The following is a 140,479-nucleotide window of genomic DNA, read 5'->3' on the forward strand; positions in this document are numbered from 1 at the left end:
GGAACAGGACCATCAGGAATTGAGGATGCTCGGCTGCCGCGACCATTCATCTCTTTCATCGCTTCGCCCTCTCACGACTGTGGCAGTCGGGTCCTCGACTTCTTCACCTTGTTTGGACGCGGCGAGAACAAGAGCCTCATCGCCGGCGCCGACGAGAACGGGTTCACCTTCATCTACGACCTCCGCCATCAAACCGTCTACCACCAGCGGCGCCTCAACGAGCCAAAGCAGTTCGAAACGGTCTCCCTCGCTGTCGGGGACGCTCTCTACGTCATGGACAGGAGCCCGCTCCTGCCCAGCCACAGCCGCTGCGGCTTCGAAACCCTCGTGTATGACGGAGAGCCATCAGCCATCCCCGAAGTACATGGAGAACATTGAGGACTGGCGCTGGCGCTGCCTCGAGCCACCGCCGTACGTGCTTGAGACTGGCTACAAACCCGCCCGCATCACCGCCTACACGGTGGTCGGCGGCTCGCGCATCTGGATATCGACGCCGGGCATCGGCACCTACTCCTTCGACACATTGACTGGCACTTGGAGCAAGGCTGGCAAATGGGTGCTTCCCTTCCGTGACCGTGCTCACTACATCCCTGAGTGCGACTCGTGGCTTGGCTTCTCATCCAAGACCGGCCTGCTCTGCTCGTCGGACCTCATGAACGCCGCCGCCTCTGGGCGGAGGCGGACCAGGCCTGTGGTGTCCAGCATGCTGGAGGAGGAGATGCCAGAGTGTGACGGATGCGACTTGATCGATCCGTACCTTGTGCACCTGGGTTCTGGCAAATTCTGTGTCGCCAAGTTCTTCCGGAGGGAATACAACAAGTGTCCGAGGAAGGCTTTGTCTGCTCTCCGCTTGAAAAGTTCGTCATCTTAACTGGATTTGTGATGGAGCTGGATGGAGGAGGGGTGCTCCGGATGAGGAAACACAAGTCTCGAAGGTACATGCTCACAACCATGGGCCTGGGCATGGGCTGGTTATTTTGACTTGTCCTGCAGGCGCAGCCTGTTCGGCTGGCTGAATTTTGACTAAAACTGACTGAAAATACTATTTTAACTAAATTATTATGAAAAAAAAATACTGTTTTGATTGAAAAAAAAAAGCCAAACAAACCAGGCCGAACGGGGAAGTGTGGGTTGCTGTGGCACAACTAGGAAGCTCAGTTTGCCTGGGAATGAGCAATGTTTCTGGTCTAACCTGACTATATGAGTAGGCTCAGGTGCAGTCGGCCTTTGCTAAAACAATCCGCACAATGTGTGAGCTGGACGTCTACAATGGAAAAAAGGCAGTCCATAGACTACTTTGTCATTGTGAAGGTAGCCCATAGGCCATAAGCCATCCATATAGTTATGGTCGGTCCATATGAAAAAAAAAAATAACACTGTTTATTATGTCTCTGGCTCACTTGCAACGTCTCTCCTGTAGCCTTGTACTCCCGTCTCTCTTTACACAGCCATTGTTTGCCCTTGCACTCACAATGAAGAAACTATCGTAGTTTCTATGTGCATTAATTATCCTACCATCTAAGTATTTTGCTGATGTGACAAATGATTTATCAAGGACAGAGGAGGAAATGGTTTCTTAGGGCCTATTTGGATGAGTTTCAGATTCTTAAAAAAACAGTTTTTACCTCTAGTTTCTAAAATCTGGATTCTGAGCAAAAATTAGTAGGGGTGTTTGGATCTCCAGTTTTTAAGAATCTGACTCCATTTATTGCTCACAGGGTCATAAAAACTGGCAGAAGATGGATATCAACAGCTTCTTGATTTTTAAGAATCTGGCAAAAACTAACACAAGAAACTAGACAAAAACTGGCCTGTTTGGATTCCACCCAGTTTTCAAAAGCAAGATTCTTAAAAACTAGATGATTCAAATATGGTCTTAATAAAAAACCATGTCTACACGAGAACCAAGACATGAAGAGATAGATAGGTAGATAAGGGAGAGAGAAGATGTGCGATTGGACAAAAGATTATGTTGTAGAAACTATCCATTAGAAACCTTAATTTCTATATGTACATTCATAGAAACTATATATGATTTCTAGCATTGGGAGTGCCCTAAATGGCTAATTAGTCCGTTTGCACAGTATTTAAACGCTACGTAATGATGCATCGCTTTCATTTAATCAGCTATTTCTACCATTTAAACATTTATTCTACCCATTTAGAGATTAATTTAGCTTAAATAACGGCTAAACAGCAACCGACTATTAGTCGTTTACTGCTTGGGACAACATTGAACCCAGCAGAGGAAGACGAGAATACACTGCAGAGCTGGGGTAGTTGGGCAATTTCAATGTAAAGATTAGATTACTTTAGCCAAAGATGTGGAAATGGTCAAACAAGCTTTGTGCCTCACATTCAGTATATATACTAGTGGAGTATCTGTGTATTGCAAGGGGGCAACATAATTATGTATAAGTAATAATATATTTAGACAATAATATGTATCACGGTGGTCGTTCTTTTGTCACAGCACACTATTGCTAGACAAGTAGGCCCCGTTCGCTGGTCTAAAACTTGGCTGAAACTGACTGAAAACACTGTTCTGGCTAAATTGTCGTGAGAGAAAAATACTGTTCTGGCTGAAAAAACAAGCCGAACAAACCGAATATGGGGGTAAGCCGAACAGGGCCATAGTCGTTTAGGGTGGTACGTTGTTTTTTTAATCGTCAATACTATGCCACATGCACTTCTGAAATGTTTTCTATCACTTAACCTTGGGCAAAATATGAGCTCCGCGCTCTTGTGATACATCAATTTATAACATGCATTAATCTAAAACAAATTTTAATGCACTAGTAGACTAATATTTATTCACAAATAGATTGTCGAACTAAAACAAATAAAGGGAACTTGTAATAATCAGCATGTGCTTCTTTCAAACGCATTTTGATAACATATTATTTTCTTGACGGATGGTTAACATCATCCACAAACCAGCATGCCGACAAAACCAGCACGTAGAGCTTGTTGTATGATAACGTGTTGTAAAACAAGTTGCTACATGTTAGGACTTCTTCATCTCCATCTCTCGTAATCAACGTAGTAGATAAAAATAGAACATATAGATACCAGATAGGGGAAAGTATTCTTTATTCTCTGAAAATTAGTGATGATAACATAGAGCTCCCCCTATCTTGTTTAAGTGTTTGACAAGAGTCCATATCATAGACCAACTAATCGATCACTAATCATTTCGTGGTTACAGAATCCACGACAATGACACATGATGCACATCATATGGATCAATGGACCCACTCCGCAACTAACAATGAGCAAATGCATCGAGACAACCTGTGTAGTTGTGTCCGTGGGCTTTGGACCAGGTGCTACGCGAAAGATGGAGGCCCCAAGGGCCAATGGTGGTGGGGGTGGGGGTGAAGTGGTGAGCCCCCTGGTCGCCCAACTCCCCTGGAGGCCAGTGGCGGATGCACGATGCAGGATAAGGGGGGCTAAAATAATGGAGATGTTGATTTGCACGAAGATTTAATGATGAAATCAAGCTTTTGCTACAGTGATTAGGCTTGAAATCAAGAAATTAGGGGGGCTGGAGCCCCCCCAGCCCCCCCTTTGGATCCGCCGCTGAGGCCAAAGTACCATAGCAGCCATGTTCCCGGAACGTTGGGGTCGTGGTACGGGAACACGGTACGTGGTATGTTGTTTCTTAAATCCATGGGACGAAGAGGGTATACAGTTTGATCATGTTCCTTCAATTAATGGAACGCGTACCACGTGGTAAATGGAACATGTTTCCGAAACGATGAATAAGCCTGGGCAAAATACCCGATACCCATTACCCGTACCCGAATTATCCGAACCCGGACCCGAATTACCCGAACCCGAGGTACCCGATCCCAAATTCGGATAGCGATTTTGATTACCCGAAATTAGTTTGGGTAATTCGGGTAATATCCCCCGGTACCCAAACTACCCGAACTACCCAAAGATTTGTTTTTGTCTTTGTATTTATCATATGTTGTTAGCTGAACCATTTAACTTATCACTTTATTAGAATATAATTCTCTCTATTTGAATTAGTGACTGTAATATATTATTCTCTACAAATTGCTATTGAAAGCTGCTGAAATTATGTATAGATCGCTACTGAAATTTAGTGTAGTTTGTTGTTTTCTGTAAATTTGGGTATATCGGGTAATACTCGAACCCGAACCCGAATTATCGGGTACCCGAATTTGCGGGTAGTGTTTTTTCGGAGGTAATATCGGGTAGCAATTTTCATTACCCGAATTTTGAATTACCCGAATTACCCGACCCGAAAAAATCGGGTAACCCGAACGCCCAGGCTTAACGATGAACATGATCCTAATTAGATTAGTTGATATCATGAACATAAGACTTAGAAAGTTCTAAAATAATAAAGATAAAATAGATAATTGAACTTCTCATGTGGCCTCTCCTCTTTTTTTCTTCCATCAAATGAATTTTGGACCCCACGTTCCATTGGTGTTCACATGGTGTGGATCACGTTCCATTAGTGTTCGGAACGATGTTCCATCATGTTCCCATTCCACGAATCGGGACGATGTTCCCGGAACGGGAATGTAGGCCATGTTCCCGTTCCCAGGCTGCTAAGGGCCAAACAGCCTCAGTCTTCTCCACATGCAAGAAAACAAACTTTTGACCACTTCTATGTGTTGGATGAATGTCGATTTGATCCGAGGTCATCAGATTGATCTCCATGGATTAAAGGACCCACCTCCTCACTCTCTCTAGGCTATAAATAGGAGGTGCCCTTCTCACTTTCACTTGTAACACACAACACAACACTCAAGAAGTTCTCCATTTCTACTCTGTATCTTTTCCACGTACGACTTTGGGTATTTAATAGATATATCTTCTATACATTGTGCTGAAAACCCACTGAAGCAAAGTACATGATCAAAATTCATCCATCATTGTTATTAGGAGCTACTTATGAAAGAAAATTCTCTATCGCTCCTCATGGATCAAGATACCTAGGGTTAGTGAAATTCTTAAAGCCTGTTGGACTTTCAAGACATACACTAACGATGCAGAATGTTTTCCACCACATAGAATTTGGTCCGTCGCTATTACCAGCAGCCACTTGTGTTTCCGCCTTTCTCAAACTCTATGAACACATTAAAGGCCTTAGAAAGATTACTCCTAGAAAAACAAGCTTGATATTGGAAAAGATCATGTCTTATTGTTTTTATGGATGAAGATAAAGAAGATGCCTTATTATTACTCCAAGCGAGTGGATTTTTTTTATAAAAGACAAATTTATTAGCAGCAGTGAGCTGCAATGAGAGAGAATGAGTCATCAGATACAAATTGCATAGCTGTCAGCCTGTCATTGAGGGACAGACGTTTGCATGAGAAGCATTACTGCACGAAATTTGCATTTGGGGAACTAGTACAGATTGAATGTTTGGAAGCCTAAGAAGCTAGGACATGAGCCATAGTATTCAGCCTTCGATGGATCTTGAAAATTGTTGCAGCATTCTGTGTAGAATAATGAATGAAGGCTTGAGTAAAGCGCTTGACTTCCCAATGCGGTGGATTGGTGTGGTCATTGCTGTTGAAGAACGTCACAAGCGGCTAATGGTCCGACAAAAAATATCGGAGAATGGATGCCTAGTGATAAGGCTAAATGCCAAGGCAGCAGCTTCGGCCATTAACAACGAGGCTGATTCGTTGAGTATAGCATTGATATTGATTGCCCAAGACATGTTTGGTTCAGTGTTTAGGAAGAACACTGCCAAACCAGATTGTTTTAGTGGATGCATCTGTGTAGCATCTTGTGACAGGTAATAACTCATGATGCATCACAGTGAAAAGAGGTGGTGCTGGTCGACGCCGAAAGCTGATGGTGATCAGCCACTGCGCTTGAACTCCTTCCATTAAGTGTACCTGCCAAGCGAGTGGATTGGCTTCTCCAGGATTTGCCTACTTATCCTACGATCGGATGCATTGTTCACCAAATCATCACCGCCATGCATGGGTTCGACGTTCGTGGCAATTTTCTCCCCTAAAAGATGACCTCCCTCGTGCCCCTCAGCTTAAATCTTGCCCAAATTTCAGCCAAATACTAATAATTGTTTTACGAAGGAGATGAGGAAATTAGAACTAGAACTAGAATTGCATATTTGATATTTCAATGACGACGGATCACTTCCCAAGTCCTGAATTACTTACTCGTAATTATATAATTACTACTAACAAAAGAGCTGCTCTAGATCGACGCCGCGCCAAAAAGGGTCCAACGCCGGCGCCGCCGTCTCGTCTCGTCTCTAGACGCAGAAGCATCCACCGCCGCCGTAGTAGTACTTGCCGTCATCCTTGCCCTTCACCTGCTCGCCGACCTTCCTGACCGTGACCGTCGTGGCGGGCGCGCACGGCGTCCACTCGGCTGCCATCCTGACCCTGGCCCACCACCCGCCACCACCCTTGCGCTTCCTCCTCGCCATCACCGCCGCCGCGGCGGCCTCGTCGGCCAGGCGGCGGTTCTCGGCGCGGAGCCTCTGGATCTCAGCGCCCGCCACCCTGCGCTCGGCCTCCCATGCCGCCATGGCCTCGTAGCACTCGCGGTTACGGAGCTCCAGCCCGTACACCTGCGCCTGGAGCGCCTCGATCTTGCGTCCCAGCATGCACACGCGGTGGTCCTCGCGGAGCTTGACCACGAGGCGGGCCATCTCCGCGGCGCGGCGGCGCGCGTATCCCAGCTCGGCGACAGCCGCCGCGGCCTCGTCCTCGGCCGCCGACGCGCTGAACCCCAGGCGCGCGTTCTCGCCCAGCAGGACCAGACGCTCCGACTCCAGCACCTCCACCAGGCTCCCCTGCAGCTCGATCTTGCGCGCCGACTCCGCCGCGCGTCGCGACGCCTCGTCCGCCAGCACGTCGCGCTCCACCCACGCGGCCACCAGCTCCGCCACCACCAGCTCGGCGTCGGCAGTGGTGCTGCTGCCGCTGCAGGTGCTAGTGCCGCTGCTGACCCCGGCACCCGGCGGGTGCTGGTACGAGAGCGAGCTGTCGGCGTCGTCGGAGCAGCGGTCGTCCACATCCGAGGAGCCGCAGTCGGAGACGGCGGGGACCGGCAGCGAGGAGTGGTGCTTGTGGTGGAGGGTGGACAGCGACTGGGAGTAGCGGTCGGCCAGGCAGAGGTAGCGGCGGTGGAGGTCGCTGAGGAGGGACAGCAGCTGCGGCCGCTTGTGGTAGTAGTTCTCGGCGCGCTCGGCGAAGGAGTGCTCCGTGGGCGGCGCCTCGTCCACCGCCAGCTCGCGCACCCGCTGCTCGATGTCTGCAAGCCATTTTTTTTAAATCAAATTCAGAAGGCAAAGGAACCATTCATCAGTTTCAGTTTAAATATTTGACAAGGAAAAGAATTTCAGTAGGGATATTACTACGACCCATGGACTAGTTAAGACAATTAAAAAAACCAAATGTTGCTAGTAATGTCAATGATGAGGTAAAACAACGTCACTGCCCCCACATGTTATGATCAGAATAGTTAAACAGAAATGGGCACAACAAACTTATAAATTTCAATGATAATGATCAGAATAGTTCGTTCTTTTTTTTTAAAAAAAAAAGAAAGAAACGTTTAGGACAGTTGGTTGTAAGTTATAATTACCAGTACGTATATTTGAATTTTTGAGCGTGCTGTATTTGAATTTAAACATACAAAAGATGAGTGAGTGGGAGGGCGCGACAGTGCGATATGATATCTTTGTCCTGCCAACCTTTGCCCCAGCATTGACACGACGAGGATTTGTTTTTACAGGCAGGCGTACGCATGACGGATGGATCCGTTGACATGATTGTTAGACACCTTTTGTCACATCGAATGTTTGGTTTTTTAGTGCCTCCTTAAATTCACGTGCATGGAATGTTTAGATATTAATAAAAAATATTAAATATAGATTAATTATAAAACCAATTACAAAACTAATACGATGTTAAGCCAAATTAGTCTATCATTATCATATATTTACTGTAGCATCGCGTTGTCAAATCATAGGCTAATTAGACTTATAAGATTTGTCTCGTAAATTAGTCGTAAATTATGTAATTAGTCTATATTTAATACTCGATGTATATGTCTAAATATTTAATATGATAGAAATTTTAGGAATGCCGGTATAAACCAAGAGTACCAGCAGTAGCCATGCGGCTCAATTCAAACTTTGAAAATGAAGCGCTGTAGCAGGCAAGATGAAAAGCCTACGTAATGCCAAGCTAGGTACAGTAGCTCCTACTCCGTACCATGGTGCGAGACTGCATGGGGCATGGGCATGGCATTACGGAGCTGGGGCGTGAGGCCACGCAGGTCCGGGAATCCTGTGCGTCATGAATGCGAATCATCAAAAATTCAAAGGACGCCCGTGACCTCGTTTCCTGGTGTTCAGTGCTACAGTCACAAGCTGGAGTCCATGCTCCTTGTTCCACTCCACTTGTTTTCGCATGCAGAAGCAGAACGAACTCTTCCATGGTCGGTAGTAGGAGTGGGATTTAAACAGCGCAACTATGCAAGCAAAATCTACCGCGGCAATTAATTGCAAATGTTAAGGTAGTTTTTTAGTTTCCAAAATTTTTCAAGATTCTCCGTCACATCGAATCTTTGGACGCATATATGAAGCATTAAATATAAATAAAAAATAAAACTAATTATACAGTTTAGACGAAATTCACGAGACGAATCTTTTAAGCCTACTTAGGCTATGATTGAACACTAATTATCAAATAACAACGATGATACCGTAACACTTTCGTTGTTATTTGACAATTAGTGTCCAATCATAGTCTAATTAGGCTTAAAAGATTTCTCGTGAATTTCGTCTAAACTATGTAATTAGTTTTATTTTTTATTTATATTTAATGCTTCATGCATACGTCCAAAAATTCGATGTGACAGAAAATCTTAGAAAATTTTGCAAAATGAAGTGCAACTAAACATGCACTAAGTTCTTGCAATGTTAGAACTGCATGGAGACAGCAGCATCGATGCAGGATAAGGAAAAGAGAGGGAGGGTACTAGGGCAGAAAGCAGGAGCAAGCAAACAGACCTGCAATAGCCGCTTGGAGCCAAGGCGGGCACGTGGGCGAGCGGCAGCTCATCACACCCACAGGCGCCGACGCCGATTCCGCCTGCTCCGACTCCGTGTAGGAGCAGACGCCTGCCTGCTGCATGCAATGCAATGCAAGCAGAGACGCTGGCGCAAGACGCTGACGGGATTCGATTCCTGCGACGCGGTGCAGGACAGCAGGAGCCGCCACCGCCCGTTGCGACGCTCGCTGCCCTTCTCCTTCTCCTTCTCGTGCCCCGTGTCAGCAGACCTCGTCCCTTTGCTTGGACCCCGGACGATGCCACCTGACACAAGCCATAGCCGGATAGGTAAGCAAGCAATCTCACAGCTACTACCAGTGTCCTGTACTATAGGTATGCTGTACTGTACGTACGTATGTAACACGTATAAAATACCAGTGAGAGAGAAAACATTCGACTGTAGCGTCCTGTGCAACGTTGAAGCTTGAAACACAAAAAGACCAAAAGAGTAGACACGGTACCAACACGTCACGGCAAGCGAGGCGTCCTCACCCTTGCGATGGTCGGGGAGCATGGACGTGCCCTTGCAGAGAACACGAGGATGGAGTACGATCGATAAATAAAAGGCAGGCCGACGTGACCGGACGTCCTGCTGATGATCTGACTCGCCCTTGCCGTGCCGGTACGGTCCCGGCCTCCCGTCGGCTCTCCGTGACCACCACTAGTCCACTACTGTCTACTACTGCGGTGCCCGGTGGACGGTGGTAAAAACCCTCCCATACGCCCATGCCTTGCCCCAGGGTCGACTCCTTCCTCTATTCTTTCTACTACATGGTGCGAGTGGGGGCCGGCGTGTTGGAGTCAGTGTGCGTGTTTCCTGCGGTGAAAAAAAAAAGCGTGTCCTTGCATTGGCGGGGAGCATTTCAAATGGATGGCTTGGTACTTTGGTAGGTTCACCGTAACCCAAACAACAGCAATAGAGATACTACTCTTTTTATTACTGTGGCTGAGTGTATGTAAAAAACATGTAGCGATCCGGGAGAGAAAATATTATATCATCCGGTCGGGGAGTAGCTAACGGCTGGCTCTGCCAAACAAAATAAATAAACACCATGTCCATGTCCTCTACGAGCAGTAGTAGTGATTAGGGTTTAAAGTTTAGGACGTCACGTCGGAAATAATAAAATAAATTATAGAAGTCATCGATAATCCATAGAAGAATTTATTAAGTCTAATTAATTCATCATTAATATATATTACGGTAGCACACCATCGTGGAATTATGAACTAATTAGGTTTAAAAACTTCGTCTAGTAAATTAGTTGAAATCTATGTAATTACATCGTGGAATTATGGACTAATTAGATTTAAAAACTTCGTCGTAATCTACATAATTAGTTATTATTTAATCTATATTTAATACTCCGTACGGATATCTAAATATCCGTGACGGGGAATAAACTTTACGGAGAGAAGCTAACCAAAGCCTGAGCGGGCGGGGCAGCGGCATCAAGTACTACTGCTGCAGAGCACTGCAATTTTCATGCTCTATTACTGTCCTCTATACCTCCTAGTGCCTCCTACTCCTACACAGAATTTTACTGCTCCCCAGCCCCCCTGTAAAGAATAGTAATAACCCCCGTGGAAAATGAAAAAAAAAAAAGTGAACCTCCCACCAATCTGCAAAACCATCAACAGCACTGTTTACACTGCCTGGTAATAGTAATAGATGGCTTGCGAGGCACACGGCTCAGCTCAGCTCAGAGGTAAAACCTGCTACTGCTGTCCGCACACCAAGAACAAGAACATAGAAACAGATGATCCAAGAACTAGAAGAACAGAAGAAGAAAACGAAACTCAAGAAACGCAGCTTAACTTAAGAGGACGCAACGCAATGCAACTCGATTTCAAAAAGGGAAGGATTGGCGGTCGGCGAAGCAAGAACAAGAGAGATGGAGAGATCGCTAGTCTGCCTGCAAGACTGCACATAAAGAGCAAAGGGGAGGGAGTAAACACACGAGGTAGTAGGAGTAGATGGAGATGGACTTACGGCTCCGCAGTATTTTACAATGGAATGGAGGGGGCAGAGGCCAGCTATGGAGGAAGAGGAGAGGACTCCATTCCTTCTCCTTGCGAGGAAAGGAGCAGCAGCTGGGAATGGGGAGGAAGGAAGAAGAAGAGCAGCTCCTCGAGCACTTTTTTTATCTCTGTGTACTGTAGAGTGTGAACAAGCTGACAAGAAGGCGTCCCTCCTCTGCTGCTGCCTGTACTACTGGAAAGACGAGACGAAGAGAAGGGCCATCCCGCTACATGTAGTATCAGCGGGCGTCTAGCCGGCTATGCTACGGAACACACTGCACCCAGCCCATGAGATGATGAGACCATGACCCACTGGCCAGTGGCCACTGCTGCGCTCGTGACTCGCGACCTCCAAGCCACGCGATGCTGCGTCCCAACCTTAATCTCATCCGTCCAGGTGCCACGGAGGCAATGCGATTTGATTGATATATATATTTACAGAATAAGTTATTCTGTAGCCACCTCCATTTACCATAATTTTATATACTAATTTACGATAATGTCAATATATATTTACTATAGTTGGGTTACTATAACACATAGGGATATTTACCATAACGTTATAGTAAACCACTTAATAAAAAGTTACTATAATCTCATAAATTAACATAGTAATTATAGCAGCTCAAGGTGGCTACAAAATATGTTATTTTGTAGCCAGCTATAGAGTAGTTGTTCTATATATATATATATATATATATATATATATATATATATATATATATATATATATATAGTACTGTTCTGATTGTTTAATGCGACATGTCAAACTCACACGACTTGATCCTGTTACCAATTGAAAGGCTCGCCGGGATCTCAAATTTATGGAGAATAAATAAATATAAATAATCTAATTTCATTTCCAGATCTACTGCTGTAAATTATGATATGATCAGACGAGCGGACAGAGGGCCGGTTTAGCCTCTGCATATATATATATATATATATATATATATATATATATATGGAGAGGCTATTCAGTAGCCGGCTACAAAATAAGTTATTCTGTAGCTACCTCCATTTACTATAATTTTATATACTAATTTACCATAATATAAATACATATTTACGATAGTAGTTCTATATATAGAACTACTATCCTGTAGCTGGCTACAGAATAACTTATTCTGTAGCCACTTTGAGTTACGATAATTACTATGTTATTTTACGAGATTATAGTAACTCCTTACTAAGTGGTTTAATATAACGTTATGGTAAATATCCCCATGTGTTATAGTAACCCAACTATCGTAAATATGTATTGACATTATGGTAAATTAGTATATAAAATTATAGTAAATGGAGGTGGCTACAGAATAACTTATTTTGTAGCCGGCTACTGAATAGCCTCTCCCTATATATATATATATATATATAACTACTATCCTGTAGCTGGCTACAAAATAACTTATTCTATAGCCACTTTGAGTTACGATAATTACTATGTTAATTTACGAGATTATAGTAACTCCTTACTAAGTGGTTTAATATAACGTTATGGTAAATATCCCCCGTGTGTTATAGTAACCCAACTATCGTAAATATGTATTGACATTACGGTAAATTAGTATATAAAATTATGGTAAATGGAGGTGGCTACAAAATAACTTATTCTGTAGCCGGCTACTGAATAGCCTCTCCCATATATATATATATATATATATATATATATATATATATATATATATATAAATATAACAAACAACACACGCTACTGCACGGCAACAATTACACACAAAGCTACGAAAAAAGCCACTTTACATCCAAAAAATCCATCACTGGGTAGCCATTGCAGGATGTGCTAACAAACGTCTCAACACGAGTCTCGCAGTACCTATAAAAATGCCCAATGTCAGTCAGTCGAAAATCTGGGCAGAATGGTTCAGCATAGCCCACTTTATACTACTCTACTGCTATTTCTCTCCGGCATCCCTACTGGTGGTTTCAGTCTTCACGTTATCATCAGCATCCGCCTCAGGCTCGCACTGCCCGCTTTCAGGGCCAGAGACCTCCCCTGGGCTCCGTTTCTGACTATCCTCCACCGCGCCGTTGTCAGAATCCATTGGTGCCGCCCCTTCTTCTGGATCGCCACCGCTGCCACCGCCGTCGGTTTCTGGTGTCGCGGCAACCTGCACAGAGGAGTCCACAGCAACAATGTAGACATGCCATTGTTGGTATTCATACAGGCGGGCCCAGAATTTTTGGCCTGGGTATTCAAAATGTGGAGGGGTGTCAAATTGTTTTTAACTACCTAGACTCCTAAATCCTAATATTTGGCATGTATAACACCACATAGTTCTAATTGTATAATATATAGCAAGTATATAACACACAGTTGAGTATGATTTCATAAATTCAACATACCAAAGTAGAAACATACAGAATATATGGAGGCCATGAAACAACAAAATAGTAAGAAAACTTACAAATTATAAATACAACTTTCCGATACTAAAATTAAATTAGGGAATAGTAAATTAGACCAGGTAACTGTAAATTGGAGACTTGAGTAATTTGCACACAAACTCAATATCTCTTCATTCCAATTTAGAAGTGATTCACAAATCAAAGTAGCTGTAGTGCGGGTGTGAACTTGGTCCGCTGGCCTTACTGGGCCTTCGGGTGGGGGAGAAGAAAGGAGCAGAACATCTCGTTTTTGGGCTGATTGTTGTACAGGATATCCTGTTTTGACTGCATTTTCTTTTTTTCCCAATATATTTACATGTATACACTATATATACGATTTTTTTTGCCCAAAAAATTTGGGTATTCAACTGAATACCCTTGAATTACTGTAGGCCCGTCCCTGTCAACAAGTTATGGTCAAGAAGATGGTGGAGGTACCTGCTGCTCTTTGGGTTGAGCTGACGCGCCTTTTGAATCTTCCCTTCTCGTCCGCTTAACCTTTTCGGCAGGCTTAGAAGAAAACCTGGCATTTACTTCAGGTGGCAGGAGTTCTGAAGGTACAACTCCTTCGATCCCGTAGTCTGAAAACTGAAATGGAAATGGTGATCAATATCCATATTCATTCAATCTTTCACCCTACTAGCACTCAAGAATGAAACAATTACATTGCAAAGCTTCACATACCCGGGCAAATCCATCCAAGTCCTGCCTGGCTGAAAACCGTAGTCCTTTCCAGCAGTACACCTGTCACACAAAAGCTGCTCTTAGACCAATCTACTACCTATATGCAAATCAAACATGTAATGCTACTTCCCCAAAATCCAGTGCCCATGAAAAAATGGCCTCTTCTAAACTCTTTTCAATGTGCCTGGAGCCATCATAGTTTCCAAGGACATGTGACCAATGGCAGTATGTGCAAGTAGGATCAGGCCATCAGGAGGTTGTTTCAATGTTGTATTAGTTGAAGGCAAATGTTCCTATTTCAACATTTATCCATACATGCAAGCACAATACAGCTTTTATGGGAGTATACTCCATGAAAAGGTAATAAAAAACTAAGTGTCGATAAGACAATAAGTGCCAGCAGCTGTGTCTAACAAGACATCAATATTTTCAATAGCACTTAATTATAACAGCAGTCCAAGCTAAGGCTCTTCATGGAGAGCTCTGACAATTTGAACATAATTAGCTAGCAGGGTCCACCTGATCAACTCAATAGAAAGCTCGAGAAATACTTCCCATCGAGTAAATAATTTCCAAAAAAAAACAGTAATCGAGTGATTAGCATAGCTGAAATCAAACTTACCCGATTAGTTTTGTGGTGGTACTCCTCTTCAATTCCAGCAGATGGATCCATCTGCGTGTTAAGATAGGTACAACTGTAATTACAAGACTGTTTAAAACTTCGTTTACAGCAAAAGAATGAATGGTCAAAGTGCAAAAATAGCCATCAAGGTCGGTGCCATGTAACTTTCTATTAAAAAAAGATGCAAGAAAGCCAAAGTGCTTACATCTTCTGCAAGTGGTTTCCAATATTCCGTAATTGATGGCATGCGGACACGGTCAGGATCAGTCAAAACATTCTACAGCTCCAATAAAGATGTGAGTGGTTAGATTAAATGAAAGAAAATTGTACGACAGAAATAACCAGTAAAAGAATACAGAAGAAAAGAAGTAGCAATGCTCATAACTAAGGGAGAAGGGCCCTATATATAACTTGACATTTTTTCAAACAATGCAAAGAAAATCTAAACCTTAATTCAAGGGACAAGCATTACTTTATAGCGTTAATCACTTAGGGATGCCAAACTAGTTAGATATTTTTAGACTAGTCAACAAGTTCAAATTTAAAGAGGGGAACTAACAGAATGAAAATAGACTGGCACCAAGACTTGAAGTTATTTCTATATAAGTATTAAGTATATATATATAAAGGCAGAAATGGACAGTGGCGCAATGATTCTTGGAACATAAGAATATTTTTTAATATCAACGGCCCGAAACTATAAATTTGTGCTGACTTTATTCATAACTCGCACTATAGTGGGAAGATGTATGTCAACATACAGGCTTTTGTTCTGCCCATTTCCAAAGTTGGCTGAGCTCTTTGTTTCCCAGTCTCCACCTTGGCTTCCTACAATGCAAGAAAGCATGCAATATCACCTTTACTTCTGGTCATGGAAGCAAAGTATAAAAAGGAAGTAGAAATAATGAACACCAATCAGCTTTCAAAGTTGCAACATTAACGATTTAGATTTTGTGCAAAATATCCCCATGTTTTCTTTTACCTTAGCAGAGTCATAACATAAACTATAATATGATTGGACACGGTCTTTCTTAGATATAAGTTTAAGATTGACAATTTAATAATGCATACAATTCTGTTATTATAATTTCTCTCTTGTTAACCTTTCCTAGACAGATCTAGGCAAGTTTTGACGAGATAATCAATAGAAACAATTGACTGACAGTGAGCCCGGTGCCTTAAGCAAGTAGCATACCGTTTTCTACCTCCAGCCTGACCTGGTTTCTTCTCAAAGGGTGGTTTTTCAAATGCAAGACACCCATCTCGCTTCCACCAAACCTTTTCAAGATATAAAGGATGAGAACCATTGGTTGTGTAAGTTTCAACAATAAAGGTAAAAAAACTTGAACCATGTGCAGTAAAAAGCATACCCAATTTTTCTCCCGCTCAAGAATATGTTCAATGCTTTTCAGAAATTCCTTTCCTTTGGGGGGAATAATTTCCAGAAGCTTCTTAACATGCTCTTCACAAGAATTGATTTCCTCTTTCTGATTGAAGGGAAAATATACGGGACAAATTATTCACAGTTGAACCATGGTTTGAGAGCCATCAATAATGAAAGAACTAGCTTAGTCAGTTCAAACTATTCGAATATCATATTGTTCCTGCATACACTCCATGCAAACCACAACTTACTCTATGGAGCCACCTATTTTTATCCATATAAAAAGTAAATATTTGAATTTCTTTGGTGTAAGTGTAAGCCATGAAATCAGCAACTACTAAAAACTAGTGTTAAACCCACACAAAGCTTCAGGGATAGAAGTATAGAACATCTGTAACTGTAATGGATGAAACTTCGTATGGGATTTAAGGAGAGTAGCGAGGAAGAGCAAATTTTCCATGCATATGGATGAGATGGATATAATCTTGTCTTCACTTACGGAGCAGGAAGAATATGATTGAGTTCAGCTGGGCCGGAGATATGGGAGACAAAAGATGTATGCGGGGCATTGTTTTGGGAGAAAAAACAGTAACTTTATTAGTCAACTGAAGAGTACACGTTACCACTATTCTAGATTCTTTTGAGTGCATCTTGACATTTCTAAATGGAAGAACCTAAACCATCAGATAGTCCCCCAACACTTCACATGTTTTTGGACAACGGCACTTGATTATTGTTATTTAGGGTTTAACTTTCATGTATAAAGACTGGTGGGACAGTATCAAGCTGTGGACTATAAAAATATGTGTATATTTAGTATTTTACAGAACCCTTCTCTGCAGTCTAGTGATACAGGCACAAGATGCTTAAGAAGAAAAAAGGATTTCATGAGAACTGACAGTGGCAATATCGAACAACAAATATGTAGAAATGTTCATGTCAAGTATATAACTGCATAAGGGGGAAAAATGTCAAAGTCTCAGTGCTGACCATGCTCCCTGTTGGACCTTCTTTGTCATTTTTTCCAGGCGCCTGAGGAACAAAATAACTTTGTCAGCAGTCTGCACTTCAGTGACTATAACACACTAGTCAAATGAAATGAATAGCGGTAAAATGGTATTGTAACAGAAAAAGGGAATATTATAGTACATGCGCTCACACAAGTGCGCGTAGGTGTACAACATAGAAGATTAGCTTAAGCATTTTTATTAAATAGAATTTTGCCTTGTATGATTGCCTAATACATGCCGTCATTGCATCACCCCAACTTCCGAAGTTTATGTACCTTGAGATAGTCAAAAAATATAAGGCACTGAACAAGTATGTGGCGTCGAAAACTTGGGTCCTTCAACTGAAAGAATGGAATGATTATATCACAACTGTGAACAATAAAAGAAAAGTAGAGCAACCTGCCCAAAAGTTTTTACCTCCAAACCCATTAATTTACTGCTAGTCAGGTACTTAATATTGAAAGCGGCATCTTCCTCCTCGTTGAGATTGTTAAGTTTTCCATCATCATCGCTAAGAGGTTGAGCTTCAAATGTGCTCAACACAACCTGGAATGAAGTTAATTATTAACTTAGTATCAGATATTCAGAATGAGGCCACAGGACACAGTATTGCAAAGTGAACATAAATCATGTCACTGGAAGAAAATTGTATGAAAGGATGTACCGCCAAATTAGAAGAGAACTTTTGCCATTTTGCTGCATTTGTAGAAGTCAAAGCTGGGTTACTGAAATGTTCCTGGTACATAAATATTCAAGAAATGATCATTAAACAAAAAATGTAGAGTGTATGATATCTAGCGACAATTTCCAACTCCATAGAATAACCAGAAGTGCCAAATATCAACCTGTAGACTCCAGAGGGTCTTGTAGAAATTGAAATCAACAGAGATTCCTGAGAACGAAAGTATACATGAGGACGCAGCATTTAGGGAGACAGATTACAGATGTGAACAAAAAACAACTCATCTGCAGAGGTCACATGTAATAAACGAAATAAAACACTACAGTATTAACATAGATGAGTCATACTCACCATCCATAGCATCCTTTTCATACTTGGTTACATTTGACGTGTTGAAAACTCCTTTAATGTTGAGAGCTGTTAAAGTAGACAAACAAAATGAATGGTGTACATAGACACTTATACGTAGTTTACCCATAAGAGACCAACTACGTGAGAATGGTGAAAGGGATATACAATATGCAAACCTGAACGCTCCGATAATGGGAAAAAATGTGCTAGAAACATAATAATGCGCCCACAGAACACCACATCATTTGCCTGAGATATTTAAGAATGAAGGGAACATCAATGCTGGTTCAACAGGCATGAAATGCACCATGATGGCATTTGGGTCCCTAAATTCTTACTCCCTCCGTCCAGAAAAAAAAATGCAACTATGTGTTGCGTGCCAGCAAAAGTAGTTCACGTTTGACTAAATTTCTAATAAATACTATTCACATTTATGGCTTCAAAATAATTTATTATAAAAATACATTTCGTAATTAATCTAATGATATTTATTTGACATCATAAATATTGATATTTTTTTATCTATAAGTGATCGAACTTAAGATACAAAACCATGACACTGTGCTAGAATTGCATTCTTTCCTAGACGGAGGGAGTACCATAAAAGAAATGTCACCACTGTCATGCCCCCTGCATGTTAGGTGCCATGCGTAGCAAGTGACATAGGCAAGTTTTATGCTAATTAGGGAGATTTGGACCTTAAGTGGCACACCTAATAAGTTTAGGTGGTGCAATTTACTCTTCAGCCAAAAAAAGTGCTGGAAAAACTCCAGTTCATACAAAGAGTTGGTTCACGAAGTTCAAGATTTTGGTGATATCGTACAATCAATCATTTAGTTTAGAGCAAAGGATATTAGCAAATCTCTAACTTAACACACTTCACAGTTCAGTTTTGATTAATCAGTTTAATAGACCAGGTCGCTAGGAACTGAGCCGAGCTCAGTTGGTACGCCTACCACCCAGGTTCGTGTCCTTTTTTACTTCAATTTTGGTGTATATTTCTCCTTATTGGCAATGCCACATAGTTCCTCTTAGTTGTTTTTTTTTGGGGGGGGTGGGGTTGGGGGTGGGGAGGGGGTATTACTTTTTACATACAGGATAACTAAGTTAATCAGCTGGCTAACAAAATGGCCACTTAACCAAGATGAAATGTGGGAACAACAGTAAATCTAAACTTCAAAGAGTAGACACAACAAAACAACTGAATCTAACCTTCGATAGTCTGCGAAGAAGTTGGTTGCAAGTCCTTAGCATAACTAGTTTTCCACGTCCAAAAAGTTCTTGCTACAAACAACCCAAAACAATAATCGATCAGCAAAGTTACAAACATGCATCTTCTGTACTTAACCAGAACTAACCAAACAGAATAAGGATCACAATTACCTTCCCCAGTACATCTTGTTGGCTCTCAATATAACCAAAGATATCTTTGCAGTCTTTGATTGTTGACATTTCAGTTAGGTCTTCTAACAGCTGGAATACCATACCACCCTCAACATGCCCTCTTTCGCAAAGATAAAGCACAATATCTATCATGGAAGAACATTGTTTTCTCAGAACAGAAACTAATGCTACACAGGCACCAAATAGTGTTCAAGAAAAAAAGAGAAAGTGATGCCATAAGGTCCTCAGATAGGTATGGATTCGAACAAAGAATGTTGGAAGAACTGCAACTGACCAAGAAGGCGAGTTATCAGGCAGTTACTTTCTCCACTATCCAAGGAATTCCCATATTGCATGATCTTTTTACCCGATTGGACTGCAGATGACTAAGAATACAGATATAATAAAAACAGAATCAGCAATCAATGTTGGTTTCTAAGATTGCAAATGAAATATGGAAATACACTCTCCATATAAAACAGAATCAGCAATCAATGTAATTTTCTAGGATTGCAAATAAAAATGCAGCCACACCTTCCGTTTTCTTTTAGAAATAATCATTAAAACCCTACTGCTCAGAACCATAGTATTCCTAACGATGCAATGACCCAGAACAATGCACGCTCCCTAACCAATTTATCAAGTGAGATCAAAGGACAGTGTAGCCACATAGAAAGTTACCACAAGCTCCTGCAGCAATGTTCGAAGAGCATTTTCCAAGGATTGGTTCTCCTCTAGAACCAACACGGTTTCCTTCTGTGAAATGAGATATGCGTGTCAAATCAGATGATTAACTGAACTAAACGACAAGTCAAATCAGATAGGTAGGTTACCTAAAACACAAGCAAATAAAATAGAGGAAAATGATAACATGAATCACTAACAGTTCATCATCAAATCAAGATTCACAAATGCCAGATTGAACGTAGATACCTGAGGTTTAATTGCTTCCTGAACTGTCTGAAGGGAAAATGTTTCTGGGGGTTCATTCCTAGACAACGCGCTCCGGAAAACTCCCTGAAAAGAGCAAAGAGATCACATTTCACAACCCCTAGCTACGCCACTACTAACAGTTTTTCCAACGCCTCGATGGAAGCTCCATGGTGATTTGCAGTGCATGAATTTTCTACTATGACTGCACAGCTAGGGTTCATGAACAGGATGAGAGGGAGGGAGTGGGAGCTCACGATGATGCGGTCGCGGTCGGCGTGGCTGGAGACGGCGGCGGTGGGTGGAGGGGAGGGAGCCGGCCGGTCCTTCGACAGGAGGATACGGAGGCCAGCGTTCGACGCCGGCGGCGGCGAGGGCTCCGCCATGGTGAAGTGGGCGGTAAGGCTTGCCCGGTTGATTTGGGGAGATCTAACAGGCGCCTAGAGAGGAGCGGCCCTTTGACGCGGTGCCGGAAGAGCGGCGGCAAGCCCCGGACGAGAAAATTGCTATAATGGTACTCCAAAGAACTGGCTTCGCTAAAGAAGTGGCTTCGCTAAAATAGGAATCCTAACATTTGCTTCTTTAAAATAGAACTCTAAACATTAATAATTTGTTTTCCATGACATTTTGATACTTTTAATTATATTTGAGTTATTAAATACGTGTATTTTTCTTTAATGACCGTATTACCCTTTTGTCTAATCTCATCTATCAATTCATCTACCTGTACGGAAACAAACGAGACCGACGTCTTCCTCTCCGTCACGTACGAGACGCGCCGCCGCCCGCTGCTCGCCCTCCACCCGGAGTTCCTCCTCGTGTTCCTGCTCCTCCAGTCCGGCGCCGCTGAGGCCCTCGGCAACTCCGGAGATGACGCGGGGGGCGTGTGGGAGGTGAGGGGCGGCACGCGCACTCGCCTCGTGCCGGACCCAGCCTGGACCTCCTATCTCATCGCTGGGGCGGATCGAAGCGGGAGGACGAGGATGAAAAGGCGGGAGGCGGCCCTGAGAACCTGGCCGATGTTGTTGTCCAGCTGCTGCTCCCCGACGGATACCCTCATAGCGTCAGCAGCGACTACCTGAACTACTCGCTCTGGCGCGGCATGTAGGGCGTGGCGAGCCAGATCAGCGGGGTACTTTCCACACAGGTAGTGGAGCTCATCTCATCTGAGCGTTTATCGCAATTCTTTCAAGCAGATAGGTAAAGACAACTACCAGCCGCCGCCCCTCCTTCCCTCCCCACGCCGCCTTCTCCTCTCCATGGATGGAGAGCCTCCGCCCGACGGAGTCCGTGGAGGGCCGTCGGCCATGGACAACGAAGCTACACCTGGTGCCCTAGACGAGGCTGCGCCTAGTGCCCTGGTCGCGGCGGCGCGTGGAGGGCTCGACGTCGCTCCTGGTGGCCATCTCGCGGCGCTAGGAGAGCTGGCCGCGGCGCCTGAAGGCCATCCCGTCGAGGTTGGTGCTGGAGGCCTGGTCATGGCTGATGGTGGTCTGGCCACAGCTACTAGTGCCCTGGCGCGGCTCCTGGTGTTCTGGCCGCACAGGCTGGAGCAGCTGATGGCCTTCCACAGCTTGCCATGGAGAACACCAACAATGCTGTAGTCCTAGCAAGAGCACTGCTGCCTGCTACTCCTCTTCCGGCAATAGAGTACAACCTTCCTGTTCTTCAAGTGGAAAGGTAGTGATAACTTATTTATTTGGGATACATGTGAATTTATTAGGGCGTTAACCACAGTACTCACCCATCACTTTTTTTATATGACATTAGGTATCAATTTGCCACAATTTTAGGGCTATAGTGTGAAGGGTGTCGTATATGCAAGCGTAGTGTAGTGTATACATAATTTTTCTTGAGAGCTGCTAGCTTTGGCTTGTTGGTGCACAGCTCATAAAAGTAACCTGTACTTGTAATATGTTTGCTTGTCATTTATATTAAATAAAATCAAAGTTGTTGTTGGATCTGAAGTATTTATAGTTATCTTCTTCCTGTCTACTTTATGTCGCTATTATGCAGTTCCCAAATAAATAATTAGTGCACATCATTTATATTAAACATATAATTAGTGCTTGTTTTATTACACTGATATGTCCCTATTATGCAGTTCCCAAATAAATAATGTGGAAAATATGGAAAGAGTTGATTGGGCTACCATATAAATAGTTGAGACTCATGATGATGAAGGTCGAATTCAACTTATTAGTGAGAGTCAGATGTGTGAGATTTTAGGCTTGGCAGATGAGGGCACACCAAATATACCTATACAGGGATTTGATCGTCTAATGGATGAACAAGGCAATGATAATGACCGTGGGGAAGATGTTGATGGTGTTGCCATTCCTACTAATGACGACGTACCAGGTGAGGTGGTCATTTCATATGACAAGAACAACCCATGCATGGAGGTAGGGACACAGTACCCAACAATAGAAGAGTTTAAGCTGGCAGTTCACCAATTCGCCATCAAGAAGGAGTTCCATTTAGGAGTAGAGAAGTCATGTAAGAAGAGATATAGGGCTTATTGCAAGTCTGGTGATGAGATGACTGGCCCTTGACCTTGGAAGATAAATGGCAACAAATTGGATGGTTGCGCAACTGTGGAGGTGAATAATTTTTTGTATGACTTCATTCATTGTTCTTGTTATGTAAATTAATATCATTTTTTTGTTTTGCAGGTAACCGTTTTAGTTGATAAACATGAATGTGTGTCTAGCCAGAGGATGCAGGTTACAACTCCAAGTTGCAAGTGGGTATGTAGCAAGGTTGTGGATATCCTTAGAGTTCAACCAAACATTGGTACTAAGGAACTGCAAACGAGGTTGGAGAATGATCTGAATAATAAATGTACAATTGGTTATGACACTGTATGGCGGGGTAAACAAAGAGCTCTTGAGCAGGTTTATGGCAAATGGTCAGAAAGTTTTGAGCTATTATTTAGGTGGATGGCCGAGGTGATGAAGCGGAGTCATAGGAGTGTCGTTGAGATTGATGTTCTTAAGGTGGATGGTGAGGTATATTTCCACCGTTTTTTCTGTATCCTTAAACCATGCATTGATGGTTTCTTGGAAGGTTGTAGGCCTCATTTGAGCGTAGATGCTACAGCACTTAATGGGAGGTGGAATGGTCACTTGGCTGCAGCTGTAGTAGTTGATGGTCATAATTGGATGTATCCAGTGGCTTATGGCTTCATGGCTTAGGAAACAACAGACAACTGGACTTGGTTCATGGAACAATTGAAGAAAGCTATAGGTGATCCTCCACTCCTTGCTGTTTGTTCTGATGCTTGCAAGGGCTTAGAGAACGCAGTGAATAATGTATTCCCCAAGGCAGAGCAAAGGGAATGCTTTTATCATATGGTCAGAAACTTCAAGAAAAGATTTAGAGGGTTTGGCCAGATATATCCTGCTGCAAGGGCTTACAGAGAGGATATTTTCTATGACAATATAGCAAAAATGTTAACTGAATCAGCTGCAGCAGTGCAATGGTTATAGGCCAATCATAAGCTATTATGGTATAGGTGTGGTTTCAATCCAGAAATTAAGTGTGACTACATAACTAGTAACATTGCTGAGTCATTTAATAACTGGATTAGAGACCATAAGGACTTACCGGTTGCTGACCTTGCTGATAAGATCAGAGAAATTATCATGGTACTGTGGAACAAGAGAAGAATTATTGCATACAGGCTACTTGAAGGCAGGATACTCCCAGCTATTATGGTTCAGCTAAGAGCAAACACTAGAGGTTTGGGACACTTGAAAATTGTGGCATGTTCTAACTGGAGTGCAGATGTGTGGGACCATAGCGGCGCCGTTTCTATGAGGCATATTGTCAAGTTACGCCAGAGGACATGTACTTGTCTTGAATGGCAGCACACTGGTAAGCCATGTCAACATGTATTGGCCTATGTAACCCGTGAAAGGGGAGTGAATATAGAACAGTTCGTGCATGACTACTACTCTGTGAATAGATTCAGGGCTGCTTATGGTAGAAAAATTGAGCCAATGATAGATAAAACACAATGGCCACAAGTCGACCTACCATTCTTAGTTGGTGCACCTCTGGCTAAATTACCTGTTGGAAGACAGAGGAAACTAAGAATTAAGAGATGGGAGGAAGGTGGACACAGGAAGAAAGGTAAATATACCAATGAGGGTGAAGGTGAGAAGGGATGTGACAACGACACTATTCCAACAAATGCAAAGGGATAGAAGATGATCAGAGGACCTATGACTTGCAAAAGATGCGGAGAAAAAAGGTCACAGGCAAGCTAGTGCCAAGTGCCCTTACAATGGGACTAAAAAAAGAGGTAATAAGTTTTTTCTTTATCAAGAAACAAAAATGAACATGCCTATACTAATTTAATTCATTACTTGTAGCAAGCGTAGGCAACCTAGGAAGAATATGACAAAAGAAAGGCCCGCAGAATCTAGCACCCCACGAAGGCCGACTAGAGAAGAAATCCTACGGGATAGTCCAGGAAGGGTCACTAGAAGGTAAGGAATATTAACACATTTACTATACAGTTATTTTTCCATACATCTAATTGTCGATCTTATTTTTGTGCAGCAAGCTTACGATGTTATTTGAAGATGGCACATCTTCACAAACTGACAACATCACTAGCCCCGTGAGGATGCCTACCGTGGTGCCGCCAAAAAAGATGACTCCAAAGAGAAAGCTACACATTGGATGATGAGTTAATTTAGTTGTGATGAGATGTAAACTCAAGATTTATTTCATATGACTTTGATCTCGTTTGGAACTACATTATTGTCTTCTGAGATGAACATGTTTATGTTGTATATGCTACAAACATGGTTTTACGAGATGAACTTGTTTGTGCTAAATTCTTGTTATTATATATTGCTTATAATTGTGTACGAATCACTTTGTTAATTCATGCTGTTATATAACTGTACATGACGGCAAGCCAGCCATGACTACGGCCAGCGACCCAGGCCAGCACGGTCGGCCAGACAGCCACCACGGCAACCAGCAAGCTAGCCAGCACGGCAGCTAGTAAGCCAGCCAGCACGGGCCAGCCACCACGGCAACAAGGCAGCTAGCCCAGGCCAGCAAGTAGCGGCAGCTACCAAAGCCACGCACGATGTTTAATGACTCAAGGGTAAACTAGTCATTTCAGAGAACAAATACATATATTTAGATAAAAAAAGAGATTAAAAAGGACCAAATGTCATGAAAAACAAGAAACACATGTTTGAAGTCCTATTTTAAAAAAGCAAACGTTAGGATTCCTATTTTAACGAAACGACTTCTTTGAAGTCCCATTATAGCAAATTTCTCGCCCCAGACGGCAGCAGCGGCGACGAACAGACTACGATACGAGCACGGATGCTCGCAGTCGCAGAGCAGAAGGAACAGATGCGCCGTGCGCGGCAGACCGGCCGAGGAGCTGAGGAAGGAGAAGCGCAAGGCAGATGGACCGCGCACCTGAGCTGTGCATGGTTTGCGGCCCATAACTGACTCCAGGCCCAGGTTGTAATCACGTATGGAAACGGTCCAGTTCAAAAGCTATCTTTCCCGTTGGGCATTTCTTTTTTTTTCATTAAAAATGCACAAAGATGTCACAAAAAAAAAACAGGGAAGTGTTTCAGTTCTTGCAGGTAGAATTTTTCGTAAATTTCAAATAACTACCAGGCTTGTGTGATTGTCAATGCGTAATAAAAAGATAGCTAAGGTCGCTAATCTATTTGTTTAGAAGAATGCGTTCACGAGAGAATCACACAAAGACCGGAAAACGGTTGGTGTACCAATGGTAAATCGGTAATCTTTTGAAGATAGTAAAACATTATGACACATTCTACAGAAGCAGAGTCAGATATTTTCTGAGAATTCTGTATGCGAAGGGTATAGTTCTTAACCCATTGCCATGTGCAGTACAACACCAAATAAGCAGAAACATTAAGCGCAAGGATGATAAGCTCCAATCATACCAAAAACACAAACACACAGCTATGCTAACAGAAGACAACAATCTCTGAATGTTGATACTACCCTTCACTGCTGGCGATGATTCAGAGCAATTGCTGAGCAACAGCAGACTGTCCAGGTTTACACATCATTGGCAATAATCTTTACATGCTAGATCAATAACAAGTACAAAAATAAGCAGCAAAAATACACACAGGAAGGTCATTTGAGTACCAGATGAACTAACATACACCCACAAAGTGGACTAGTAATTTACTAGATGCTTCGTTCGAAAAACAAAATGTGACATACAATTTGCTCCATAAGAATTTGTTTCAAGTCAGAGAAGATAGGGAAAACCACAAAATTGAAAATAGGAAACTAGTTAATTCAGATCAGATAAGGTTAGAGGCACAACCATCTATTACATAATTACCAACTTATCAACAGGCTCAGCCCCAAACGAAGAAGAATGTTTCATTGGAAAGTTCATTTATATACAACAGTTCACGATTGAACTGCATCCCAAAACATTCTGATAAACTATATGCTAACACAACTAGACCCTAGGAGCCATTGAAGTTGTCCCAACAGTAGGCTCCATGACATGTAGAGAAGAAAGCAAGTAAATAATCCAAGGTTAAGTAACTGGAGTCAGTTTTGTTAACCAAACAGTAATGTTGTATTGTTAATTTAGCAATCTTCAAAATATATAAACACAACTAGAAAGGTGTTCAACTAGAACGGTGTTGCCATAGAGCACGATTTAGCACAACTCCGGCTCCTTGCTAAGGTGCGCGGAGGAGATAGAGCTGGTGAGGCAAAAATAAAATAGTGCATTTACTAGCTCCTAGTTCATTTTGAGAAGAAAGACAAAATGGCTCCTTGCTAGTGCACGGAGAAGCTGGAGCCGAGCCAGCAGGACCTCCACCAAATGGGGCCTGTAAGAGGATCCATGAAACAAAATGAAGATAGGCATAGAAGTGAAGCATGCAGCTATACTAGTTGCTGTTTGATGAAATCAACACACTGCAATGTCTTCAGACTGTACCCAGCCTTGTAGCCTTGTCTAAATCAAACCTCAGAGATATTGCAGACAAAGTAGCAGTCACATTCATGAACAAATTTCAACAAGAAATGCTACAAACATTAGTATCTTGCTACACAGACCATTCTACATCGTATCTCTAAGCCCAAAAAATAGATAGGCTACCAAACAAATAACTCCCATCATCTGGAGAAAAGTTCAGGGTAAATATTTAGTGGCCCACAACCACACCAGAGAACCATACATTTATGCATCACTGGTAAAATACCCCAAAAAATCTGTGTAGTCAACAAACAACAATTTTACATGCTTCATGACCATTAAAAAGAAAGGTAAAGCGAAAATGCTCAGAGGAAAACTGCAGAGGTTGCATGGTCACATTCATACAAGTTCCAATAGGAATGATTGAGACATTAGTATGTCACTGTGTGGAAACAATTGGATTGATTTAGAGCAATGTAATCCACACCAGACTGCCTACCAGATATAACTCCAGGGGAGAAATTCTACACATTTCTACTGTTGCACAGGCTTGCACTTGCACCTCGATTTGTGGGAAGAACAATGCACCATAATTTTGTAAACTACGGCAGTCCACAAGATCCATGTTTTGCAGTAACAAGGCAAGCATCATTTCAGTTTTAACACATCGAGAGCGTATTCATTCGTAACTTAATTTTCCTTTCCCCAAAGGAAATACATAGAGAGAATCAGACGCGACACACATAAAAAGGTGCATACAGTTACAGTGTATACTGCACAATTCCAAGCAATCATGCACTTTGTTATTACGAATCCTTTGGCTGCCCCCGGTAAGACCAAAGACGGATCCCCAGCCCTAATTCTTACCGGCGCCGTACTCGTCGGCGTCGTGGATGATGACGTAGCCGGCCTTCTTGGGGCTCTCGGAGTCGGACAGCTGGTCCTCGTCGTCGCTGTTGACGTCGTCGTCGTAGCCGGAGGCGCAGGTGGAGGCGAGGAGCGACCAGACGAGGTACATGGACGCGGCGGTGAGGGCGCCGCAGCCGAAGCCGAAAAGAAGGCCGGAGACGACGACGAGGATGTCCTTGGCGCGGTCCTGGACGGACGAGACGGCGACCTCCGGCTCGGCGGAGGGGAGGGCCACGGGGCGGCGGATCTGGTGCGGGCCGAGGCGGCGGACGCGGAGGACGGTGACGACGGTGGTGGTGAGCGGCGTGGGGTTGGTAGGGTCCGGGTTGGGCCTGGAGAGGGATGAGAAGGAGACGAGGAGCGTCTGCGCGTGGCCGCACGGGCGCGCGTCGGCGACGAGGGACGCCGCCAGGACGGCGGCAGCCAGGAGGAGGAGCTTGCCCGCGGCGGCCATGGCAGCAATGACGCGTCGGATTTCGGGGCAATCGGGGGAAAGGGGAAGAAGGCCGGATTGCCGGAAGGGGGTGTCGTGTTGGTTGGGGAAAGGGGAAATTTTAGGAGGCTGGGGACGTTTGACTTGACTCGGCGGGGTTGGGGCAACTGCCGTGCGGTGCCAGCACGAGACGAGGTCCCCGTCTTCGCGTGGGACCGAACGACGGCATTTTTATGATTTGGTCCTTGTACTCTCGGATTATATAATCTTGTAACGTGTGGTCATCTAGTCAACGGTCAGAGAGGATTAGAGGGGCCTCCTTTCTCTCTGACGGCGTGTTCGGTGACAAGATTTTTTTTTTCTTAATAATTTCGGTGGCAGGAATGAGAAGGCTCCATCTCATGCTTAAATTCTTTGGGTTTAAACTGTTTAAGTTTAGCTTAAATAAATCTACCAAAAAATTATCACTGATCTTTGATGCCATTTGTTTACCTGCGGTGATTTGAACGATAGTCATAACAATGTTTATTGTCGCTATCTGCAAGAGCAAAGGTGCTCATGGACACTTTCCCTTAGGATGTCAACTTCGGGGTGTTGCCCTCCGTCAATGATTGTGGAGAGGAAATTAGGTGTCCAACTTTATGTATCAAGTGTTGAAGGTGTTGAATCTATAGGCTGTGTTGTACCAAACGATTTAATCATCTATATTCTTTTATCGTTTCATATGTGTTTCTTTCTAGGTCTAGGACGGTAGATCTTGTGACGTGTGTAGTGCTTTGGGGGTAAAGGTCGGTAGATTCAATACGATGACTTCTTGATCGCCCTACAGAGTAAAGACTCACTAGTACAGTTCAAAAAAAAGACTCACTGGTGTGCTTTGTGTAGTCTTAGGTGCCACCATCGTATTGGGGGGTTAGTAGAAAATCATATACACCAATATTATTGTTTCAAAATTTCTAGAGCCTGATCCAGTACCTCTTCTTGACCATTCGGTCTTTATACGATGCCATTGATTTTGGAAGCTTTGAAGGAGAAGGATTATTTAAGCCATCTAAAGATTAATAAGGCTAGTCTCCGTGAAAGTTTTATAGCTCTGTTCTTAAAATTCCCTGATGTTGAAAACAGTGTAAACAAATTTCGTTCTCAATTCCCCATGAAATTCATTTCATCCCATAAAACTATTTTCATCTCTCTCCTCATTTAAACTATGCCATACTAGCTTATTTAATGCCTATGAAACTCCTATTGAGGCTGTGTGGCAGAAGTGCCTAATCTAATGTCTCTCAGGACTGCTCGTCTTCCGTTAGACACCAAACACCCAAAGGAGCACACTAAATTACTCGGTTCCGTCGGGCACACCACAGGGAGAACCCAAAAATCCACATTTTTGCCATCAGGATCACAAATGAGAAAATAAAGTTTACATCAATCTTAACAATTTCTTACATCACTTTTAATACCGCATCAGAGTATAATAGTAATTGTATAACAGCGGAATGTAATCATATTATCTAAGTATAATATTTATTATTTATAATAGCGAAACATGAACATGTTATCAGAGTTATGAACAATTTAATTTAACAGCGGAATATAAAACATGTGATCAGAATTACAGCGAAAATAATTATCTAATCATGACATGATAAAGCATTGATATGTAAACTATAACAACGGATTATAAAACTTTCATTTATAAAAAACATTTGGTGAGAGTTACAAATAAAAACTACGATCGCAGCGTAAAGAAAATCATCTCTGAGCCCTCCAAGAGGAATCTCACACACAAAGGTCAACTCTAGCCTCCACCTGTCATCTACAACAGAGAGAATAAAACACTGAGTATTCAATTATACTCAGCAAGACTTACCCCACAGGAGAAAAGAAAAGACTCCAAAGATATGCAAGGCTATCTGGCTTGTGGGTTTATTGCATCTCCACGAAGCATTATTAATTGTGCGTCCTTATATTCGATTTTTATTAATAGACGTATTGATTCATTAACTAATCATTCTATCTAAGCACCTATGCTACTTTCAAGCAGGTGGTAAGCAATCAGATTTCCTTTTTCATTCCATCTTTCATCTTTTAGTTCTTACTACGGTGCTAGAGTTAAGACAAGTCATACCGGAACGCTAGTGATTCGCGAATCAATGTCCCCAGCTGGATACCCAAAAACACACACCCCGCTTGTACCCAAGGCACAAGCAGGACGAACCCATCACCCTCCTGTCCTGGGTGTCTAGGTCCTCATTCTAACTGGGACTCCAAGCCCCCGCCCCTGAGTCCCGGACTTAGTGCGGTGCAAGGACCTTATAACCCAAAAACCATCCTGACAGTCGGTCCAAAAAGAGCCAAATCCACGATAAGAGAGCAACAAGTCTTCCAAGCTCCCATATCCAAGTATATGCTCGGGATAATAAGTCTGTGACTTGCCTAGCATCTTATGCAATGGTCGGCCCTTAACCGACACAGACAGGGAAAGCAGTGTAACCAAGCTATGCCCCACGTCTACGGTGACACAACCTCTTACACCCACCAATACTCAAACCATATCCCTACTCGATCATTATTTTTCTTTCCACCATTTATATTTTCCAAGTGATAATAATACAGTAATATATTTCCTATATCTCGTGAGTGATAGGCAATCACTCAACTTCTACCAGAGTCCTGTAGCATAGCAATCTACATGATCTTATCATACTAGTAAGACTCATGGGATAAAGATATATATACATGTGGGTTTCATTCAACTTCTTAAAACTTAATGCATGAATATAATTTGAAGTGCAAAAAAGTAGTGGTTATGCACCGGGGCTTGCCTGGGCAAAATATAACCAAAAGTTAACATTCCATCTTGGCGTCACGATCCTTGGCACCATCTTTTCATCTACTCCAGTTGATATCATCAATCCACCGTCGTTCCTATTATGATATGTCTTGATGCAAATGCATAAATGTAAATAATCAATGATAGCCCAAATTCTTAGAAATCCAGTCACGCCTCCAAAAGTACCATTTCTCCAGCAACTCCCAATGACTCCACGATCCATCGATGTCCCTCCATCGGCGTCCCCGACAAACTCCTACTGGTAGTTCAGATCCTCGGCATCAAACTCACGGTACTTGGCAAACAGACACAAATAAATATTCACATAAATTCAAATGCATTCCAAAAATTATAAAACTTTATGGATAGGTAGGGATCAATTTTAGATGAATTTAGGAAGAAGAAGTGACGGAATCGGAGTTAGCATGGCGGAGATATTAATTGTGCAAGGTGGCCGCTAATAATCACGAGGAGAGAAAATGAAATGTGATTAGTGGCCATGTGCTGCTGTTGGTTTATTAGAAAGAAAAAAAAGAATAAACAAATGAATAGAGTGGATTAGTGGCTCATGGCCACAGCTGTTCGTGAGGGGAGCTGTGGCCTTGGCTTTATCGTGGTGCACTTCTGTGGGCCCAGAGAGAAGAGAGTGGAGGAGCTAGCTGTTGCTATTGGTTAAGGAACAAACAGAGTGGGAGGGAGAAATACAGGAGCGTTCGTGCTCCTCACGCTCGTCCGCCAAGGTAGCTCTCTAGAGCTTTGGCATCCAACGATTTCAACCACGACTTCCAAATCGAAGGGCATGGGGAGGTAGGGGATGTATGTGGACTATCTAACTTGGTCTATTGCAGCTCGAGGAAGGAGATCGACGAGGCACACTTCTCTCTATGCACGAACAGAGGAGGAAGGAGAAGAGCGAGGAGTGGGCAGCTGTAGAGCTGAGCAGCTCAGCGTGGTTGGTGTGGTAGCTGGCGAGGCGGAGCTACGCATGGCTCGAGGCAAACGGTCGCAGCAACGAAGTCGTACCGGCACGGACTGCGGCGGTGGTGCTGCAAGGCCGGAGGTGGAGCGACATGGGCAACGCGGGTGGGTGATGGATAGCGTGGCCACGGATGCGCTGTAGGATGCGGCACGACAACCTCGGTGCGTAGCGGCGCTGGCCAGGCGGCTCTAGGCGATGCGGGCGTGAGGCGCGGCGGCACGTGGCCACAGCGGTGGCGCGGCACAACGACGGAGTGGAGGGCGAAGGAGCAGGTGCTGGAGCGGACGACGGCGAGGCAACACACGGGAGGGGCAGCGCCGAGGGGCGTGGTCCAGCGTGGACCAGGGCGGCACGACAGGGAAGATGGGGAGGGCGCTATAACACCCCTGGTGTTACGAGTTCGTTTAGCACCGCGATTTAGGCCTAAGAAAAAATTCTGAAACGAGTTTCTCAGATTTTTAATTTAAAATGTACTTGAGGCGATAAGCGAATCATGTGTGACTTAGTTTCATGGACTCAAATAAACGCCCAAGTAAAATTACTCAGTGCGTAGAAATATTTAGGAATGTCCGACGACGATTCTAACAAACAGTTTGTTCGGTTAGATTAAGCATGAAAATCAACTTTTATAAATAAAATAAAATCCATTAATAAATAGAACGATACATATATATAAACTCATGGGTTTATTTTGTTAAGCACGAACTAACAAGAAAGAGAGCGCACCAGCTTCGTTTATTTTTCCGGCGTGCAACGTACTCACCTGGCATTACTTTTGATCACTGTCTCGTTCTCATCGTGGCCCTGCAATTCACTGCATTGCAAAGTCTCCTCATCCATCTGCATCCATGCTCCCTGGCTTTTGCTTTGTTTCTCTCTCTGACTTGATTACTTCTGTGCTACATTTGCCAAGCCGCTCCTTGTTTTCCCTCCCTCACTGTTTGTCTCTGTTTCTCTAATTGCCTGCCCTGCTTGTCTCTGTGGCCATGGTCTTGTCCGTGCCAACCGGCATGCCCAGCCGACCACGTTGGGCCTGGTCGTCCTAGCATCGTGTTTAAGAAGTAACTGAGCCCGCACGCGTCTCCTTGCTTGTTCGTCTTGAGCTAGTCTGTGAATGATTTTCTCCTTCTCCCTTCTTAATTTAATTAGCACACATACACTCTTTATTATTGATCAGCCCCGTTGGCATGACAAGGACACACTCGAGTCCAAGTCCATCATGAATCAACTAGCCTAGTTGACACGTCGAAAGACCAAAGACCACTCAAGTCCATCGCCTAAAATCTAAACACGGTTCACTGCGCCTTGCACATCTTGCATGTCAGTCGCAGCACTGTGGAAAACACTATTCACCATAGAAAACACTGTTCATCCAAGCATCACGTCGTGCACAAGCAGCGCTTTATTACCTTTAAGCAAGCTAGTTTGCCACTAACCTTACGACGAGTCGCTGTCGCGCCTACGCTTCTCCAGTTTATTCACAGTAGCCATGCCTAACCATCTCACCGTCCTCCTTATCTTCCTCTTGCTTAATTCCATCCCCGCGTCTCCTGCCTTTAAAAAGGATACACCAAGTAGCCGAGCCTCTGCTCTCCATAGCTCCAGCTCTCTTCTCACTCTCTCGACTTTCTTGCTTTGTCTGCAAGCTGCATGCGGGTCGGAGTTGACCTTTACTCGTCGGGCGAGGTGAGCAGCTCATGAGCATCCCCTCGCTCTCCTCTCTTCCCTGTGACCTTCTCCTTGCTCCTCTCCTTCCAACCCGAGTTGCCCACAAGCTCCACGAGCTCAGCCATGGCGTTCATGCATGAAGCAAGAAGAACGCTCGTAGCTTTCTCTCTCTCCCATCCCATGCATGTGTATATGACACATGGGCCCTGAGCAACAACACATGCAAAAGAACCATGCCTAACACCCACATGAAGACCAAAGAATATTTTCTAATCATGCATTAGTCTTTTTCCACGTGATTAAATTGCGGCCACCTCGCACAACCAAATGCCAAATCCGATTCCATCGATTCTTCTTCTTAAATTCATCTAAAATCAAACTCTATCTCTCATATAAATTTCACGATTTTTAGAGCTCATTTGAATTTATGTGAATATTTATTTGTGTTTGTTTGCCTGTTTCGATCGTTGCGTGCTTTTAACTGACGGAGTGAACGAGCCAGAGAATGAGGACGTTGGAGGCCAGTACCATGAGTTCGAGGCCATACCCGAGATCCTGAACTACCAGCAAGAGTTTGCCGAGGACGCCGACGGAGGAACGATGAGGGATCGTGGGATCAACTAGAGTAGCTAAAAGATGATGCTATGGTGATCATGTCATGGAAATGGAATGCTAACTTTTGGTTATATCTTACCCAGGCAAGCCCCGGTGTATAACCCCTACTTTTCTACAGTTTAAATTATATTTGTGCATTAAGTTTTAAGGAGTTGAATGAAACCCACTTGCATATATATAGCTTTATCCTATGAGTCTTACTAGTATGACATGATCATGTAGATTGCGATGCTACAGGACTCCGATAGAAGTCAAGTGATTGTCTATCACTCGCGAGAGATAGGAAATATATTACCGAATTATTATCACTTGGAAAATATAAATGATGGAAAGGAAAAATGGTGACCGAGCAGGGATATGGTTTGGGTATTGGTGGGTGTAAGAGGTTGTGTCGCCGTGGACGCGGGGCATGGCTTGGTTACACTGCTTTCTCTGTCTGTGTCAATTAAGGACCGGTCATTGCATAAGGCTCTAGGCAAGTCACATATTTATTATCCCGAGCACATACTTGGGTATGGGTGCTTGGAAGACTTGTTGCTCTCTTATCGTGGATCCAGCTCTTTCTGGACTATTTGTCAGGGTTTTATTTTGGTGGAGGAGGTCCTTGCACCGCACTAAGTCCGGGACTCAGGGGCGGAGGCTTGGAGTCCTAGTTTGGATGGAGACCTAGACACCTAGGACAGGAGAGTGATGGGTTAGTCCTACTTGTGCCTGGGGTACAAGCGGGGCATGTGTTTTCGGGATATCTAGTTGGGGGCATCGATTCGCGAATCACCAGGAAATCTGGTATGGCTTGTCTACGATTTAACATCGTAGTAAGAACTAAAAGATGAAAGATGAAAAATGGAAAAAGGAAATCTGATTACTTACCACCTGCTTGAAAGTAGCACATGTGCTTACATAGAAGGGTTAGTTAATGGACCAATGTGACTGTTAATAAAAATCGAATATAAGGACGCACGCTTAGTAATGTTTCCTGCAAAATGAACCCATAAGCCAGATAGCCTTGCATATCCTTGGAGTCTTTTCTTTTCTCCTGTCGAGTAAGTCTTGCTGAGTATAATTGAGTACTCAGGGTTTTATTTCCCCTGTTGCAGGTGAAAGGTGGATGCTAACGCTGACCATTGTGTGTGGATTCCTCCTAGTGGGCTCGGCGAGGATTTCCTTTACGCTGCGATCGTAGTTGTTATTTATAACTCTCACCAAAAGCTTTTATAAAAGAAAGTTTCATAATCTGTTGTCGTAGTTTATATATATCAATACTTCATCATGTCATGAATATGTACTTATTTCCGCTGTAATTCTGATCACATGTTTATATTCCGCTGTTAAATTAAATTGTTCATAACTCTGATAATATGATTAAATTCTGTTGTTATAATAATAAATATTATACTCTGATGTTGTATTAAAAGTGATGTAAGAAATGATTAAGAATGATGTAAGCTTTATTCTCTCATTTGTGATCCTGATGGCAAAAATATAGATTTTCGAGTTCTCCCCTAGGGTGTGCCCGACGGAACTATGTAATTTAGTGTTCTCCCTTGAGTGCTTAGTGTCTAATAGAAGACGAGCGCTCCTGGAAGGCATTAGATTAGGCGGTTCTGCCATAGGCGTCGGTGCGAGGAGAAGCGAGGCGATGCGGCTCGGCGGACTGGAGCTGGGACGCCACCTACTTGACAGCAGAAAAAGATAGGGAAGGGAAGCAGTGCGAGGCTCGGCCGGCTTGGAGTGCCCCGACGGCAGCGGGCCACGCCGTACGCGACAAGGTGCTTGCGTGCGTGCTTTGGCTCAGGCGGTAATGGCCCTGACCTGCTTGTCTGGTAGAGTGAAAAAGAGAAGCAGAGACAAGCAAAGGCAGACGACGACGCCATGACAAGATCATAATTTCGACGGAACAACGAAGGCAGTGGCTACTCAGCGTAGCGTGGCCGGCAGCGGCACGCCAGCGCGCGTATAGGGACATGAGAGGATGCAGCGTGGGCAGAGAGCAAAACCAGATGCTCATTTTCAGATGCTCAGCGTAGTGGAGCAGTTCAGATGCTATTGGATGGGAGGCTTTGCAATGCAGAGAAATGCAGAGCCACGATAAAAACGAGACAATGAGTAATTGCCATGCAACGAGTACGCTGTACGTCAGAAAAATAAACAAAGCTGATGCGCTCTCTTTCTCATTAGTTCGTGCTTAACAAAATAAACCTATGAGTATATATATATATCGTTCTATTTATTAATGGATTTTATTTTATTTATAAAAGTTGTTTTTCATGCTTAATCTAACAGAACAAATCGTTCGCTAGAATCGTCGTTCGATATTCCTAAATATCTTTGCGCACTAAGCAATTTAACTTGGACGTTTATTTTAGTCCACAAAACTAAGTCACACGAGATTCGCTTATCGTATCAAGTATATTTTAAATCAAAAAATTCCGAGAAACTCGTTTCAAAAATTTTACTTAGGTCTAAATCATGATGCTAAACAAGATCGTAACACCAGGGTATTATAGGCTGGCCTAAGATTACTAGGAAGACTAATAAAGTCATCTATAATTTGGTGCGTCTGGCTTTGATTCGTGCCTCTATAGTTTTTTTTCTTGAACTTACGTATATATAGTTATAGTTATTTCTTATACTCTATTTGTTTGAATTTATTAGCCTGACTTATTAGCCATGGAACAATATTTTTCTCTCACACCAAATCAGTTTTAACCGACTTATCAGCCGCAGAAACTATCAGACGAACAACACCACGTGTCTTTAGTAAAACTCCCAATTCGTTAAATGGGAGGAAAGCAGGGAAAGAGAGTGTGTCCACTAGGAAAGAATAATGAAACAAGTTTGTATAGTGTGTATATGTCATATGTGCGATGTAGCGTGTTGTAGGTTGTTTGACTTAATCTTTGCATCATTGACATATAAGTTGTACTTCTATGATAGAATGGATGGCTAGCAAATGTATTTGGGCTTTCTTACTGCATCATGTCACACTTTTTGAGTGCTACGACATATAGATATAAGTATGACACAACCATGCAATGCGTAATACTATTTTTGATGATGTTTCTTATGTCTATCTACTACACAATCATATGTTTTATATAGTTTCAACACATAATTTTTTTGCAACATAGGATTAAGATCCAGCAGCCTCCACCCTTCTTCTACCTCCAAGCCTTCAGCCTTCTTCTATCTCTAGACAATCACAAATCACAAGATCACAGATTCACAGATCATAGATCATAGATCACAGATCACAAGAAATAATTTTTTTCTACAGAAAGACAAATCACAGATCACGGAGGAGGAGGAGGAGAGGCCTACCTAGAGCCAGATTCGCTGCCACCACTGCCATTGCCATCGCTGACGCGGGCCCTAGACGTCATATATGGTCACGCTAAAAGCTCTAGTTTGGTTTTGGTGAATTGATGAAACCCTAAGTGCTAACCTAGTTTATCAAGTGATCATGAGATAGGTAGCACACTTTAAATAGAGAAGCTTATGAAGATCATAGCATGACAATGGTGATGGCATGGCGATGATCAAGGGCTTAAACTTGAAAAGAAGAAAGAGAAAAATAAAAAGCTCAAGGCAAAGGTATAAACCAAAGGAGCTATTTTGTTTTTGTGATCAAGACACTTAGAGAGTGTGATCATATTTAGGTTTGATAGCCATACTATTAAGAGGGGTGAAACTCATATCGAAATACGGTTATCAAAGTGCCACTAGATGCTCTAACTCATTGCATGTGCATTTAGGATCTAGTGGAATGCTAACACCCTTGATCATATTTATGAAAATATGCTAACACATGTGCATAAGGTGATACACTTGGTGGTTGGCATATTGGAGCAAGGGTGAAGAAGTTAGAAGTGAAAACAGAGGAGATGCCAGCGTCGGTCAAGTGATCGAACGTTGGATCCAAAAGTACCGGACGCTGACTGCCTGCGTCCGGTCATGTTGACTAGTGGTACAGAGGCTAGGGTTTACCACCGGACGCTAGGCTGTGTCCAGTCGAGGTGGACCGGACGCGTCCGGTCGAGGAAAACTGGTTTTTGACCCTTACTGTACTCAACCGAACGCTGAGGCTCTAGCGTCCGATCAGTTTTACCGGAGCGTCCGGTCAGCTTCATAGCCATTGAAAACTGACAAACAGCATTTGAAGCTAGTGACACGTGGTGTCCATCAGTGGACCAGACGCTGAGTCCAGGGTCCGGTCAGTTGGACCGGAGCATCCAGTCAGAGCGTAGTGTGCCCAGTGAAGGGGTACAACGGCTCTATTTCATGGGGGCTTCTATTTAAGCCCCATGGCCGACTGCGGCTTATATCTTTGGCCATTTTTATTGACATAGCAACCTTGTGAGCCTAGCCAAAGTCCTCCCACTCATCTCCATCATTGATTCATCATCATAGTAAGATTGGGAGTAATCCAAGTGCATTGCTTGAGTGTTTGCATCTAGAGGCACTTGGTGTTCATGTTTCGCTGTGGATTTCGCTTATTACTCTTAGTGGTTGCCACCACCTAGACGGCTTGGAGCAGCGAGGATCGTTGAGTGGAGGGTGGTGATTGTCTCCGGCTCTGATTGTGATGATTGTGAGGGGTTCTTAACCTTTCCCCGACAGGGCGCCAAAAGGTACTCTAGTGAATTGCTCGTGGCTTATGTGATCCTCATCTTGTGTTGGTTGTGCGGCACCCTATTGAGGGTTTGGCGTGTGAAGCAAATTAGCGCGTGAACCTCCAAGTGAGTGAATCGCCACAACAAGGAGTAGCTTGCCGGCAAGCAAGTGAACCTCGGTAAAAATCATTGTGTTCATCATTTGATTCTGAAGTGATTGATCTTCATTGTTATTCATCCTTGTGATTGATTGGTTCACTTCTCTACACGGCAGTATAACTATCTTGATCACTCTCTTTACATTTTCACAAACTAGTTGACAAGCTCTTTAGTATAACTAGTTGTGAGAGCTTGCTTGCTTAGTTGGTGTAGCTTTTTAGTTAGCCTTTGAGAGCACACTAACATAGGATAGTGTCATACCTCTTGTGTGAATTGACACTATTGTGGTAGGTGGCTTGCATTTTGAGTAGGCTAGCGCAACACTTGCTTCACCTCATAATTATCTAACTATTTTGTTAAGTATTGTTGTAGAAATTTTTATTAGGCTATTCACCCCCCTCTAGCCATTAGGACCTTTTAAGTGATATCAGAGCCAAGGTCACCGTTATTTGAGGTTTAACAACCTTCGGTGTTAAAATAGCTCAAATCAATAACACCAAGAAGCCACTCCAATTTAATGACACAAATTATCCTTATTGAAAGTCAAAGATGACCACACATATCAAGTCAATCAATAGAAAGGTGTGGAAGGTGGTAGAAACCAAAATTGAGATTGGTGATCCGGAGAATCCCATCGCGGCCGAAGAAGTACTTTTCCAAAACAATGATATTGCTCTAAGTGCTATTCATAATGCAATTGATGAGAGAACATTTGAGCAAATCAAGAATATTGAGATGGCTCATGAAGCTTGGAAGAAGTTGGAAGAATCATTTGAGGGCACTCAAGCCGTGAAGGGTGCAAAGGCATACATTCTCAAAGAGAAGTTTGTAAGCTTCAAGATGAAGGATGATAAGAGTGTGCCAAAGATGTTCTATAGGCTTCAAGTGCTTATCAATGATCTCAAAGCACTTGGAGAAGAGGTGAAGGACAAGGACTTCTCTCACAAGTTCTTGAGATGCTTGCCTTCAAGATTTGATACATTGGTCACCATTCTAGTGAGAAGCGGTTTGGACACCATGACACTAAACCAAGTATTGGGAGACATCATGACCGATGATACATATAGAGATGAAGATGAGAAGGAAGAAAAGAAGGAAAAGAAAGATGAGAAGAAGGATGAGAAGAAGAGTGTGGCATTCAAAGCCACATCATCCAAGGGCAAAGCAAAGCAAGATACATCAAGTGAAGAAGATGAATCATGGGATGATGATGATGATGAGAAGATGGCTCTATTTGTCAAGAGATTTGGCAAGTTCATGGTAAAGAAGGGCTATCATGCTAGAAGAAAGAAGTCTTCATCCAAGAACAAAGAAGAGTCAAGAAGGTGCTTCAAGTGTGAAAGCAAAGATTATCTTGTTGCTCAATGCCCATACAATAGTGACAATGATGATGACAATAAAAAGAACAAGAAGAAGGACAAGAAGGAAAAGAAAGAGAAGAAGGACAAGATGGCCTTCAAGAAGAAGAAGGGTGGTTCATATGTAATCACTTGGGATAGTGATGCTTCCTCAAGTGATAATGATGATGATAGTGATGATCACAAGACCATCAAGAAGAAGGTTCTTGCAAGTATTGCTATCAATGAGAAGCCTTCTCTCTTTGAATCTTCATTATGCTTCATGGCTAAGGTCACTAAGGTATAATATTATGATGATGAAAGTGATGAAGAACATATTAATAATAATGAACATGAAAAGGAAAATGATAGTGATAGTGATGATGATGAACCTACTAAGGATGAATTATTTAACATGCTAGAAGATGCTAGAGAACACTTTGATATCAAGAGAAGGGAATGCAAAAGCTTGCGTAAGGAACTAAAAGCCCTTAAGCAAGTCTTTGATGAGCTCAATGCATCTTATGAGAGGCTAGAGGAAGCCAATGAGAAGCTTGGCAAAGCTCACAAAAGCTTGAAAAGGCTCATTCCTTTTTGCTTGATGAGCAAAATAAAAAGAAGTATGTTAAAACTTGCAATGTAGGTTTAACTTGTGATATAATTGATACATCACTATCTATGCCTATCATTGTTGCTACTACTAACCCTTCTTATAGCACTTCCACTTCTACCTCATCTAGTAGTGATGGTCTCACTCGTGACACCTCACTAGCGGTTGAGAATGAGAACCTCAAGAAGGAGGTCACTAAGCTCACTCACACCTTAGCTAAGGCTTATGGTGGTGAGGACCGCTTGCTTATGTACTTAGGTAGCCAAAGAGCTTCTCTCTACAAAGAAAGATTGGGCTATACCCCTAAGAAAGGCAAAGCGGCCTTTGCTCCTCACAAGACTAGTTTTGTAAAGAACAATGGTCGGTTTTGCACTAGTTGCAAGCAAGTGGGTCACAAAAAGCAAGAATGCAAAAACAAGAGCAAAAATGCTAATGTATCCTCCATTAAGCTTGATTCATGCTATATGCTTACTAAGAGTACAAATGGTGTAAAGGCTAAGTTCATTGGCAAACCATGGATGGGCTCAAAGAAGAAAGTCATTTGGGTACCAAAGAGCTTAGTAACTAACCTTCAAGGACCCAAGCAAATTTTGGTACCTAAAAAGAATTGATCTTCTTTTGTAGGTCAATTACAAAGCCGGAGGAAAGCATTGAGTTCTTGATAGTGGGTGCACTTAATACATGACTGGTGATGCAAAAATGTTCAACTCAATCAACACCAATGGCAATGATGGCTATGATAGTATCATATTTGGTGACAATGGCAAAGGCAAAGTCAAAGGGCTTGGTAAGATTACAATATCCAATGACTTGAGCATTTCTAATGTGTTGCTAATAGAGAGCTTGAACTTTAATTTGCTATCTGTGGCTCAATTGTGTGATCTTAGATTCAAATGCATATTTGGAGTAGATAATATAGAGATCATAAGTGTAGATGGCTCTAACTTGATCTTCAAAGGCTTTAGATATGAGAATCTATACTTGGTTGATTTCAATGCTAGTGAAGCTAAATTATTTACATGCTTGTTCACTAAGTCTAGCATGGGTTGGTTGTGGCATAGAAGGCTTGGTTATGTTGGAATGAAACAATTGAATAGATTGATTAAGCATGACTTAGTAAAGGCTTGAAAGATGTTGTGTTTGAAAAGGATAAGCTTTGTAGCTCTTGTCAAGCTGGTAAACAAGTTGGAAACACCCATCCTAAGAAAAGCATGATGAGCACTAGTAAAGCATTTGAGTTATTACATATAAATTTGTTTTGGTCAACACAATACACTAGTATCGGTGGAAATAAATATGGATTTGTGATAGTGGATGACTACACTAGATACACATGGGTATTTTTTCTAGTAGACAAAAGTGATGTATTTGCAATATTCAAATCATTTGTCAAAGGCATTCACAATGAGTTTGAAACAACCATCAAGAGAGTTAGAAGTAACAATGGTAGTGAGTTTAAGAATTTTAGAATTGATGAATTATGTGATGATTTTAGAATTAGGCATCAATTCTCGGCCAAGTACACACCCCAATCAAATGGCCTTGTTGAGAGGAAGAATAAAATACTTATTGATATGGCAAGGTCTATGCTTAGTGAGTACAATGTGAGTCAATCCTTTTGAGCCAAAGCTATCAACACGGCTTGCTATTATAGCAACCACCTCTATTGTCACCGATTGAAAGAGAAGACACCATATGAGCTCTTGAATGGTAGAAAGCCCAATATTACATATTTTTAGGTCTTTGGTTACAAATGCTATATCTTGAAGAAAGGTACTAGATTGGACAAGTTTGACAAGAAATATGATGAAGGATTCCTACTTGGTTACTCCACCACAAGCAAAGCATATAGAGTTTGGAATTTGGATAGTGATACTCTTGAGGAAGTTCATGATGTTGAATTTGATGAAACCAAGGGTTCACAAGTAGGAAATAAGAACTTAGAAGATGTTAGAGGCATTCAACTTTTAAATGCCATAAAGAATATAGATATTGGTGAATTAAGGCCTAGGCAAGTGAATGATGATGAAGATGATCAAGTGCAAGTGCTCTTTAACTCAAATGTGCAAGATGATACAAATCAAGCTAGTGCAAGTGACTCTCATAATATTGATCAAGATCAAGTGGCTAGTACATCATCTTAACCCAATGATCTAGCAAGTGCAAGCAATCAAGTTCCAATCCTCCAACCAACAAGTATTGCAAGAGATCATTCTTTGGATACAATCATTGGAGATATTTTAAGAGGTGTACAAACAAGATCAAGATTGGCATCATTTTATGAACACTTCTCATTTGTGTCATCCATTGAACCAAAAAAGATAGATGAAGCTTTGAAGGATGTTGATTGGGTGAATGCTATGCATGAAGAGCTTAACAACTTCATAAGAAATCAAGTATGAGAGTTGGTAGAAAGACCAAAGGGACACAATGTGATTGGAACCAAATGGGTTTTTAGAAATAAGCAAGATCAAGATGGGATAGTAGTAAGGAACAAAGCAAGATTAGTAGCACAAGGCTATACATAAGTTAAAGGTCTTGACTTTGGAGAAACATATGCCCTGGTTGCTAGTTTGGAAGCAATAAGAATCTTGCTAGCCTATGCTTGTGCCCACAACATCAAGCTTTATCAAATGGATGTTAAGAGTGCATTTCTCAATGGTTATATCAATGAAGAAGTATATGTTGAGCAACCTCCCGGTTTTGAAGATGATAAGAAGCCCAACCATGTGTATAGGTTGAAGAAGGTATTGTATGGCTTGAAGCAAGCACCTAGAGCATGGTATGAGAGATTGAGGGACTTCCTCCTCTCTAAAGGGTTCACCATGGGCAAGGTTGACACCACTATTTTCATCAAGAAGATTGGAAAAGATCTATTTATATTGCAAATCTATATTGATGACATCATATTTGGATCAACCAATCAAGAATTTTGTGATGAGTTTGGAAAGATGATGGCTAATAAGTTTGAGATGTCCATGATTAAAGAGTTGAGTTACTTCCTTGGTCTTCAAATCAAGCAATTGAAAAATGGTACATTTGTAAGTCAAGGCAAGTACATCAAGGACATGATCAAGAAGTTTGGCATGATTGATAGCAAAGTCATTAGCACACCAATGGGAACCAATGGCAACTTAGATAGTGATGCAAGTGGAAACATGGTAGATCAAAAGTTACATCAGTTTATGATTAGAAGCCTACTCTATGTGACCACATCAAGGCTGAATGTCATGTTTAGTGTATGCATATGTGTAAGATTTCAAGCCTCACCAAGAGAAAGTCATTTGAAGGCTACAAAGAGAATTTTGAGGTACTTGAAGCATACACCAAATGTTGATTTGTGGTATCCCAAAGGAGCAAAGTTTGAGCTAGTTGGTTACTCCGACTTGGATTATGCAGGATGCAAGGTAGAAAGGAAGAGCACCTCGGGCACATATCAATTGTTGGGGAGATCACTTATTTCATGGTCATCAAAGAAGCAAAATAGTGTTGCATTATCAACCGCCGAAACCGAATACATATCCGCCAGTAGTTGTTGTGCACAAATACTTTGGATGAAAGCCACTTTGAGTGATTTTGGAATCAAGTTTAAGAAAGTGCCATTGCTATGTGACAATGAGAGTGCAATCAAGTTGACAAACAATCTGGTTCAACATGCAAGAACAAAGCACATTGATGTCCGCCACCATTTCATAAGAAATCATCAACAAAAAGGGGACATTTGCATTGAGAGTATAGGCACCGAAGATCAACTTACCGATATATTCACCAAGCTATTGGATAAGAAAAGGTTTTGCAAGCTAAGGAATGAGTTGAACATATTGGATTTCTCAAATATGTGTTGATGCACCCCCACCAATATGACATGCCTCTCCTTCGAGCATCCCAAGGTAAAAGTTGATTGGCATGACATACATCCTTGCTAAGGATATGTTTAGTGCATCTAGTCATATTTTCAATCCTATTAGGAACTTTCAAATGGTTCTATTTTAGGCTCATTCATGAAAATCAAATGATTTTAATGTCTATATGGTATCACTATTGTTTCTATGTTTGACTTGATCTAGTGATGGCATATAACATGTTTATAGGCGTGTAAACCTAATGTTTAATCTAGAATATGAGCTCTAAGTGTTTAACTCAACATGGTATAAGATAACCCTTATTTGGAGGTGTGAAGAAGCTTGTCCTTGGATCAAACCGAGTTAAATATCTTTAGTAAATGATCTAGACTAGACCAAATTCAAGAAAATGGTCCTCACCCCATTGATTGACATTGACAATCTATCTACATTTAGAACCTTTATGGTCATTGATGACAAAGAGGGAGAGAAACAAAAATAGGGGGGAGAGAAATAAAGATAGGGGAGAGATATGAAAAAGGAAAGGGATCAACTAAAATTTTGAGCACACAAGTAGGGGGAGCAAGCTCATGAACTTATATGGTGCATTTCAATGTGCATTTTATATGTTTGCTTGCATGGCACAAGTATTAAACTTACACATCCATGCTTGTATGATGAATGTTAGTTGTAAGATTGAATGATGAAATGAAATCACTAGATAACTTTCATTTTCAAGTAAGTCTTTACAAGTGGTATCTTTTTAAAATATGTTTCTAAGTGATATTGAGCTAACCATGGTGCTAAGAATGGTATATTGGTGCACTCCGATTGGTATCACGCTTCAAAGGTCCATCTTTTATACCTTAGCATCATATGGTAGACATTGACTCATACATTTCCTATCTAAGCATATGTGCAAGCTATAATCCAAACTCTTAGCACATATGTAGGGGGAGCAATTGCTACCATTTAGGGTTCATAAAACTTGTCCATATCCTTTTACAAATGGTAAATATGCTTAGGCAAGCAACATGGATTCAATTGAATTTCAATTCATATCTTTGTATAAGGGTTGTCATCAATTACCAAAAAGGGGGAGATTGAAAGCTCTAGTTTGGTTTTGGTGAATTAATGAAACCCTAAGTGCTAACCTAGTTTATCAAGTGATCATAAGATAGGTAGCACACTTCAAGTAGATAAGCTTATGAAGATCATAGCATGACAATGGTGATAGCATGGCGATGATCAAGGGCTTAAACTTGAAAAGAAGAAAGAGAAAAACAAAAAGCTCAAGGCAAAGATATAAATCAAAGGAGCTATTTTGTTTTTGTGATCAAGACACTTAGAGAGTGTGATCACATTTAGGTTTGATAGCCATACTATTAAGAGGGGTGAAACTCGTATCGGAATACGGTTATCAAAGTGCCACTAGATGCTCTAACTCATTGCATGTGCATTTAGGATCTAGTGGAATGCTAACACCCTTGATCATATTTGTGAAAATATGCTAACACATGTGCATAAGGTAATACACTTGGTGGTTGGCACATTGGAGCAAGGGTGAAGAAGTTAGAAGTGAAAACAGAGGAGATGCCAACGTCGGTCAAGTGACCGGACGCTGGATCCAAAAGCACCGGACGCTGACTGCCTGCGTCTGGTCATGTTGACTGATGGTACAGAGGCTAGGGTTTACCACCGAACGCTGGGTTGTGTCCGGTCGAGGTGGACCGGACGCGTCCGGTCGAGGAAAACCGGTTTTTGACCCTTACTGTACTCGACCGGACGCTGAGGCTCCAACGTCTGGTCAGTTTTGCCGGAGCGTCCGATCAGCTTCATAGCCATTGAAAACTGACGAACAACATTTGAAGCTGGTGACACGTGGCATCCATCAGTGGACCGGACGCTGAGTCCAGGGTCCGGTCAGTTAGACCGGAGCGTTCGGTCAAAGCGCAGTGTGCCCAGTGAAGAGGTACAACGGCTCTATTTCGTGGGGGCTTCTATTTAAGCCCCATGGCCGGCTGTGGCTCATATCTTTGGCCATTTTCATTGACATAGCAACTTTGTGAGCCTAGCCAAAGTCCTCCCACTCATCTCCATCATTGATTTATCATCATAGTGAGATTAAGAGTAATCCAAGTGCATTGCTTGGGTGTTTGCATCTAGAGGCACTTGGTGTTCGTGTTTCGCTGTGGATTTCGTTTGTTACTCTTGGTGGTTGCCGCCACCTAGACGGCTTGGAGCAACGAGGATCGTTGAGCGGAGGGTGGTGATTGTCTCTGGCTCCGATCGTGGTAATTGTGAGGGGTTCTTGACCTTTTCCCGGCGGAACGCCAAAAGGTACTCTAGTGAATTGCTCGTGGCTTGTGTGATCCTCATCTTGTGTTGGTTGTGCGGCACCCTATTGAGGGTTTGGCGTGTGAAGCAAATTAGCGCGTGAACCTCCAAGTGAGTGAATCGCCACAACGAGGAGTAGCTTGCCGACAAGTAAGTGAACCTCGGTAAAAATCATTGTGTTCGTCCTTTGATTCCGAAGTGATTGATCTTCATTGTTATTCATCCTTGTGATTGATTGGTTCACTCCTCTACACGGCGGTATAACTATCTTGATCACTCTCTTTACATTTTCGCAAACTAGTTGACAAGCTCTTTAGTGTAACTAGTTGTGAGAGTTTGCTTGCTTGATTGGTGTGGCTCTTTAGTTAGCCTTTGAGATCACACTAACATAGGGTAGTGTCATACCTCTTGTGTGAATCGACACTATCTAAACTAGAATTGTGGTAGGTGGCTTGCATTTTGAGTAGGTTAGCGCAATACTTGCTTCGCCTCATATTTGTCTAACTATTTTGTTAAGTGTTATTGTAGAAATTTTGATTAGACTATTCACCCCCCTCTAGCCATTAGGACCTTTCACACGCGCAGCGTGCGCCCGCGGCCGAGGCGTTCCATCCAGCGAGCGCGAGCAGCAGGCCGGGGAGGCACGGGCGTGGTGCCTCCATACACGCCGGTTATGACATGTGGGCCCTAGACATCATAGATAAAAAAAAAATCAATGTGTTTTTTTTGTTAAAACACATATGTTGCATAGCATTTCTGATTAAGAGTTGCATGTTTTGTACTTATAACAATACTAGGTCTCAAGCATGCACATGGTTTTGTAGCTTTGGATATTGAGCACAAGCTTTCTCATGATGATGAAACTCCTATTCTCTAGTTCTTTGCCAAATTAACAGATAGTCCTGTGGAATATGGCTATATTCTTCGTTTCAAGAACATTCCCATTCCCAATTTAGAAACATTTACATTTTGTTAGAGACCTAGAGGTGAGCAGGTGTAAACGCAGGATAAATTCGACAGAGTGAAAAGGGTTATCGGGCCAGTCAATATTTCCAAGCAAAGATCACAACTCCGGTAAAAAAAAAGTTATGATCTGCCTGGTTGATCAGCGGCGGATCCACAGGGGGGCTGGGGGGCTCCAGCTCCCCCTAATTTCTTGATTTCAAGCCTAATCACTGTAGCAAAAGCTTGATTTCACCATTAAATCTTCATGCAAATCAACATCTGTATTGTTTTAGTCCTCCCCTTTATCCCACATCGTGCATCCGCCACTGTGTGTGATCAGTACACATTTTACACTCGTATCATCATATTTCATCTGTTCCGAGCAAGCCATGTACAAAAAGCAAGTCCCAAAAGACATAAGCCAAAATTTCGAAAAGAAGCCGGTTGTTGATCACTTCCAAGTCTGAGCTCTCTTTCGCGCCAAGAACATGACAATCCGCGGGAAGAAGGTTTTCCTCTGCCTCGCGTCCGCATCCGCGTCCGCCGCCGACCACAGCTCCGTCCGCGGCATGTACCCTCCTCTCGGGCTGACTATGTGCGGGTTCCCGCGCCCCTCGTCGGCGCCCGGGGCGTCGAGCACGGAGATCTCGGCGAGGCCTGGCCGGGGTGAGCCGGTGTCACCGGGCGCGCGCCGCTGCTCGTGCTCGGCGCGCCACTGCCTGAGCTCCCGCTCCGCCGACAGCTTCTCGAACTCCGCCTCCTCGGCCTCCAGCGTCGCGGCCTCCAGTGCCTGCCGCCTCAGCTCGGTCCGCTTGTCCAGCCGCGCGACCTTCTCCAGCCTCCTCACCTCCGCGTCCTTGGCCTCCTTGATCAGCTTCACCGCCTCGACCACCCGCATGCCGGCGGCCTCCTCTGTCTCCTGCGCTCTCCGGCTCAGCTCGTCGTACTCCTCCATCATCAGCGTCACGCTCTCGCCCCCTTCCACGGCCTTATTGCTCTGTGCATTTGTGGACGGCTTGCTTTCTTGCAGCAGCGCGCCGGCCGAGGCCGTGGCCATTTCCTCCGACGTGTTCGCGGCGAGTATCTCCCGCGTCACCGCCTCCAGCCGCGCCTCCATGGCGGCGACGGCGGCCTTAGCCACGCCCGCGTCTTCCCTGGCCCTGGCGACCTCCTCTCGAGCCGACCGGGCCTTCGCCTTCGCTTCCTCCGCTTCGCGCCGTGCCTCGCCTACCCGCTCAGCCATCTTGCTCTCGTCGTCGTCCGCCTTCGCTCGTGCCTCCGCCGCGGCGAGCTCCGCGGTCAACCACCTCAGCTCCTCCTCGAGGTAAGGGATGGACGCTGGCGAGAGCCCTTCCCTTTCCCTTTCCCTCCGCCGCAGCGCGGTGAGCTCCACTTTCTCCTTCTCCAGCGCATCGCGCATCGAGGCAGCGGCGACGCGCAGGCACTTGGCCTCGTCCTTGGCCCTCTCGACGCTCGCCTTCACGTCGTCGAGCTCCTTCTTGGTCTTCTCCAGCACCGACTGGGTGCTGATCGTCGCCGGCTTCTCCTCCTGGTCCAGTGTTCCATCCGCGGCCCAAGCGAAGAGCTCGGCTTTTAGGCTCGCCAACAGTTGGGAAGCGGCCTCCGCCTTCATCTCGACGTCGCAGGCCGCCACGAGCTCCTCTCGCAGCCTCTTGGACTCCAGCTCGGCTTCCTCCAGCTCGATCTGCCACCGCGACTTGTCTTCCTCCCACGCGACCGCCAGGTCCATCCTCTTCTCCTCCGCCTCGACATGAGCGGCGCGCGAGGACTCCAGCTCCCCTTTCAGCGCGACGAGCTCGGCGGCGAGGTCCTCGACGGCCTTCGCAGCCTCCCGCGACGTTGCGGCGGCCTCCCGCGCCCGCGCCACCGCCGCGCCCGCCTCGGCCGCGGCGCGCGCGCGCACCTTCTCCAGTGACTCGGCCTCCGTTCGCGAAGCCCGCAGGTCCGCGAGCACGGCCGCGCGGCGTTCCCTGACGGCGTCGAGCTCCGCCTTCGCCTTCGCCGCGGCGCCGCGCCGCACCTCCTCGAGGCGCAGCTCGGCGAGCTCCGCCTGCTCCCGCGCCTGGGTCTGCTCGGCCCGCGCCATCTCCAGGCCCAGCCTCAGCTCGTCGGCAGCGTTCACGGCGGTTCCCAGCTCCCGCAGAGCTTGCGCTCTGCCGGCCTCCGCCTCCTGTGCTCTCTTCTGGTACTCCGTGACCTCTTCCTGCACCTGGTCGAGCTCATCCTGGACTTGCTTGCGTTTCTGCGTAGAAGAAGAAGGAATGCTAAGAAACTAGCGTCTGATCTGAACAGAGGATGTGATTCAGATTGCAGGAGGTACGCAGGTCTGCACAATACCTCTTTCCAATCAACCCCTCCGACTCCGAATTTGCTGAGGGCGCCCTTGACGGAATCGATGGGCGCCGCGGTGTCGATGCTGGCCTTGGGATCGACGGCATCGTTGAAGCGGCTGGCGATCTCTGACGCTTTGTCGCTGCTGTCTGGCTCCTGCGTTTCATCCAGCTGGTGGACCTGTCGCTGGCGCTGGGCCTGACAGGATTGAGAGCCTTGGTCAGAACTGGATGGAACAGCCGATTCCGGAGACGCATCAGGAGCGGTGGAGGGCTGGCCGCTGGTCCCGTGGACGTTAGCTTCCTCCATCCCGCAGCATAGGTGTATGATGCAGAGGAAGTGTCTGACGACCAATGCATCAAACAGATACGTATCAGGAATTCAGGATTCAGCAGCCATGGATGAGGCTGTCGAGTAATTAATTAAAACCGAGCATTTGTTCCAAATCGAGGAACAGAAGGAATGCGGTGACATAGATGGCAGCAATTCACAGCGAGAACGACAAATACATACCTGGATGGCCCTCTGTGTTCCTCCTCCTCTTCCTCCTCGGTTCCTCGCACGAAGTCCGTCGATGAGAGAGAGAGAGGAAAGGAGAGGAGAGGAGAGAAACAGAGAGAGAGAGAGGAAGGCAGGCAGGCGAGACGGATTGAGGTGCATCGAGGGAGCGGAGAAGAAGAGAGGACGAGAGAGAATGTGGTGGGGAGAGAAGCTCGCGCGCCAGCCGCGGAGCCTTCTTTCCTGTTCCTGCAGTAGCGTGCGTGGATTGGTGCTCAAATTCCAGCCGTCGGATCAGCGGGCTCCGGCCCGTGTCCGGATCTACCTGGGCCTCAATGCCCCACTGCGGCCCAGAAGAACACAGCGTGGTGGTAACGCTGCGGAGTCCACTGGCAACGGCTGGCTCAGGTGAGGTCGCCGCGTCCACGCGCCGCTGGCACCACCACCGCCGGATCGAGACGCCGCGCCCGCGCGGATAGGATGAGGCCGCCGGTGAGCAGGGCCGCCTTCGCGTCCGTGCTGATGGGGCCGCGCGCGCTCGGGGCCTCTCTAGTCGCCGCCCGCTGCGCCTCCTCCTCTCCTGCCGCCGCAGCCACCGCTGCCGTCACTGCCTACGGTGAGGACAACCATACACGATTCTTCTCTTCATGGTTCTTGTGGATCGGAAGGCTCGCCTGTCGCCTCCGCCTCATATTTAGTCAGCCTGTAGGAATCCAATTCAAGTTGTTAGCAGTTTAACACGACATAGCACTCCGTTTGCTCGTGCTGTGCGTACCTTGTTCCTGCTTATTACTAGTAAGTAAGTAGCACTTGCATTGGCCATTGACGGCTAATCGAGGTCAAGCAAGCCGGTGTCGTCGTCTCCGGACATGTCATGTGCCAGTGGCGTTTTCCTCACCGGTTTATTTTCCTGTTAGTCTTGTACTCTTGTGTGCTCTTGTTATGCCCGTTGTCTGTATGATCCATCTATTGTATAATTAATAAACTAGAATCACGCTATTGTAGTGTACATAAATAAATCCTGTTCCCCTTTTATGGCAACCGTGTTTCTTACAAAGTTACAATTTCCCAAATTAATTCCAGATCATGCATCGTTTGTTAAGGAAATCGCCGCAACCGATCCTCCAGAGCATCTCAACTCTCTCCTGAATGTGCTTCAAGCACGAGGTATGGCTTCAAATATCGCACAAGGATTTCGTTTCTGGTTGCTTCCCTATTGTCCACTTCGGCACTTCCACTCGTGCATACCTGAATTGGGGCCTTTTACTGTTCCTCTCTCTCTCTCTCTCTCTCTCTTTCTGGCACAGTGGTAAATTGACAGTTCCAACTTCCAAGCATTTGTTAGTGTTGGGCTTCAGCAGAAATCCTATCTGATTAGTTATTTTTTATCTTGGTAGTGGTTACAATTCAATTTTTGCCTCTGATCGTGCCTCTGCCTGTTTACTAATTTCAAATAGAAACCATGCTGTTTAAATCTAGCTGTTGGGACTTTGGACCCGACCTTGATCTCACAAATACATTTGATTACAGTCATGGAGACCTTCGCCAAGCACTGGTGGATGTTTACCAATAGGCTTTGATTTTATTTCAAATTGTTTTGGATGTATGAACTCTGTTGCTATTTGCTACCTTCTGTTTTCATTGTCATCTTATAGCTGAAGTTTGCAATAAATGTCCGGTGCATGCCTCATGCAGAGGCCAGAACAAAAACTATTCCTTCATCTAGAAAACTACACTTGGCAGGTGAAAAGATTGTTTCTCCTGGAGCAAAAAGAGGGTTGATTCCATGTGTTGTTCCCTTGTCAGAAAGTCCAGCAGGTATTTATATGTTAGAGATCGAATGATTCTTTTAATTAGAAGCATCTATGATCTAGGTTTGATAAGTCTCTGGTTCTACCTGACATTATCAGTCAAAATGCAGGTAATTTGACATCCCTCCTTAGATGGCCAACCGCTCCAACTGGGTACACTAAATATGCTGCTATTTCTATATCCATGGTATGTTTCAAAAGGCATATATCCAAATATTCGTATGTATTTACTTGTCCTTCAGGATGGAAATGCCTGTTGTGGAAGTTCGTAAACATGGGTTGTGGCTTTTGTCTAAGAATGTAAGTTTGTGTTGTATCTTATTACAACTTTCTTGTCTTAGAGTAAGTGAAAATCACATGCGATCTTCATAATTTTACTCATGTTTATCAGGTGAAACAGTATATCCACCGAATACTTGTTGAGGCTGACATCAATGCTGATACTGGCGATAATTTATGGGCTGCCGTGGGTGAAGCTGGTAACCTTTATGCTAAAGGTGACTTCAAAGAGTCGCAGCTGCCAGACCTTGATGTCTATTTGTTGAAGAAGGTTGAGAGATACATGTCAGTTCCTAATTACTGAGTTACAAGGCAGCTTGTGTACTGATGCTTTTTTGTAGGTTGGACTTTTCCCTGATGTTATAGAGAGGAAAACATTGCGCCATCTTGAAAAAGGAGATAATGTAAAACTCTTAGTGTTGGAGTATGAGAGTATGTGTATTAGGCCCATGAGGCCCATGTATGACCAATATACATTGCTACCCTCCTTCTAGGGTTAGTATGATGAAATCACAACTCTAGCATGGTATCAGAGCTAGGCTTTCCTCCTCCCCTTTCCCACCCAGCCGCCAGGCGCCGCCGGCCGATTTCTTGCCGCCGCCATGGCTGGCCGTCCTCCCTCTGCCGGGTGATCCACGTCCGGAGGTGGGCTCCACTTCCCGGCGCATCTTCGTGGGTGCCACCTCCCGACATCTTGCCCGGGCCTGTCGGTTGGAACCCGGCGGCCTTGGCCAGATCCTTCAGCACCATGGCCCTGACACCGCCTGCTGGTACCGACTGGATTGCCGATTCGGGTGCCACTTACCACACTACTCCAGACCCTGGTATACTCTCTTCTTTTCACCCTCCTTCTTCCTCTCATCCTTCGTCCATCATGGTCGCGAATGGTTCGTGTATTCCAGTTACGTCCGTGGGTGCCGCCGGCACTCATGGTTCCTTTCGTCTACACTGACGCCGACTGGGCCGGGTGTCCGGACACTCGGCGCTCTACCTCAGGCTACGCTGTCTTTCTGGGCGGCAACCTGGTGTCCTGGTCGTCCAAGCGCCAACCGGTGGTCTCCCGATCCAGTGCCGAGGCGGAATACCGAGCTGTCGCTAACGGCGTGGCTGAGGCCTCCTGGCTCCGACAGCTCCTTGCCGAGCTCCACAGCCCTCTCTCCCGGAGCACGCTGGTCTACTGCGACAACGTCAGTGCGGTGTACCTCTCCACCAACCCTGTGCAGCACCAACGGACCAAGCATGTGGAGATCGACCTACACTTTGTCCGTGATCGGGTTGCTATCGGCGATGTTCGGGTCCTCCACGTCCCGACCACCTCCCAGTTTGCCGACATCTTCACCAAGGGCCTCCCGTCATCGACCTTCACCGAGTTTCGCTCCAGCCTCAACATCATTGGTGGCTAGTTGCGTCTGTGGGGGGGGGGATCGTGTGATCGTGTGTGCTTCTTTTCATGACCAGTCTGTAACTCCGCTGCGCCGGTAGTTCAGACTGCGGGGGGGTGTTGGAGTATGAGAGTATGTGTATTAGGCCCATGAGGCCCATGTATGACCAATATACATTGCTACCCTCCTTCTAGGGTTAGTATGATGAAATCACAACTCTAGCACTTAGATCTTTCCAGAGATGCATTGATCTTGTTTACATAATGATTTTTAGTATGCACTGTTTTTTTTTCTCTTCAGGTCTCGGCTCTCATTACTGGAGAATTCTATAGTAGAGATCAATTTCCTGGATTTGGAAGACCCTTTGTGTTCAATGCAGAGATTTTAAAAAGGTATTGTTGTGACATGATCAGTGTAATTACAAATTGTGCAATGCAAGATCAGGGGAACCTATTAGGTGGATGTTTGCATTTCGTGTCGAACATATATGATTACGTGGTTACATTACATGTTGCATGAACATGAGGTATGATTTCCTGATTTAATTGCAAAATGTGAGGCAAACACAATATTGGTCACATGCAGAATTTATATACCTAAACAATTCTGTACTGTCTGGCCTCAAAAGATGGCAATACACTTGTCCGTGGCCACTTACGTCATATGATTTAACTGGATGTATTTTCCATGCACAAAGGCCAGAACAAAATTTAATGTTCATCTGTGTTCTTTATTTTCTTGTTGTTTTGTTGTTGTTAGAGTTGGACGTACATCTGAAGCCAAAGATTCAGCTCGAGTGGCTCTGAAATCACCATGGTGGACACTTGGCTGCAGTTACGAAGTATGATTTGTGCGGCCTTTTCATGTTCTGTTTGTATGCCTAGCAGCCAACAGATATTTCCCTATTTTCTTTTAGTCTCTCTTCTTGAAAGTTGAAACCAAAGACTTATACACCTTTTCATGAAACAGGAGGCTGCTGAACTAGCTGGGTGGGAGGATGAGCAGCTCGAGTTTATAAGAGAGAAGGTAACTGAGGAGGGCAAGCGTGAGGACCTGAAGAAAGGAAAGGCTCCAGAACAGGTGGCTGACGAGAGTCTCTTTAATTTGTCACATAATAACATTCAATAATTTCTTGGTTAACTCCATTGCCTTTGCTGCTCTGGTGCGCTGCAGGTGGTTCTTGACGAGGCAGCATTTTTAATGGATTTAGCATCTGTGGATGGTAACTGGGATGAGGTTGTGGATCGGATTGTTGAGTGTTACAGAGAAGCTGGGCTTCTTGACATTGCAAATTTCATTGCCTACAGGGAGTAGATGTTACATTCCCTATGGTCTACAGTGTTATTCAAGAAATTTTGGTTCTTTCGTGCTCTGGTATTTATATTTTATTCTTATATAAGAGAAGAAGGCCCAACCATTACATTGCAGCAGTCCTTTTTTTTGCCATCAGTTAGTGTCCAGCACCATAATTTCATGCCTGTATAGCTCTGAACGTACTTTTGCCATTTAAACTTTCATGGTTATTCAGGATCAATATGTGTCACTTGTCAGAGTACATTTTTATTTTCTTGATCCATGGCAGATTTGCTTTGATTCAGGATATACAAGTTTGAATACGTAGATATTTGAGATTTTCTATCTGAGGTGATCCTCCAACCAGAATGTCATGAACTCATGATGAATATTGATGGGCACATGAGAGATTCTTCATTGGATAAAGTTTCCTTTGAACCATGGAAGTTGATTTGGAAAACCTAGGCTCCTAACTATCCACAGCAGATGCCTTCTATGTGATGAAGAAGAGGAGAATATGCAACTCATTCTCACCAATATTTCAAGCCTGTGTTTTCTCTGAACATGCATGTTCTAGCAAGCTGGTCTCCAAGATTTCAAGCCAAGACTCTAAAAGTGGGTTGAATTGGATGATTGTTCTTGCGGTTTGGATGCTATGAAAGCATCAGCATGATTGTGTCTTCGATGGAGCGTCGCTGAGCATCCAAAGGGTGCTCCAATGCGAGAGGCAGCACAGTTTTGGGTTGTGGCTGGTGCCAGGGGGCTTGGGGCTGTGTGTTTCTTATGTTATTTTTTCCCCTTTAGGTGGTTCTAATGCAACCTAGGCCCCGTTCGCTTCGCTGAAAAAGCAAACTGAAACACTGTTCCAGATGATTTGTTATGAGAGAAAAACATTGTTTCGGCTGAAAAGACAAACTGAAAAATACGGATCATAAGATAAGCGAACATGACCTATCTTTTACTGTCTGTGGGTTGTATTCTTTACTATTTTCTCCTTAATTAATGCAATCACGCGTAATTCTCCAGCATGCATACAGGAGAAACAATGTTAAAACTAGAAATGGTATCAGCGACAACAATGTCTTCCGTATGGAAATATTGTACAGTTAGCCATGACTCATCACAATTCCAAGGTTCTACAAGCTGTAGCTGATATACACAGAGAACTGAGAACTCGGAGAATGATAATACAGTCATTTGTCAGCAATTTTACATCTATTCAAGTTAATAACAGAAGTAATATATACATCTCATGGAACATATAATACAAGAAGTATATACACCTCATGGAGTACAAAGGACCCGAGCAATAAAAAAAGGGTGTACCCAGTGCAGAGAGCTCCCGCTCTGTGCGGGGTCTGGAGAAGGGTGTCAGTGGCAAGCCTTACCCTTGTCTGTACAATGTGAGGAGACCACGACTCGAACCCGGGACCTTCCGGTCACTGACGATAAGACTCTACCGCTTGCACCAGGCCCGCCCTTCACAGAGGACCCGAGCAATAGAGACACAAAATTGGCTATGTGGGTAATGTCATGAGACACTGGCAGTCATGGCAAGCTTGGAGGGGAAAGAGATTGTTTGGTCACTTTCATCTCCCCGCAGTTACTGATATAAACGGTCTTAAGTGGGCGGTCCCACATAGCCCGAGCAGTTTGAGCCCTTTCATCGCCAATCAACTGTGCGAAGTCATTGAAGAGGCGGATCCTTTCAGCTGGCTTGTAGGTAGGTATGGTTGCGATGCTGGTGATAACATCCATTCCTGGATAACAAATGGCACAAAGCATCACAACACAAAAGCCAATGAGCTAAATACATTTCAAGAGGTACACAAATTCGTAAATATTGCAGATTCAAGAAAGCAAATTCAGATATTGTGATTCCATATATTGTGGTAAAATATCTTGTGTAACCTATCAGCATGAGAAAAGACAGCACCTCGATCAGACTCAGTTTCTTCCGAGTACTGAAGCTAAACTTTACTAGAGAAACTGACACATATAAAACCCATGCAAGAACTTAATTTCCACTAGGATTAGTATGCCAAAAAGGTATTTACAATCTTTTAAGGTAGTGGATCAAGATGTATTAATATCTTTAACCATATCCATTAGCAAGTTTAATAATGAATAGCACGTCGCTGCCAGCTTTTCCCAGTTTTTTCTCTGTATATAGACGAACCTACTCTATTATCCTTGTGTGACAAATCTGCCGCTTGAAAGAAGTACAGCTGCACAGGCATCAAAATATCGGTTTTTTCTAATGTGCATCCACATCATTATTTTCCCAACCAAATATCAGCAGAATACAGAAATACGACCCAAGAATCCATGGTTGTTTTTAACGAAAGCACTATTTGGAATTTTACCTTTCACCACATATGGGTTGACTTTTTTTTTTGTTCTACCAAGTGTCATTTGCACTTGCCAAATGAGGTCAGTGAATGCACAACAATATCCATATTTTTAGCTTGTTATTCATGCATAAAAAATATTTGTCACCACATAAATTGCTAATCATCAAGAACAATGATTTCTTCATGAGAGAAAGGAAACCCCCTGTTCTAAAAATTTCAACAACTAGCATGAGGCATATAAAACTGCAAATTCTATACACTGATGTAGTCATATAGTTTCAACAAAATATTATTTGATGAAAAATGAACTCAGCTTCAATGTTTATGTTTTCTTCTGCTTGGACCACAAAAGTAACCATGAATGAAATAAGATAATTGTAATAATATAAGATTTTTTTTAAGTTTTCCGTTTTGCACAAGTGTGAAATTTGCATGGCACAAGGACAAACCTACTTCGCCATGCTCATGTAAAGCTGCAAATTAAATTTGCACCTTCTATACTCTGATGTAGTCATATAGCTTACTTCAACATTATGTGTCAGAGCTTAGCAAGCCTATGATATTAAAGAAATAACAAAGGACATCAAGTATAATTCCAATTCATGAAAAATGAACTAGCTTTCATGTTGTTTATGTTTTGTTCTGTTGAACCACAAAAATAACCGGCCTTTGGATGTGACCCTAAACTTTGCTGTCTTACCAACACTTTCACTCATATGTTGGTCATTCTACGAAATTCCTCAACGTTGTAATATGTTTGGAAAATATTCAAGGGAAGAATACTAAAGTTCTTGAAAGACCGACGATTCAAAACATAATGTGATGTGAAAACAATGCTCTAAAAAAGAAAGTAACTCACCTTCCAATACAGTCCCAAAGACAATATTCTGGCCATCAAGCTCAGGACAGGGTCCTGGCCCTGCAGTAACCAAGAATTCAACATTGTGATAATTAGGGTTGAGCTTGATGTCATCATCATCATCATTCTGTCCAAGGCATAAGGAAAGCGTGCCGGGCCTTGCATGCCTCAATTCGAATGCTTTAGGGTGAACAGTCTCAGAATTCCTAACAAGGCCCGAGGGAGGCTCGACCTCACCCTTGTCATGCCGAGAACCTTGTCGGCCAGCAGCAAAAAACTGTCCTTGAAGGAGCTTGTGGACAAGGGTGCCCCTATATGCAGCTGCAGTACACGTAGCTTTGAAATTGGCAGTAGTAACGGGGAGAAGCCGACCATAGAGACCAAAGACAACACGACCAAGAGGCTCAGAATCAGGGCATGAGGAAAGCTCAGCTCCTAGAGGTCTGTCTGAGCGAAAGTAGCTTGGACAGACACTGAAGTCCATGAAGATGCGATCTGTGATCGTGGTGTCGATTGTTGAGGTGGATGGTGTGTTTGTGTCATCTACAGCAAGGGAGGAGGATGTGTGGAGGAGAAGAAACGAGGCAGGTAGGGAGAAGAGAGACCGTCTAAGAATTTTGGGTGACTTGGTGCATTTATGGGTATTGTCATGGTTTGCTCTCGGACGAAAACAAGCATGGTGGCTGTTGGGTTGGTGGTAGAGGCTAAGGTAGACAGGGTAAACCGTGGAGGATGCAGCTCTCATGTTTGAGGAAGGCAAAGCCATCTGATGAAAGTGAACTGTTCAGTTTTTGTCCTTCCAATAAAATTATGGTAGACAATCTGGTTGGAATTGTGCTAATACCAATACCTTTCCTGCAAATACAACCGAAGTGAATGAGATGCAAAATTTCCTGAACTAGAATTGTACAAGCTACTGTCACTATGCATGATTCTGAAATCTGCAGCCTGTTCGGCAGGCCGTAAACGATCATGGATTATTTACTGCTGGCTGATTTGGTGTGAGAGAAAAATATTGTTCCAGCTTATAATCCACAATCGTATACGAGCAAGCGAACAGGCCTGCTGAACATTAAAATTCTGCAACTTCAACTTCTACAAATGGAAGCGTGGAACCTTCAACTTCTACAAATGGAAGCGTGGAGAGGCGTAGGATGGGCAGTGCATCACATTAACTATCCTATAGTATCTGGAGACTATGGTATTCTTTGAAGAGATTTGATTTGCACATTCCCCACCATGCCTTTGCACCTAGTATATCAGATTTAAGCATCATTTATCATCCAAAGTTTGCCATGAAAGTTACCATGTATGAATGCGACAACGATAAAGTTTGTGCTTCACTGAATTTTGTCTTTATACATATAAAAAAAACTAAAATTTGTCTATCGAGTATCGATACACTCTATGCACAGAGAATGACAGAAGTGGGCAAAGGCATCTGCCGTCAGTTATTGCTTGTTGTAAAGTCACTTTTGGCAGTCAGGACAGAAATGGACTCTAAAAGCTTGGACAACACAAAGTTCAGATCTTTGGCTCGCCAAGCCATCACAGCCCTCCTCCTTACCCGAGTTTGGGACCAGCTATATGCAGACTTGCAGAGCATAAACAGCATGCTGCGCAATGCGAGTGAGTAGAGTAGGGAATGAGGAGCTCATATTTCAAAATCAAACAGGCCTTGGTACTCCAAATTGTTAACTTTGCCATGGTTTATTGAAAGTCTCTAGCGATGAATTTATGATTTGTGTGAGTAAAATCGAGCACTTGTTCCAAATCCAACAAGGCCGCTGGGCGTCCAGATCGAAGAACAGAAGGAATGCGGTGACAGAGACAGCAAACATGGGAAGGGGAGCAGCGATTTACAACGAGACATACCTGTATTCCTCCTCCTCCTCGGTTCCTCCTTGCAGGGTTAGGAGAGGAGAGGAGAGGAGAGGAGACCGGAGAGAGCGGTTGCGAGCGGGGAGAGGAGAGGAGTCAGGAGAGTGTGGTGCGGAGAGAAGCTGGCGCGCCAGCCGTCGGATCAGGATCAGCTTTCGTCGCTATGTCCGCATCTCTACCTGGCGCTTAGTCGAAGCTTTATCCGGCAAAGGCCCACTGAAGCCCCAGAAGAAACCGTTAGAGTGGTCCATGACTGAGTAGGCCCTATCCTGTCCATGAGGGTGGCTGCTGTGCAGCGTCGTGGATATGACGCCGACCACTTCGTCTCTCTACTTCTCTTCTCTAGCCGTAGCCGTAGCTGAAGGCTCAAGCTGCCTGCCTGAATTGGGAACTCCCTCATCTCATCTTCCTCCTCTACTACCCAGAATCAGAATCATCCCGTCACCGGCGAGCTCTCGTCGTCGCCGGGACACCGACGACTGGGCGTGTGCCGCCGCCGGCCTTTCTCCAGGTCTTTTTGCCGGCCGCCCTTTGCAGTCGCACCCACCAGCCAGGTATGCCCGCCAACCGAGCGCCATCGTCGAACCTTAATCCAAGCTATATATCTCGTCCAATTACAAGCGTATACGTACATGCATGAATGATACTCCGTACCAACTACCAACTGAACTGACCGCGTGCTTTTGTTTGCAAAAATTATCTACATAGGCTCCGCCTCTCCCTGCTTCCAAGCGCGGAATGCCGATGACATGAGCCCGTGGCCGCTCCAGCTGCTCCTCGTGCATCTGCCCTCGTGTTCCAATTCCAAGTACTGCTGGGGCTAGGGAGCATATGGTCCCCGTTTCATGACCTTCATGAGCTGTTCCGCGGCCGTCTCCAACGGCATTGCGCCGCGCTTCCTCATCTGCGCGCGCGGGGTGCTCGCTCCCGGTTCCCACAGGAGTAGTAGGAGGGCGAGGCGCAGGCACGCGGCGGTCTTCGCTAAGACGAGGCGGAGGCGGCGGCGGCCCAGCGAGTGGCAGCGGCCGTGGTGGAGGACCTTCTTTGCTGACTGGAACGAGGACGAGGAGAGCCTGGCCGGGTTCAGGGAGGACGACGAGCTGCTGGAGGCGATTGGGGCCGACCAGGAGCTGTCGGAGAACGAAAAGTTCGAGGAGTGGAGGAGGAAGGCCGAGGCGATTGTTGAGCTGCGCGAGGCCCAGCAGGATGCGATGAACACCGAGGCGCGGTCGTGGGAGGATTGGACCAGTGGTGGCGGCGCCGGCGGCGCGTCGGCGAATGGAGGTGGAGGTGGAGGTGGGGACTGGGGCGGGGAGGCCAGCTTGTTGGACGAGATAACTGATGATCCTGCGGAGATCGTGTGGGACAAGGGCGTTATTGAGGCTTTCAGAGATACCGTCGATGATGATTATGAGGACATGCTCTTCGAAGATCGAGTGTTTATGTATGCCTCCACAAACTCGGTGCGTTGCCTTCTTTTTTACTACTACCTTGTTTGTGTTACCAAGTACCCTTTTTTTTTTTGAAAAGGTGTTACCAAGTACTAGCATAATACACTACTGCCGACCGATAATGTAATCATGACATGCCACTAGTTACAAGTACTGCTCATCGTCACTACATACACCATTAAGGCATGACATAGAAGAAAGATGGGCTCATTTTAACCAAAATATTCTTCTTTGAGGATCCATTTCAATGAAATAAAAAGAAAAAATGTTGTATACTTATTAAGCATGCACCATATTACTAATACTAAGAACTTTTGAACTTTGAGCTGACAAAAAGACATTGTACTGTACAGGCCAAATTTCTAGCATTGTTGATTGTGGTTCCGTGGGTGGTAGATTTTGCAGTCCATCACTATGTTATGATGCCCTTCTTAGACAGGTAACTCATCTCACCCATTCCGTATGATCCCTTCTCGTCAGTGAAGTACCAAGCTCTGATAAGTCATAAGAGTATCTCCTTTTGCTCCTGTCGTTACGTCCAACCATGTATGCTTAAATGCAGAATGTATTACATGGAACATTACATAATAACAGGTATGTCGAGAAGGTTCCACTGGCAGCTGAGTTACTTGATGTAAGGCGCAGCCAGAAACTGCACATGGTTAAAGACCTAAACATGGAAAAGGCAAGATACCGTATGGAAGTAGAGATTGGCAAATCTCCTCCACTTTCTGATGAGGAGGTCTGGTTTGAGCTGCGGGAAAAAGCGTGAGAAAATCCTGAATACCATGCTTTCTTGCCAAGTCATTACTTTTATAAATGCACCATCCATCAGAACCCTATTTGTTCTCTGCCAGTATGAACAACTTTCTTCTCTTCTTTATCAGGATAGAGTTGAGGGATGATTGGAGGCTAGAAAATCGAGAAGCTTTTGCAAATATATGGTCCGATATGGTTTATGGGATTGTTCTATTCCTTCTTCTCTGCTTCAACCAGAGCAAAGTAAGTATCTATCGGAAGACGGTTGCATTTTCATTTTCAATTGCATATCACGATCTATGTAGCACTGTTGCTATGCATGTGGACACATAGTTTTCTCCTTATTCTAAATAGAGTTTAAATGATTAGACAGATTCATGTGCTATTAGACCCTACTAATGTCAAAGGAGTGCTAGTTACTTTACACTTTTACCTTCAAATAACTGCAAAAAATGTTCTAACCACAATTTCACTGGCCTCATTTTTCTTCTGTACTTGGTGTACCCCACAATTCTAAGGTAGTGCTAATGACATATCATTCCATGTGAGAAATCTAACTCTATATTGGTGGTCAAAATCTTGAAAAGTTGACCAAAGGCTTGTAGGATAGCACCTACTTTGGACCAAAGATGTGTCATCCAGTTAGCGTAACTGGCAGACATCTTTCAGTAATAAAAATGTCTTGGAAATATAAATTTGTCTGATTGATTATCATGGCCTTTTGTTTCTCCAAATGAATATATAGAGTTATGTTGTTATCATACATCTTACTTTTACTCCCTCCTCACATTCAGGTTGCGATGCTGAAGTTCACAGGATATAAGTTGCTAAATAGCATTTCAGACACTGGGAAGGCCTTTCTTATTATTCTAATATCAGACATCCTTCTAGGGTATGTTATATGAATTGTCATTCTCTTAAATAGAAGATCTTTGTATGCCTATAGTTGAGGCCTGAATTCATTTACCCAGCATGCTCTTGTAAGCGTTATTCATGACATTTTATCATCAGTACTCCTGGCTAGTTGGAGCTTGACCAAACAAACGGGAGGGGCTAGTCTATGTAATTGAGCTCTAAACACTCATAAACAGTACCAAAATTTAGTGTTTACTCAATGGAGACTGCGTTGGACAAGGGGGGCCATGGCCCACCTTAGTCTCAACTAAGCTCTGCCCCTGACTGGCACAGTATATACACATTCCTTGCATATAATGTGACATGTCACATGTGCAAGTAGTTCAAAAACAGGGAAGTATTTAGGTTATGACTACTAGGACAAATTAAGTATAGTGTTAATGTGCTATACTTGTGCTTGAGATATCATCGTCCATACTGATTCTAGTGCTAGATTGTTTTCCCTTTCATCCAAAGCTAAGCACTATGTTTTTTTACCTATAGTTTATAAACAATGAGTTTATCCACTTCATAAAATCCACTAGCTGCATTTTTGCAGGTACCATTCAGAGTCAGGTTGGCATACAATGGTAGAAGTTGTTCTCGAGCATTACGGGCTTGAATCTGATGAAGCGGCGGTCACATTTTTTGTTTGTCTGGTTCCAGTTGCTTTGGATGTGTACATAAAGTTTTGGGTATGCCTTTTCTCGTCTAATTAACAGGGATAAAAAATAGTTTAGTAGCATAGCTTTTTTAAGGAACCTCTTAATTTTGTAAGAAATTTTCTGTCATACGGTCCTACCTCACCATTTCATCTGTTCTCAATACACATTTTAGCAACTCCAGTACTACCATTTTAGTCACCTTTTTATAGAGGAGTAAGTTGCAACTTTCTTTTTTGTTGGAAACAAAATTCAATTTTCCATTGACTGCTTGGTTTTATTAGCTACAACTTTTATGGATGTAAAACATTGTTCGGTGTTCCTGGTATTATTAGTTTATATGAGTTTAGAAGTTCACACTGTAATCTGAATAAGATCAAGATACTTAGTTTATTTTTCTATGTTGCAGGTATACAAATACCTTCCAAGATTATCACCCAGTGTGGGCAACGTTCTGGATGAAATAAAGCGCCATTAGAGAAAAAAATTTAGTTTCCTTAATTGGGAAACTGCTTGGAAAATTGTCGCCTTCCAGGTATGTATTGGGCTCTGGATTCGTACTTGCTTTATTTTCAGTTTGAACAGTAAGTAGTGGAGAATCTATTCACTATTTTGTTGTTCAGGGAGAATAAAAGAAGATATTTAGTCCCTGAACAAGGGATGCACATTTCTGTATGTTAGGTTATCGCCAGGTTCATTCTTTTGGCAAGAAAAACCAACAATGTTAATTGGAAGAGTGCAGTGTGAAATATTTTTTTTTTTGAATGACAGTGTAAAATATTACAAAACACTTTTTCCTGGTATATTCAGCTTTTGTTTTTCTTGAATTCTTGCTTGAGATGATGAATACATAAATTGTTCCTGTCACTCTTAAGAATGAACATGGAACCGCCAAAAAACATAAACAGATAAACTATCCTGACTTGATAATTTGATAATTTTTTTGTGCTTAGGCTGGGAAACTTGTTACGGTTTGCAGGTAGTCAATGGGTATATTGGCTCGGCATATTAAGTTTTCAAATCTGAAGGATGTCTTCGTCTGAAAGGCCTTTCCTAGAATGCCTGCCTGGCCATCAATCAGAGTGTCCGGCTGTTGGGGAAGACTGTGAATTGGAGAAGTAACCTGAGCTAGTCCTTATATTCTATAAAAAAACAATGTCTTGTGAAAGACTATGTTAGCCGGTTAGCAATATTCTCCGGGTGAACACGATAGATACCATACAGGAAACTTGAGGCTTTTGGTCTGTCATATATCATTGACAAGCATTTTTGCCTTAGAAATTCTTTTGCATGTTGGAGGTGTAGAGAGGTTGAAATCTGTCAGGTTACTGTTTCAGGATGTCCAGAGCTGCAAACTTCATATTTTAGAACTGAAACGTATCGACATCTTGAAGGCATCAGAAAAGGAGGCGTAATGAGTTGCAGGGTTCAGGAACCGAAATATACGCAAGTTTTAAGCTTCATTTAAATCCTAAAGTTCAATTGTAAATTGTTTCAGTTCGAATCTTTTATCTTTCAACAAAGTTTTAATTTAATTTAACCAAGGTAGGCTTTGTGTTGCAATAAAAGGAATGGGGGAAAACGCAAAAGAAAGGTTCCATGACTCGGAATCAAACATCAGGCAAACAATCTCTCTTGTCTACAGCAGGCCTTGAACTCATATTTCAAAGTCTCTAGTTATGATTTGTGTGAGTAAAATCGAGCATTTGTTCCAAATACAAGAAGGCCGCTGCTGGGCGTCCAGTCCAGATCGAAGAACAGGAGGAATGCGGTGACAGAGACAGCAAACATGGGAAGAGGAAGCAGCAGTTTACAACGAGACATACCTGTCTTCCTCCTCCTCGGTTTCTCGCAAGGTGAGGGGAGACCGATTGCGATTGCGAATTTTGCGAGCGGGGAGAGGAAGAAGGGAGGACGAGCCAGTGTGTGGTGGTGAGAGAATCTGGCGCGCAGCCGTCGGATCAGGATCAGCCCCGCCATGTCCGCATCTACCTGGGCCTTTTAGTCGGGCTGAATCCCGGAAAAAGCCCACTGCAACCCCATAACAGAAGAAGCCGTTAGAGTTTGTCCACGAGGTGAGGTCCATGAGGGTGGCTGGGCTGCTGTTGGTGTGCCGTGGCGTCGTGGGTGGAGTGGATATGACGCCGACCGACCTCTCTTCTCTTCTTCCTCTCCTCATCAGCAGCTGATCTCCACTCTAGCCGTAGCAGCTAGCTCCAAGGCTCAAGCTGCCTGCCTGAATTATCCTCTTCCTCTCTCTGATTCTCAGTCCTCGTCGCCGCCAGGACGTACACCGACGACTGGCGGCAAGTGCCGCCGCCGGCCTTTCTCCAGGTCTTCGCACCCAACAGCCAGGTATGCCTGCCTCGCTTCGCTTCCCGTCCTGCTGCGCGAAACCGAGCGCCCGGCATCGTACAACCCTAATAATCCAAGCCATCTCCATTCGGCTCTCTCCCAATTGCAACCTACAAGTGTGTGTGCGTACACGCGTGATGATGCTCCGTACCAACTGACTGACTGCGCGCTTTTTAATTTGTTTGCAAAAATTATCTATATAGGGTCCCCGCTCCTCCCTGCTTCCGATGTGCAGATTGCTACGGCGGCGAGTATGTTGCGATGGTATCTAGCTTCCAACGGCATTGCGCTGCGCTTCCCCATCGGCAGTGTCTGCGCGCGCGGGGTGCTCGCTCTCGGTTCCCACAGGAGTAGGAGGGCGAGGCCGCGCAGGCACGCGGCGGTCTTCGCTGATAGGAGGCGGCGGCGGCGGCTCAGCAAGTGGCGGCGGCCGTGGTGGAAGACCTTCTTTGCTGACTGGAACGACGACGAGGAGAGCCTGGCCGGGTTCAGGGAGGACGACGAGCTGCTGGAGGAGATTGGGGCCGACCAGGAGCTGTCGGAGAATGAAAAGTTTGAGACGTGGAGGAGGAAGGCTGAGGCGATTGTTGAGCTACGCGAGGCCCAGCAGGATGCGATGAACGCCGAGGCGTGGTCGTGGCAGGATTGGATCAGTGGTGGCGGTGGCAGCGCTTCGGGGAGTGGAGTAGGTGGGGAGGCCAGCTTGGTTGACCAGATAACCGATGATCCTGCGGAGATTGTGTGGGATAAGGGCGTTATTGAGGTTTTGAGAGATACCGTCGATGAGGATTACGAGGACATGCTGTTCGAAGATCGAGTTTTTATGTATGCCTCGACAAACTCGGTGCGTTCTTTTTTACTACTACCTTGTTTGAGTCTTACCACATGTGACCGGAAGGTCCCGGGTTCGAGTCGTGGTGTCCTCGCATTGCACAGGCGAGGGTAAGGCTTGCCACTAACACCCTTTCTCAGACCCCGCATAGAGCGGGAGCTTTCTGCACTGGGTACGCCCTCCCTTGTTTGTGTTACCAAGTAGCATAATGTACTACTGCCCACTGATAATATAATCATGATCTCCTAGGGCGCTCGCCAGAAGCGCGTTGCCTGTTTGGTTAAACTCTTCTACCTTAATTACAATGATGCACAAATCTTTTGCGTATTCAAGAAAAAAAATATAACCATGACATGCCACTAGTTACTACTGCTCTGACAAAAAAAGACTATGTTATGAGCTTGGCTGCGTGCCCGCGCCTTACATCAAGTTTTTGTTTTTGCTGACAAAAAGACTTTGTACTGTACAGACCAAATTTCTAGCATTGTTGATTGTGGTTCCGTGGGTGATAGATTTTCTAGTCCATGACTATGTTTTGATGCCCTTCTTAGAGAGGTAATTCATCTCGCCCATTCTGTGTCATCCCTTCTTGTCAGTGAAGTACTGAGCTCTGATAAGTCATAACAGTATCTCTTTTTGCTTCTGTCGTTACGTGCAACCATGTATGCTAAATGCAGAATGTATTACATGGAACATTGCCTAATAACAGGTATGTCCAGAAGGTGCCACTTGCAGCTGAGTTACTTGATGTAAGGCGCAGCCAGAAGCTGCAGATGGTTAAAGACCTAAACATTGAAAAGGCAAGATACCGTCTTGAAGTAGAGATTGGCAAATCTCCTCCGCTTTCTGATGAGGAGGTCTGGTATGAGCTGCGGGAAAAAGCGTGAGAAAATGCTGAATACCATGCTTTCTTGCCAAGTCATTACTTTTATAAATGCACCATCCATCAGAATCCTATTTGTTCTCTGCCAGTATGAACATTATGATTATGTGTTGTCCAGTAAGTACAGTCTGTTTGTTCTTAAGGATTTTCTTCTCTTCTTTATCAGGATAGAGTTGAGGGATGATTGGAGGCTAGAAAATCGAGCAGCTTTAGCAAATATATGGTCCGATATGGTTTATGGGATTGTTCTATTCCTTCTTATGTGCTTCAACCAGAGCAAAGTAAGTATCTATCAGAAGACGGTTTCATTTCATTTTCAATTGCATATCATAATCTATGTAGCACTCTTGCTATGCATGTGGACACATGGTTTTCTCCTTATTCAAAATAGAGTTTAAATGATTAGAAAGATTCCTGTGCTATTAGACCCTACTAATGTCAAAGGATCCGTGCTAGTTACTTTACACTTTTACCTTCAAATATCTGCAAAAAATGTACTGACTACAATAGTACAATTTCACTTCATTTTTCTTCTGTGCTTGGTGTACCCTACAATTCTAAGGTAGCACTAATGTCATATCATTCCCATGTGACAAATCTAACTCTATATTGGTGGTTAAAATTTTGAAAAGTTGACCGAAGGCTTGTAGGATAGCACCTACTTTGGACCAAAGCTGTGTCATCCAGTTAGCGTAACTGGCAGACATCTTTCTGTAATAAAAATGTCTTGGCAGTGTAAATTTGTCTGATTGATAATCATGGCCTTTAGTTTCTCCAAATGAATATGTAGAGTTATGTTGTTATCATACATCTTACTTTTACTCCCTCCTCACATTCAGGTTGCGATGCTGAAGTTCACAGGATATAAGTTGCTAAATAAAATTTCAGACAGTGGGAAGGCCTTTCTTATTATTATAGTATCAGACATCCTTCTAGGGTAATTAATGTTATAAGAATTGTCATTCTCTCAAGTAGAAGATCTATGTATGCCTATATGGTTTTGAGGCCTGCATTCATTTATCCAGCATACTGTTGTAAAGTGTTATTCATGGCATTTTATCATCGGTACTCCTGGCACTAGAGTTGGAGCTTGACCAAACAAACGGGACGGGCTAGTCTATGTAATTGAGCTCTAAACAATCATAAACAGTACCAAAATTTAGTGTTTACTCAATGGAGACTGCGTTGGACAAGGGGGGCCATGGGGCCCACCTTAGTCTCAACTATGCTCTGCCCCTGACCAGCACAGTATATACACATTCCTTGCATATTATAAGAGAATATAATTGGAGGAATATTAATATATTGCATTGGGCCTCATGGGCTGATTATATAGAGTACATGGGACTAACATCTCACATGATTAGGCAATGTGGTACTATTCCTAATACTCTAACAGCCCCTAGGCTACCAGCCGAACAGGCTTGGTGCCGGCCCATAGCAGCCCATAGCAGGCCCCTTAGGCGCCTATTCTAACACACCCCCTCAGTCGAAACGTCGGCCACTCTGCACGTTTAGACTGGACCTGAACTCCGTGAACACTGAAGTAGGCAGCCCCTTGGTGAAGATGTCTGCATATTGCAAAGCAGTAGGAACATGCAGAACACGAAGATCACCAATAGCAACTCGCTCCCGGACGAAGTGAAGATCGATCTCAATGTGCTTGGTGCGCTGATGTTGCACCGGATTGGAGGACATGTAGACGGCACTGATGTTGTCGCAGTACACCAGTGTGGCGCGCCGAAGAGGGGCACGTAGCTCCAAGAGAAGCTGTCGCAGCCAAGTCGCCTCTGCAACTCCGTTAGCCACTGCGCGATACTCGGCTTCAGCACTTGATCTTGACACTGTATTCTGGCGCTTGGATGACCAGGAAACAAGATTGTCGCCGAGGAACACTGCATAGCCCGAGGTGGACCTGCGAGTGTCCGGACAACCAGCCCAGTCAGCGTCGGTGTAGACAACAAGATCAGTCGGAGTAGACGGTCGCAGCAGAAGACCGAGGTGGAGTGTGCCCCGAACATAGCGAAGAATCCGCTTCAGGGCAGCAAGGTGAGGCTCTCGAGGGTCATGCATGTGAAGGCAAACCTGCTGAACAGCATATGCAATATCTGGGCGAGTGAATGTCAAGTACTGAAGAGCTCCTGCAAGACTGCGAAAGTCTGTAGCATCAGACACTGGGCCCCCCTCAGCTGCAGCAACCTTGGAGTTGGTGTCAACTGGAGTAGAGCACGGCTTGCACTCAGCCATCCCGGCGCGATCTAAGATATCCAGCATGTACTGTCGCTGTGAGAGCAGAAGTCCATCGCCGCATCGTTGAACATGCATCCCGAGGAAGTGATGTAGTTCACCAAGATCTTTCATGGCGAACTCCCGCTGAAGAGCTGAGATGATCCGCCGAAGAGAATCTGAAGACGAAGCTGTGAGGACAATATCATCAACGTAAAGCAATAGGTAGGCTGTGTCTGATCCGCGCTGATAGATGAAGAGAGAAGTGTCTGACTTGGCTTCAACAAACCCAATGGACAGCAAGTAAGAAGCCATCCGACTGTACCAAGCACGAGGAGCCTGCTTCAAGCCATAGAGCGACTTCTTCAGTAGACAGACAAAGTCGGGATGAGCTGCATCTTCAAATCCGGACGGCTGCTGACAATACACTGTCTCAGTCAAGTCGCCATGAAGGAAGGCGTTCTTCACATCCAGCTGGTGAATGGGCCAGCGGCGACAGAGCGCCAAGGAGAGCACCGTGCGAACAGTGGCAGGCTTCACGACAGGGCTAAAGGTTTCATCAAAATCCACACCAGGCCGTTGGGTAAAACCACGAAGAACCCAACGCGCCTTATACCGCTCGAGGGAGCCATCAGACTGAAACTTGTGCTTGAAGATCCACTTCCCAGTGACAACATTGGCCCGAGGCGGACGAGGCACAAGGTCCCAAGTGCAGTTCTGTAGGAGAGCACGGTGTTCTTCTTCCATAGCTGCTCGCCAATTGGGGTCGGCAAGAGCACTACAGAAGGTCTTCGGCAGCGGTGAGAGAGGCACGACGTGGTAGATAGAAGGCATCCGGAAGCCGCTCTTCGATCGTGTGCCCATGGAGTGCTGGTTGGCTGCCGGAGGAGCAGGAACCGCCCCTTTGGGCAGCGGGGCAGCGGCAGCCTCGAGAGCGCGTGCCAGAGCAGCAACACGCGCCTCCTCCTTGGCCACGCGCTGACGCTCCAGGCGCTGCGCGGTGGCGGCGGCTTCGCTGGCCTGCTCATTGGCGAGGCGCCGAGCGACCTCGTCACCCTGGAGCGAGGTGGCGGAGCTATCTTTGTCGCCCTTGGGGGTTGTTGGAGAGGACGACCCCATGGGCGGGCTGCGCGGCTGTTTGCCGGCGAGCGAGGGCGCTGCGCGGCTGGTGCCGGCGCGCGTGGGGTGGGTTGGGCAGCGGAAGACCTAACCTAGTTTGATACCATATAAGAGAATATAATTGGAGGAATATTAATATATTGCATTGGGCCTCATGGGCTGATTATATAGAGTACATGGGACTAACATCTCACATGATTAGGCAATGTGGTACTATTCCTAATACTCTAACAGCCCCTAGGCTACCAGCCGAACAGGCTTGGTGCCGGCCCATAGCAGCCCATAGCAGGCCCCTTAGGCGCCTATTCTAACACATATAATGTGACATGTTACATATGCAAGTAGTTCAAAAACAGGGAAGTATTTTGGTTATGACTACTAGGGCAAATTAGGTATAGTGTTAATGTGCTATACTTGCGCTTGAGATGTCTTGTTTCATACTGATTCTAGTGCTAGATTATTTTCCCTTTCATCATAAGCTAATCGGGGGGGGGGGGGGGGGGGGGGGGGGGGGGTGGAGTTCAGTTAAGTTGCTCTGTACAAAAGCTCAACATCCATATAAGACAATTTAAATGTCTATCAGTCTTGTGTTCTTCTTTTGGGATACACATTGCTCCTTCAAGCAACTAAGAAATAGCCCTGATGTTTTCTGTTTGATTTCCTTTTCATTTAAGACAACGTTTTATTTGTGCATCTTTTGTTGTTAACTATTGTTTATAGACAATGATTTTATCCACTTTATAAAATCCACTACCTGCATTTTTGCAGGTACCATTCAGAGTCAGGTTGGCATACATTGGTAGAAGTTATTCTCGAGCATTACGGGCTTGAAGCTGATGAAGCGGCGGTCACATTTTTTGTTTGTCTGTTTCCAGTTGCTTTGGATGTGTACATAAAGTTTTGGGTATGCCTTTTTCGTCTAATTAACAGGGATAAAAATAGTTTTTAAATGTTAAAGTAGCATAGCTTTTTTAAGGAACCTCTTAATTTTGTAAGAAATTTTCTGTCCTATGGTCCTATCTCACCATTTTATATGTTGTCAATACGCTTCTTAGCAACTCCAGTACTACCATTTTAGTCACCTTTTTTAGAGGAGCAAGTTGCAACTTTCTTTTTTGTTGGAAACAAAATCCAATTTTCTATTGACTGCTTGATTTTATTAGCTACAGCTTTTATGGGTGTAAAACATTGTTCGGTGTTCCTGGTATTATTAGTTTATATGAGTTTAGAAATTCACATTGTAATCTGAATAAGATCAAGATACTTAGTTTATTTTTCTATGTTGTAGGTATACAAATATCTTCCAAGATTATCACCCAGTGTGGGCAACGTTCTGGATGAAATAAAGCGCCATTAGAGAATTTTTTTAGTTTCCTTAATTTGGAAATTGTCGCCTTCCAGGTATGTATTGGGCTCTTGATTCGTACTTGCTTTTATTTTCAGAGTTTGAACAGTAAGTAGTGGAGAATTTATTCACTATTTTGTTGTTCAGGAAGAATAAAAGAAGAAGATTAGTCCTTGAACAATAGGGATGCACATTTCTGTACGTTAGGTCATTGCCAGGTTCATTCTTTTGGCAAGAAAAACCAACAATGTTAATTGAAAAAGTGCAGTGTGAAAAAAAAAATTCACGGATGACCGTGTAAAATATTATGAAACACTTTTTTTTTCTGGTGTATTCAAGTTTTGTTTTCCTTGGGTTCTTGCTTGAGATGATGAATACATAAATTGTTCCCGTCAGTCTTGAGAATGAACACCTAATTGTCCCAAGACCAAAAACCATAAACTATCCTGATTGGATAATTTGATAATGTTGAATACATAAATTGTTCCCGTCAGTCTTAAGAATGAACACCTAACTGTCCCAAGACCAAAAACCATAAACTATCCTGATTGGATAATTTGATAGTGTTTTTTTGTGCTTAGGCTGGGAAACTAATTACAATTTGCAGGTAGTCAATGGGTATATTGGCTTGGCATATTAAGTTTTCAAATCTGAAGGATGTCTTCGTCTGAAAGGCCTTTGCCTAGAATGTCTGCCTGGTATCAATCAGAGTGCCCGGCTGTTCGGGAAGACTGGGAATTGGAGAAGTAACCTTATATTCTAAAACAATGTCTTGTGAAAGACTATGTTAGCCGGTTAGCAATATTCTCAGGGTGAACACGATTACTCTGCACTATAGTTTTTTTTTTTTAGTTCAGGGGGGGAGGGGGGAGGATCCCCACCTGTATATGTTATGTATATTGATTAATCAGTGCCCGCAGGCAAACATAGTTCATGACATTATATCATTTGATCTCTTTCGATCCAATGTAGATTACATAGGGTTTCTAAAAACATCAACCCAGACCCTTCCATAGCTTTGCATCGGTTATGCATGCTGCTAGCATTGACGGTGGTTTGCTCTTTCTGACCAGAAAACTACCCCATTCCTGCGCTTCCATAGTTGCCAACAACAGAGAGCAACGAAGCCCCATTCCTGCACTTCCATAGTTGCCGACAACAAAGAGCAACGAAGGTACTGAAGTGCTTCTGGGGGACGATAGCTGGGCGCTGGATGTTGTGTACCTCACCTGGCGCGCCAGTGCTGACCAGAGGTAGATGGAAACCAATTTTTGCCCGGAATTCCTTCGCGAACGCGAACGGGCACCCCATGATCACGTGATCCGCCATCTGACATTTATCAGTGGCAAGCATTTTTGCCTTAGAAATTCTTTGTGCTTGTTGGAGGTCTAGGGTGGTTGAAATCTGTGTTTTTTTTTTAATTTTAACCCTTTTTTTAATATATTTTTAAATCTAACACTGTCGGTTTTTTTTAAACTAACACTTTTGGCTGCGACTATTGCCCTGGCGTGGCCAAATGCCTGGGCTGACGTGGCGTGGGCCGGCCTGGGGGGCCGCTGATGTGGTGGGTCTTGCCGCGCCACCGACCCTGGCGCGGCAGTGCTGCGCCCTGATCTGTGGCGCGGCAGGACCAGATATATACCGTGTGCGAGCCCGCCCGCCCGCACGCACCCCTGCCCGCCCGCCCGACGCCCAAACGCCGCCGCCGTCGCCAGTGCCCTGCCTGCGGCCGCACGCGCTTGCGCCCGCCCGGCCTCGCCTCGCCCCGCCCGCGCCCGCACGGCCCGGCCTTGGCCGCTCGCCCACGCCGTGCCCGGCCACTCCTGCCGAGCAGCGCCCTAGCCGGCCGCGCCACGAGCGCCGGCGCGTCAAGGCCGCCCGCTCCTAAGGTACCTCCCTCTTGATTTCATATTTTTTTAATTATTATCTAGTATAGTTAGTATTTTTTTATCTACTATTAGTGTCTTTGACCAAATTTATATAATAGCGTACTAATATTTATGATACATAATAGGTACTATTACATTAAGCATGGAGTATACTTTCGTAATAAACTTATTAGGAGATAGAAATATTGATACCGTTTTTTTAGTTTTGATCAAACTTAAACATATTTGACTACTCGAGAAGTAAGATGCGTATTTATTTTGAGATGGAGAGATTACTTGTAATTTTAGAACCAAAGTTTTATATGGATTGATTATGTATTTATTATCTAGTATAGTTAGGATTTTGGGTTTAGAGATTTAGGCTAGTTAGGTTAGTGAATTTGTTTGTGAACTTACTAGTGTTAACTTGCATTTTGTTAATTTGAATACTCTAACGCTTTGTTTATCAATTTGTAACAGGATGGCTCCTCCCACGCAGCACCCGTTGTACCCCATTCTGGAGGTGAAGTACGACGATCAGCACCGAGCACACATCTTGAGTGACAACGACGCAGAGGTGTCCTTGCCTCCTTTGAGGCCCCGCACTCATACCAAGGCGCATCAGTGGGACGAGCGTTATACGCCGTACATACGGCGTGCCGGCTTTCTCGAGCTTGTCCGTGTTGTCAACCACGGTCTTCTGCCCCTTGACCCAGCACTACTTACTGCAGCTGTACACAGGTGTGAGTGCATTCTTGGTACGTAAACTTTCTTGTAACAAATTAGAGGTAACTAACAGTCGTTCTATTTTTATAACAGGTGGAGGCCTGAGACCCACACGTTCCATCTACCTTGTGGCGAGATGACCTTGACGTTGCAAGACGTGAAGGCTATTTTAGGCCTTCGGTTGAGGGGACTTACAGTGACAGGGATAGTTGACAAGGATCACTGGAGAGAGCTGGTGGCTCAGTTTACTGGTTTTCTTCCACCGGACGACGATGCTTCCAAGAAAAATAAGTGAGTAATTTAAGCCTATTTAATACTTGCATTGCTTTACAGCTGACATCGGGTCTCATTTTCTTTGATCAATTACAGGAAAAGTTTCGGTGTTTCGTCATCCTGGATCACAGAGCGCTTTGAGTACTTGGACCCACAAGCTGAGGAGGCACAGATCGACAGGTTCGCTCGAGTGTGGCTCTGATACTTTCTTGGTGCTTTCCTCTTCTCAGACGTCTCGGGCAACACCATCAGCTGGATCTTCCTTGACATTCTTTGCCAGCCGTGGGAGAACATAGCGGGGTACAGCTGGGGCAGCGCAGTCCTAGCATGGACGTATCGACAGCTATGCGTTGCCTACCGTCGCACCTCAGGACATGCGAACCTTGGGGGTTGCTCCTACCTACTCCAGGTTTGGTGTTGGAAACGATTGCCCATTGGAAGGCTCCTTAATAATGGTTTATCGGTAAGTACTTCGGTTTATTATATTTTTCCAAGCAGTTAGATATGATGAGATTATTTGTTGCTAATTCATTATCATGTTCAATACAGCAATGGAACGGGCATGATACACTCCTTATAGCTCTGTATATCTGGACGAAAGCACAGTTAGTTAGAGAGAATGCATGGCGCAAGTACAGGAAGTATACGGACGGTCTCGACGTCCTGACAGAGCACCAGGTTACGCTCTCTATACTATCGTAGCAGTGTCTTCTTCGATGTACACTATATCACAACCTAACACAATTACAAATTTTCAGGTGTTTTGTTGTCCTTGGGATTCTCCGGAGCTCTAGGACTATCTGAGTCCTGTCACTAGGGACGAGTCACACGAGTATCGCTGCGACGTCCCTCTTATTTTCTTCCATGTGGTCGAGATTCACTTGCCCATCCGGGTCTACAGACAGTTTAGAAGAATGACAGGCTGTCCACCACCGCTTTACTCCACCAATCAAGTATTGTACGAGTGCGTTATCGATTAATAACAATGCTACAATTCAGAGGTGTGTTTGGTATAACTAATATCGTTTTGTTGTAGGTTTGACCGCAGGTAGAGGTACAAGACCAAGGATTGGTGCGTGACACAGCTCGTACATCCATTTGTGGCAGACCAGGGTACCACATGCGGTCCTTGCGGGTCCTCCATATGATCAGCACACCTTCGATGAGTACCTGCGGTGGCTTCACAGGTCTATGAGGACACATATCAAGCCTCCGTACACTGACGTTGCGATTGACGAGGACTCAGAGGAAGATGTCATCGAAGATGTGTATGACGTTACCACTAGGGAGGACACACAACTATAGAGAGCCCCGCTTCAAAGATACGTGGTAAGATACTTGAATGGTACAATTTGTTATTCTTTTGGTATTAAGTATGTGCACTAAAACTGTCCAACCATGTTTCTGTACCCAGGCGACATAATTGTCAAGGCTGTCCAACGAAGCAGCGTTCTGGCTTCACGAGTCTAGAGGGTAGGGGCCAGGCGTTCTCGTGGCTTTTGTGGAGGTAAACATAAACTTGTCCGTTTCGAAAATATTTCTTTATTGTATATGCGTTTGGCTAATGAACTAACTTTAACGTCTATTTATGCAGAAGGTGAAGAAGAGCTGCAGGAAGCTAGCTCAGAAGTTGAGCTGCATAGACACTCCTTATGAGGAACCGCCACTCCCCGTGTGGTCGGATGGCACGTCTTCAGCCTCTTTGAGGACACCAGCCGCCTCTTCTTAGCCGATGACGCAGGGTGTCACTTCCGTGGTGCGTACACCACCACATCATAGCACTGGGAAGGACCCTACAACCGAGGACGAGGAGGATGATGACGACGACGACGAACCCCCGGGCTTCCGCGGACAGCACGGCCAGTGGGACGAATGGCCGCAGGATGAGATCGACATGTCTCAGATAGGTGGTGTCCCGTTTGGCACCCAAGGAGCCTCACAGGTACTAACAAAGATAGTTTGTTTCAATACGTAGGCTCCATGAACTAACGATCATAAAGAATTATAAGTAATCGTGCGTATCATATACCTGCAGTGTCGGGTACCATAGAACGGGATACCCCGAGCGTATATCAAAAGGGTCACTTAAGTCCCATAAAAAAACAAAGCTAGAAGGTAAGCCGTGGGCTCCTCACCGGCCACGTTCGAGCCCACCAGGCTCTCCGCCTCGCCTCGAGCCTCGCATAGGAGGTCTCGGCGTCCTGACGCAATCTCCGCCTCGCGCGAGGCCTCTCACGGAAGGCCTCGGCAAGGAATGCAATCTCCGCCTCACGTGAGGCCTCTCACGGAAGGCCTCGGCAAGGAGTCCGATCTCCGTCTCGCGCGAGGCCTCATTCTCCGTATCACGCGAGGCCATCTTATCCATAGCCCGTAACCCCTGCCTCGGCCAGTCTTCCCGACAGCACGTCATGTCCCATTAATACGTCAACCACTCTCGCAATCTCAGCCGGACGATGGCTCGACACCGCAGAATGATCGACGGGACATGAGGTCGCATCAGCGCCATACCGGCTGGGACAGGGCACGACGGGGATTACCGACCACTGTGTTCTGACACTGTGCCCACAATCAGCGCCCACACTACACTGTGCCCCGTGATCCCCGCCTCGAAAACAACACTACACGTACAGCTTGGCCCGGGTCATCACCGTCTCTGAGCCAGCGCACCAGATCAGCCGCCCTCTCAGAGCCTCGGCACTGTGCACCAAGGTCTCGGCTATCTCGGGATTTGTGTTCGCCGAGACCCCCACTGCGGTGCAGCCTTGGCACCGACCGAGCCTCGACCTCGCGCACAGTCAGTCCACAGTGGCTCACACGTTCACCGCCGCACCCACTCCGAGGCAGTCCCGGAGCTCCCATGACGCACAGGATCGGATGTGACCAGCACGCCACCCCAGTGCTTCAAGGACGGACCACTCCGACGACCACACCGCCACAGGGCTCGGACACGCCACCTCTGTTTGCACGACGCCGTATAGTTAGCATATGTACTGTCCTTGTCCTCCATTCAACTATAAAAAGAGAGGACTTGGGCCATTTAGGACGGACGAAGAAGAACACCCGGTAACACACACACTTTCCAGCTACCTGAGAGCAACATCTCAAGCAGCCCACACGACACCTCGCCGAGACCTAGGACTAGCTCCCTCTCTCACCTAGCTTGTAACCCCCTACTACAAGCACTTCGGTGCAAGGAATACAAGATCGATCTCTCAGACTGGACGTAGGGCATCGATTGCCTGAACCAGTATAAACCTTGTGTCTCTTTGCATCATCATCCGGGGCTAGGGGCATGCAGTTCACATTTACTGGTTGGTTGAGGACCCCCCCGGTCCGAAACACCGACAGTTGGCGCGCCAGGTAGGGGCCTCTACGTGTCATCTTCGTCATCCCAGCAAGTTCCGGATGGCAGACCCCGTACGACCATTGTGTCTCGACACGGTGGTTTGGTTTGGGAGCCTAGAGTTCATGTCTCTAGGGCATGAGTACGACATAGTACTTCTCACACCCCGAGCCCTGCCTACCGATGACGTCATCACGCATCGGCAGCCCCGGCGCAGGCGGCGCCCGGGCGGTCGTTCTCGCCGCGCTCGCCAGGCACGATGCGAGCAAGATCATCCCGATGTCACGCAAACCCAGGGCGACTCGTCGCTCTCCGTCGGCACCCCACGACCAGCTGTTGGCGCAGGGTCCCTGGTTGGGGATCTATCTAGCCTGAGCATGGACAAGGGAAAAATGCCGGTGACACCTGGTGACGCCCCGACATCATGCTCCGCTCCACCAATCCTTGAGGAGCTCACCCCGGCAGAGCAGAGCCCGACGGCGGCGCCATCCCCATATCCCTTTGGGTTGAGAAATGCCGCCGCCTCTTATGCTTACGCTTACACCGCCACTCACGAGGATGCCTTGGGACGCCGCCAGCGCTTCGCTCTCGACCTAGACGCCCACGCCAACTCCTTGGAGGAGGACGAGGCGTGGCCTAGAATGGATTTCTTTGGACTCCACGACCCTGGAGCTATGCGCCGTTTCCTGGCCGTAAGCGACTACTGCTTTGGCTACTCCGACTCCGACGACGAGGGCACCTACGACCCCACTCACGAGTGTTTTCACATCGGGCTTGGAATGTCGAGGGCGGGCGAGGAGGACGAGGGGGCGGGTAGTCGTTCCCCACTTTGCCCGGGAACAGGCGCCGCCACACCTTCGCGCATTGTCCTACCGGCAGCACGGAACGAGAACCCCGCTCTTGCGCGACCTCAACGCCTAGACCTGGAACAACTCTGTGAGCTCTAGGCCAAGGTTGAACAAGACCGACTTCTTCTACAGCAGCTTCGGGACTCTCTCGAACAGGAGCAGTGAGGTCGCGGTGAAGGCAGAGGAGCCCGACGGAGGGCCCGCGATGTACATCACCGCATCCACGACGACGAAGAGAGCGAGCAACCCCCAGTCTTTAATCGCGCTAGCCAGAACATCGTGGCTGCGGCTATGCTGGTCCACGCGATGCCCGAACCTTCTACCATGGAGGGGCGGCGGGTCCGCAGCGAGCTCCGAGAGATCCTAGAGACCGCCACGGTGCAGCAGGCCGAGAGTTCCGCCTCTCGACGGCACAGGGGCACCTCAAACCTGCCCACAGCACCGCCTCGACAGGATAGGGAAGCTCCAATTCGTCCCGAACCCGCTCGAGCACCGATAGCCCATAGGGTCCCCCTGTCGCTTGACCGCCTCGGCAATCGATGCGAGGCATAGGGAGACCACGAGGTGGTCAACAGGCGACGACGCCACGACAACGAGGGGCCCGCTCGGGGCTACCACCCACACTGAGGCGGCCTCTATGACAGTGAGGAGGACCGCAGTCCTTCTCCTGAACCACCTGGCCCTCGAGTCTTCAGTAGAGCCATCCGCGATGCTCAGTTCCTAGCCCGGTTTCGCCAGCCAGCCAACCTCACCAAGTACAGCGGTGAGACCAACCCCGAGCTCTAGCTCGCTGACTACCACCTGACTTGTTAGCTAGGCGGCGCCGACGATGACCGGCTCATCATCCGCAACCTTCCATTGCTCTTATCAGACTCAGTGCGAGCCTGGCTCGAGCACCTTCCCCCCTCTCAGATCCACGATTGGCGCGACTTGGTTCGGATCTTCGTCGGAAATTTCCAGGGCACATACGTGCGCCCTGGAAACTCCTGGGACCTTAAGAGTTGTCGCCAGAAACCAGACAAGTCTCTCTGAGACTTCATCCAGCGCTTCTCGAAACAATGCACCGAATTGCCCAGCGTCGGCGACTCAGAGATTGTCCAGGCTTTTCTCTTTGGCACCACCTGCCGAGACTTGGTCCGAGAATTAGGCTGGAATGTGTCGCGTTTGGCCGCCGCGCTCCTCGACATCGCCACCAACTTCGCCTCAGGCGAGGAGGCTATAGGGGCCATCTTCCCCACGGACGACGCCAAGGGGAAGCGGATGGATGAGGCCCCCGAGGCCTCGGTTCCTCGCCTCCCCAAAAGGAAGAAGAAGGATCGCTAGGAGAAGCGGGCCGTCCTCGAGACCGATATGGTCGCGGCCGCAGAACGCAAGAATCTCCGAGGACCCAGGGGCCACAGACCCTTCGACGACATGCTTAAGAAACCCTGCCCTTACCACCAAGGCCCGGTCAAGCACGCCCTAGAGGATTGCTCCATGCTGCGACGTTACTATGCCAGGCTCGGGCTCCCCGACGACGACGCCAAGCAGAAGGGCGCCGGTGACCGGGACGATGACAAGGACGACGGGTTCCCCGAGTGAAAGGTCCTTGTTTGGTTTTGGTAATTGAGTGACAACTTAGGTGGACTAATTGTGTTTATGTGAGATACACAGGTGATTAGTCCATAGGTACATGTGTGTGAGCAACATATGCCATGAAGGTGAAAATGGCTTGGAGATATTGCAAAGCTCACACATGTGATGATGAAGGAGCTTAAATGCACATGAGACATGATATTGAGTCATGTGATCAAGGTGGAGAAGATCAAGACAAGACTTGGCTTGATGGACCGGTTACAAGCGTGAAGGGCAAGTCGAAGGCTTTAGAGTGATGGACCGCGTGGCGGTGAAGCTTGAGCAAGACTTGGCACCGATGGACGATGGCAACAGCGATGAGCAAGTAGAGTCAAGATCGATGAACCAATATGATCATGTGATGATATGAAGTGGATCATATCATTGTTGATCGTGTTGGTGCATGTGTTGCATCGACATTGGAAGAGATGGAATGGAATGCACAAGGCAAAGGTATAACCTAGGGCATTTCATTTCACCGGTCATAGGTGTGTAGAGAAGTTTATGACCGGGTTTAGGATAGATGGCCGTACTATCAAGAGGGGCAAACTTGTTTGCATATCGGTCATCTAGTGCCACTCGAGTGATCTAACTTTGCATTGTCGCTAGGATCGAGTGGCGTGGCAAGTTGAGTGGCTAACATCCTTTGGGAAATGATTGTGAAAATGCTAACACACATACACATGGTGGTGTACACTTAGTGGTGTTGGCACATTTACAAAGGTGGTGGTGTTTGCAGGGGTGAGATGGCTTTCGGGAAAATGGAATGCCTATTTTCTATTACGCCGGATGCAAATTCTTGGTGGTTAGCACATTGGAGCAAGGGTGAAGAAGTTAGAAGTGAAAACGAGTTGATCATGAAGATGCTGGCGTCGGTCAACTAACCGGACGCTGGATCTGAATGCACCGGACGCTGGCTGGCTGCGTCTGGTCAGGCTGACGTACGGTGACGCAGAAGCTAGAGTGTGACCGGACGCTGGGCTACGTCCGATCAAGTGTGACCGGACGCGTCCGGTCGAGGTCGGTACCTTACTGGAAACGACCAGACGCTGGGGGTTCAGCGTCCGGTCAGTTGAAGCTACTGCGTCCGGTCAGGTCAAGTGACCATTGGAGTCGGGACATATGGCCGTCTATGGGCGACTGGACGCTGAGGTCCAGTGTCCAGTCAACACGACCGGAGCGTCCGATCGGCCCGACCGTTGCCCAGTAAAGGGGTAACGGCTAGTTTAGCCCTTGGGGCTATAAATAGAAGTGGCCTTCGGCCATGGCTGGTGCTGAGCACCTTGGGGGACTTTGTGTCCATGCTTGAGAGTGCTTAGGAGCCCTCCACCACACATATACTTGATAGTGATCATTCGATTGTGTGAGTGAACGATTCTAGTGCGATTGCATCGTGAGGTTGCATCGAGTAGCACTAGGTGATCGAGTTGTAAGCCGGTGGTGCTTGTTACTCTTGGAGGTTGCCACCTCCTAGATGGCTTGGTGGTGGTCTCCGTCGAAGCGCGCAAGAAGCTTGTGCGGCGCTCCGGAGAAGTGCTTGTGAAGGGCATTGTGCTCGCCCCGCAGGAGCCGCGAAGAGCAACTCTAGTAAAGCGTGTCATTAAGCTACCCTCACTCAAGGGGTAGGTTCTTGCGGCGCCCGACGTGCGGGCTTAGTGGGTGATGCTAATTAGTCGCCGAACCACCAAGTGAGCGGTCGACACAACGGGGACTAGCGTGTTGGCAAACACGTGAACCTCGGGAGAAAAATCATCGTGTCAACCTTGTTCTTCCTGTTGGTTTGCATCCCCATTACACAAGCTTGCAATTACTTTTATACATATTAAGCTTGTGTAGTTGCTCTTGTAATTAGATAGCTTGTGTAGCTTACTAATTACCTTCTTGCTTGTGTAGCATAGAAATAGCTCCCTTGCGTGGCTAATTTGGTTTTTGTAACCTTGTTAGTCACATTGCTTAGTTTGTGTAGCTAAGTATTTGCGCTCACTAATTAGGCATTGGTTGCCTTGTTATTGAGCATTGCTAGTGAGCTTAGTTAGCTTCGTGCTTTTGCTTACTAGCATGTGTAGGAGCTCCCTTGTTGCTTAAAGTACTAGTGGCATAGATTTGTGTAACTTTGCTCCTAGAATTGTTTTAGGAGAGCTCTAGCTAGCCCGGCACCTTTGTTGCATAATTATTATCTTTGCAAGGTGCTAGTGAACATATATAGTGGGGAATAGTCTTGGCTAGACCGATAGTTTTAATTCCGCATTTGTATCGGTTAGCCGATGCATTTAAGTTTTAGAAAAGACTATTCACCCCCCCTCTAGTCGCCATCTCGACCCTTCACCGAGGTACGCAACGCCTTCATGATCTTCGGTGGACCCTCGGCGTGCCTTATGGCGCGGCAGCGGAAGAGGGAACGCCGAGAGGTCTTCTCGGTCAAGGTGGCCACTCCCCGGTACCTCGATTGGTCTTGAGAGGCGATCACCTTTGATCGAGACGACCACCCCGACCATGTTCCGAATCCGGGGCAGTACCCACTTGTTGTCGACCCGATCATCGGCAACACCCGACTCTCCAAGGTGTTGATGGACGGAGGCAGCGGCCTCAACATCTTGTACATCAACGCCCTGGAGCTCTTGGAGATCGACCGATCGAGGCTCCGAGGCGACATCGCACCCTTCCACGGCATTGTGCTAGGGAAGCGCACGCGACCCATTGGGCGCATCGACCTTCCCGTCTGCTTTGGCACCCCCTCCAACTACCGCAAGGAAGTCCTTACCTTTGAGGTAGTCGGGTTCGGGGGAGCCTACCACGTCATCCTGGGGCGGCCGTGCTACGCCAAGTTCATGGCAGTCTCCAACTATACCTACCTCAAGCTCAAGATGCCAAGCCCTAGCGGTATCATCACGATTGAGTCCACGTACGAACATGCATACGACTGCGACGTCGAGTGCATCGAGTACGCCAAGGCTCTTGCAGAGGCCAAGACCCTCATCGCCCACCTCGACCAACTCAGCGGCGAGGCGCCTGACTCCAAGCGTCGCGCAGGGGCATTTGAGCCCATGGAGGCCATCAAGCTTGTCCCGGTCGACCCTGCCTGCCCCGACGACCGGGCGCTGAGGATCAGCGCCACCCTCGACATCAAATAGGAACGCCGACATATTCGCATGGAGTCCCTCGGATATGCCGGGCATACCGAGGGAGGTCGCCGAGCATGCCCTGGACATTCGGGCCGGCTCTAGACCGGCGAGGCAACGCCTGCGCCGCTTCGACGAGGAAAAGCGTAGGGCCATCGGTGAGGAGGTGCATAAACTCTTGGCGGCCGGGTTCATCAAGGAAGTGTCCCACCCAGAGTGGTTGGCAAAACCCATGTTAGTCAAGAAGAAAAATGGGAAATGGAGGATATATGTAGACTACACCGGTTTGAACAAAGCCTGTCCAAAAGTCCCCTTCCCATTACCCTGAATTGATCAAATCGTTGATTCCACCACAGGGTGCGAGACCCTGTCTTTTCTTGATGCGTATTCTGGTTACCATCAAATCAAGATGAAGGAGTCCGACCAGCTTGCAACTTCTTTCATCACATCATTTGGCATGTACTGCTATGTGACTATGCCTTTTGGCCTCAGAACGTAGGGGCCACGTACCAGCGGTGCATGACCCAGGTCTTTGGAGACCACATTGGGCGGACCATCGAGGCCTATGTGGACGACATCGTGGTCAAGACCAGAAAGGCCGGGAACCTCGTCGATGACTTGATGATAGCCTTCAGATGCCTTAGAGAGAAGGGCATCAAGCTCAATCCCGAGAAATGTGTATTTGGGGTCCCCCGAGGCATGCTCTTGGGATTCATAGTCTTGGAACGCGGCATCGAAGCCAACCCAGAGAAGGTCTCGGCCATAACCAGCATGGAACCAATCAGAGACCTCAAGGGAGTATAGAGGGTCATGGGATGCCTTGCGGCCCTGAGCCGCTTCATCTCGCGCCTCGGCGAAAAAGGTCTGCCTCTGTACCGACTCTTGAGAAAATCCGAGCGTTTTTCTTGGACCCCCGAGGCCAAAGAAGCCCTCGACAGACTCAAAGCGCTGCTCACGAATCCTCCCATCCTGGTACCCCTGACCAGGGACGAGGCCCTCTTACTCTACGTCGTCGCAACGACCCAAGTGGTCAGCGCTGCCGTAGTAGTAGAGAGGCAGGAAGAGGGGTAGGCTCTGCCCACCCAACGACCTGTTTATTTCATCAGTGAGGTGCTCTCCGAGACCAAAGCACGCTACCCCCACATCCAGAAGCTGGTCTACGCCGTAGTCCTGGCCCGGCGCAAACTGCGTCACTACTTCGAGTCTCACCCAGTGACTATGGTATCATCTTTCCCCCTGAGGGAGATAGTTCATAACCGGGAGGCCTCAGGCAGGATAGCCAAGTGGTCCGTCGAGCTTATGGGGGAAACCTTGACTTTTGCGCCTCGAAAAGTGATCAAGTCTCAGGTCTTGGCCGATTTTGTGGCTGAGTGGACAGACACCCAACTACCACCTGCTCAAATTCAGACGGAGTGCTGGACCATGTACTTCGACGGATCCCTGATGAAGACCGGGGCAGGCGCGGGTCTGCTCTTCATCTCGCCCCTCGGGGCACACATGCGCTATATGGTGTGGCTCCACTTCGCCGCCTCCAACAATGTGGCCGAGTACGAGGCCCTCATTAACGGCTTACAAGTCGCCATCGAACTTGGGGCATGGCGCCTCGACGTTCGGGGCGACTCGCAGCTCGTCGTCGATCAAGTGATGAAGGAGTCAAATTGCCTCGACCCCAAAATGGAGGCTTACTGCAAGTTGGTATGTCGCCTAGAAGACAAGTTCGACGGTCTCGAACTAAACCACGTCGCACGAAAGTACAACGAGGCCACCGACGAGCTGGCAAAGATGGCCTCGGCACGGGCCCCAGTCCCCCCGAACGTCTTTGCCAGAGACCTCCACAAACCTTCCATTGACTACACCTTGGTAACAGAGGAGGGCCCACCTGAGGAAACCACGGCGAAGCTCGATGCCCCCTCTACTGCCGAGGCCCCCTCGACCGAGCCTGAGGTCATGGAAGTCAACACCGAGCCTCTGCAGACCAACTAGGACGTGGATTGGTGAATCTTGTTCCTCGATTGGCTTGATCGGGGAGAGCTTCCTGGCGACAGGACTGAAGCCCGACGGCTAGCGCGCCGAGCCAAGACTTACATCCTCTACGATGACGAATTGTACAGGCGAAGTCCCTCAGGTGTCCTCCAACGATGTATCACTACCGAGGCAGGCCAAGCCCTACTTTGGGAATTGCACACAGGCGCCTACGGGCACCATGCGACGCCTCGGACGCTCATAGGAAATGCTTTCCGCCAAGGGTTTTACTGGCCGACGGCGGTCGCCGACGCCACCAATCTAGTACGCTCCTACGAAGGATGTCAGTACTATGCTCGACAAACACATCTCCCAGCCCTGGCCCTCCAAACCATCCCCATCACGTGGCCGTTTGTCGTATGGGGGCTCGACATGGTCGGGCCTCTGCAAAAGGCCCCCGGGGGCTACACCCATCTACTGGTATCAATCGACAAGTTCTCCAAATGGATCGAGGCTCGTCCGATCAATCGAATCAAATCTAAGCAGGCTGTGCTATTCTTCACTGACATTATCCACACGTTTGGGGTTCCTAACACCATCATCACCGACAACGGGACATAGTTCACCAGCAAAAAGTTCCTGACGTTTTGCGATGACCACCACATCCGTGTGGCCTGGTCGGCCGTAGGGCACCCAAGGACCAACGGCCAAGTAGAACGTGCCAACGGCATGATCCTACAAGGCCTCAAGCCAAGAATTTACAACCGGATGAAAAAGTTTGGCAAGAAATGGCTCGCCGAACTCCCATCGGTCATCTGGAGCCTGAGGAACACTCCAAGCCGAGCCACGGGGTTCACGCCTTTCTTCCTGGTCTATGGGGCCGAGGCCATCCTCCCCACTGACTTGGAATATGGTTCCCCAAGGCTATAAGCCTATAACGAACAAAGTAACCGTACCACCCGAGAGGACGCCCTCGATCAACTGGAGGAAGCCCGAGACATCGCGCTACTACACTCGGCTAAATACCAGCAGACCCTATGGCGCTATCAGGCCCGGTGCGTCCGAGGCTGAGACTTGAAGGTAGGCGACCTAGTGTTGAGGCTAGCACAGAGCAACAAGGGCCGCCACAAGCTGACCCCGCCATGGGATGGACCGTACATCATCGCCCAAGTACTGAAGCCCGAGACTTACAAGCTGGCCAACGAGAAGGGCGAAATCTTCACCAATGCCTGGAACATAGAACAGCTACGTCGCTTTTACCCTTAAATTTCCAAGCATTGTATGTGTTGTTTCTCGAAATACAATTAAAAAGCATTCTTTAGTTGGTATAATTTTTCGAGAAATCCCCCAAGCCCGTCGTGGGTCTCGGCAATACAATAACACGGTAAGGGAGACTCAGCTCTGCCTCAGCAGAACCAAGCCTCCCTTGGGGGCTAGATGGGGGACTCCCCCTAAGTCCCACGCACCATTCTTCAGTCATTTTTCGAAAAAATTCCTACGCCAAGTCTCTAACACGCTCTGACGAATCGGTTGTAAAAACCCCTCGGACCAAAGTCTGTTTCCTAAGCAAGAGGTCGGTAGAGTCGCGAGATAGCCTACGCCTCCAGGCTACGGCACTCCCTCACTACCTCTCGCCCAAAGGACGGCTTAAGATCCAAGGAGGCGTTTTGCAAAAGAAATCTGATCAGATGCAACAGAGGGCAGAGGCTCGGAAACCCGAGAAAAACAACTAAGAAACACAAATACTTCAAAAAGAAAGGCCTCGACGGCCACAAGCGTTACGATACAAAGATAATTCCTACTCTACTCTATTTTTACATGGCCCCTTGGGCCCAGGTCAAGCCTTAGGGCCTCCAGCATCGGCAGACGGTAGAGGAGGGACCACCTCCTCTTCGAAGAGCGTTGCCAGCGCCGTGCCAGGGCCTTCCGCCACCTCCATCAGCTTCGTGATCGCCGCGTCGGCCTCCTCCTCATCATCAGGCAAGACATAGCCATCACTGATGGCCGGGAGGTCAACGCCAACATAGTGAGAGGAGATGATGGCCAACGCCCGCTTGACACCCGTGTGCAGCGCTCCTTGGAGCCGCTCGCGCATCTGGCTGCTCAGCGCAACCAAACGGCTCCTAAGGGAGCTGCCTGACTGAATCCCTTCAACCTCCAAGGCCTCGCAGGCAGAAAGGGCGGCACGCTTCAGCGCCTCGTGCTCCCCGATCTCGGTCTCGAGCACCGTCTGCACCGCGCTGGAAGCCTCGGCTGCCCGAATAACCTCCGCCTCTGACTCTACACCATGGAAAAAGAAATAAGGTTGAGCGAGGGAAAAACAACCTAAATTAGGAGCGGAAGCCCACGGAACTCACCCTTGGCCTTCAGCTCCTAGCGTCGGGTCTTGACCTGATAGGCCTCGGCTTCCTCCTTCCAGCGCAGGGCCTCGGCCCGAGAAGCCTTGGCCTTCTCCTTCAAGCACTGGGCCTCAACCCGACAAGCCTCGGCTGCCCTGGAAGCTTCACTCCCCAGCTCTGCGTCACACAAGGAAGTTAGGGAGCAAACATAAGGAAAAGAAAACAAAACGAGGGGACTAAAACTCACCCTCGACCGTCCCCCTCCAAACCACTGCCTCGGTTCGCGAGGCCTCAGTTGCAGCAAGGGCCTCATCCAAGGCACCTTTCGTCAACTGGTGCACAGTCTGTTTCGCCCCTAGCTGCCCCGCAAGAGTGGTGGCCGAGGCCGTGGCTTCAACGGCCCGAGCCCTGAAGGCATCTCGATCACTGGCCGCGCGGGCGAGCTCCTCCTCCAACTCCTTGACCCGCGCCGCCAGAGGGGCAAGCTGCTCCTGGGCTGTGGCCGCCTCGACCTTCACGTCGGCACAATGAAGGCGGAGGTCCTCCACCTCCGCGCTCCACGCCGCTAGGAGCTCGTTAGCACCCGCAAGTAGGCCCTTTTGCCGTTGGAGCTGGTCCCAGATGTCCCTCTCCCACCGGAGAAAGACCAACTTCCCAAGGGACCGTGTCTCGAGCTCCTGGGGAAGCAGAATAGGGGTCATTGATTGCAACAAAACTCAGAAAAAGGCAATGTCGCGTGAGAAAAGAAAACGCAAACCTGGGTGACTCTGGGTAGTTCGTCGGCCACCACGGACAGTGCCGTCCGAAGCGACCGCTCCGCCAGCTGGCGGTATTGCTCAAAGGTGTCCCAGCGCCCGCCCTCAGTTGCGTCCTCGAGAGCGAACAGGAGCTCCCCCTTAGGGTTGTCCCGGCTCCGCCACAGTACGCGCGGGTGCTCCCACCCGCGGGGCTCGGGTCGCACCCGTACGAGGGCCGAGCTTCCCTCGCCCAAGGTCGGAGCCGGCTGTTCCACGGCGCCGGTCTCCTCGGCGTCAACCACCCCCCTGCGCCCAGGAAGTATCGTCGGAGGAGATCGGATAGACCTCCGCCTCCCGGGCACTCTCTCGAAACAACGGCGGGCCCTGAACCAAGGGCGCCACCAAGGCCTCCGCCGCCTTCATCTTCGTCTCTTGGGCAGACGACCTCGCCGCCATCACATCAGCCTCAGCGATCTCGGGGGCTCCAGCCTCCGCAGTCATGGCCTCGATGGTCTCGGGGGCTCTGGCCTCCACCATCGTGGCCTCGGTGGTCGTAGAAACACCGACCCCCGCCGCTACGGTCTCAGTGGTCTTGGGCGCCCTGGCCTCCGTAGCCTCAGCCTCGGAGACCCTGGGGGCCTTGGCAACCAAGGGCACGCCGGCCCCATCCGACTCGTGAGCCTCGCCCTCGCGGGGCGGAAGCACTCCTTCCCCCGTCTGTGTCGGGGTCGCCTCGGCAGCCCCTCCTTGGGCGGGTGGCTCCTTCGGGTCGGCCCTCGCCGATGCCACGCCGCGTTGTATAGCGGCTTGTGCCTCTGCCACCCAGTGGGCGGAGGAGCCGGGGCTCGCCTTGAGCGCTTTAAGGGGCGCCAAGGGAAGCTCATCCGCAAGCCGCTTCCGACTAAGGAAAAGTCACCTACAGGGTCAGTACGAGGCCAAAGAGCGAACGAAAGGCACTACGACCCCACCAAAAATACACCTACCTCGAACAGGGAGGCAACCACTTCGCCACGGCGACCCTCGTCTGCAAAGGCGGCGACGGCGGCAGAGGCAGCGCCTCCATGTCCATCGGCACTGGCCGGTCCTCAAAGAACCCCGACGCCCTATCGGTCCTCTACGGGGGTGGTTGCGTCACCTCCGCCGCCACATGTACCACCATCGTCGTCGAGCCCACCGAGCTGACGGCGTGTTTGCCTAACGCCCGCGCCCCGGGCGTGTCAGCCTCGGCCCTGGGGCGGGTAATCGCCGACCCCAAGTCCGCTTCTCCTCCTCCTCCTCCCAGGAGCGCCGGGCTGCTTGCCAATGCCCCGGGCACCACCTCCACCACGTCAAGGAGATGGTCCAGGGGACCTCGCCCCACCTCGCCCTCATCATCCCCGTCCGAGGCCTCCGTCGACAGCGACGGCGACGGGGATTCCTCCAACGGGAGACCATCCTTCCTTTGTTGACGGCGGCGCTTATCCAGCTCCTCACGCGCGAGGATTTGCTTTGTGTGCCTCGCCGCCTTGGTGTCTTTCCGTTTTTTTTGTGCGTCGGCGTGCACCCGGTTGATCACCCGCCGCCTCACGTCCTCAGGAATGGGCGGCGGAGAGGAACACACGTCCCTCATCCCCTGCAGGAACGACGAACGCGCATAAGGGAACAAGGGGTAAGGGGAGACTGAGGAGGCTCGGAGGCTACAGCGGCACATGACTTACCAGCGAGAGGAACCCCCGCGACGATCGCATCGCGATAGGGGTCAAGTTGCCGCCCCTCAGCTTCGCCTCTACCGTCTCCCCCACCCGACGAAGAATTTCCTCGTCAGAAAGGGCGGAGGAGGACATCCGGATGCCCTCAATGGGCTCACCCGGCTTCATCCCGAACAGCCGCCGCCGCCGAGCCATCAGCGGCAGCACCCTCCGGCGGTGGAAGGCGGCCACGACCACAGCCATGGTAAGACCATGGCCCCGCAGCCTCGCTAGCCCCTCCAGAAGCAGCTGCAGCTTGGGCTGGTCGTCCTTCGAGACGCCGTACTTTCATCTCTCCGGGCAGCTCCCCACAATCCGCCTAGTGTAGGGGGGAAGTCCTCTGTCATCGTTATGAAGGTAGAACCAGCTCGTGTACCACCGGCGGATGGAGGACACGAGCTGGGCTGGGATGTAGAGATGCTGGCAGTCCTGGCGCACTTGGAGAGTGCAGTCGCCGGCCCTCGTCACCTTCCTCATACCCGACGTACCCGTCGGCTTGGTGGTGTGCCCCGCCTGGAATAGATGGAGCCACAATTCCTAATGGGGAGCAATCCCCAAGTACCCCTCGCAGACGGCAACAAAGATAGCCGCCTGAGCGATGGAGTTGGGATTGAAGTTGTGGAGCTCCACGCCGTAGTAGTGCAGGAGCGCCCGCATGAACCGATCTGCCAGGACACCGAGGCCGCGCTCGTGAAAGGAGATGAAGCTCACGACATAGCCGTCGTGAGGCCTCGGCTCTGGCTCGCTGTACGGAGCAATCCACTCTGTCCTGGTGGGGTCCGTCACCGGGCGAAGGAGTCCACCGTCGATGAGCGACTGGAGTGCCTCCACGGTAACATCGGAAGGATCCCAGGGGTCCGCCTCGACAACGACGATGTCGCCGGCCATGAGTGCGACGGAGGGATCAGATGCGGTTGTGAGTTTTTCTCTTTCCCCCACGCTCTCGCTTTTTCTCACTTTCTCCCTGGCTCGCTCTTCTCCCTTCTTCTTCCCAGCACCCGCTGCTCTAGCGACGGCTCGATGGAGGCAGGGCTAACGCAGGCAAGGTAAGGTGAGGAAGGGCGAGACTCTTCGAGTATTTATGCAGGGGGAAGGCGAAACGAACGGGTGATGAAATCGGGGAAGTTTCCCCCCGATCCTTCGCGGTTAACCATGAGCCGATTTTGCCGCCCACGCGCCCACTTCTTTCTCATTAATTGCGGGAACAGTTATGTCCCATCCACCACGTCATGCTCAGCCACTACGGCAGTAGGCGTCATTTTGCCTCCCCAGGAAACCGCCTCAAAAGGCGCGCCACCCGTTGCTGAGCCAATGGGAAAGGCATTCCCCCCGGCCTATTCCTTTTAGATGAAGGAACCAGGCTCTGAGCCTATTACGGTCCAAGGGTTCGAAGACTGGGCCCCAAGGGGTTTCGACAACCGCTCTAGGACAACAGAGTCAGGGACGACCGTGGGTGAGCCTATACGGGGCTAAGGCCCAAGCAAGCGAAACGCTTGGGACGCCCTAAGTCGTGTCCGAGACCGGCAGGGGAGTCTCCGAATGGGATCCCACCGTAGGGAGGCATCGAGCCACCGAGGCCCAGCGAACGGCCTCGACACCCACTAGAGAAACCCTCTGGTACTCTTGGAGTGTGTCTCCGGACCGCTAGCCGACCCTTAGCGAACGGGGTTCGGGCCTCCACTCGGACTACCCGATAACAGCTCACCGGAAGTGCCACCACTCGTACCCACCGAGGGTAGCGAGGCACATTCCACCCCTCCTTCCGAGCAAAAAGGAAGCGTGAGGGTCGTACAAAAAGTCAGGGGAACCCCTGACGGCCTTCTCGCTCTATGCAGAGGCTAAGGGGCTCTTCCTGCAACCTTGCCGAGACCCAGCGACCCCAGCTCGCACTCAAAGGGGCTCGGCAAAATAAACCCTCCTTCTGAGCGAAAAGGAAGCGTGAGGGTCGTACAAAAAGACAGGGGAGCTCCTTACGGCCCTCTCGCCCCGTGCAGAGGCTAGGGGGCTCTTCCTGCAGATATGCCGAGACCCCGCGACCCAGGCTCACGCCCAAAGGGGCCTCGACAAACAAACCCTCACGCGCGAGGGGCGTATAAAAAGCCAGGGAAGCTCCCAATGGCCCTCTCGCTCCGTGCAGAGGCTAGGGGCTCTTCCTGCAACCATGCCGAGACCCAGCGGCTCAGGCTCACATTCGAATGGGCTCGACAAACAAACCCTCCGTCCGAACGAAAAGGACATGTGAGGGTCGAATAAAAAAGCCAGGGGACCCCTGATCGCCCTCTTGCTCCGGGCGGAGGCTCGGGGGCTCTTCCTGCACCCAAGACAAAGACAAACAGTCTAAGTCCGCGCTAGAAGTTTCGTTACAAATACGATAAAGGGCATCAAGCCCGTTATGGTCTAGGGGTTCGAAGGCTGGGCCCCTAGAGGTTTCGACAGCTGCCCTAGGGCAACAGAGTCAGGGACGACTTTAGGGTGAGCCTACGAATGGCCGAGGCCCGAGCGAACAATCGCTCGAGGCGTCCTAAGTCGTGTCCGAGACCGGCAGGGAAGTCTCCGAATGGGATCCCACCGTAGGGAGACACCGAGCCATCGAGGCCCAGCGAACGGCCTCGGCACCCACTAGAGAAACCCTCCGGTACTCTTGAAGTGTGTCTCTGGACCGCTAGCCATCCCCTAGCGAACGGGGCACGGGCCTCCACTTGGACTCACTAGATAACAGCTCACCGGAAGTGCCCACGCTCGTGCCCATCGAGGGTAGCCTAGCACATTCCACCCCTCCTTTCAAGCAAAAAGGAAGTGTGAGGGTCGTACCAAAAGCCAGGGGGACCCCTGACGGACCTCTCGCTCCGTGCGGAGGCTAGAGGGCTTTTCCTGCAACCTCGCCGAGACCCCCGCGACCCGAACTTGCACTTGTGGGCTCGGCAAATACGATAAAAACTCCTCACTCGAACACAAAAACGAAAAAGCCCCTGGAGGAGTAACTCCACTCCTCTAGGGCCTCGGGGGCTACACCCGGCGGGTGCGCTCGCGTGCACCCACCAAAACCTCAAGAAACAAAACCCAATTCCTATGGGAGCGGCTATAAACCAAGCCTCACAAACCCTTAGGGAGAGTGCACGCACTCCCCCGGAGGCTCGGGGGCTACTGTCGGGTACCATAGAACGGGGTACCCCGAGCGTACATCAAAAGGGTCACTTAAGTCCCATCAAAAAACAAAGCTAGAAGGTAAGCCGTGGGCTCCTCACCGGCCACGTCCGAGCCCACCAGGCTCTCCGCCTCGCCTCAAGCCTCGCACAGGAGGTCTCGGCGTCCTGGCGCAATCTCCGCCTCGCGCGAGGCCTCTCACGGAAGGCCTCGGTAAGGAATGCAATCTCCGCCTCGCGTGAGGCCTCTCACGGAAGGCCTCGGCAAGGAGTCCGATCTCCGTCTCGCACGAGGCCTCATTCTCCGTATCGCGCGAGGCCAACTTATCCATAGCCCATAACCCACGCCTCGGCCGGTCTTCCCGACAGCACGTCATGTCCCATTAATACGTCAACCACTCCCGCAATCTCAGCCGGACGATGGCTCGACACCGCAGAATGGCCGACGGGACATGAGGTCGCATCAGCGCCATACCGGCTGGGACAGGGCACGGCGGGGATTACCGACCACTATGTTCTGACGCTGTGCCCACGATCAGTGCCCACACTACACTGTGCCCCGCGATCCCTGCCTCGAAAACAACACTACACGTACAGCTTGGCCCGGGTCATCGCCGCCTCCGAGCCAGCGCACCAGATCAGCCGACCTCTCAGGGCCTCGGCACTGTGCACCAAGGTCTCGGCTATCTTGGGATTCATGTCCGCCGAGACCCCCCACTGCGGTGCAGCCTCGGCACCGACCGAGCCTCGACCTCGCGCACAGTCAGTCCACAGCGGCTCGCACGTTCACCGCCGCACCCACTCCGAGGCAGTCCCGGAGCTCCCATGACGCATAGGATCGGATGTGACCAGCACGCCGCCCCAGTGCTCCAAGGACGGACCACTCCGATGACCACGCCGCCACAGGGCTCGGACGTGCCACCTCTGTTTGCACGACGCCGTATAGTTAGCATATGTATTGTCCTTGTCCTCCCTTCAACTATAAAAAGAGAGGACTTGGGCCATTTAGGACGGACGAAGAAGAACACCCGGTAACACACACACTTCCTAGCTGCCTAAGAGCAACGTCTCAAGCAGCCCACACGACACCTCGCCGAGACCTGGGACTAGCTCCCTCTCTCACCTAGCTTGTAACCCCCTACTACAAGCACTTCGGTGCAAGGAATACAAGATCGATCTCTCAGACTGGACGTAGGGCATCGATTGCCTGAACCAGTATAAATCTTGTGTCTCTTTGCATCACCATCCGGGACTAGGGGCACGCAGTTCACATTTACTGGTTGGTTGAGGACCCCCCCCGGTCCGAAACACCGACATGCAGGGTACGAGCCGTACGCACCGTCGATGCGACCATACCGACGTTGGCTACACTCCCAATGTGTTGCCAACAAATCTGAAGAGACAGAGACGTCCGAGGGATCCTTACACTCCTGGGTCTTAGTTTGTTTAGGTCAAACGAATATTGGCATCCGAAACTTGCGGGGTTATTTGGTTATGTTATGTCGAACTTATGTCAAAACAATGAATATATTATGTGGCAGCTTGTCAACTTGCTTCTTATTCGTTTCGTTGAGTCGCGGCAGCACTGCCGACGAGATTAAGTACCCTGCGTTCGGGAACCAGCAGTCCCGGCGTATCTGGACATCGGTGGCAATTTTTCGTAATTGATTAGTTAAAATGGTGCATAACCGTATTATGAAAGACGAAAAACTAATCATTGGCTTATCAAATTCTTTATTCGACCGTGAAAAAAACTCAACAAAATACGGGCGCGACGCGTTTCGATTCTACCATCCAGGTAGCCCGATCCGACGACAGGCGCAATGGCCAGGTGGTGTGGCTACTCGTGCGGTATGTTTGGTCCAGCCGCGCCACGCAACAGGGCGCGGCACTGCCGCGCCAGGGTCGGTGGCGTGGCATTGCCGCGTCATGGTCGGTGGCGCGGCAAGACCCGCCATGTCAGCGGCTCCCCCGGCCGGCCCACGTCACGTCAGCCCTGTGCCGCGCCACCATGGCGCGGCACAGGCATTTGGCCGCGCCAGTACAATAGGCACGGTAAAAAGTGTCAGTTAAAAAAAAACCGGACAATGTTATATTTAAAATTATATTCAAAAAAGAGTTAAAATTAAAAAAATATTCAGGTTATCGTTTTAGGGTGTCCAGAGCGGTTAGAACTGAAACGTATCGACATTCTGAAGGCATCAGAAAAGGGGGCATAATGAGTTGCAGGGTTCAGAAACCGAAATATATGCAAGTTGTAAGCTTCATTAAGTCCTAAAGTTCAATTGTAAATTGATTCAGTCTGAATCTTTATCTTTCGACAAAGTAAGTTTTAATTTAATAACTAATATAGGCTTTGTGTTGCAATAAAAGGAAAGGTGGGGAAAATGCAAAAGAAAGGTTCCATGACTCGGAATCAAACATCAGGCAAAAATCTCTCTTGTTTACATGGTTTTATTTATCTACTTGTAAAATAAGAACGATAATGCTAGCACACAGGAGTCCGTCCACGCGTGTTCTATCCAGACGGCTCGTTCTCAGGTCTGCCCAACGATCGGGCCCAACAAGCCTCCTCCGCTTCACCTTCAGTATGATGTGGTTTTTCCAAAAAATAAAAAACATAGCGACATTTTCTTTCCCCACTGCCGCACGCATGCAACCGTTGCGGGCGTATCCACCGCCTGCCCGCCTGCCGCTGGCCTTCTCCAGCCACGGCCTTCATGTCCAGACGCCGCGCGCCCATCCCACGCCGGTCGCTCCCGCTCGTCGCGCTCGCCCATCCCGCACCGCTCGCTCCCGCCCGTAGCGCTCGCCCATCCCGCGCCGCTCGCTCCCGCCCGTCGCGCGCGCCGTCCACCTGACCGAGCCAAGCCCGGTGCTGCTAGCGATGGTGGTGGTGGTGGTGGTGGTGGTGGTGGTGCTCGCACGGCGCCGGCTCCGACCCCGACGGCTAAAATTGCCTGGCCCCGGGCTCCTCTATGTTGCAAGCGCATGTTTCAAGTATTCCAGATGTTTCGTAGGTATGTTTCAAGTGTTTCATGCGAATGTTGTAAAAGTAGATCGGAATGTTGCATATATTACAATGATTGTATACTAATGTTGCAAGTGTCTGTTCCCAATGTTTCATCTGTTTTTTTCAGACGTATGTTACAATTATCTAGATGTTGCATATGTTTCACACATACGTTGCAAGTATTTTTATCTGTAGTTGTATATGTTTGCAATTATTTTTCATGTGTTTTTGCATATGTTTCTGACGCATGTTTCGAATGTTTTCGTTGTTTCGTACGTATTTTGCAAATTTAGATGTTTCAAAAGTAGACCGAGGGTGTTGTGCATGTTACAATATGAGACACCTGCTGCAGCTGCCGGGACGCCGTGCATGGAGGGGAGCGACGTATTAGGCGTGGAGGCGCGCTAGAAGTAGGGAGGTGTGAGAGAGTGGCGCGGCGGGCCCTCCTGTGCGTGCAGAAGGCGCTGGCGTCCGAACGCGTGTGTCCACCCAGACTTGGGACGGTAGTGCTATCGAAGTAAGAAATCAGATGGTTTTGTGCGAAATGAGACGGCGCCGCGCCGACGGTCGTCTGTTTTGATGGCCAAGCGCATGGCACTGGCAGCACTACTACAAGGAGTATGCTTGCGGCGCTGCAACCTGCGTCCGCGGCTCCGCGCTTGTGTGCCAGCAGGTCGCAGGTGACAGGGCGCAGGACTCCCAGCAATGTTTTCCTTCCCTGTTACTACTGTTCATGGTTTTGTGCTAGTATGTAGTGACAATTCCGGCCCCCCCCCCCCCCCCCCCTTCCAGAGTTCCAGTGGCCTTCTTGTATGATTGAGATTTTTCTTTTGCTTTTGAGATCTGAACTGACTGATTAGCTTGTTGTGTTGAGGCCTTGTTTAGATCACCTCCAAATTTCAAGTTTTTTCACTCTCTCTTCATCACATCAATTTTTGGACGCATGCATGGAGCATTAAATGTAGATAAAAAAAACTAATTGCACAATTTGGTTGTAAATCACGAGACGAATCTTTTGAGCCTAGTTAGTCCATGATCGGACAAAGTTTATCAAATACAAACGAAACGTGCTACAGTGTCCAGATTGCAAAAATTTACAATCTAAACAAGGCCTGAATTTGCTTTGCTGTGTGATGTGAGGACTAGCTAGGATCATAGCGTTGGGTTTTCCATTTTGAGATAGTTTAGTATTATTTTTGCCTGTACGACTAAATCTAGCGGATTATTCCCATGCATCTTTTGGATATGTTGTTCTCACCCCTTTCTATTATTTCTTAATATACATACACAGGAAAGAAATTAGGTTCAGAATACTGCACGTATCCAACACACAGCATATTCTTTCAGTAACGATCTTTTATTATTTCGCGGTGTAGAGAAACATAAAATAGTATTATTCTAATTATAATCCTATTCCACACGGCATATTCTGACCAATAGGTCATGTTCGTTTCTCTTCTAATTCGTCTTTTTCAACTTGTTTTTTCAATTGGAACCATATTTTTTTCTTAGAACAAATCAACTATAATAGTATTTCGACTCGTTTTTTCAACGAACGACCTGTGACAAACATATACATCTTTGAATCGCATTGAAACACAACATCAAGAACGATACATAGCGAATTCCAATGCCACCGACAGAAGTATACACATGCATTAATGTTTCTTCCAGTGATCCGTCAGATGACGCCGACGTCAAGGAGCAACGAGTAGAAAATAAGGCCCTCCACAATGGCGGAGCGGTGCTAAAGAAAAAAGCGGGTCCCACGACTGGTATTTGGCATGGCTTTGAAATCCCACAGCGTGTAAGCATTGCAAGCATCGCTTAAAAAGGTACAGCAGGCCAGTGTAGTAATCAAATCAATGTACTTCAGCTCATCAGGCATGCCATTGCAAGTTGGGACCAGCAGTAAAAATATACTTCTTTAATAGATGGCACGAAGATGGAACCGGAGCAGCTACTTGCTCCGCTCCGCATTTGGCTAGCGTTGGCACCGGTCGTTGCAGTGTGTGGAGTCACTCTTGAACAATCTCTCTCTTCTTTTAGCACTACTTAAGCTATACATTGTGGAGGGCCTAAGGACTTGCTAGCGTCCCAACATTCGGAGCACGTTTAGTTCCGGGATTTAGGAATAGCAAAATAATTAATGTGTTACTGTAGTGTTCGTTTGTATTTGTGAATTATTGTCTAAACATTGACTAATTAGGCTCAAAAAATTCGACTCGTAAAGTACAACCAAACTGTGCAATTAGTTTTTTATTTCGTCTACATTTAGTACTCCATGCATGTATGGCAAGTTTGATGTGACGGGGAATCTTCTTTTTGTATAGTGCCAAATTCAGGAGTTTGGTGGGAAGTAAACATGGCCTCGATCCGAGGCGTTAGCGTCCGATGATGCTAGCGCAGAAGCGAGCGAGCACCCTAGCAACGTCGGACTTTCGAGCAAGCACCCAGCAACGGGCCCACACCGCTAGACCGCGCGTGATGACCGCTCGCGCCCTCTCTGGCTTCCCACACGCAACACCAGGTCTACTTTTAAAACATCCAGATACAACACTTACAACAACAAAAAAACAGATGAAATACTTGAAACATGCGTCTGAAACACTTACAAAAACATCTGAAAAACACTTGAAAACCATTGTAGGCATACGCAACATCGAGATAAAACACTTAAAACATATGTATGAAACATATGCAACATCTAAATAAACACACTTGTAATGTACGTCTGAAAAATAGATGAAACATTAGAAACAGACGCTTGCATACAACTATTGCAACATATGCAACAATTCGATCCACTTTTGCAACATTCGTATGAAACATTTTAAATATAGGCTTGCAACGTGTCTGAAAACGCCTGAAACACAGCGTCGCTGGCGGCCACGGCCTACCTGTGAGGGGGGAACTGCTATGGCGTAGGCCTCCCCTTTCTGCCGACTACGCGAGATGGAGGGGAGCACAGGCGCAGGCGAGGTGGATGGGGGTGCGGCGCTAGATGGTGGCGCGATGCGGGCGCGCAGAGCAACGCGGGTGCGGAGCCACCGCGCTGAAGAAGGCCGTGGCGGGCGGCCCCTGCGATGGAGAAGCGAGCGGCGCTGTTTTTTTTTTTTTTTTTTTTTTTTTTTTGAGAATCCGTGCAGCAGCGACGGCCATGGGCTGCAGCCCAAAATTTGGGTTCGTGCTCTGAAAGACGAAGGAGAAAGCTGTTGCGTTCGTTCTCTGGAAGACGAAGGGGAAAGGATAGCTGAGAGGATGATATGCGAGCCCCGCAAGAATGGCCGGGTGATGTCAATTCAATGGGAGTACAGGAGGATTAAGGTCTGTGTATCCGTCCGATACTCTGGAAAAGCGTCAGACGTTCAGATCAAAGCATTTCCGTAGAAAATTCGTCTAAAATTGCCACACACACAAAAAACTGTTTATTCCTTTCGAAACAGTGTCGTGGTAAGCTTTACATGAATATCCCAGAACTCCGAAGTGTATGTCGTTGCATTTCCCAAAGTCTTTAGTACAGCACAATGTCAGTGGTCAGTTGATCAATGCTCGAAGAATGTTCAGTCTCCCTGCATACTTTGTCCAAATATATATTCGTTGTATCACAATGTCATCTGGTGAAATCATTAGACCAAATAGCAGATCCTCTCACATACTCAGCTGACAAGTTTTACAGCTTCTGTTCCCGAAACAAGTATATCTTCAACGAATGGAATGGTCTTCCATACTTTCAATCCTAGTGGCAGTCTACCATTTTCTGAATCTGCGACATGTCAACAATGTGTGACTGAAAGAACAGGATGACAGGGCAATTTCTCTGCAAAATGAAATATTCCAATTACAAACCTGAACTTGTTGAGTCATCCTCTATACAGATTGCCATGCAATGAGAGCTATTTAGGTCAGCAAGTGCAAATTGCCAATTCTCGGACAGACAGTCACAGCTAGAGTCAGAACCGTTGGATACTTTTGGTGCCTGGAAACTCCAAAGGATTGAAGACAAATCAGAATTTTTCTTGCTTTCTCAGGCAACAAGACATAATTAAGTCGTGTTTTTGGAGTAGTTGAGCTTGTAAGTGTGGCTACATAAGAACATGATACTTTTGCTTCGAAAAATTTTACAACACCAACCAACAGTCAGGAAAAAGACAAGCATACACAAAGGATCCAGAGAAGAGGTTTTTCAGTGTGTGACCAAGAGTAAAAAGGAATCCATAGAAATTTGTTAGTACTTGGGGACCAGTCCACTGAAAATTACACTGATCAATTCCCTAAATTCATGCAAGTAGTATAAGAATCCCCTTCAGACCAAAGGTAAACAATATTGGTTTATACTAGATTTCTAGTCCCTACGTACCTCAAATGTTGGAAATTATATAGCCTATCTTAGCAAACCCTTAAAACCTTGAGAACCCGCCCCCCCCCCCCCCCCCCCCCCCCCCCCCCCCCCCTCCTAAATCCCCATGCTGGCATGGTAGCACTCTTCCTGAAAGGCCACAGGAAATATAGTTTTGGCTGCGAATTATGTTAATATGCATAGCAAATATAGTTTTGGACAGTCCCCTTGCATGTGGCACACATCAAAGATGACAAGCATGAGTGCAAAGAGGGAAAACAGCATACCACAGAAATTTGGATTCTGTTATTTGCTGCCAATATGATCGAGAATTTGTTGAAAGGAGCGCCTGAAAACCCCCTTCCAAGAGCTTTTACATATGCTTCCTACAAAATTAAGCACACCAATGATACATGTAAGCAAAATTGTTATTGCAACTTGTAAGTCTCTGATTTAGGAAGGAAATGTTGACTAAGAAATCCGATGAGGATTTAAATGAATTAGATCAGAGGTGTATGATAAGGTGTGATCCTTCATAAATAACTCATGAAATTCCCTTCCATGCTACCCTCATGTCTCCTTGGTCCTAGTACGCTTTAAGTGGTAGGTGACTAGTTCAGCTAAGAATCTTAAACTTTGCATAAGAAAAGTACCACTGATCAGTGTTCTGAATAATGGTAATACAAAAAACACAAATCAATTGCTTAAGAAAGTCCACTAACTTTAAGAGTCCATAGTTTTATGAACTCCTTTTGCTGACCATCAGGATCTGGAATTTTAGCTAGATAATCAATTTCAGATGGGGTGAAATAACGGCGAGCAAGAGATAAAATATTCTTGGCTGTCTTTCGTTTCTTGTCTTCAACGTCAATGCCAATCTGAGATAGACAAAAAAAAAAACAGTAATATTGATTGCATAAGTTTAAAGGCTTTGTTGTTGTTGTATTGATTGCATAAGTTCCACAGCAACAGAAGTATGGATATTTCTGGTTCTCTAATTCAGAAGCCAATAATAAAAAAGAACATACAGGAGTATCCATGGTTATGCCACAGGCAATCAAAGAAGATGTGTGTGAAATATTGAAATGCAAAGGCCGTTCCATCCTGCTGTCATCAGATCGCCACAGTATCTGTTTAAGCATGGCAGCAAACAAAAGCAACTTGGGCTTAAAACTGCAGAAAAAGTGTACTGTAAAGCTTAGCTTCTAATCTCTTACCTCAGGTTTGCCAAACTTGTTTTTCTTAAACTGAAATGATCTTGGATCGACTTTGCAATCTGTATCTAGTCTAGTCAAAACAAATCAGCAGCAACCATATCAGTAATCCTATAGTAATATACAACATATACAAAACAATAGTAACAAGACTATACTACTAATAAGGTAAAGTGCCAAGCTCAAACACTTAGTGCATTTAAACTTCCATGAGGCAGGTTTAATGGCAGAATGGTGGTACCAATTCCACTATTTTTAGGGCTGCTAATTTGATGCACTGCATTCTTTGTATTATTCTGGAAAGTTGGTATATGAATTAGAGAACCAGTGAAATTTGCATTTCTCCCCCCACACAGGAACATTGTCCAGATAACCTCCTAAACTAATTTTGTGTTCAAGTGACCCTCCATATATTTCAGTTGGTCAAACCCACCCCTTAATAAGATTTGTCTTTTTTGTTTCTCCATGTACAAGTTGAGTTTTAAGTTTAAATTTTGTAGGGTGATAGAGAATATCATAAGTTTTAAGTTTAATTTTTTTAATATAAGTTATGATGTTCTCACTCTACAAATTTGAACTTAAAACTCAAATTGTACATGGAGAAACAAGAAATACAAATCTTATTAAGGGGTGGACTGAACCAATTGAAGTGCCCAGAGGGGTAGATTGAACACAAAATTACTTTAGGGGGGTATCCGGAGAACTTTCCTGTGCAGAGGGAGTAATTTGGACTTTTTTCCTTTCAGGAATATGTATCAAGAGAATGGGAATATGATAGTACCTCCTACACTGTTACTAGAGACACGAACCATTCATGATCAATCCAATTATTTGTACATGGTTTATCATGAGTTGCATGTATATACAATAAAGATAAATGAGCAAATAAAGGTACCATATAGAAGCCAAACTTAGCATGCATCAAGTAATAATGCACCCCCCTAACCCCCCCCCCCCCCCCAATCACCACACACACACACACACCCCAAAGACAGATAGTTTTCCATGTCATTATGAATAACAAGTTCACAACAACATAGCCCAAAATTTACTGAACACTGGTACCACTACCATGGGCAAAATTGTATATCCTTTGATCAAAACTGATATACAGTAAATCTAGTAGTTTATTTAATACTTTAAGAAACCATAATAGCAAAACTACATAACAATTACTAAATGATAGTATTACACATGAAAATTAAAATGAGCTGCAATATTAAATTCAATAATTAGTAGATTGTTTCGTACATCTCGAGAGGGTGGTGCGCACCAGTGCACGGGACAGCACAGCACCTTTCTGCAACTTTTCCCCATTCATAGACAAAGCATTCTTCCTTTCAGAAGGGGAAAGGAGCTCCGTGTACATCTTCAGTAGGGAGGCATCATTCAACTCATCAGGCAAAAGATACCAAACATGCACCTCTCTGCGACAAATTAAGTCATAATTAGTGTACTCAATGCCTTGATGCGCCACATCACAATTACAAGAAAAGGATAATTAACTGTTTTTAAGTGCAAAGCGCATGAATTATATTCTTGTAAATTCCAGCATTTAGCCCAACTCGGAGAAAAACTTCAACCAATACCATCTCTAACTAATTTCTTGCGTTTATTTGTTTGTGCCAACAAATGTGTAGTTTTGGTATCATTTGATCTTGTAAAGGCAGGTGCATTGTTTATCTTACAAGCACTAGTTAGCACCATAATTTGATGGAGAAATGTGCATAATCCAAGAAGCAGAAGGTTCTAAGTTACAGGACCCTTATCATACATGATGTGTTGTTAGTCATTAGCCACAGCATACTTGATTACTTTGAATTATCTCGGTTCCAGTTCTTTTTTTCATCCTGCGAGACATAATAAGACTATTGAGGTATACTCCAGCTATCGTGGCATCGACTAAGCACACTCCAGCTAATTACAGGAGGGACAACAATGCAGAAAAAAAAGAGAGAGAACATAACAAACAGTCAGGTGGAAAACATGATATGGTTCTAGTCCATTAGTCTGAAAGCTGTTTCGAAGGGAAAGACTACAAAGAGTTCTGAAGACTCAGCTTTAGTCATTTGGCATCATCGAATTCCCATTTTGTAACAATGCCAATTGCATACCGGCTTCCAAATGGCAATGTTAGGAAGCAAAATATTCACATTCATCCTGACAGCAAACTGCAGAAGCCAAACGGCTTGCACTGGCAAAAGGCAAGGGCAAGGGCGATAACTCAGCAAACCAAGGCGGATTCTGGGAGCTGGAAACAAACTCAGAATCCACCAGTGGCAACACTGAACCATCAAATAGTTGGTTCATCTCAAAATCAGACCAAAATGGACAGGGGTGGAACTTGTGGCCCATTTCGGACAAACGAGGAATTCCCCTACTCCGTGGATCACAGCACCTGTTGCAGCCTCTACGAAAGAATAGTGCCTGTCTGCCTGAATCCAGACCCCTAACAACCCCACGAGACATCTCAGCCTATTTCTCCATTCCCATGCCTATCCCTGAACATCGAAACCGTTGCTGTGCCAAACAATCACAGGATGAGAGAAGCTACGGACGGATGGAAGAGTGTGGGCGGTCAGGTACCTCCGAGACCGGAGCGGCGGCGGCGGCGGCGGCGGGAGCGAAGCGAAGAGGCGTCCGCCGGCGACCCCGGGCATCCGGGGAGCAGGAGACGGGGATGGCGGCGGCGGGAGCGGCATCGGGCGGCGGAGCAGGCGGTGGCGCATCCACGAGTCAGTCTTGTTTATAGCGTGCGGCGGCGGCCTGCAGGTGCGTGCGTCGGAGGGGGTCCAAGTCGAGTCGATACGAACGAGGCGCCGGTCGGCGAAACCGATGGGCTGCGGGCTGCCCCCGTCGATGGGGTCCAATCCCGGCTGCGTCCTTGCTGGCCCGTCGCCGTCGCCGTCGCCGTCGCCCGGAGTTTAACCAGGCGTGCCCACGGGCGCGGGCGGACCTGCGGGGATATTTAACTTTTACCGTAATAACGGACGTCACATCTACCGCTCTTGCTCATATATATTTATCATTGAGAGAGAAAATCCATAACTTTAAGCCACTTTTTCATTCGTGATAGGATGCATAGAGAAGTTAACGTGTTGGTGGGATGCGAAATGACTTTGTTGGCCCCATTTGCTCGAGAAATTTTGGAGGAATCTAGAGGAATTCGGATAAATCTGGAGGAATTTGTGAAAGGAAAACACTATTCCAGATAAAAAAAAAAGCGGATTAAGCCGGATTTAAAAATACGTAAACGGGGTCGTTATCCCTCGTCTATTTCTTCTCCGTCCTTCTCGTCCTCGTCGCTCGATAAAGATGCATCCCGACCTATGCGCCTCTTAGCTCCGCCTCCTTCCTCCCAGACGCGAGCAGCAGCAGATGAAGCCGGCGAGCGCGAGGTCTGGCACCACCCAGCTAGCAGCGTTGCTCCGATGACGAATGCGGGCACGAGATCCGCCGCACGTGGGCTCTGCCGCGGGCGCGGGCTCTACCGCGAGTGCGTCCCCATCCTCGGCGTGCCTCCCCCATGGTCGGTCGCGCGAGGTCCAGCTCATCCCCTTTCGGTCGCTGCTCCCTTATCCCCAGCGGCGCGCCCGAGGTCCGGCTCCTCCCCTTCTGGCCACGCGAGCTCCTAGGTCCGGCGAGGTGCCACCATGTTCATCGCCGGCGGGGGAAGCTGGCTCGCCGGTACCGGTAGCAACCGCGCACGAAGAGACGCGGCGCAGCTTCGTTTGTGGCCGGGGATGCGCGTCCTCCACCGGCGACGAAGCAGAAGAGCACGAGCACGAGGAGGCACGGTGTTGCCATGTTCGTCGCCGGCGTCGAGGAGGTCGTGCTCCTGCGCGTGCTCCCGGTGCCGCCATATTCGTCGCTGACGTCGGGCGCGGCCGTGGACCTACAGGCCGTGGCCTCCACTGTCTCGCCCCCAATTTTCCGTATGTCCTGTCAGCCGCCGTCATGAACCCCATCATCGGCCATGGTCGGAGCTCGAGCTAGGAAGGGATAGAGATAGAAGAAATAAATGAGAGACAAAAATGTCATTTTTCGTGACCAGTCTATGCTGTCATGTCGAGTTGGCGTGCCACGTCAGCGAAAATGACAAGAATATATCAAATGTTCTCTTTCGATGGTAAATATGTAGGAGTAATTTTAAAAGTGCTGTCTCAACGATAAAAAGTTAAATATCCTGGATCTGCGCGGCGCCGGCGCGACCGGGTGGATGCTCGGCTCGGCTGTAAAAAAAGCAAAAAAAAATCAAGGTCGTCTCGGCTCGTAAAAAAGCTTCAGCTCGCGAGCTCGACGTACGGACGTACCTGGTGGGAAAAGGATAGGGTGACCATCCACGTGGTGCGGACTGCTCGGCTGGCACGTGGGCCACCGCATCAATTTTAACCGTACGCATGCTCCACACGTGAGGTGCACATCCATACCGTGTTTTCGTGCGGGGGAGGAGCTTGGCTTGTAGGTTAGCGATGTCATTTGCATGGTGTTTTGTACTTATTAGGCACGTCCTATCCGGGTGATTACACTTTGGTCATGATTGCACTTAGCTTGTTAAGCTCTCGATCTAGCTCCGGCTGGCTGAAACACTGGCTCAGCTTATTGAGAAAACGCAATGAGCCGAGACTGATATGTACGACCAACTTTGCTCCGAGTCTATACGTGTTTGAGCTCGAGCAAACTTGCACGCGTGGATAGTCCACAACTAAGCCCGGGCCTTGTTTAGATGCCATCTAAATTCTAAGTTTTTTCACTCTTTCTCCATCATATCAATTTTTAGCCGTTTACATGGAGTATTAAATGTATGTAAAAAAAATAACTAATTACACAGTTTAGTTAGAAATCACGAGATGAATCTTTTGAGCACGATTGGACAATATTTACCAAATAAGACGAAAGTGGTACTATTCATCGGGTTCAAAAAATTTGCAAAGTGAACAAGGCCCCGGTTCGTTTTGCTGAAATTTGGCTAATGCTGCTACTTATGCTGATTTATTATGAGAGAAAAATATTGTTCCTTCGCTGAAATATACTATAAAAAACAAGACGTAATTTAATTATCTTTTCTTTGGCATTATGTTACTTTTACCAAGCTCATAGATTCTAGGAGTACTAGAAGTTTCTTCGAGATAATTATGTTTTCATGTACTCCCACCGGACCAAATCATAAGTCATTCTAAGAATTTTAGAGAGTCAGAGTATATCAAGTTTAACCAAAGTTATAGAAAAATTACAAAGATTTATGACATTAAATAGGTATTATTGTGAAAATATAATTAATGAAAAATCTAATAATGCTTAGTTGGTATCATAAATATTATGATCTTATCCTATAAATTTTGTTAAACTTTAGATGTTTTGACTCTTCAAGAAAGTTGAAATGACTTATAGGCCTTGTTCGGCTTACCCTATATTCGACTTGTTTTTTCAGCCGGAACAGTATTTTTCTCTCACAATAATTCAGCCAGAACAGTGTTTTCAGCCAGTTTCAGCCAAGATTCAGCAAGCCGAACGATGCCATAATTTAGGATGGATGGAGTAAAAGATATTGCCCCATTCTAAATTATAAAGACATTTTGTTTTTTCTAAATACGTACAGATTTTGTTATGTGCTTAAATATGCACTATATCGAGATACATAATAAACATAATATATCTAGAAAATTAAAACGTCTTATAACTTGAGATGAATGAAGTAGAGGATAACCTTAAAACAAGAAACGTATGATTTGTAAAGCAATGCATTAGTTTTAGAGCCTTCCGAACTTGTGTCCAACACTTTTTATCATGTTCATGTGCATAGTACCATAAGGTTCATTATTTATGTGGGGGTTGGGGGTTAACATTAGTGGCAAAGTTTCCATCTTCGTGGATTAGCCTCCCTATATATAGTTTCCCTTTTTGAAAGCAATAACACTCCCTCCTTGCATTGGTCTGACATCTTTCGTTCCCATATCATGAATCCACTAGACGAACAAGACCTAGAGAAAATCCGATAGCGATATTGTGCTCATCACGATTCATTGGTACTTCATTTTGTTGCGTCTATTTATTGTTATATATACGGCCGTGTCTTTTTTTTCTTTTTGTCCTAAATGTTGTCCTATTTCTGCCATGGCAAAAAAAAAGGCCAACGAAGAGGTTGCGTGTCGAATTGACGACCATGTGCCCGGTGGTGACATGGTGTGACAAAAGAAGAAAAGGCCACACCTATGTTTGTGCCTATTCCAAAAGATGACAAATGATGCTTTTGTAGTGAATTGTTGTCTCTCGTATTATTGTTAGCACTTGGTTGACCTCCTCCGATGCGAACAAGTTTAGGATTGATGAATGTGTTAGTTTTCTTTTACGAACCAATTTGAGAAAGTGCTAATTACACTAAATAGAGAGAAGAGCATGACAACCCCCCCCCCCCCCCGTGACGATAATTGTACCAGTGTTGGGGGATTAGAGCTCTAAACTTCCTAGCATATGTAAGAATCCACATTCTACACTCTCAATCTTTCACAAAGTGTGCATCAGCCAAGAGCTTCTTTGTTTCCAATATTTTTTTTGGTTTTGTTCATGTATAGTCTCCCGTGCAACCAACCAGACATGCTCTACTTTGGTTTACTAGTATGAGAGGCGGAGGTAAGGGCATGTTTGGCTGCCGCCACAGCTGTTGTCGTGCCACAAGCGCGACGAACAAAACGGCCACCCAACGATTATTGACATGCTGCGGCTCGCGATTTGCACTACCAGCTGCGGCGCGCGCCAAACTGCGCCAAACTACGGCGACGGCATTTGGCTCCCACGGCGCGCCGCACATTACGGACAAAACGGCCACCCAACGATTATTGCCATGCCGCGGCGCGTGATTTGCACTACCAGCTGCGGTGTGTGCCAAAACTACGCCAAAGTATGGTGGCGGCATTTGGCTCCCGCGGCGCGCCACACATTACAGACAAAACGACTGCTCGGTGATTATTGGCGTGCTATGGCACGCGATTTGTACTACCAGCTATGTCACGCACCAAAATTGCTCCAAATTGTGACAGTGGCATTTGGCTCCCGCGACGTGCCACATGTGCGGCGCGGCGGCTTGAGGCGTGGTTTGGAAGCCATCCTAACACGCCCTAAGTACGTTAAAAGCTCTAGTTTGGTTTTGATGAATTGATGAGACCCTAAGTGCTAACCTAGTTTATCAAAGTGATTATGAGATAGATAGCATTACTCCAAGTGGTGAAGCAAATGAAGATCATGACATGATGATGGTAATTCCATGGTGATGATCAAGTGCTTGGACTTGAAAAAGAAGAAAGAAATGCAAAAGGCTCAAGGCAAAGGTATAAATGGTAGGAGCCTTTTTGGTTTAGTGATCGAGACACTTAGCGAGTGTGATCATATTTAGGTTCGATAGCCGTACTATTAAGAGGGGTGAAACTCGTATCGAAATGCAATTATCAAAGTGCCACTAGATGCTCTAACTCACTGCATATGCATTTAGAATCTAGTGGAGTGCTAACACCCTTGAAAATGTTTATGAAAATATGCTAACACACATACACAAAGGTGATACACATTGTGTTTAGCACTTGGAAGGGTAAGAAACTTCACTGGCGTCCTGTACAGAAAAGACAGGGTTTCACAGAGTGGACCAGACGCTGGCCTCGACTGGACCAGCGCGTCCAGTCAGTGGAAGCAGTGAAGACGCAGGCGTCGGTCTTTGATTAGACGCTGGCTGGCTGTGTCCGGTCCTGCTGACATATCAGTGCATAGAGGAAACGATGAGTGATCGGACACTGGGTGAGTCTGGTCGAGCATGACCGGACGCGTCCGGCCGCGAGTGGAGGCTTACTGGAAATAACTGGACACTGGGGTCCTTCATCTAGTCATGATCAAACTGATGCATCTGGTCGTAGCTGGAACCTTACTGGAAGTGATAGGACGCTGGGATCCAGCGTCTAGTCGTGGTACTGTGCTATGTCCAGTCATCACTTGACCATTGGGATCGGACGCTTAGTATTTGAAGAGAGGGATGACATGGCAGCCATCTGTTGACCGGATGCTGGCAGGGTGCATCCGATCGATCTGACCGGAGCGTCCGGTCACCCCGAGTTATTCCCAGTGAAGGGGTACAATGGCTCTATTTCGTGGGGGCTTCTATTTAAGCCCCATTGCTGGCTCTAGCTCACTCTCTTGGCCATTTGCATTGACATAGCAACCTTGTGAGCTTAGCCAAAGCCCTCCCACTCATCTTCATCATTGATTCATCATCTTTATGAGATTGGGAGAGAATCCAAGTGTGTTGCTTGAGTGTTTGCATCTAGAGGCACTTGGTGTTCGTGTTTCGTTGTGGGATTCGCTTGTTATTCTTGGTGGTTGCCGCCACCTAGATGGTTTGGAGCAGCGAGGATCATCGAGTGGAGGTTGGTGATTGTCTCCCGCTTCGATCGTGGTGATTGTGAGGGGTTCTTGACCTTTTCCTGGTGGAGAGCCAAAAGGTACTCTAGTGAATTGCTCGTGGCTTATGTGATCCTCATCTTGTGTTGGTTGTGCGGCACCCTATTGAGGGTTTGGTGTGTGATGCCAATTAGCGCGTGAACCTCTAAGTGAGTGAATCACCACAATGAGGACTAGCTTGCCGGCAAGCAAGTGAACCTCGACAAAAAATTATTGTGTCGTTATTTAATTCCGAGGTGATTGGTCTTCATTGGTATTCATTCTTGTGATTGATTAGCTCTTTCCTCGACACAGCGGTATAATCATCTTACTCACTCTCTTTACATTACCACAAACTAGTTGTCAAGCTCTTTAGTGTAGCTAGTTGTGAGAGCTTGTTAGTTTGGTTAGTGTGGCTCTTTAGTTAGCATTTGAGAGAGCGCTAACTTAGTGTAGTGATATAGCTATTGTGTGGATAGAAATTATATAAACTAGAATTGTGATAGGTGGCTTACAATTTTAGTAGGCTAGCGCAACACTTGCTTCGCCTCATAATTGTCTATCCGGTTTGCTAAGTGTTATTGTAGAAATTTTTAATAGGCTATTCGCCCCCCTCTAGCCATTAGGACCTTTCATACGTAACTATGGATACACATATAATGTATATATAAACATTTGATTAAGTTTATACATCCGTAAGACAAACACGTACTACCTTTTTTAATTTGCTCCAGCTTCTCCTTTGCCGCTTATGACAAAATTGGGTGCAATGCATGTACTCTGCATCAATCGCTTTGGCTTCAAATTGGCGATGACAAATGTGATTTGATCTGTTCTCTATTGGACTGCCGATGCTTTGGCGTATAGGCGTGCCACCCATACCACATCCGAGCGAGTAGCGACGACATTGGATGGCCAGGATTGGATTACACGATAGTTAAAACCCTAACAACATGGAGCAGAGGGGAAGAAACTATGAACTCTGTTGAACCCCCATTCACCCCTTCAATTGCTTGTCGAAGCTTAGCAGAACCAAGCCATGCCACACATAGTCAATCTGCTGAACCTAAATACCTAGCTAGCCTAAACCCAATGAATAAGCATGTGGGTGTTGATAAGGAAGGGTTGTATATTGACCTTGGTCCCCAATACCTCCCATCTCTTCCCAATCCTCAAAGCCAAGGTGGGAGTAAAGAATGGGAAGGTGAGAGTTCTGGTGCTGATGAATCCTCTAAGATAGACTCTGAAGATGAATCCTCTAATGATGAAGTAGAAGACATAGATGATATGGTTAAAGATAGAGAGCCTGCACATATGTCTGATGTTGATTATGACAAGAAGGAACCTCCTATGTTAGTAGGAAATGTGTATTCAGACATGGATGCTTTTAAGATTGCTTTAGGTACTCATGCTGTTAAACTTGAGTTCAACTATGATATTGAGAAGAGTGATGCAGGGAGGTATAGGGTGAACTGCTCATAGGAGAGTGAGGGCTGCAGGTGGAGATTTCATGCCTCAACTCTAAGGGATGGGCACACTATTAAGGTAATGTGTTCGTACATTATTTTCATTGATTGCTCCCTATTTTTCTTGCATTGTATGGCTTGTAATAAGTGCATTACTTGACTATTTTGTAGGTGAAAAGGAACCCCTACCCTCATGAGTATCAGAGCACTAGGAGGCAAGGAATTTGTGTAGGGGTAACACAGTTTTGGTTATGTAATCAGGTGATTGATTGGCTAAAGGAAGATGGAACTCTAGGTGCAACAGAACTGCAAAGGATGTTGAAGGATGCACACAAAATTGTGGTGTCCTATAAGAGAGTGTATAAAGGTAAAAATCTTACCATGGATAAGATTTATGGGCCTTGGGGCAAAAGTTTTGATAACCTATATAGGTTTAAGGCCTAGTTAGAAGAATCAAGTCCTTGATCATTTTTTGTCATTAATAATCACACCATCAATAATAAGATCAGGTTCAATAGGCTATTCTTTGTACTAAAACCATGTGTTGATAGATTTCTTAGAGGTTGTAGACCATATCTTGTAGTAGATAACACATTTTTATCAGGAAGATTTAGGGGACAATTATGCATTGCTTGTGCAGTAGATGGGCTCAACTAGATGTATCCAGTAGCTGTTGGTGTAATTGATTTAGAAACCAATGAGAATTGGGTGTGGTTCATGGAGAGGTTGAAGAAAGCAAAAGGCACCCTAGAGGGCTTGACATTCTGCATAGATTGTGGCTAGACAGTCATGAATGGGGTTAGTGAAGTTTTTTCAAATGCTGAACATAGAGAGTGTATGTATCACTTAGTACAGAATTTTAAGAAGAGGTACAATGGGAAGATATTTGATGATCACTTGTGGGCTTCTTCATATTCATGGACCCTTTTTGGTGGTTGAGAAGCACTATCAAGTAATGGCTATAGCCAAACCTAAGGCAATGAAGTATCTGCAAGAAACTCACAAGAAACTTTGGACCAGGAGCCAGTACAGGACTGTTGGGTTTATAAACCTAGGGTCCCTCGTGGACTGGCATCCCAACAAAGGCTCAGCCCAACCAAACAACGTGTAACTCATGGGCCAGCCCAAATACCAAAACGATAGGCTAGAGGGGCGATCCAATCTCCGACTAGAAGGCCTGGCCAAGGAGGGATGGCACCCGCTTCCAACTCCAGCCCGCCTCTCTAACCAGAGCTCTCGCTTTGGTCTCCAGCCTACCTCCGGATGGCCTCTCTGACCAGAAGGCTTGGCCAAACATCGCTTCTGACTCTAACCCATGTCTCCGACCGGGGATACGCCAAACCCTTGATCACTGCTCTTCTCTGACTGGCACGATTAGAGCCGACTAGGACCAATCGACCGGGAACGCCCACTCGGTAAGGACCAGGAAACAGATAGAGAAGTTAAGGCAGGGCGCACAAGTTAAACTGCAATACCAGGGACCGTACCCTATACACCTGCAGAAACAGTACTCTATGACCTCTCTGACACGATAGAACCCAAGCAGTGTTGTAGGCGCTGACATTTTCCCCTACAGTATTATGGGCGCCATTAACTCTCATATGGTAAGGCTCTCCCACATGTCTCTGGGCATCGACAGTGTTGTGGGTGCTGGCATTTACCGTACCAGGCAAACATGGTAAAACCCCTTGCATGCCTCTAGGTATCAATAGTGTGGCAGGCATCGAGGTCTGCCATACCCAAAGAAGACAACACAACCTCCCACGTGCATCTGACATTCAATAGTATTGTGGGCACCTACCATCATCCTATACCCACCGCACATGGGCAACAAGGCTCAGTAGCATACGTACTCTCTCCCTCTCACTTGTAAGGCCATCCTCTTCATCTATAAAGGGGGATGCACTCTCTCTCAATAGGTAGATTGATTCAAATCGATCAAGTTCACTAGTACACAACAACAGAACCACTAGGTTCAAACCACGAGCACACGCTCGAACACTTAGCATATAGCGGAGCTCCCGTAGCTCTCGGTCCCTCTGACCAGAGTCTGACCGGACCTCTTGTACCCTCCATCTTTCTCCTTCTCATTTGTAACCCCACTACAAACTTCGAGAGCCTAAGCTCAGGAATAAAGTCATCGACCAACTCAAACTGGACGTAGGGCACGTTGCCTGAACTAGTATAAACCCTATGTCATTGAGTGCTAGGCCACCTCCGATCACAACGTACGGCAAAACTACAAATATTTATGTGTTGGTCACTTTCTGCACTGACAGTTGGTGCCATCCATGGGGAAGACATTGTACATTCAACACTTTTTGGTCATCGGATGACCCACTTTTCTGCCACCTTCGCCATTGCAGGCTCAAGCAATACTACTCGCCTTGGCTCACTAGAGTTTCCCGCACTCTCACCTATTGGGATGTGGGTTCCACCCATCTTCGAGCCATCCTAGGCCTTCCTCTTCGGAAGCCTGGACTTCATCGCCGACCGGCTTGACATACTACACCTCCGCGATGAGGCACTCATTTTAGCGCCCGTCGGAGGGGCTGAAAGCTCTAGTTTGTTTTTGATGAATTGATGAAACCCTAAGTGCTAACCTAGTTTATCAAGTGATCATGAGATAGGTAGCACACTTCAAGTGGAGAAGCTAATGAAGATCATAGCATGACAATGGTGATGGCATGGTGATGATCGAGGGCTTAAACTTGAAAAGAAGAAAGAGAAAAACAAAAAGCTCAAGGCAATGGTATAACGTGTAGGAGCTATTTTGTTTTGGTGATCAAGACACTTAGAGAGTGTGATCATATTTAGGTTTGATAGCCGTACTATTAAGAGGGGTGAAACTCGTATCGGAATACGATTATCAAAGTGCCACTAGATACTCTAACTCATTGCATATGCATTTAGGATCTAGTGGAGTGCTAACACCCTTGAAAATGTTTGTGAAAATATGCTAACACATATGCACAAGGTGATACACTTGGTGGTTGGCACATTGGAGCAAGAGTGGAGAAGTTAGAAGTGAAATGGAGTTGGTCGAAATGATGCTGGCGTCGGTCAACTGATCGGACGCTGGGTCGCTCTGCGACCAAACGCTGAAAGGTTGTGTCCGGTCATGTTGTCGGTCGGCACAATGCTTAGGGTTAAGCATCGGACGCTAGGCTATGTCCGGTCAAGCCTAACCGGACGTGTTCGGTCGGCAAAAACTCGTTTTGGACCCTTACTGTAAACGATCGGACGCTGGGGGTCCAGCGTCCGGTCATCTCTATCAGAGCGTCCGGTCCACTTGTCGACCATTCAGATTAAATGTTCACTGTTGAACACAGGGGACATGTGGACGCCATTGGGCGACCGGACGCTGAGGAGCAGCGTCCGGTCAGTTGAACCGGAGCATCCGGTCGGCCCGTGTTATGCCCAGTGAAGGGGTATAACGGCTCTATTCCGTGGGGGCTTCTATTTAAGCTCCATGGCTGGTTGTAGCTCACATCTTTGGCCATTTTCATTGACATAGCAACCTTGTGAGCCCAGTCAAAGTGCTCCCACTCATCTCCATCATTGATTCATCATCATAGTGAGATTGGGAGTGATCCAAGTGCATTGCTTGAGTGATTGCATCTAGAGGCACTTGGTGTTCGTGTTTTGCTGCGGATTTCTCTTGTTACTCTTGGTGGTTGCCGCCACCTAGATGGCTTGGAGCAGCAAAGATCGTTGAGCGAAGGGTGGTGATTGTCTCCGGCTCCAATCGTGGTGATTGTGAGGGGTTCTTGACCTTTCTCCGGCGGAGCGCCAAAAGGTACTCTAGTGGATTGCTCGTGGCTTGTGTGATCCTCATCTTGTGTTGGTTGTGCGGCACCCTATTGAGGGTTTGGCGTGTGAAGCCAATTAGCGCGTGAATCTCCAAGTGAGTGAATCGCCACAACGAGGACTAGCTTGCCGTCAAGCAAGTGAACCTCGGTAAAAATCATTGTGTTCATCATTGATTCTGAGGTGATTGGTCTTTATTGTTATTCATCCATGTGATTGATTGGATCATTCATCTACACTGTGGTATAACCCTCTTGATCACTCTCTTTACTTTACCGCAAATTAGTTGACAAGCTCTTTAGTGTAGCTAGTTGTGAGAGCTTGCTTGGTTGGTTGGTGTGGCTCTTTAGTTAGCCTTTGAGAGCTCACTAACATCGAGTAGTGTCATAGCTCTTGTGTGAATCGACACTATCTAAACTAGAATTGTGGTAGGTGGCTTGCATTTTGAGTAGGCTAGTGCAACACTTGCTTCACCTCATAATTGTCTAACCATTTTGTTAAGTGTTGTTGTAGAAATTTTATTAGGCTATTCACCCCCCTCTAGCCATTAGGACCTTTCAAGTGGTATCGGAGCCAAGGTCACCGTTATTTGTGGCTTAACAACCTTCGGTGTTAAAATGGCTCAAATCAACAACACCAAGAAGCCACCCCAATTTGATGGCTCCAACTATCCCTATTGGAAGGCCAAGATGACAACTTATATCAAGTCAATCAATAGGAAGGTTTGGAAGGTGGTAGAAACAAAAATTGAGATTGAAGATCTGGAGAATCCCATCGCGGCCGAAGAAGTACTTCTCCAAAACAATGACATTGCTCTAAATGCTATTCATGATGCAATTAATGAAAGAACATTTGAGCAAATCAAGAATATTGAGATGGCTCATGAAGCTTGGAAGAAATTAGAAGAATTATTTGAGGGTACTCAAGCCGTGAAGGGTGCAAAGGCATATATTCTTAAAGAGAAGTTTGCAAGCTTCAAGATGAAAGAAGATGAGAGTGTGTTGAACATGTTCTATCGGATGGAAGTGATTGTAAATGATCTCAAGGCACTTGGTGAGAAGATAGAGGACAAGGACTTCTCTAATAAGTTCTTGAGATGTTTGCCCATAAGATTTGGCATGTTGGTCACCTTACTAGTGAGGAGCGGTTTGAACACAATGACACCAAACCAAATCTTGGGAGATATCATGACCGATGATGCTTATAGAGATGATGATGAGAAGGAAGAAAAGAGGGAGAAGAAAGATGACAAGAAAGATGACAAGAAGAAGAGCATGGCATTCAAAGCCACATCATCCAAGAGCAAAGCAGAGCAAGAAACATCAAGTGAAGAAGATAAATCTTGGGATGATGAAAGGATGGCTCTATTTGTCAAGAGATTTGGCAAGTTCATGGTGAAGAAGGGCTATCGTGCTAGAAGAAAGAAGTCTTCATTCAAGAACAAAGAAGAGTCAAGAAGGTGCTTCAAGTGTGGAAGCAAAAATCATCTTGTTGCTTAATGCCCATACAATAGTGACAATGATGATGACAACAAGAAGAACAAGAAGAAGGACAAGAAGGAAAAGAAAAAGAAGAAGGACAAGATGGCCTTCAAGAAGAAGAAGGGTGGTTCATATGTAGTCACTTGAGATAGTGATGCTTTCTCAAGTGATGATGATGATAGTGATGACCACAAGACCACCAAGAAGAAGGTTCTTGCAAGCATTGCCATTAATGAGAAGCCTTCTCTCTTTGAATCTTTATCATGCTTCATGGCTAAGGCCACTAAGGTACAATCTTGTAATGATGAAAGTGATGAAGAACATGTTGATGATAATGAACATGAAAATGAAAATGATAGTGATAGTGATGATGATGAACCTACTAAGGATGAATTATTTGACATGCTAGAAGATGCTAAAGAACACTTTGACATTAAGAGAAGGGAATGCAAGAGCTTGAATAAGGAGGTAAAAGCCCTTAAGCAAGCCCTTGATGAGCTCAAAGTAACTCATGAGAAGCTAAAGGAAGCCCATGAGAAGCTTGGCAAAGCTCACAAAAAGCTTGAAAAAGCTCATTCTTCTTCGCTTAAAGAGCAAACTAAAAAGAAGCATGTTGAAACTTGTAATGTAGGTTTAACTTGTGATATAATTGATACATCACTATCTATGCCTATCATTGTTGCTACTACTAACCCTTCTTGTAGCACTTCCACTTCTACCTCATCTAGTAGTGATGGTCTCACTTATGATGCCTCACTAGTGGTTAAGAATGAGAACCTCAAAAGGAGGTCACTAAGCTCACTCACACCTTATCTAAGGCTTATAGTGGTGAGGACCGCTTACTTATGTGCTTGGGTAACCAAAGAGCTTCTCTCTACAAAGAGGGATTGGGCTATACCCCCAAGAAAGGTAAAGCGGCCTTTGCTCCTCACAAGACTAGTTTTGTGAAGAACAATGGTCGATTTTGCACTAGTTACAAGTAAGTTGGTCATAAAGAGTAAGAATGCAAAAACAAGAGCAAAAATGCTAATGTATCCTCCATTAAGCTTGATTTATGCTATATGCTTACTAAAGGTACAAATGGTGTAAAGGCTAAGTTCATTAGTAAACCATGGATGGGCTCAAAGAAGAAAGCCATTTGGGTACCAAAGAGCCTAGTGACTAACCTTCAAGGACCCAAGTAAGTTTGGGTACCTAAAAAGAATTGATCTTCTTTTATAGGTCAATTACAAAGCCAGAGGAAGGCATTGGGTTCTTGATAGTGGGTGCACTCAACACATGACTGGTGATGCAAGAATGTTCAACTGAATCAACACCAATGGCAATGATGGTTATGATAGTATCACATTTGGTGACAATAGCAAAGCCAAGGTCAAAGGGCTTGGTAAGATTGCAATATCCAATGACATAAGCATATCTAATGTGTTGCTAGTAGAGAGCTTGAACTTCAATTTGCTATCCGTGGCTCAATTATGTGATCTTGGATTCAAATGCATATTTGGAGTAGATGATGTAGAGATCATAAGTGTAGATGGCTCTAACTTGATCTTCAAAGGCTTTAGATATGAGAATCTATACTTGGTTGATTTCAATGCTAGTGAAGCTAGATTGTCTACATGCTTGTTCACTAAGTCTAGCATAGGTTGGTTATGGCATAGAAGGCTTGGTCATGTTGGAATAAAATAATTGAATAGATTGATTAAGCATGACTTAGTTAAAGGCTTGAAAGATGTTGTGTTTGACAAGGATAAGCTTTGTAGCTCTTGTCAAGCCGGCAAACAAGTTGGAAACACCCATCCTAAGAAAAGCATGATGAGCACTAGTAAAGCATTTAAGTTATTGCACATGGACTTGTTTGGGCCGACACAATACACTAGCATCGGTGGAAATAAATATGACTTTGTGATAGTGGATGACTACACTAGATACACATGGGTATTCTTTTTAGTAGACAAAAGTGATGTATTTGCAACATTCAAATCATTTGTCAAAGGCATTCACAATGAGTTTGAAACAACCATCAAGAGAGTTAGAAGTGACAATAGTAGTGAGTTTAAGAACACTAGAATTAATGAGTTATATGATGAATTTGGAATTAGACATCAATTCTTGGCCAAGTACACTCCATAATCAAATGGCTTTGTTTAGAGGAAGAATAGAACACTCATTGATATGGCAAGGTCTATGCTTAGTGAGTACAATGTGAGTCAATCCTTTTGGGCCGAAGCTATTAACACGGCTTGCTATTGTAGCAACCACCTCTATTATCATCGATTGAAAGAGAAGACACCATATGAGCTCTTGAATGGTAGAAAGCCTAATATTGCATATTTTTGGGTCTTTGGTTGCAAATGCTATATCTTGAAGAAAGGCACAAGATTAGGCAAGTTTGACAAGAAATATGATAAAGGATTCCTACTTGGTTACTCCACTACAAGCAAAGCATATAGAGTTTAGAATTTGGATAGTGGTACTCTTGAGAAAGTTCATGATGTTGAATTTGATGAAACCAAGGGTTCACAAGAAGAAGATGAGAACTTGGAAGATGTTGGAGACATTCAACTTTCAAATGCCATGATGAACATAGATATTGGTGAATTAAGGCCTAGGCAAGTGAATGATGATGAAGATGATCAAGTGCAAGTGCTCTCTAACTCAAATGAGCTAAATGATACACATCAAGTTAGTGCAAGTGACTCTCATGACAATGAACAAGATCAAGTGGCCAGTACATCATCTCAACCCAATGATCTAGCAAATGCAAGCAATCAAGTTCCATTGCTCCAACCAATAAGTATTGCAAGAGATCATCCTTTGGATACAATCATTAGTGATATTTCTAGAGGTATACAAACAAGATCAAGATTGGCATTATTTTGTGAACACTTCTCATTTGTGTCATCCATTGAATCAAAGAAGATAGATGAAGCTTTGAAGGATGTTGATTGGGTGAATGCTATGCATGAAGAATTGAATAACTTCATAAGAAATCAAGTATGGGAGTTGGTAGAAAGACCAAAGGGACATAATGTGATTGGAACCAAATGGGTCTTTAGAAACAAGCAAGATCAAGATGGGATAGTAGTAAGAAACAAAGCAAGATTGGTAGCACAAGGATATACACAAGTTGAAGGTCTTGACTTTGGAGAAACATATGCCCTGGTTGCTAGATTGGAAGCAATAAGAATCTTACTAGCCTATGCTTGTGCTCACAACATCAAGCTCTATCAAATAGATGTTAAGAGTGCATTTCTAAATGGCTACATCAATGAAGAAGTATATGTTGAGCAACCTCCCGGTTTTGAAGATGATAAGAAGCCCAACCATGTATACAAGTTGAGAAGGCTTTGTATGGATTGAAACAAGCACCTAGAGCAAGGTATGAAAGATTGAGGGACTTCCTCCTCTCTAAAGGATTCACAATGGGGAAGGTTGACACAACTCTTTTCATCAAGAAGATTGGAAAAGATCTATTTGTATTGCAAATCTATGGTGATGACATCATATTTGGATCAACAAATCATGAATTTTGTGATGAGTTTGGAAAGATCATGGCTAATGAGTTTGAGATGTCCATGATTGGAGAGTTGAATTACTTCCTTGGTCTTCAAATCAAGCAATTAAAGAATGGTACATTTGTGAGTCAAGGCAAGTACATCAAGGACATGATCAAGAAGTTTGGTATGATTGATAGCAAAGTCATTAGCACACCAATGAAAACCAATGGCAACTTGGATAGTGATGCAAGTGGAAATATGGTAGATCAAAAATTATATCGGTCTATGATTGGAAGCCTACTCTATGTGACCGCATCAAGGCCGGATGTCATGTTTAGTGTATGCATGTGTGTAAGATTTCAAGCCTCACCAAGAGAAAGTCATTTGAAAGCTACAAAGAGAATATTGAGGTACTTGAAGCATACACCAAATGTTGGTTTGTGGTATCCCAAAGGAGCAAAGTTTGAGCTAGTTGGTTACTCCGACTCGGATTATGCGGGATACAAGGTTGAAAGGAAGAGCACCTCGGGTACATGTCAATTGTTGGGAAGATCATTTGTTTCATGGTCATCAAAGAAGCAAAATAGTGTTGCATTATCAACCGCCAAAGCCAAATACATATCCGCCGATAGTTGTTGTGCACAAGTACTTTGGATGAAGACCACTTTGAGTGATTTTAGAATCAAGTTTAAGAAAGTGCCATTGCTATGTGACAATGAGAGTGCAATCAAGTTGACAAACAATCCGGTTCAACATGCAAGAACAAAGCACATTGATGTCCGCCACCATTTCATAAGAGATCACCAACAAAAAGGGGACATTTGCATTGAGAGTGTAGGCACCGAAGATCAACTTGCTGATATATTCACCAAACCATTGGATGAGAAAAGGTTTTGCAAGCTAAGGAATGAGTTGAACATATTGGATTTCTTAAATATGTGTTGATGCACTCCCACTCATATGATATGCCTCTCCTTCGAGCAATCCAAGGTAAAAATTGATTGGCATGGCATACATCTTTGCTAAGGACATGTTTAGTGCATCTAGTCATATTTTCAATCTTATTGGGACCTTTCAAGTGGTTCTATTTTATTAGGCTCATTCATGGAAATCAAATGATTTTGATGTCTATATGGTATCACTATTGCTTCTATGCTTGACTTAATCTAGTGATGGCATATGATATGTTTATGGGCTTGTAAACCTAGTGTTTAATCTAGAAAATGAACTATAAGTGTCTAACTCAACATGGTGCAAGATAACCCTTATTTGGAGGTGTGAAGAAGCTTGTCCTTGGATCAAACTGAATTAAATATCTTTGGGAAATAATCTAGAATTGGACCAAATTTGGGAAAATGACCCTCACCTCATTGATTGACATTGATAATCTTGACCCTACAAGTAATACTATCTATATTTAGAACCTTTGTGGTCATTGATGACAAAGGGGGAGAGAAACAAAGATAGTAGCAAAGATAGTGAAAAGGGGGAAGAAATATTGTAAAGGGAGAGATATGAAAAAGAAAAGGGATCAACTAAAATTTTAAGCACACAAGTAGGGGGAGCAAGCTCATGAACTTGTATGGTGTATTTGAATGTGCATTTCATATGTTTGCTTGCATGGCACAAGTATTAAATTTACACATCCATGCTTGTGTGATGTATGTTAGTTGTAAGATTGAATGATGAAATGAAATCACTAGATATCTTTCTTTTCAAAGTATTGTTTCTAAGTGGTATTGAGCTAACCATGGTGCTAAGGATGGTATATTGGTGCACTCTGATTGGTATCATGCTTCAAAGGTCCATCTCTTATACCTTAGCATCATGTGGTAGACATTGACTCCTATATTTCCTATCTAAGCATATGTGCAAGCTACAATCCAAACTCTTAGCACATATGTAGGGGGAGCAATTGCTACCATTTAGGGTTCATGAAACTTGTCTATATCCTTTTACACATGGTAAATATGCTTGGGCAAGCAACATGGATTCAATTGAATTTCAATTCATATCTTTGTATGAGGGTTGTCATCAATTACCAAAAATGGGGAGATTAAAAGCTCTAGTTTGTTTTTGGTGAATTGATGAAACTCTAAGTGCTAAACTAGTTTATCAAGTGATCATGAGATAGGTAGCACACTTCAAGTGGATAAGCTAATGAAGATCATAGCATGACAATGGTGATGGCATGGCGATGATCAAGGGCTTAAACTTGAAAAGAAGAAAGAGAAAAACAAAAAGCTCAAGGCAAAGGTATAATGTGTAGGAGCTATTTTGTTTTGGTGATCAAGACACTTAGAGAGTGTGATCACATTTAGGTTTGATAGCCATACTATTAAGAGGGGTGAAGCTCGTATCGGAATACGGTTATCAAAGTGCCACTAGATGCTTTAACTTATTGCATATGCATTTAGGATCTAGTGAAGTGCTAACACCCTTGAAAATGTTTGTGAAAATATGCTAACACATATGCACAAGGTGATACACTTGGTGGTTGGCACATTGGAGCAAGGGTGGAGAAGTTAGAAGTGAAATGGAGTTGGTCGAAATGATGCTGGCGTCGATCAACTGACCAGACGCTGGGTCGCTCTGTGACTAGAAGATAAAAGGCTGTGTCCGGTCATGTTGTCGGTTGGCACAGTGCTTAGGGTTAAGCACCGGACGCTAGGCGATGTCCGATCAAGCCTGACCGGACGCGTTCGGTCGGCAAAAACTCATTTTGGACCCCCAACGTCCAGTCATCTCTATCGGAGCGTCTGGTCCACTTGTCGACCGTTGAGATCAAATATTCACTATTGAACGCAGGGGACACATGGATGCCATTGGGCGACTAAACGCTGAGGAGCAGCGTTCGGTCAGTTGAACCAGAGCGTCCGGTCGGCCCATGTTATGCCCAGTGAAGGGGTATAACGACTCTATTCCATAGGGGCTTCTATTTAAGCCCCATAGCCGACTGTAGCTCACATCTTTGGCCATTTTCATTGACATAGCAACCTTGTGAGCCTAGCAAAAGTGCCCCCACTCATCTCCATCATTGATTCATCATCATAGTGAGATTGGGAGTGATCCAAGTGCATTGCTTGAGTGATTGCATCTAGAGGCACTTGGTGTTCATGTTTCGCTATAGATTTCGCTTGTCACTCTTGGTGGTTACCACCACCTAGACGACTTGGAGCAGCAAGGATCGTTGAGCTTCGAGTGGTGATTGTCTCCGGCTCTGATCATGATAATTGTGAGGGGTTCTTTACCTTTCCCTGGCAGAGCGCCAAAAGGTACTCTAGTGGATTGCTCGTGGCTTGTGTGATCCTCATCTTGTGTTGGTTGTATGGCACCCTATTGAGGGTTTAGCGTGTGAAGCCAATTAGCGCATGAACCTCCAAGTGAGTGAATCGCCACAACGAGGACTAGCTTGCCATCAAGCAAGTGAACCTCGATAAAAATCATTATGTTCATCATTGATTTCGAGGTGATTGGTCTTCATTGTTATTCATCCACGTGATTGATTGGATTATTCATCTACACGGTGGTATAACCCTCTTGATCAATCTCTTTACTTTACCGCAAATTAGTTGATAAGCTCTTTAGTGTAGCTAGTTGTGAGAGCTTGCTTGCTTGGTTGGTGTGGCTCTTTAGTTAGCCTTTGAGAGCACACTAACATCGGGTAGTGTCATAGCTCTTGTATGAATCGACACTATCTAAACTAGAATTATGGTAGGTGGCTTGCATTTTGAGTAGGCTAGCGCAACACTTGCTTCACCTCATAATTGTCTAACCATTTTGTTAAGTGTTGTTGTAGAAATTTTATTAGGCTATTCACCCCCTCTAGCCATTAGGACCTTTCAGGGGCGCCCTCCATTGTCTTTGGGACACACGATGACTTCAACGATGAGACATCTGCGCTTCATTCTGAGCAAACTCTCTGCTCAAACCCCACTGTGAGTAATATGCATACTGTTATTTACTCTTTATTTACTATCTCCCGCCGATTATCTAAAGGGACCATATTGACTGCACCATGAACACCGTATGATCGGTTCCCTTATGGCCTCACGTCCCCCGCGGACGCATGCGCTTAGGGGCTCCGAAGGGCGCTGGCGCCATCCCCTCTCACATCCGAATTCATGGGAATGGCGAGCTATGCTCCTACCACTTTCCATGAACTCCTGAATGATGCGGGTGAGAGCGACGGCTCCAGCATCGGAGACATGGCACCTAGCCACCGTCCGTCCCAGAAATGCACTATGGTGGATGCTCTAGGACAGTCACCCATGGTTGCGGAGTCTATGCAGACTCACACCCCTCCGGACCTACATGTGGGGGCCCTCACATTTGTGCAAGAGCACGCCGAGGAACTACGACAACGGCGGTAGAACTAGCCGCCGCCTACGTCGGTGCGCTCGGTGTGGCACATCACACCCCATGCGCATGACTCTGTGGGCGGCGCCTGGGGTCACACCCGCTAGGTCCAACATGACATCATGAACGAGGGAAATGATCCCCCATAGTTCGCTCAGGCTAGCCAGAACATCGCTGTTGTGGTAATGCTTCTACGTGGCATTCCCGAGCCCATCGACCCCCAGGAGCGGGCGTTCTACCAAAACCTCTGGGTGCTAGTAGAAGCCACCGCAGTTCAATAGGTGGAAAGCTCCACATCGTGACTCCAACATGCGCCCTCTCTCCCCACCGAGGGAGTGGGGATGTGCCAAACGGATCACTCCATCCGCTCACCGCTACAGCCGCCAAGTATGGCTCGAGAGGCAGCGGTCGTGCCATGGTCCGACTTGGCGCCTGCTCTACACCTACCGCCGATACGCGAATGGCCCGGTCCGCACCAAGACACTCACAACATCATTAGCAACTGGCATCAGGCTGGGCATGATGATGACATCCATCGGGCGGTGATGAGGGCAGGCGACACGGGTCCTGGCCGAACCATCGAGGGGAGCGATGAAACGCGCCCCAGGCATGGTCATCGGCTAGACGACTAGAGTCCCAGCCTTGAGGGCCTAGGACCATGGGCCTTTGACTGACGTATCCAGAGAGCGTCGTTCCCACCATGCTTTCGCCTGCCCACCAACATCACCCAGTACACCAGGGAGACAAACCCCGGTATTTGGCTCAAAGATTTCTAGCTCGCTAGCCGAGCCGGAGGGGTGGATGATGACTATTTCATCATTTAGTACCTCCCCATCTACATGGGGGAACATGTTCGGGCATGGCTTGAATTCCTCCCGTACGACAGCATCCGCAACTAGGTAGACCTCAAGAGGGACTTTGTCGGAAATTTCCAGGGGACATATGTCTGCCCTAGAAACTCCTAGGACCTCAAGAGCTGCCAGCAGGAGCCTAGCGAGTCCCTGCAGGATTACATCCATAGGTTTTCCCAATGATGCAACTCCATCCTTGATGTCATTGACGCGGACATCATTAGCGCATTCCTCTCCGAGATGACCTACGAGTCCCTGATCCACAAGCTTGGCTACCTGAAGCCCCATACCACCCGTGACATGCTCGACATCGCCACTAACCACGCCTCTGGTGAGGAGGCGGTCGGAGCAGTCTTCAACAGAGGCCGGGACAAAGGCAAGGACAAGCACATGGACCAAGACAAGGGCCCCTCCACACAGAGGGGCAAGAAGAACAAAAAGGATCGACGCTGATCGGACAACACCGTGTTGGTCGCCACTGCTGATCGCATGGGCAAGTAGCCTCAATAGGGACTGCTTGACCACTTCAACAAGCTCATGGACAGCCCATGCACCAACCACGCCTACCCCATCAAATACCTCTATAAAGACTATGAGCTCAAACATTTCCTACGATAGGCCGACGGGCCAAAGAAGGAGACGGCAAAGAGGCGACAGCCAAGAAAGAAGGTGCAGTGGGCAAGGATGGAGACGACTTCCCCAACCCTGAGGAATGCATCATGATCTTCGACGGATCCGATGCCATCTGGTCCAAGCACCGGCACAAGGTGTGCTATAGGGAGGCATGCACCACCGAGACGGCCATCCCCTCCTTCCTCAGCTGGTTAGAATCTCCGATCACCTTCGATCAGAGGGACCATCCCTCCCACGTTGTGATAACAGGACGTTACCCACTCGTTTGTCGACCCCATCATCCGTAAGAAGCACCTCACCAAGGAGCTAATGGATGGAGGCAGTGGCCTTAACATCCTCTATGTCGACACCCTCAATGCCATACACATCCCCTAGTCAGAACTCCGCCTAACAGGCTCTCCCTTCCACGGGGTGATCCTAGGGGCGTAGGCATACCCGCTCGGGTAGATCGACCTACCCATCATGTTTGGCAACTGAGCCAACTTCCACTCGGAGGTCCTCACCTTCAAAGTGGTGGACTTTCTAGGGTCCTACCATGCCATCTTGGGACAGTCATGCTATGCCAAATTCATGGCAATCACTAACTACACCTACCTCAAGCTAAAGATGCCAGGACCGAACGGCATCATCACCATGAGCAGCGCCTTTTTGCATGCCTTTACATGCGACCATGAGTATTTCGAGCTCACCACCGTGGTCATCAACTCGTCCGAGCTTCCATAGCTTGGGGAGTCGTCGACCCTAGCAGTCCTAGACTGCAACAAACTAAACTCCTCTACGGCCTTTCTCCTACTAGAGGAAACCAAGATGGTGGGAATCAACCCCACCGACCCAACCAAAATGATGTGGATCGGGACCCAGCTCTCGGCCAAATAGGAATACGAGCTCGTTGATTTCCTACATGCCAATCGTGATGTCTTTGCTTGGAAGCCATCTGACATGTCGGGCATACTGTGGGATGTCATCAAGCATGCGTTGCGCCTCATCCTAGGCTCAAAGCCCACTAAGCAACGCCTGTGCCGTTTCGACAATGAAAGGCGTAGGGCCATAGGCGAAGAAATCGACAAACTCCTAGTAGCCAGATTTATCATAGAGGTATTCCACTCTGACTAGCTAGCCAATCCTTTTCTTGTTAAAAAGAAGAGCAGGAAATAGAGAATATGCATTGGTTATACTGACCTCAACAAAGTGTGTCCAAAGGATCACATTCCTTTATCGTGAATAGACCAGATAGTTGACTCCACCTCGAGTTGCGAGATCCTCTCATTTCTAGATGCCTACTCGGGCTATCACTAGATCGCGATGAAAGAGTCCGATCAGCTCACGTCCTCATTCATCACCCCATATGGTTCGTACTGCTACGTAACCATGCCTTTTGACCTAAAAACGTCGGTGCCACCTACCAAAGGTGCATGTAGCAATGCTTCACTGATCAAATCGATCCACTCGATCAGCCTGATTAAGCCGAGCGGCCAAGACCAATGATCGTTGTCTATGTTGATGGCATAGTGGTCAAAATGACTCAAGCTTGCAACCTGATCGCAAACTTGACCGCAACATTTGTGAACCTTCGAAGGTTCAACATCAGATTAAATCCTGAGAAATGTGTTTTTGGGGTTCCAAAGGGGAAGCTGCTAGGATACACTATGTCTGAGCATGGCATCGAGGCCAACCCCAAAAAATCATGGCCATTTCCAACATAGGCCCCATACTCAACGTCAAGGGTGTGTAAAGGCTCACCGGCTGTCTGGCAGCTCTGAGCCAGTTTATCTCTCAGCTCGACGAACGAGGGATGCCACTCTATAAGCTCCTCAAAAAGATGGTCGCCTTTGTCTGGACTGAGGAAGCTCAGCAGCCTCTAGAGAGCCTCAAAGCATCCCTGACGTCGGCCCTAATCCTCATCGCTCCTGAACAAGGAGAACCCCTCCTCCTCTATGTCGTGGCCAGCAACCATGTGGTAAGCGTCACCCTGGTCATCGAAAGGGAGGAACTAGGACACCACCTTAAGGTCTAGCGACCCATATACTTCATCGGGGAGGTACTCATCGACCGCAAGGTTTGGTACCCCTAGGTGTAGAAGCTCCTATACGTTGTGCTAGTGGCGATCTGGAAGCTCCTATACTACTTCACCGACCACGAAGTCATTGTTGTCACTTCATACCTGCTCGGAGATATCGTCTGCAACCGTGATGCCATGGGATGGATCTTCAAGTGGGCACTCGAACTCATGGGCCATGACATCAGGTATCTCCCTCATACCGCCATTAAGTCTCAAGCTCTCGTAGATTTTGTTGCCGAATGGATGGAGGTCCAGCTACCGACCCCAGACATCACCCACGAGTACTGGACAATATACTTCGATGGGTCCTTCATGGCATCCGTATCAGGGGTTGGAGTGGTTCTAATCTCCCTAGATGGGAGTAGGCTCCGCTACGCCATCTGCCTCCACTTTTTAGCCTTAAACAATGATGCGGAGTACAAGGCCCTCATCAACGGACTACGCATCGCCATCGAACTTGGTGCTACATGACTCCACGTTTGTGGCGACTCGGAGCTGGTCGTCGATCAGGTCATGAAGGAGTCCTCCTACAAAAGCCCCCTCATGGCTGCATACTGCCAAGAGGTGCGCAAGCTCAAGGACAAATTCCAGGAAATCGAGCTACATCATGTCCCCCAAAAGGACAACGTTGCCGCCGATTTTCTTGCAAAATTGGCCGCCAGGCGGGATCTGTCCCCGAGCGGAGTCTTCGTCAACAATCTCCATGAGCCATCCACCTATGTCCTAGAAGGTCTGATCTAGACACACCCCGACGCAAAGCCGATGCCTGGGGGCTCCAACCCCAACGCCAAGCCAGCGCACGAGGGCTCCGACCCCAGTGCCTCTATGATGACGTCACCCACTAATGTCGCCATATTGGCACTCGATCAAACCGACTGGTGAAGGCCGCTACTCGCCTACCTCCTCGAGGAGGTTCTTTCGCCTGAAAGGACTGAAGCTTGATGTATCACTTGATGTGCCAAGACCTTCATCGCGCTCGGTGAAGAACTCTACAAACGGAGTCCATCGGGGGTGCTCATGAAGTGCATCCCCACCAACCAGGGGAAGCAGCTCCTCCTCGAGGTCCATGATGGGATCTATGGACATCACGTGACCCCGAGGTCGTTGGTCGAAAAAGCCTTTCGCCAGGGTTTTTACTGGTCATCGTGCTACGAGATGTAGAGGAGGTTGTCCATAGGTGTGAGGGATGTCAATTCTATGCTCGACAACTCATTTGCCGGCATAGAAACTTCAAACCATCCCCATCACTTGGCCATTCGTGGTCTGGTGCCTCGATATAGTAGGACCCCTCAAAAAGGGTCCAGGTGGCTTCACTCACCTACTCATAGTAGTTGACAAGTTCACCAAGTAGATAGAGGCCAAGCCCATCACCAACATTCGCTCAGAAGAGGCGGTCAAATTCTTCCTCGACATCATCTACCGGTTCGGCGTTCCTAACTGTATCATCACTGACCACGGGACTAACTTCACCGGAAAGAAGTTCCTAGACTACAGTAATGGATATGACATCAGGATCGACTGGGCCTTGGGTGGACACCCACATACTAACGGTTGGGTCGAGCATGTCAATGGCATGGTCCTCTAAGGACTTAATCCATGCATCTTCGATCGACTCAATAAGTACATCAGGTGATGGGTTGTAGAGGTCCTAGCGATCCTCTGGAGCCTAAGAACTACCCTGAACCGATCCATAGGATTCACACCCTTCTTCTTGGCCTATGGAGCTGAAGCAGTATTGCCCTCCGACCTTGACCACGGCGCCTCAAGAGTGAAGGCTTTTGACCACGACCGAGCCATGGAGGCTCAGTAAGATGTAGTCGACCTACTTGAGGAGGCCCACGAGACGACCGTCATCCGCTCTGCTCGCTACTAGCAAACTCTTCACATGTACCATGAAAAGGAAGATCAGGGGGAGGATCCTCGAAGTCGGTGATTCGTACTCAGGAGAACCCAGTCAACGAAAGAAAAACACAAACTCTCTCTACCATGGGAAGGACCTTATATGGTAACCAAAGTAACCCGACCGGGTGCCTATCGAATAGAGGACGATAATGACAATGTTCTCACCAACACTTGGAACATTGAACAACTATGTCATTTTCCCCTAAATTTGGTCTTACCGCTTTTTGGTCAAACACTTGCTCCTGTAAAGAACCCCAGCTCGAACACTAAAAGGTCCTAATGGCTAGAGGGGGGTGAATAGCCTAATAAAATTTCTACAACAACACTTAACAAAGGGTTAGACAATTATGAGGCAAAGCAAGTGTTGCGCTAGCCTACTTAAAATGTAAGCCACCTACCACAATTTTAGTTTAGATAGTGTCGATTCACACAAGAGATATGACACTACCTTATGTTAGTGTGCTCTCAAAGACTAACTAAAGAGCCACACCAACCAACCAACCAAGCTCTCACAACTAGTTACACTAAAGAGCTTGTCAACTAGTTTGCGATAATTGTAAAGAGAGTGGTCAAGATAGTTATACCGCCGTGTAGAGGAGTGAACCAATCAATCATAAGGATGAATAACAATGAAGACCAATCATCTCAGAATCAATGATGAACACAATAATTTTTATCGAGGTTCACTTGCTTGCCGGCAAGCTAGTCCTCGTTGTGGTGATTCACTCACTTGGAGGTTCACGCACTAATTGGCTTCACACGTCAAACCCTTAATAGGGTGCTGCACAACCAACACAAGATAAGGATCACACAAGCCACGAGCAATTCACTAGAGTACCTTTAGGCGCTCTACCGGGGAAAGGTCAAGAACCCCTCACAATCACCACGATTGGAGCCGAAGACAATCACCACCTCTGCTCGATGATCCTCGCTGCTCCAAGCCATCTAGGTGGCGGCAACCACCAAGAGTAACAAACAAAATCCACAGCAAATCACAATCACCAAGTGCCTCTAGATGCAATCACTCAAGCAATGCACTTGGATCACTCTCAATCTTACTATGATGATGAATCAATGATGGAGATGAGTGGGAGGACTTTGGCTTAGCTCACAAGATTGCTATGTCAATGAAAATGGCCAAAGATATGAGCTACAGCTGGCCATGGGGCTTAAATAGAAGCCCCCACCAAATAGAGCCATTGTACCCCTTCACTGGGCACACTACGCTCTGATCGGACGCTTCGGTCTTACTGATCGGACCCTAGACACAGCGTCTGGTCCACTGATGGACACCACGCGTCACCAGCTTCAAACGTTGTTTGTCAGATTCCAATGGCTACGAAGTTGACCGGACGCTCCGGCAAAACAGACCAGACGCTGGAGCCTCAGCGTCTGGTCGAGTACAGTAAGGGTCGAAAACTGGTTTTCCTTAACCAGACGCATCCGGTCCACCTCGACCGGACATAGCCTAGCGTCTGGTGGTAAACCCTAGCCTCTGTACCACCAGTCAACATGACCGGACGCAGGCAGTCAGCGTCCAGTGCTTTTGGATCCAGCGTCCGGTCACTTGACCGACGCTGGCATCACCTCTGTTTTCACTTCTAACTTCTCCACCCTTGCTCCAATGTGCCAACCACCAAGTGTCTCACCTTGTGCACACATGTTAGCATATTTTCACAAATATTATCAAGGGTGTTAGCACTCCACTAGATCCTAAATGCATATGCAATGAGTTAGAGCATCTAGTGGTACTTTGATAACTGCATTCCGATACGAGTTTCACCCCTCTTAATAGTACGACTATCAAACCTAAATGTGATCACACTCTCTAAGTGTCTTGATCACCAAAACAAAATAGCTCCTATAGTTTATACTTTTGCCTTGAGCTTTTTGTTTTTCTCTTTCTTCTTTTGAAGCTTAAGCCCTTGATCATCGCCATGCCATCACCATTGTCATGCTATGATCTTCATTAGCTTCTCTACTTGAAGTGTGCTACCTATCTCATGATCACTTGATAAACTAGGTTAGCACTTAGGGTTTCATCAATTCACCAAAACCAAACTAGAGCTTTCAATCTCCCCCTTTTTGGTAATTGATGACAACCCTTATACAAAGATATGAATTTAAATTCAATTGAATCCATGTTGCTTGCCCAAGCATATTTACCATATGTAAAAGGATATGGACAAGTTTTATGAACCCTAAGTGGTAGCAATTGCTCCCCCTACATATGTGCTAAGAATTTGAATTAAAGCTTGCACATATGCTTAGATAGGAAATGTAGGAGTCAATGTCTACCAAATGATGCTAAGGTATAAAAGATGGACCTTTGAAGCATGATACCAATCGAAGTGCACCAATATACCATCCTTAGCACCATGGTTAGTTCAATAACACTTGGAGACATATTTTTGAAAGATACCACTTGTAAAGACTTACTTGGAAATGAAAGTTATCTAGTGATTTCATTTCATCATTCAATCTTACAACTAACATTCATCACACAAGCATGGATGTTTAACTTTAATACTTATGCCATGCAAGCAAGCATATGAGATGCACATCCAAATGCACCATACAAGTTCATGAGCTTGCTCCCCCTACTTGTGTGCTCAAAAATTTAGTTGATCCCTTTCCTTTTTTATATCTCTCCCTTATCTTTGTTTCTCTCTCCCCCTTGTTTCTCCCTTTCTCTTTCCCCCTTATCTTTGTTTCTCTCCCCCTTTGTCATCAATGACCACAAAGGTTCTAAATGTAGATAGAATTACTTGTAGGGTCAAGATTATCAATGTCAATCAATGGGGTGAGGATCATTTTCCCAAATTTGGTTCAAACTAGAATATATGCCAAAGATATTTAACTCGGTTTGATCTAAGGACAAGCTTCTTCACACCTCCACATAAGGGTTATCTTGTACCATGTTGAGTTAAACACTTATAGTTTATTTTCTAGATTAAACACTAGGTTTACAAGCCCATAAATATGTCATATGCCATCACTAGATCAAGTCAAGCATAGAAGCAATAGTGATACCATATTGACATCAAAATTCATTTGATTTTCATGAATGGTCCTAATAAGATAGAACCACTTGCAAGGTCCTAATAAGATTGAAAATATGACTAGATGCACTAAACATGTCCTTAGCAAGGATGTATGTCATGCCAATCAACTTTTACATTAGATTGCTCGAAGGAGAGGCATGTCATGTGAGTGGGGGTGCATCAACACATATTTGAGAAATCCAATATGTTCAACTCATTCCTTAGCTTCCAAAACCTTTTCTCATCCAATGGCTTGGTGAATATATTGGCAAGTTGATCTTCGGTGCCTACACTCTCAATGCAAATGTCTCCTTTTTATTGGTGATCTCTTATGAAATGGTGGTGGACATCAATATGCTTTGTTCTTGCATATTGAACCAGATTGTTGGTTAGCTTGATTGCACTCTCATTGTCACATAGCAATGGTACTTTCTTAAACTTGATTCCAAAGTCACTCAAGGTGGCCTTCATCCAAAGTATTTGTGCATAATAACTACCAGTGGATATGTATTTGGCTTCGGTGGTTGATAATGCAATACTATTTTGCTTCTTTGATGACCATGAAATAAGTGATCTTCCCAACAATTGATATGTGCCCGAGGTGCTCTTCCTTTCAACCTTGCATCCCGCATAATCTGAGTCGGAGTAACCAACTAGCTCAAACTTTGCTCCTTTGGGATACCATAAACCAACATTTGGTGTATGCTTCAAGTACCTCAATATCCTCTTTGTAGCCTTCAAATGACTTTCTCTTGGTGAGGCTTGAAATCTTGCACACATGCATACACTAAACATGACATCCAGCCTCGATGCGGTCACATAGAGTAGGCTTCCAATCATAGACCGATACAACTTTTGATCTACCATATTTCCACTTGCATCACTATTCAAGTTGTCATTGGTTTCTAATGGTGTGCTAATGACTTTGCTATCAATCATGCCAAACTTCTTGATCATGTCCTTGATGTACTTGCCTTGACTCACAAATGTACCATTCTTCAATTGCTTGATTTGAAGACCAAGGAAATAACTCAACTCTCCAATCATGGACATCTCAAACTTATTAGCCATCATCTTTCCAAACTCATCACAAAATTCTTGATTGGTTGATCCAAATATGATGTCATCAACATAGATTTGCAATACAAATAGATCTTCTCCAATCTTCTTGATGAAAAGAGTGGTATCAACCTTGCCCATTGTGAACCCTTTAGAGAGTAGGAAATTCCTCAATCTCTCATACCATGCTCTAGGTGCTTGCTTCAAGCCATATAAAGCCTTCTTCAACTTGTACATAAGGTTGGGCTTCTTGTCATCTTCAAAACCAGGAGGTTACTCAACATATACTTCTTTATTGATGTACCCATTAAGAAATGCACTCTTAACATCTATTTGATAGAGCTTGATGTTGTGAGCACAAGCATAGGCTAGCAAGATTCTTATTGCTTCTTATCTAGCAACCGAGGCATATGTTTCTCCAAAGTCAAGACCTTCAACTTGTGTATATCCTTGTGCTACCAATCTTGCTTTGTTTCTTACTACTATCCCATCTTGATCTTGCTTGTTTCTAAAGACCCATTTGGTTCCAATCACATTGTGTCCCTTTGGTCTTTCTACCAACTCCTATACTTGATTTCTTGTGAAGTTATTCAATTCTTCATGCATAGCATTCACCCAATCAACATCCTTCAAAGCTTCATCTGTCTTCTTTGGTTCAATGGATGACACAAATGAGAAGTGTTCACAAAACGATGCTAATCTTGATCTTGTTTGTACACCTCTAGAAATATCACCAATGATTGTATCCAAAGGATGATCTCTTACAATACTTGTTGGTTGGAGCAATGGAACTTGATTGCTTGCATTTGCTAGATCATTGGGTTGAGATGATGTACTGGCCACTTGATCTTGTTCATTGTCATGAGAGTCACTTGCACTAACTTGATGTGTATCATTTAGCTCATTTGAGTTGGAGAGCACTTGCACTTGATCATCTTCATCATCATTCACTTGCCTAGGCCTTAATTCACCAATATCTATGTTCATCATGGCATTTGAAAGTTGAATGCCTCTAACATCTTCCAAGTTCTCATCTTCTTCTTGTGAACCCTTGGTTTCATCAAATTCAACATCATGAACTTCCTCAAGAGTACCACTATCCAAATTCCAAACTCTATATGCTTTGCTTGTAGTGGAGTAACCAAGTAGAAATCTTTTATCACATTTCTTGTCAAACTTGCCTAATCTTGTGCCTTTCTTCAAGATATAGCATTTGCAACCAAAGACCCAAAAATATGCAATATTGGACTTTCTACCATTCAAGAGCTCATATGGTGTCTTCTCTTTCAATTGGTGACAATAGAGGCGGTTGCTACAATAGCAAGTCGTGTTAATAGCTTCAGCCCAAAAGGATTGACTCACATTGTACTCACTAAGCATAGACCTTACCATATCAATGAGTGTTCTATTCTTCCTCTCAACAAGGCCATTTGATTGTAGAGTGTACTTGGCCGAAAATTGATGTCTAATTCCAAATTCATCACATAACTCATCAATTCTAGTGTTCTTAAACTCACTACTATTGTCACTTCTAACTCTCTTGATGGTTGTTTTAAACTCATTGTAAATGCCTTTGACAAATGATTTGAATGTTGCAAATACATCACTTTTGTCTACTAGAAAGAATACCTATATGTATCTAGTGTAGTTATCCACTATCACAAAGCCATATTTATTTCCACCGATGCTAGTGTATTGTGTCGGCCCAAACAAGTCCATGTGCAATAACTCAAATGCTTTACTAGTGCTCATCATGCTTTTCTTAGGATGGGTGTTTCCAACTTGTTTGCCAGCTTGACAAGAGCTACAAAGCTTATCCTTGTCAAACACAACATCTTTCAAGCCTTTAACTAAGTCATGCTTAATCAATCTATTCAATTGTTTCATTCCAATATGACCAAGCCTTCTATGCCATAACCAACCCATGCTAGACTTAGTGAACAAGCATGTAGACAATCTAGCTTCATTAGCATTGAAATCAACCAAGTATAGATTCTCATATCTAAAGCCTTTGAAGATCAAGTTAGAGCCATCTACACTTATGATCTCTACATCATCTACTCCAAATATGAATTTGAATCCAAGATCACATAATTGAGCCATGGATAGCAAATTGAAATTCAAGCTCTCTACTAGCAACACATTGGATATACTCATGTCATTGGATATTGCAATCTTACCAAGCCCTTTGACCTTGCTTTTGCTATTGTCACCAAATGTGATACTATCATAACCATCATTACCATTGGTGTTGATTGAGTTGAATATTCTTGTATCACCGGTCATGTGTTGAGTGCACCCACTATCAAGAACCCAATGCCTTTCTTTGGCTTTGTAATTGACCTACAAAAGAAGATCAATTCTTTTTAGGTACCCAAACTTGCTTGGGTCCTTGAAGGTTAGTCACTAGGCTCTTTGGCACCCAAATAGCTTTCTTCTTTGAGCCCATCCATGGTTTGCTAATGAACTTAGCCTTTACACCATTTGTACCCTTAGTAAGCATATAGCATGAATCAAGCTTAATAAAGGATATATTAGCATTTTTATTCTTATTTTTGCATTCTTGCTCTTTGTGACCCACTTGTTTATAATTAGTGCAAAACCAACCATTGTTCTTCACAAAACTAGTCTTGTGAGGAGCAAAGGCCACTTTGCCTTTCTTGGAGGTATAGCCCAATCCCTCTTTGTAGAGAGAAGCTCTTTGGCTACCCAAGGCCATAAGCAAGCGGTCCTCACCACCATAAGCCATAGCTAGGTTGTGAGTGAGCTTAGTGACCTCCTTCTTGAGGTTCTCATTCTCAACCATTAGTGAGGCATCACAAGTGAGACCATCACTACTAGATGAGGTAGAAGTAGAAGTGCTACAAGAAGGGTTAGTAGTAGCAACAATGATAGGCATAGATAGTGATGTATTAATTGAATCACAAGTTACACCTACATCACAAGTTTCAACATGCTTCTTTTTATCTTGTTCATTAAGCAAAGTGGAATGAGCTTTTTTAAGCTTTTTGTGAGCCTTGCCAAGCTTCTCATGGGCTACCTCTAGCTTCTCATGAGTTGCTTTGAGCTCATCAAGGGCTTGCTTAAGGGCTTTTACTTCCTTATTCAAGTTCTTGCATTCCCTTCTCTTAATGTCAAAGTGTTCTTTAGCATCTTCTAGCATGTTGAATAATTCATCTTTAGTAGGTTCATCATCATCACTATCACTATCATTTTCACTTTCATGTTCATTATTATCAATATGTTCTTCATCACTTTCATCATCACAAGATTGTACCTTAGTGGCCTTAGCCATGAAGCATGATGAAGATTCGAAGAGAGAAGGCTTCTCATTGATAGCAATGCTTGCAAGAACCTTCTTCTTTGTGGTCTTGTGATCATCACTATCATCATCATCATCATCACTTGAGGAAGCATCACTATCCCAAGTGACTACATATGAACCACCATTTTTCTTCTTGAAGGCCATCTTGTCCTTCTTCTCTTTCTTTTCCTTCTTGTCCTTTTTCTTGTTCTTCTTGTTGTCATCATCAATGTCACTATTGTATGGGCATTGAGCAACAAGATGATCTTTGCTTCCACACTTGAAGCACCTTC

At 46.0% G+C, this 140,479-nt stretch overlaps 10 protein-coding genes across 23 annotated transcripts; 3 read left to right on the forward strand and 7 right to left on the reverse strand.

The window, feature by feature from the left end:
• Nucleotides 1–6,113: 6,113 nt before the first annotated feature.
• LOC136509520 (kinase-interacting family protein-like) lies at nucleotides 6,114–11,328 on the reverse strand. The gene is made up of 3 exons (XM_066504289.1): nucleotides 11,076–11,328; nucleotides 9,045–9,349; nucleotides 6,114–7,279 (listed from the first exon to the last, which is right to left on the reverse strand). The coding sequence occupies exons 2-3, from the start codon at nucleotides 9,166–9,168 to the stop codon at nucleotides 6,273–6,275; spliced, it is 1,131 nt and encodes a 376-aa protein (XP_066360386.1). The 5' UTR covers nucleotides 9,169–9,349; nucleotides 11,076–11,328; the 3' UTR covers nucleotides 6,114–6,272.
• A 1,491-nt stretch (nucleotides 11,329–12,819) lies between these two features.
• LOC136509530 (THO complex subunit 1-like) lies at nucleotides 12,820–25,973 on the reverse strand. Its single transcript, XM_066504298.1, has 22 exons — nucleotides 25,864–25,973; nucleotides 20,814–21,043; nucleotides 20,560–20,643; nucleotides 20,308–20,382; nucleotides 19,922–20,012; nucleotides 19,627–19,772; nucleotides 19,456–19,527; nucleotides 18,420–18,492; nucleotides 18,244–18,309; nucleotides 18,056–18,102; nucleotides 17,875–17,946; nucleotides 17,628–17,756; nucleotides 17,486–17,551; nucleotides 17,191–17,232; nucleotides 16,187–16,303; nucleotides 16,012–16,094; nucleotides 15,578–15,644; nucleotides 15,022–15,093; nucleotides 14,817–14,867; nucleotides 14,195–14,254; nucleotides 13,949–14,098; nucleotides 12,820–13,233 (listed from the first exon to the last, which is right to left on the reverse strand). Exons 2-22 carry the CDS (start codon nucleotides 20,940–20,942, stop codon nucleotides 13,018–13,020), a joined length of 1,908 nt encoding a protein of 635 aa, XP_066360395.1. The 5' UTR covers nucleotides 20,943–21,043; nucleotides 25,864–25,973; the 3' UTR covers nucleotides 12,820–13,017.
• A 2,173-nt stretch (nucleotides 25,974–28,146) lies between these two features.
• Nucleotides 28,147–29,014, reverse strand: LOC136509537 (uncharacterized). Its single transcript, XM_066504306.1, has one exon. The coding sequence runs from the start codon at nucleotides 28,881–28,883 to the stop codon at nucleotides 28,377–28,379; it is 507 nt and encodes a 168-aa protein (XP_066360403.1). The 5' UTR covers nucleotides 28,884–29,014; the 3' UTR covers nucleotides 28,147–28,376.
• Nucleotides 29,015–49,146: 20,132 nt separating this feature from the next.
• Nucleotides 49,147–51,945, reverse strand: LOC136450683 (protein WEAK CHLOROPLAST MOVEMENT UNDER BLUE LIGHT 1-like). 3 transcript variants are annotated; one of them, XM_066451250.1, is made up of 3 exons: nucleotides 51,666–51,945; nucleotides 51,159–51,350; nucleotides 49,147–51,063 (listed from the first exon to the last, which is right to left on the reverse strand). In XM_066451250.1, the coding sequence occupies exons 1-3, from the start codon at nucleotides 51,810–51,812 to the stop codon at nucleotides 49,252–49,254; spliced, it is 2,151 nt and encodes a 716-aa protein (XP_066307347.1). In that variant the 5' UTR covers nucleotides 51,813–51,945; the 3' UTR covers nucleotides 49,147–49,251. The 3 variants fall into 3 exon arrangements, with proteins under 3 accessions (XP_066307347.1, XP_066307348.1, XP_066307353.1); XM_066451251.1 differs by having other exon boundaries at nucleotides 51,159–51,495; nucleotides 51,666–51,801; XM_066451256.1 differs by having other exon boundaries at nucleotides 51,159–51,559; nucleotides 51,666–51,788.
• A 47-nt stretch (nucleotides 51,946–51,992) lies between these two features.
• LOC136450742 (protein IN CHLOROPLAST ATPASE BIOGENESIS, chloroplastic-like) lies at nucleotides 51,993–56,542 on the forward strand. Of its 2 annotated transcripts, XM_066451338.1 has the most exons (11): nucleotides 51,993–52,266; nucleotides 52,734–52,817; nucleotides 53,394–53,468; nucleotides 53,572–53,614; nucleotides 53,704–53,761; nucleotides 53,853–54,011; nucleotides 54,082–54,144; nucleotides 55,423–55,514; nucleotides 55,882–55,963; nucleotides 56,092–56,202; nucleotides 56,296–56,542. In XM_066451338.1, exons 1-11 carry the CDS (start codon nucleotides 52,131–52,133, stop codon nucleotides 56,434–56,436), a joined length of 1,044 nt encoding a protein of 347 aa, XP_066307435.1. In that variant the 5' UTR covers nucleotides 51,993–52,130; the 3' UTR covers nucleotides 56,437–56,542. The 2 variants fall into 2 exon arrangements, with proteins under 2 accessions (XP_066307435.1, XP_066307442.1); XM_066451345.1 differs by lacking the exon at nucleotides 54,082–54,144.
• Nucleotides 56,543–57,582: 1,040 nt separating this feature from the next.
• Nucleotides 57,583–67,212, reverse strand: LOC136450758 (peptidyl-prolyl cis-trans isomerase CYP28, chloroplastic-like). Of its 2 annotated transcripts, none has more exons than XM_066451360.1 (3): nucleotides 67,102–67,212; nucleotides 59,629–60,483; nucleotides 57,583–58,175 (listed from the first exon to the last, which is right to left on the reverse strand). In XM_066451360.1, exons 2-3 carry the CDS (start codon nucleotides 60,392–60,394, stop codon nucleotides 57,964–57,966), a joined length of 978 nt encoding a protein of 325 aa, XP_066307457.1. In that variant the 5' UTR covers nucleotides 60,395–60,483; nucleotides 67,102–67,212; the 3' UTR covers nucleotides 57,583–57,963. The 2 variants fall into 2 exon arrangements, with proteins under 2 accessions (XP_066307457.1, XP_066307449.1); XM_066451352.1 differs by lacking the exon at nucleotides 67,102–67,212 and adding an exon at nucleotides 61,504–61,651.
• Nucleotides 61,855–66,813, forward strand: LOC136450697 (protein DAY-LENGTH-DEPENDENT DELAYED-GREENING 1, chloroplastic-like). 3 transcript variants are annotated; one of them, XM_066451283.1, is made up of 9 exons: nucleotides 61,855–62,063; nucleotides 62,218–62,972; nucleotides 63,314–63,399; nucleotides 63,555–63,728; nucleotides 63,848–63,962; nucleotides 64,514–64,611; nucleotides 65,173–65,308; nucleotides 65,685–65,810; nucleotides 66,613–66,813. In XM_066451283.1, exons 2-8 carry the CDS (start codon nucleotides 62,355–62,357, stop codon nucleotides 65,751–65,753), a joined length of 1,296 nt encoding a protein of 431 aa, XP_066307380.1. In that variant the 5' UTR covers nucleotides 61,855–62,063; nucleotides 62,218–62,354; the 3' UTR covers nucleotides 65,754–65,810; nucleotides 66,613–66,813. The 3 variants fall into 3 exon arrangements, with proteins under 3 accessions (XP_066307380.1, XP_066307372.1, XP_066307362.1); XM_066451275.1 differs by lacking the exon at nucleotides 66,613–66,813 and adding an exon at nucleotides 66,229–66,556; XM_066451265.1 differs by lacking the exon at nucleotides 66,613–66,813 and adding an exon at nucleotides 66,255–66,556.
• Nucleotides 67,213–67,491: 279 nt separating the features above from the next.
• LOC136450709 (protein DAY-LENGTH-DEPENDENT DELAYED-GREENING 1, chloroplastic-like) lies at nucleotides 67,492–78,924 on the forward strand. Of its 8 annotated transcripts, none has more exons than XR_010758408.1 (18): nucleotides 67,492–67,630; nucleotides 67,834–68,474; nucleotides 68,932–69,017; nucleotides 69,172–69,324; nucleotides 69,512–69,626; nucleotides 70,185–70,282; nucleotides 73,459–73,594; nucleotides 73,979–74,091; nucleotides 75,109–75,924; nucleotides 76,384–76,644; nucleotides 76,723–76,920; nucleotides 76,999–77,082; nucleotides 77,183–77,365; nucleotides 77,452–77,580; nucleotides 77,661–77,866; nucleotides 77,939–78,231; nucleotides 78,317–78,409; nucleotides 78,497–78,924. XR_010758408.1 is itself a non-coding variant. In XM_066451305.1 (9 exons), exons 2-8 carry the CDS (start codon nucleotides 67,884–67,886, stop codon nucleotides 74,045–74,047), a joined length of 1,269 nt encoding a protein of 422 aa, XP_066307402.1. In that variant the 5' UTR covers nucleotides 67,492–67,630; nucleotides 67,834–67,883; the 3' UTR covers nucleotides 74,048–74,091; nucleotides 74,643–75,075. The 8 variants fall into 8 exon arrangements, 3 of the variants coding, with proteins under 3 accessions (XP_066307402.1, XP_066307411.1, XP_066307421.1); XR_010758404.1 differs by having other exon boundaries at nucleotides 69,172–69,345; nucleotides 78,497–78,922; XR_010758407.1 differs by having other exon boundaries at nucleotides 69,172–69,345; nucleotides 77,661–77,860; nucleotides 78,497–78,922.
• Nucleotides 78,925–90,161: 11,237 nt separating this feature from the next.
• Nucleotides 90,162–91,933, reverse strand: LOC136470279 (uncharacterized). The gene is made up of 5 exons (XM_066468177.1): nucleotides 91,848–91,933; nucleotides 91,241–91,765; nucleotides 90,885–91,170; nucleotides 90,450–90,804; nucleotides 90,162–90,304 (listed from the first exon to the last, which is right to left on the reverse strand). The coding sequence occupies exons 1-5, from the start codon at nucleotides 91,931–91,933 to the stop codon at nucleotides 90,162–90,164; spliced, it is 1,395 nt and encodes a 464-aa protein (XP_066324274.1).
• Nucleotides 91,934–101,960: 10,027 nt separating this feature from the next.
• On the reverse strand, nucleotides 101,961–107,267 carry LOC136509546 (uncharacterized). The gene is made up of 8 exons (XM_066504315.1): nucleotides 106,887–107,267; nucleotides 105,552–105,727; nucleotides 104,304–104,368; nucleotides 104,115–104,216; nucleotides 103,809–103,964; nucleotides 103,374–103,472; nucleotides 102,597–102,726; nucleotides 101,961–102,513 (listed from the first exon to the last, which is right to left on the reverse strand). Exons 1-8 carry the CDS (start codon nucleotides 107,027–107,029, stop codon nucleotides 102,407–102,409), a joined length of 978 nt encoding a protein of 325 aa, XP_066360412.1. The 5' UTR covers nucleotides 107,030–107,267; the 3' UTR covers nucleotides 101,961–102,406.
• Between the last annotated feature and the right edge of the window lie 33,212 nt (nucleotides 107,268–140,479).

The sequence above is a fragment of the Miscanthus floridulus genome, chromosome 1 (genome assembly GCF_019320115.1).
Source record: "Miscanthus floridulus cultivar M001 chromosome 1, ASM1932011v1, whole genome shotgun sequence".
Taxonomy (NCBI): domain Eukaryota; kingdom Viridiplantae; phylum Streptophyta; class Magnoliopsida; order Poales; family Poaceae; genus Miscanthus; species Miscanthus floridulus.

Bases quoted from the DNA above. Each gene is read 5' to 3' on its own strand.
- LOC136509520 (XM_066504289.1), bottom strand. From the start codon at position 9,168: ATGCAGCAGGCAGGCGTCTGCTCCTACACGGAGTCGGAGCAGGCGGAA. The intron at 7,280-9,044 runs GTCTGTTTGCTT...AATGGCTTGCAG, and splicing joins GCTCCAAGCGGCTATTGCAG to ACATCGAGCAGCGGGTGCGC.
- LOC136509530 (XM_066504298.1), bottom strand. From the start codon at position 20,942: ATGGCGGAGCCCTCGCCGCCGCCGGCGTCGAACGCTGGCCTCCGTATC. The intron at 18,103-18,243 runs GTGAGTATGACT...TTTCGTTCTCAG, and splicing joins TGAAAAGGATGCTATGGATG to GAATCTCTGTTGATTTCAAT. The intron at 14,099-14,194 runs GTATGTGAAGCT...TTTCCATTTCAG, and splicing joins ACTTGGATGGATTTGCCCGG to TTTTCAGACTACGGGATCGA.
- LOC136509537 (XM_066504306.1), bottom strand. From the start codon at position 28,883: ATGGCCGCCGCGGGCAAGCTCCTCCTCCTGGCTGCCGCCGTCCTGGCG.
- LOC136450683 (XM_066451250.1), bottom strand. From the start codon at position 51,812: ATGCACCTCAATCCGTCTCGCCTGCCTGCCTTCCTCTCTCTCTCTCTG. The intron at 51,351-51,665 runs GTATGTATTTGT...CAATCCTGTCAG, and splicing joins GAACACAGAGGGCCATCCAG to GCCCAGCGCCAGCGACAGGT. The intron at 51,064-51,158 runs GTATTGTGCAGA...TCTTCTACGCAG, and splicing joins GAGGGGTTGATTGGAAAGAG to AAACGCAAGCAAGTCCAGGA.
- LOC136450742 (XM_066451338.1), top strand. From the start codon at position 52,131: ATGAGGCCGCCGGTGAGCAGGGCCGCCTTCGCGTCCGTGCTGATGGGG. The intron at 52,267-52,733 runs GTGAGGACAACC...AATTAATTCCAG, and splicing joins CGCTGCCGTCACTGCCTACG to ATCATGCATCGTTTGTTAAG. The intron at 53,615-53,703 runs GTACACTAAATA...CTTGTCCTTCAG, and splicing joins TGGCCAACCGCTCCAACTGG to GATGGAAATGCCTGTTGTGG.
- LOC136450758 (XM_066451360.1), bottom strand. From the start codon at position 60,394: ATGGCTTTGCCTTCCTCAAACATGAGAGCTGCATCCTCCACGGTTTAC. The intron at 58,176-59,628 runs GTGAGTTACTTT...TTTGTTATCCAG, and splicing joins CTTTGGGACTGTATTGGAAG to GAATGGATGTTATCACCAGC.
- LOC136450697 (XM_066451283.1), top strand. From the start codon at position 62,355: ATGACCTTCATGAGCTGTTCCGCGGCCGTCTCCAACGGCATTGCGCCG. The intron at 62,973-63,313 runs GTGCGTTGCCTT...TGTACTGTACAG, and splicing joins TGTATGCCTCCACAAACTCG to GCCAAATTTCTAGCATTGTT. The intron at 63,963-64,513 runs GTAAGTATCTAT...CCTCACATTCAG, and splicing joins TCTGCTTCAACCAGAGCAAA to GTTGCGATGCTGAAGTTCAC.
- LOC136450709 (XM_066451305.1), top strand. From the start codon at position 67,884: ATGTTGCGATGGTATCTAGCTTCCAACGGCATTGCGCTGCGCTTCCCC. The intron at 69,346-69,511 runs GTGAGAAAATGC...CTTCTTTATCAG, and splicing joins TATGAGCTGCGGGAAAAAGC to GATAGAGTTGAGGGATGATT. The intron at 70,283-73,458 runs GTAATTAATGTT...GCATTTTTGCAG, and splicing joins GTATCAGACATCCTTCTAGG to GTACCATTCAGAGTCAGGTT.
- LOC136470279 (XM_066468177.1), bottom strand. From the start codon at position 91,933: ATGGACATGGAGGCGCTGCCTCTGCCGCCGTCGCCGCCTTTGCAGACG. The intron at 91,766-91,847 runs GTAGGTGTATTT...ACTTTTCCTTAG, and splicing joins TGGTTGCCTCCCTGTTCGAG to TCGGAAGCGGCTTGCGGATG. The intron at 91,171-91,240 runs GTTGTTTCGAGA...TCCTGGGCGCAG, and splicing joins CCCTTGGTTCAGGGCCCGCC to GGGGGTGGTTGACGCCGAGG.
- LOC136509546 (XM_066504315.1), bottom strand. From the start codon at position 107,029: ATGCGCCACCGCCTGCTCCGCCGCCCGATGCCGCTCCCGCCGCCGCCA. The intron at 105,728-106,886 runs GTACCTGACCGC...AATTTGTCGCAG, and splicing joins CCGCCGCTCCGGTCTCGGAG to AGAGGTGCATGTTTGGTATC. The intron at 102,514-102,596 runs GTTTGTAATTGG...GACATGTCGCAG, and splicing joins GGATGACTCAACAAGTTCAG to ATTCAGAAAATGGTAGACTG.